We start from the raw sequence: 129,509 nt of genomic DNA, 5'->3' as shown, positions 1-129,509 counted from the left end.
GTGTAAAAACTCAATGGAAACTGGAGAAAAACAAACCTTCTGGAATGACCAATGGTGCATCTGAGTGTGTCTTGAAGTACTCACTGGCCCGCGTGGCATTCTCCGCCTCCATACGGAAATCCAGTTCCTGGGGGAGGGAGAAATCCATCTCTTTTGACAGCCACTCCAGATCATATTCCGGAAAGAACCGCTTCAGCATGGAGAAGGTGAACCTTGTCAGAGCCAAGTCCAGGGGCACCCACTCCGCCAGCGCAGGATGCTGCACTTTCACAGCGACCTTCTGGCCTGTCTCCCCCAGCGTGCCGATGTGGACCTGGGCGAGGGATGCAGCGCCGATTGGCAGTGGTTCGAAGTTTGAAAAGAGTTCGTCGATGCGACGGCCCGTGTCGGTGACGAACATTTGCTCAATAGACTCGATCGACGAAACGGGGCATCGGTCCTGGAGCGGGATGAAGGTCGTTGTCCATTCCAGCGGAAGCAGATAGCTCATACTGCTAAGGTGTTGACCCAGCTTGATGAAGATCGACCCATTCTTCTCGAGGACGCGTAGGGTGCGTTCGGCGCAACGCTTGTGACACGCTCGGAGGGACTGTTGTCGTTCCTCTGGGGTTGCATGCTCTTGCTTGAGTGTGACTCGGTAGCTAGAAGATAAGAAAAAAAAATGTTGGCGATCCGTCGCAACCTAAACAGTAACGGGCACAATGCACTTACTCGTTGATACAAACTGCCAACGTCCCGACGACTCGTCCCGTTCGCTGCGCCGCGCGATACAGATGTTGTGCATCATCCGAGAAAGTCACCGCCGCAGCACCAGCTGCACCGACGATAACCGCATATTTTAGGACGCTCCTCCGCGAATGCTTAGATCCAGATTGTCCGGAACTTGCCCCCTCGGCCAAGTAAGGTGTCTTTGTAGAAAAGGTCCTCGGTGTCGAGAACGCGCGAAGCGACGACGGTCTGCGGAGGAGGCGTCGAGATATCGCAGTGCCCGGGCTTATCGTACTTGAAGCAAATCTGTGAAGGGACTGAGAGGCATAATCGCGCTTCGATGTATTCGCCTTGGATCTCAAGACCACCGCAGGGTCAAATTCCGATGCCCGCAACGATGTGCGGAGCGCCGCTCTCATACCGAACGCCAAAACCGCCGTATGATTGACAACCGCAAATCATTCGTGATCCAAAGTCCCGTGGCTGTACTCAAGGAGGATCACAGTTGGTTCAGTCTTGTCGGAGATATACAATTTCTGTCAAAAGGAGATCTTTGGGGCGAATGTCGCCGCCATTCGGGATTTTTCTCACCCGGTGTCGGCCCGTAGGCCGCTACACGTGATTTAAATATATCTCGATGGCAACAAGCATCATCGATAGTTTCAGTCTAAATGATACCGAAAATAAGCCTGCAGGTTACCAGAGTTTACAATCTTGGAATTCTTAACTAGCCAGGCAAGGAGATGTCGCAGACTTAATGCACAACCAGAAGGAAAATCTAGGTTGCTTCACCCAGAGCAACGGAGATATTAGCTTGACAATGTCTGGCTAGACTCAAAATCTCTTTCAGAATACTTTACACATAAGAAAGGCAAAAGAAGGAAAAGCAACCCATTCCCAGTCCTTGTGACACCGTACCCATGAAAAGGTGAAGCAAATGCGAGTAGAACATGAAGAACCTCCACAAACGCCCATACTATGCAATGCGGTGGATGAGGGAGGTTCACCCCACCCTTCCATCAAAAGCTGAATCGGTCAAGCTGTATTCGAATAAGTAGGGGGATCGAACAGGGTAAATCAAGATCCATATCGGGACAACGGTCGCTTGTCCCGGACCTAGAGCCCCCATTCGCCATCTGCGTTTGTTTGACGCCGACGTCGCGGAAGGATTGAGGGCCGACGTGACAGTGAGCTCTGCAGTCTGCCCTCCTCTTCCGGTAATAACTCGGAGTATGATAGTCGGTTGTTGGATATGCCCCGCGATATCCGATTTCTAGGCGCACTAGAGCCCTTTACTGCTCCAACGGCAAGTGCTCCGGCGGCCAGACCAGGACTCGGACCGTCTCGGCTTGCAGGCCGCAGCGCCAGCGCTGAGCCACTGAGAGCATTGCGCGGATGTCTCGAAACTTCCCGCCCATCGAAGTAGCCCTTGGATTGACTCGAACGGCTGACCTGGGGAGTACTAGGAGCAGACTGATTCGACAGAAGACTGGGTGGCGTGGTCGCAGTACTTCCCCTTCTGACTCCAGGTCTGCGTTTAGCCACACCATACGCTTCGCCTCTCTCATTAGATCGAATGAGCTTCCCAGCCATGTCCCGAACTAGAATGGCTGAATCGTGTTCCAGTTCTCGGATTGCTTCCAACAGGCCATATTCCTCCAGGAGCCCGCTTTGCTCTTCGCTGGATTCACAGATACTGGAGATGATACGCAGAAGATTCAAGCGTACAGCAGCTTTGTTATGATGCAGTTTCTGTCTCATTCGAGCAAACAAATCTTCCCGAGCAAATGTCGAGGCGATCGGAGGGCTTAGTCGAAGAAGCTTTTGGAGAGGCTCCAGCAGATTTTCAAAGGCGTTAGCCTTGGAAATTGTCAAGCATCTTACTATAGAGTCTGTGAACAGGGGCTGATCAGGGTGATAGCTGAGTAAGTGCTCTTCAACCTTCGCTGTCTCTTCTTGGAGCCTGCGAAAAATTAGCCCACCGCTTGCTTATTCAGTATTTCGATCATGCACTAACCAGGTAAAGATGGCATCCAGAGCGGTGACCTGCCAGTACGGATCCGAAAGCAAAGAGATGTAGAACGGTAAACCTCTATTGCGCCAGAGTTCACGGCGGCCAACTTTTCCAGAATGCGCCATGTCGCAGAGAATCGGTAATGCGAACTCCTTCAACGGTCGTTCAGTCTTGACTATTTTTTGGAGCAGGGGCACTATTCCATTCAAAGCCGCATCCTCTTGTCGTGATTTATTGAGGCGACACATATTGTAGATAGTATTCAAGATCTGATTCGAGACTTCTCGGAAATGCGGGCGCTTGATGGTCGATCTCAGGAGGTCCGTCAGCACATCGATGGCATTCGAGTTCTGTAGTGAATCGAGCGTTGTCGATAACATGGACAGGTTCTTGATGAACTTCAGCATGGTGATCTGATGCGCAGGAGTCATGCGCTTCAGTTCCTTAAGTACTCCTAATATTGAGTTAGCATACAATATGACACCTGATATGAAATGAGCATTCTGTCCAGTCTTACTGTGTAGAACAGTTCGCTCAGCAACCATCTCCTTGACATGATTCTCTGCCTGAGAGAACACGAAAAAGATATTTGCGATACGTCCCTCGACAATCTCGGCTAGTTCTCCATCCTCGTCCAATACCCGACTCAGGACAAGAGAAAGGGGGTCCAATACAGAACTGCGAGACAAGATCCTGCAAAAGTCATTCTTCGGTGTGGAGCCCTGCAACTGTCAGATACCGGCCAAAGGATTGCATCCGCAACATGCTTACTTGTAGCTCAAAGACGCTCCAGATCCCGTTGACTCCAATTAAGACCAGATCACGCTCGTCCTCATAATCATCTTCCAAGAACTCAACGAGAACATTCAAACCTCCTGCGCTAACAAACATCTGAAGGGTTAAGGTTGATGTTTGATACATCTGCTGTACAAACGCCGCTGCCTCCAGTCGGATCTCTTGTGGGTATTTCTTCGAAGCAAATTCGTTGATGATTGGGATTCCACCAACGAAACACAGGTTTTCTTGGATCTCGTAGTCTTCGTAGATGATTGCATTCACAATCTTGAGAAGGCATAACACTACGTCGCGCCGACGGCATGTGTCAAGGATTTCGAGAATTGGCAGCATACCATGGGCACTCATGATGATGTTTTTCGTTTCCGGAAGGTCACAGAAAATCGCCAACAGCTGTTCTGAGATTTCCCCGAGCAGATCCTCGTCTTGAGATGTTTTTAAAGAGCTGACAAGCCCTTCGACCTGATTGCGGAGCCGGGCGTACTTGTCTCGCGCAATGTTAGCTTCCAGATCCATCTCATCTAGTCCTTCCTCGAGTTGGGCAAATGGATCATCTTCGTCGTCTTGATCTCCGAGCCAAGAGTTAGTTGAGTGTCTTGAGTTGAGCATCAAAGTGCTTCTTTCTGAACTCCCGTCGCTGTCTGGCTTGTCGAGAGCAACCTCATCAGCACCCAATATATCCGAGAAATCTTCATCGGTTTCATTTTCCGCAAATCTTTGGATTTCGACTGGACGCTTGGTTGAGAGCTGTCGCCTCAGTTGAGGTCTTTGCTCTTCGTCATCCAGGGGAGCTGCTTGATATCGGACTATTTCCTTTGATGGTGAAAAGTCCGCCAAATTGGCCGGGTAAGCATCTTCGTCAATGTCCTAAAGCCGATGAGCCTCAAGGTAAATGAGAATATAGATAAGATCACGCTTACTCTCAAGGCATTGAGTCTTCGACCTAGAGCGTCTTCGCTCGGTAGTATGAGATCGGAATAGTCTTCCACGGAGTTTTCTTTGTAAAAGGAGGTCGGACGAGTTGGTCTGGTCGGTGGAACAGAATTCTGGGTAAGAATCGGGACATTGTGCGCGAAAGGCGTGGATCTCTTGGATGTCTGCGGGAGGAATGAATTGTTAGATGACCCATTTTCTGCGGCCATGTTCTTAAGTGGGAGAGGACGGATAGTCTCGAGGGGGTCGACCCCCCCACAATGCAGTGTAGTCCGGAAAGAGTCGTTAAAGTCTTCGAAGCTATCTTCAGATTTTTGCACAGTCCCATCAAGAGATGCAAATGCTTTGAGCTTCTCGGAAGAGAGCATCCCTCCAAAGTTGTCCTGCGGTCGAAGATGGGGTAGCTGCAATGCGCTAGGTGAGATGGCAGTTGCGAAGTCGTCGTCCCAATTATCTTCAGCTGGCGAGTCCGGCAGTTGAAATGGATCTCTTGCATTGCCGGCGATGGGAGCTGGGAGGGCGTCTTTTGTAGGTGTGCTTCGTGAGGGTTGGGTTCGACGTAGGGGGATTGGACTAGGATACTCATGTCTTAAGGGTTTTCGCAAAGTTCCTGTGCCAGGAGATCGTAAAGCCTCGTTCCACTCCTGGACGCTTTTGACCGCTTCTTCATATTCAGTAGACTTCTTGGGTACCACGGAGTCCGATCTACGAGCGTTGACTATCCAAGGATGTTTCAACAGCTTTCTTGCGGAGACACGAAGATTAGGATCCTTTTGAAAGCATTGCATGAGGAAGTCTTTGACAGCCTGTTTTGATCGTTAGAACATAAGTCAGCCAATGCGATCGGATGAAAAGGACTGACTGGTGAGGCACCCTGAGGCAAAGGAGGATGATCGTCATTGACGATACGAAAAAGAGCCGGCATAGGTTGAAGATTGTAGTAAGGAGGCTTCCCTTCGAGCAGCTCGATCACCGTGCAGCCAAGACTCCATATATCTGAAGCCGTGGTCGCGCCTGAAAGTTCAATGACTTCTGGGGCCATCCAGTATGGGGTACCAACGACACTGGATTCGCTCAGCCCAGTGGTACGGCTTGCGACACCGAAGTCCGCAAGTTTGACAAGGCCTTCTTTGGTTGTGAGGATATTTGCACCCTTAATGTCCCTATGGATGACACCTTGCTCATGCAGGTATAGAAGCCCGTGGAGCACCTGGGACATATACAAACCAACCAGGTTTTCCGGGAAACGGCCAAAATTCTTTGAAATAGAGTGTAAAGATCCATTTTCGCAATACCTAGGTTTGTTAGCACCTTCAGCGTTCGCACATTATTGATTCAAGGAGAAACATACTCCAAGATGATGTTTAGGGTTTCAACAGACTTGACGAAACCGTGGTACTTGACGATGTTGGGGTGCTGTAAAGCTCCAGTCAGCCCCATGGAACGCCTCTCACAAGAGGTTGGTACTCACATCGAGATTCTTCAAAAGATCGATTTCAAGCTGTTATGGCACATATCATCAGTGAGCAGTAAGGCCCCGAACACTCATTCCGAACGTTGTAGCATACCATGATAACTCGCAACTCACTCTTCGGAAGGTCCACCAATTTGATTTGTTTCACCGCGACCGTCTCCCCAGTATTCCAGTTAAGTGCGCGATAGACCGAACCGAACGCGCCTCTACCTAAACAATCGCCCAATTGCTTCAACGAGGCTGCGTCAGTGTCTTATTTGGCCGAACATGCCGTGTAGTCATCCACATACATAATCTTTGAGCTCAGCAACATCCTTCGCAGATGATTTCACCACCCTTCCTTCCCCCGCCTTGTCTTCTCGCTTTGATGGGCTGGATCCGTGTTTTGTAAGTCGCGGTTTGACTGGGGTGCCGGGGGTCCTTGAGGACGGAGGGGCTCCCTCAGACCCCTCGGTAGATCGAGAAACCATCTCCGCGGGTTTTGCAAAGCGGATGTTTCTTTTGTACTGAGACACTGGCCGCGACAGTTTTTGCCTCGAATCATGCGGTCTTGGATAGAGAGTGTGATCGGAAGTGGAAAGGCAGGAGCCAGGGGGCAATCGGATCAATCATGTCAGCAGGATCTGCCATAGGAAGACGAGACTGTCAGTAATGGAACAAAGCATCAAGGTGAACGGGCGAACGAAGCAAATAATTGCATCAGAAGAGCGAGCTGAGACAGCCTGACCAGTACTAAGCGAAAAAACATACGGGGTGGTTTCTTACTCTCACAGTCCTTGACCCGCGCTCAACCCACGCGTCACTGAACATCAGAGGCCTGCTTCTGTGCTGCTAGATTTGTCTTTTGGTTATTCCACGCCATAAAAGGAGATTCAAAGTCTGCTAATAGAACCAAAGGACCATACTTACTGCCGTGTCCGCTGTTACAGAAAACGGTAAAACATTATGTTTTGGAACTTTTTTCCTTCTCCACACCTCAGCTGCTGTTCGGGCCATGACGCAGTGACCAGCGGCTTCAGTATCTCCGATCAGCCTTATCAGACCCCGATCTTGAGATCTTCATCTCGCTCTCTTTGGAGTATCTAAATCTAGTGTTGACATGTGGTCTTGTCTAGGCCGGGAATTTTTTAAGTAATAGGACTTATTTACGAATACCTTGCATGTCATATCTGGCTTGAAAGCCTCTATTACTACCTAAGTATACTCTTGGTTTGTGCAACCGACAAGTTATATATATCTACATGGGCATTACAATCATTCAAATTGCCGCTAAGAAAAGAGGGTATCTCAAATCATAACTCCTCAGACAGCCCCCTGTGTGCTCTCTGCACTCCTGCGCGCCTCGCGTAAAAGGCGATGGACATCCGATACAAGATAGAGACTTCCAGCAATGACCAGGGGACCGCCGCCAGCCTCGATACAGGCCCAGCTGATGGCAGCGAGAATGTCGCCGCCAAAGATCTTGACGTCCCCAATTTCTGGTATCGACTGAACGCATGCAGCCAGTTCTTCTGAATCCGCTGCCTTCACCCAAGGCATGCCGTCCACAGGGCCGAATGCCGTGATAGCGACTCGATCGCCAGGCTTGATGATCGAATGGAAGAGTGCGGTTGCATCTTTGCCGCGCGATGCTGCGATTACCCAAGTGATGCTGCCCTGAGGTCGCAGTTTGTGGTCTACATACTCTCCAAGTACCTCAGCAGATTGACTATTGTGCGCACCATCAAGCAGGACAGGCTCCTTGCGGGTTGTCAATGACCTGAGGACAATCTTTTGTAAGCGTCCTGGCCACTCTACATGTGATAGAGACGGAATAAGAGTGTCGACCTCAAGCCCCGGACGGATCTTAGATAGAGCAAGCCGGAGAGCCGATACGGCACAGGACATGTTAGCTCTTTGGTGACGCTGTAGATCGAGTTCTTTGAAAACTAGGCCCAAAGATGGTGACTGGGCACTTATTGCGTCAGGATCCGCGTAGATCGCATTGATTTTGAGTTCTTCAATCCGATCCTCGAGGGTTTTGAGCACTTCCGGCGCATTGGTGCCGTCAGCGACGCAGGGGACTCCCGGTTTCAAGATCCCAGCTTTCTCGCGGCTGATTTGTTCCAGGCTATCTCCAAGAAATGCTTGGTGATCCAGCCCAATCTTCGCAATTACCGACACCAACACATCGCTCAAGACATTCGTCGCATCCAAGCGACCACCCATTCCAACCTCGACTACCCCAACCTCCACGTGTTCATGGTTGAAGATCTCAAAAGCCGTGGCGGTGAGTAGTTCGAATTCGCTTGCTCCGATTCCCAGTGTCTGGTCTCTCAATCTGACTTTCTCCTCTATCTGCCGGAAAAGAGACTCCTGTACGACCCTTTCGCCGATAGTGATGCAATCCCATCGATCAATTAAGTGGGGAGAGGTGAAGCGACCACAACGAACACCCCCCGCGGTCAACATATGCGACAAATAGGCACTAATGGACCCTTTGCCATTGGTTCCAGCTATGTGGATGGCCTTCCATGACAGGGGAGTCTGCTGGAGTAGACTGGATATGCGGCTAAGTCCGAGCTCGATCATTCCTCCGATTGCGTGGCGTTTGGTGTATTTCCGGAACTAATACTGATAATCAGGTGTGTCCTAGTATTCAGGGATGGGTGGTAGCCGCCAGAGACGGCTAAGGTCTGAGAAGAACGAGAAATCGAAAGCAATCAATATGGTGCTGCTCGAATTTGCGCCGATCTTATCCACCATCAAAGTAATTCCGGCTGACTTAGCTATCGGAGACCGCGCTACACGATAAGGTTGATGCTTAATGCCTGAGGCAGAATAGTCCCTCTCCGACGACCGCAAGTCTCCGTTGTCCGATCTTGAAGGCTTAGTTAAGCTGCTAAGGTACTAAGGAAGCCGCTAACTAAACTGTACTACTGTGTAGCTGTTCCGTACTTCGCCGATGAGAGTTCCCATTCTTCGCTTTGCGCCACTTTTCCGACGCCACACTTCCAGCCTCCTTTCCTCGCCGCGGTTGACGTTGCAGCCTGAGGCGCACATCACATTTGGCTCGCCTCCGCTTTTTCTTTAGCGCAGAAACCGAAACTCGCCATTTCTCTCGATGGATTTAGTCGCTTTTTGCCCATCTAACATTCTAGCTACCGGAGTAGTTAGTCCATTCTCTGTACAAATCCGTCATTGCGACCCCCCGCAACATCGCGCCTTCGTTAATCCTTGGTTATTTGTGTTGTCTCCAGCGTGATTTTTATTGTGTCTTTCTTTTTCTATGAGCTTTTTCCGGACTTCATTTGACATATTCTTCTAGATCTTCCTTACTATGGGTATCCCGTAAGTTTGTCTGGCTTTCCTCTAACATTTTGACGCGCTGGGTCAAAGCCTGCCGGTCTATGCAGCAATAATCCTTACTGACCGGCGCATAGAATGTACCGTGACCCCTCTCCTGAGGGAACCAAAAGCAGTACCATCAAGGACCCTTCCGCCGCTGCGCGTTCCGCTATTCGCCGCCAGGCCACTCTTCGCCGACCGTCGCGTTATAGTACTTCCACCTTACGCGGCGCACCTCTACGGTCTCCCTTTCCTCGTGCGATTGCAGACGAGATTGAGCGTGAAGCGCATGGGTTACAGCGCCATATACGCTCTCCCATTACAAACCCTCCCCCCGGTGATGATCCGCTCGATATTATCGCCGGGGATCTCGACATGATCCGACGCGAGGTTGGTGAAGGCTTGCTGCATGAGGCCGCTCAGCATAGACGCCCCGGACAACGGATGAGAATTCCACGTAACACCGCTCTTTCAGAGTTAACCCGCCGCCCATCGCCAGCAGATAACCCCAGCAGCCGAAGAAATCATGAGCAGCCTGCTTTCACGCCAAGCTTTGCGCCTGCCGTTGCGTATCATCGAAGACTATCTCCACCGTCACAATTGCGTCCGCGTCTTTCTCCATTTCCTCCGGACGGGTTTGAAGTGGTAGGGACGACTGTTCCCTTGTTGCGGCGTGTTGGGCAGCGTTCTATCAACGAAACCAATCGCGCAATCAATCGCGATTTTACCATGGATGGTCTCGGGGATCGCCAACGTAGCATGAGCCCCGATGATGACAATGCGAATGATGCGTGGGAAACGCTTCTGACTACGATCACTCCCGATGACAACCTTCCCAGTGCTGATTCCTCATTCGCCTCCACCTCTGCATCCGGCGCGAATACATCGGCGAACGCGACCACCAGAACCTCGACAGCCTCCTTCCAAACATTGCCAAGCTCTTTAGATCCGAGTTCCGCGACAGTTCAGATGGTTCTTGATCCATACCCGGAATATGTCAATCCCTGTGACTATCCTAGTTCATCGGACTCTGATTCCGCGTCGGAGGGCGATTTCAATCAGCTCTCTCTTTGGCGACGCTATCGTCGTCGGATGCATCAGATGGGCTCTGGACAGCAGCGCTCGCATGATATGCATTCGACCATGAGTAGCCACCCACCGATCCCGACGATCTCGTTTGCCTTTTCCAATTCCTCCACTCACCCAGAGCATCAACAAATGCAAGCTATACTGGATCGACTCGCTCGAAGGGAGAATATACCTGATGACTGGTGGGCTGCAGCTGGACTGTCTCGCACTATCAGCAACAGGCGCGGCGCAAACAATGACTCCAATGACCCTGACAACAGGGAAGAACCCGCTCGACGACCATGAACATTCGGGTTATCGTTTTATCTATTTCGGCCTTTTTTCGGCATTGGTCTTCACTTCCTTGGGTCATCGTCTGCATGCGGGCAAATTTGCTTGCCATACTTTCATGATTCGAGCAAATGTAATGAGTTCAGCGAATGAGGGTGGTTACGACTGGCGTTTCTGGGTGTTCTTCAAGTGGATATGGTCTAATATGGGCAAGAGAGCTTGCCAGCATTCCCGTGTATATAGTTTTTGGATGATTTGTATTCGTATGCCCCAACTGATGCTGGATGTCTGCAGGCTGATTACAGCGAGTTGTACAATCGAAGCTGGGTTCTGTCACTGATACTTTATCTTCGACTCCGTATTCTAGCTTTCACGCTTGTATCCACACTCCATCGCTCATATCCCGAGGTCTAGCGATAGGAAGGCCAGGCGAACGGTAATGAGGCAGTCCATGCCACACGTAGTGTAAGCCCGTATCTCCAGCCGCGCAGAGAGTCTTGGGACGAACTTCCTCCATAGAAGTACCGAGCATCTAGATTATGTCTTCTTGTTATGCAAGCCGTCTAACCACTCTCCTGTCTACGCTGTGACGTAACTGGGGTTCCGCTGCTGCGAATCGCCGAAACCCCACTCAAAGGACTAAGCCCCGCCGATGATTGCGTTTATTTATGCGGACAAGACAGCAGAGCTTCCAGACTCGTGACTTCGATCGGTGCACTGTGTTCCAGCTGCAATGAAATTATATCTTGCGTGAATCTGTCCAATTTCGTGTGCTTCTTGTCCGCGTTGAACGATTCTTCTCGGAGGAGGCTTCCGCTGTCTATACCATCTACGGCTATTTCAATTCCACCAACTACTACCGATATCCCAACGTAGACTCTTCGCCTGTTGGACGAAGGCTCTCTAGCTCTGTGTTCCCCTGTATTTCGTCACGCTTGTCTGCTCTTATCATTAGCTTGACTCTTCGAGCATGGAGGAACAAGTAGATCGACTAGTGGACAAAGTCTGGAGTGAGTTTTGAGTTTCTCAACGCGCTGCGCTGATGTTGTTGTCTACATCAATAACCAACAATCCACGAAGCATACAACTAACGCTCCTTTTAGGAAAATTCCAGTCTGTGCCTAATGATGCTCGCTTAATGATTGCTATAAGTGGTATCCCCGGCTCTGGGAAGACAGGTCTGGCCGGTATTATGGCCAACCGTATCAACCAGCTCTACTCAAAACAACATCCGAATTCAACTATCGCGACAGACATCCCCATGGATGGCTACCATCTCACACGAGCGCAGCTGGCGCAAATGCCCAATCCCGAGTACGCCGCTGCACGGCGTGGGGCGGCATTCACCTTTGACGGGGAGAAATTTCTAAGGCTAGTGCAGGCGCTGAGAGAGCCAGTTACATCGGAATCACGAAGCTTGTACGCTCCAAGCTTTGATCATGCAGTCAAGGATCCCGTCGACGACGACATTGCCATTGCGCCGACCAGCAGAGTGATCTTTTTCGAGGGCAATTACCTCAGCCTGAACAAAGAGCCCTGGAGCACTGCGGCAGCCCTCATGGATGAGCTATGGTTCGTGGAGGTTGACTTTGAGACTGCCCGGAAGAGGCTCGTCCGGAGGCATATCCAAGCGGGGCTTGCCAAGGACGAAGCCGAGGCGGACAAACGGGCGATGGAGAACGATCTTGTGAACGGAAGGGAAATCGTTGAGAACCGAATGGATGTTCAAGAGATCATAACGAGCCATTATGATACCCGGTGGAATAGTTAGGTGAACTTGAGTTATTCTTGTCGAACTTGTTTCATGATTCTTGGGGCGAAACAACATGCATGAGTGGGCTTGACTTACTCTGGCGGGCGTTTTGCGACTGCATTTATCTTGCTATTAGACCTGTGTTGGCATTCATCGAATATACCATAGATTGCTATCTTTCGTGTCTTTACACATCAAAACTCGGATTAGACTATCCCTCTGGGCGATAGACAGGGAAAGGAAACCCAACATAGTCCAGAGCCCATACAGATTTACCGCCCCATGTATCTGCCCCAGATACTCTGCCAATCGAAATAGGATGTTAAACCGCAGCAGGCACTAGGTGTTTTTCTCCAGGGCAGGATTAGCGCCGTATGGTAAGATTGGACTCGGGTACAATGCTGCTGAAGGTCGAGAGATGGATCGACAGGGTCAATACCGTGTTTGGGTGGTACGGCACTCCGCCCAGGTGATTTCTCCTCCTTCGATTATTATTACCGCGCTGCCGTTTCAACTGATGATGATTCTACCTTGAGAGCTTCTTCTGTCTTTCACTCATCTTTATTGTCTGTCACTCCTTTTTGCAGGCACTCTTTTTGCGATACCATCTTCTATACACTCTTTTCAATTGAATTATTCAAGTCGCTCTTTTCTTTACCATACACTCATTCTTTCATCTTAGCGATACCTATCTCGATCTATCGACCCCTTGTCGAACAAGTCATATCAGACCCTTGTTCCGAAATCCTGAACAATTGATTGTCATAATGTTCTTCTCGAAGTCTACTCTCATTCTCTCGGTCCTGGCTCTGGGCAACATCGTGGCTGCTGCGCAGCCCCCTGCCTGTCTTCTGTCCGTCGTTGGGTATGCATCATAACCGTGGCCATTCCGAATGCGATATGTCGAAAAAGAGGCACTCTTTTGCTGACACGACCCTACACAGATCCGAGAAGAATCCCTCCGACCTCAAGGCGGTCTGTGTCACCAATACCGACAATGTCCAGCAAAAGATCTCGGACAGATGTGGCGATAACGAGGAGGCAGCTCTGAAGTGGTACTCTGATAACTGCAGCGGAGCGGGATACAAAGTTGGTATGTTGTTTGGGAACACATGCAGACGATTTGTCGTCAGTCACATGGCTAACCTGGGTACTTGTTCAGAGGTCAACACCTCCACAACCTCTTCTGGATCCCATGCCACCGGTACTTCCTCCAAGGGCTCGACCGTGACCAACAGTGGCTTCGTCACTGCGACCGCAACCGGTTCTGGAAACAGCGGCTCTTCTAGCTCTAGCTCTGGTAGCTCTGGTAGCTCCAGCTCTAACGCCGCGTCTCCCTCCCAGACCGTCTCGGCTGGCTCGTCCGACAGACATGTTTCTGCGGCTGCGTTCGCGGCTGTTGTCTTCATGGGTTTTGCTGCCACTCTGTAGATATTGATTTATCCAACTATCTTCCGTTTGGGTGATCGCAGGGCTGTGACATTTCTAAAATGTACATTTCGTCCACCATTCTTGTTCTATTTATTCAAGGTTCCGCCATGGATTGGCTGGAATTTATCTCATAGAATTGCTCGCACTTATGCGACTAACATCTATATCTCATCAACGTCCGTTAATGCAGGGAATTCTATAGTAGAACATTGGGAAGTCAAGGCGAGGTCTAGAAACCTAGGGATCTAAGTACCAGGCAAAACGTGTACCATGGTTTCCAACTTCACGGAACATATCACGTGACTGCGCTTCTGCGCGTTCGCACTCGCCGTACTCGTGATTGAGGATTACAAAGGCAGCAAGGGATCCCATTTAGGCCAAACACGAAAATTCGCGTCGAGATCCACGCAGGTACGCGTTCGCCCTGGCGACGATATCAAATACTTCTGCCCCTCCGACTTTCTTTCTCCTTCTATGCTCACTCTCAGTTCCTCTGTTTACCATCCTCCTCCCTCTTTGACGACGACTTCTTCTTTTCCATCCTTTAGATTCATAGCATAGTAATCAGAAAAACTTGCTCTTCCCGTGATATAACATATACCCTCGCTGCCCCCCTGCCACGTTAATCCTCAAATCCTCAAGTTTCACATCAGATTTTACACAATGTTCGTCTACAAGAGAGGTAAGATCATATTTCTCAAGCATCTTGCTTTCATCGTGCAATAGAAATCACCTTTATCAAGTTCACTTTGCCTGTGAATTGAGTCCTCGCCACTCGCACTTTTCAGACTGGACTGTGGCTGACAAATCCGAATTTCAGACGGACGCAAAGAACGCGTACAGTTCGACAAGATCACGGCCCGTGTATCAAGACTGTGTTATGGTCTTGATCCTGAACATGTTGATGCTGCTGCTATCACTCAGAAGGTCATCTCTGGTGTCTACCAGGGTGTCACCACCGTCGAGCTGGATAACCTGGTATGTCTCAGTGCCCTTGAATCACGAAAGAAACCTACTTACTTTTTCGTTCTTACCTTCCACAGGCTGCCGAGACTGCTGCGTATATGACTGTTACTCACCCCGATTATGCTATTCTCGCTGCTCGTATAGCCGTTTCCAACCTCCACAAGCAAACAAAGAAACAGTTCTCGCTGGTCATCTCGGACCTTTACCACTATGTGAACCCAAAGAACAATAACCCTGCACCCATGATCTCGAAGGAGACGTATGAAATTGTGATGAAGCATGCCGATGAGCTCAACTCTGCCATTGTATACGATCGTGACTTCAACTACAACTATTTCGGCTTCAAGACCCTTGAGCGTTCCTACCTCCTGCGAATCAGCGGCAAGGTCGCAGAGCGTCCCCAGCACTTGCTGATGAGAGTTGCCGTTGGTATCCACGGTAATGATATCGAGAAGGCTATTGAGACCTACCACCTCATGTCTCAGAAATACTTCACACACGCCTCCCCCACTCTATTCAATGCTGGTACGCCGCAGCCCCAGCTGGCCTCGTGCTTCCTTGTCGACATGAAGGAGGATAGCATCGAGGGTATTTATGATACTCTCAAGACATGCGCGATGATCTCGAAGACCGCTGGTGGCATTGGTCTCAATGTTCACCGCATTCGTGCCACTGGCTCCTACATTGGCGGAACCAATGGCTCCTCTAACGGTATTGTTCCCATGCTCCGTGTGTTCAACAACACTGCCAGATATGTTGATCAGGGAGGCAACAAGCGTCCCGGCGCCTTTGCCATTTACCTGGAGCCCTGGCACGCGGATGTCTTTGAATTCTTGGATCTGCGTAAGAACCACGGCAAGGAGGAAGTCAGAGCCCGTGATTTGTTCTATGCCCTGTGGACACCCGATCTGTTCATGAAGCGAGTTGAGGCCAACGGTGACTGGACTCTGTTCTGCCCTAACGAGGCCCCCGGTTTGGCCGATGTTTATGGTGACGAGTTTGATGCTCTTTACGAACGGTAAGTTTTTCATTGGAACAGATGAGTATATTGATCTTGTGCTAAAAGTGTCACAGGTATGAGAAGGAAGGCCGCGGACGTTCTACCATCAAGGCTCAAAAGCTTTGGTATGCTATTCTCGAGGCCCAGACTGAGACCGGAAACCCCTTCATGCTCTACAAGGATGCTTGCAACAAGAAGAGCAACCAGAAGAACCTGGGTACTATCCGCAGCTCCAACCTTTGCACTGAGATCATCGAGTACAGCGCTCCTGACGAAGTTGCTGTCTGCAATCTGGCTTCTCTGGCTCTCCCTACCTTTGTCGACGCGGCCCGTGGAGAGTACGACTTTGGCAAACTCCACGAGGTTGTGCAGGTGTTGGTTCGCAACCTGAACAAGATCATTGACATCAACTACTATCCCGTTCCCGAGGCGAAGAAGAGCAACATGCGCCATCGCCCCATCGCTCTTGGTGTCAACGGTTTGGCGGATGCATTCCTTGCTCTGCGTTTGCCCTTCGATTCTCCCGAGGCCAGACAGCTTAACACTCAGATCTTCGAGACAATCTACCACGGTGCTCTGACTGCGTCGTGCGAGCTGGCCAAGCAGCTTGGACCTTATGAAACCTATGAGGGCTCCCCTGTCTCTCAGGGTATCCTGCAGTATGACATGTGGGACCGCACTCCCACTGACCTCTGGGACTGGGATTCTCTGAAGGCGAAGATCGCTCAAAGCGGTGTGCGCAACAGTCTGTTGGTGGCGCCCATGCCCACTGCCAGCACCAGTCAGATCCTGGGCTTCAATGAGTGCTTCGAGCCCTACACCTCGAACATCTATTCTCGCCGTGTGCTTGCTGGCGAGTTCCAGATCGTCAACCCTTGGCTGCTCAAGGATCTTGTTGACCTGGGACTCTGGTCGGATAACATGAAGAACCGGATCATTGCGGACGGTGGCTCTGTGCAGAATATTCCCAACATTCCTGCGGACATCAAGGCGCTCTACAAGACGGTCTGGGAGATCTCTCAGCGGAACATCCTGCAGATGGCCGCGGACCGTGGCGCGTTCATCGACCAGTCTCAGTCGCTCAACATCCACTTGAAGGAGCCCACCATGGGCAAGCTTACCAGCATGCACTTTGCCGGCTGGAAGATGGGCCTGAAGACGGGCATGTACTACCTCCGTACGATGGCGGCCTCTGCTCCTATCCAGTTTACCGTCGACCAGGAGCAACTTAAGGTTGCCGATACCAACGTCGCACGGGCCAACCCTGCGTTCAAGAAGCGAGCCGCTGGGGCCACCCCCAACGCATACGCTGCTGTGCCCCGCGCATCAGGTACTGAGCTCAACGGACATAGCGAGAACAGCAACCCGCGAGCTTTGGCGCCCGAGGTGGCGGCGGTCGACGAGCCGGTGGTGCAGACCTCTCAAGAGGTCGACGAGGTGTCAGACAGCGAGGCGCGCGAGAATGACATCTACTCGCAAAAGGTACTCCAGTGCAGCATTGAGAACAAGGAGGCTTGCCTCATGTGCCAGGGCTAGATCTGACACGGAGGGGGTAATCGCTGATGCTGGATTGGCGCTTTCAAGGCGCTCTATTGGTGCAATTTTTCTTTGATGTAATTATATCATGAGCTGGATGGTCTTTCTTATTTTCTTTTCTCTCTTTCTTGTGATTATCCCTGCGGGTTTTCTTTTTCCATTGTTGTTTGGAGGAAAATGGCATTTCTTTTCACTTCTGTACCTAGGGCAATGTTTACGACACTATATGTTGGGGTCTCATTATTAGAGGATCAATTCTATTATTTTCATTTAAAGTTTTCTTCTGTCGATTCGACCACCGGATTTGGATTTTGTCTGGCTTGTTGTATTCTCGCCTCCCTGACGAGACTATTGACGATGTGTCAGTGGAATCCTGGCCGCATCAATGCTGAGATGTTCACTCGATGCTCAGTCCCGGAGTCTCTCGGATCAAAGGAACTGGTCCGTGGGATTTTAGTCAGTCGATTGGATCGATGGCTGGAGGGTAGAGCTGGAGCCTACTGCGTCAAGGCTCTAGGCCAGATTCTAGCATGCAAATCTCAAGACGAAGGCGCTTTCTCTCTAGTCTGGTTTCTCGGTTGCCACTACGGAGTACTGATTTCATATGCAGGAGGCAAAACGGCGGACGCCAGAAGAACAGATCTGAGTGACAAGCCATTGTGAAACGTTTTTTTTTTTTTTTTTTTTTTTTTTTTTTTTTTTTCGAGTTCATTATTTATAGGATGATTCTATTGTCAATAATGAATTGGGGTGATAATTCAGATAGCCCAGATCATCCGGATAGAGAGACACTGGCTACAGCAAGTAAAAAGGCCTTGAAAATAAGCCATCATACCATGCATTGAGTCACCTTCCAGGCTGGTTGACACAAGGAATCATTTTCCAAGGCAGTTCTTTTGAAATCTCTTTCCTCTGTGGCCATTTTCATTATCATTGTCATTGTCATGTCATTCAGACAGCAAATCTAGACCATTCACTAGCGGGGTTGGCCAAAGTGGGATGGATTGATCAATTGAATACTGTACTTACACAGTACTTGAGTTTCGGGGTTGGGAGGGGGAGGGGAGCCTGCGAAGGAAGCTCTGATTTGGCGACAGTGGAACCGCCAGGGTAAGGCAGATAGTCTTATGAAGGTATAGATAAGGGATTAGTAGTTACACTACTCCGTAACAAGTGGATGTACTCTGTACACAGTATAGAAAGGTACTAGGAAAGAGGAACAGTTCCAACAGACAGCGGTCAGTTGGAAGTTGTAACTGGTAAGGATGACGATCATGGATGATGGTTCTCCGACTTGCTCCATGGAGCCATCAGCAAATCATGGCATTTCCCACCTTTGCCAGTTGTCTCACTTGTCAGCGCGCTCGCGCTCAGCTCATTCTGGTAACTGGATCTGATGGAGGAGACGGTGTTTGTTGGTTTGTTTGTTTCATGTCCTTGATTTCAAAGATTATTAGGTATTATTGTGATTTGTGACAGAATTGGGTTACCTCTATCTTTCTACTCCGAACTCCGTCCTACTAACAATTTCAATTTTTGGATCACACAGCCTTACAGAGTACAATGGTTGGTTTTGGACCTGAGTGTGGCTTGGGGTTTTTGGAGGGGGGGGAGGGGGGGCTGTAGGGGTTTCATCTCAGGCTCTGGCTCAGGCTCAGGCACAGGCACAGGCACCGCACAACACACCGAAGTCGAACGCCCCCAAGACTTGAGCACATTTTTTTTTCCCTGACATGTCCAATCATCAATTTGCCAGCCCCCATTGAGTTAGTGGGTAGGAGAACAAAGTTAACACCAGAGCAAGGGGTCATTCCATCCCCGCCAATCAGTTCAACTATTCAACACCAATATCCGACGCCTCCGATCCAGGTACTTGCTTGGTCAGGTACCCGCTCAGCCTCTAGTACCTTAGTACCTTAGTAACTTACATACGGAGTACGGAGTACTCTTTTCCTTCTTTACTCTGTATTTCTTTCGGACTTGCTTAATCTCCAATCACACGTCATTCTGCCCCCCCCCTTAGCAAAGCTGACAGCTCAGAACTTCACAAGCCATCGGATGGATGTGTTGGCCTTGGCCTTGGCCGCCAGCGGTCAGGTACCATCGGTGATCTGACTTGTTAGTTGTTGCATCTGATGTTTGGTTTGGGTCGCATCTACTGTACCGTTCCCGTACCTGAGTCAGATACGGTACCCAGCTTCTGAGCTCGGGCGTGTTCCCAGGCTTCTGTTACTCTGTGTTAGACTTAGACCCCATTATTCACCGCCCAACCAGAGCCGGAGCAAACAAGTGTCTGGGATTCAGCATTGTGATTTGTGACTCTGACTTGAGTCTTTGACCACAGAAGTTCAAAAAATCAGAACAGGATGGAGGGGGCGCAATGGGAGGTGGGACTGGGTTCCAGTACTCCATAGTAGAAGAATGGACTAGTCTGATTTGTCCAGCATACACCCACCAGGAATCGATGGGTCCATAGTGAATGAATGAATGGTACAGAAGTGGTAATACTTGGTAATCTGAGCTACGTGTGTTTGAAGATTAGCGCTGGCGATGGAGATTCAACTCAGCCTGTCCTATGATCCTATCCCAGTTCGGTTAGCTGTGGAAGCCAGAGAAGAGGTCTCGATCGTCGTCGTGGATGGGCTGTTACTGTTAGCCTGTGTGAGCCTGTGGAAATTGGGCCTACGAGGCTACGACAATCCATCTATCCACTAGGGTATGGAAGATGGATAGATAAATACCTTTTTCATCCCCCCTCCAGTCTCCCCTGAACCCTCCTTCCTCTCTTCCCCTTTCATCCATCACGATCCTTTCTTTTGGCAGCTTTCTGTCGTTCCTTCATTCATTCAATCAATCAATCAATCCAGCCTCCAGTCTTCTCTTGGAGATCATTCTCGAACATCCTGTGCATACTGCTGTGCAGTCTCTGTATCCGATCGAACTGATCACATTCCTTCCTTGACGCACCTCAAGTCAATATCAAAAAAAATTCTTCATCGATCAAATCGATAAATTACCGTGCTCGCTCCCTCTTGCTCTCGCTCGTAGCGACAAACCAGTTCGAATTACCGATCAAAGACAACAGCCAAGCCCTCCTTTACAATGGCTCCCATCTTCAAGCCTCTTGCCCTTGCTGGCGCTCTCTTCGCTGCCCTCAGCTCTGCCGCCCCCGTCAACAGAAACATGAACCTTGACAAGCGCGAGGATGTCGTGGTGTGGGAGACCGTGACCACTGTCGTCTGGACCACCGTGGATGTTACCACCACCGTCTACCCTACCCAGCCAGCCGCCGTTCCCACTACAACCATCTCTGTGACCAGCGTCGAAGCCGTCCCGACCCCCGCCCCTGTCGCCGAGGAGCCCGAGTCTGTCCCTGTCCCGACCCCGGAGGAGTCCCAATCGACTCAGCCCGTTCCTACCACCGCTCCTACCACTGCTCCCACCACTGCTCCCACCACTGCTCCTACCACTACTCCCATTGCCGCTGCTGTCGTCCAGCCCGAGCCTGTGAAGCCTACTGTTGAGGCGCCCGCTCCTAAGCCCACTCCCCAGGCCCCTGCTCCGGTTCCTGAGCCACCCGTTCAGGCCCCTGCACCCGCTGCTCCTTCCAGCTCCACCAGCCAGGCTCCTCAGCCCACTCAGCAATCCTCCCGAAGCTCCGATGCCGGTGCCTCGAGCAGTGGATACAGCGGCGCCTGCTCCAAGGGCTCTCCCTGCGTTGGCCAGGTCACCTACTACGACACTGCCACCTCGGCCAGCGCCCCCAGCAGCTGCGGCATGACCAACGACGGCTTCAGCGAGAACGTCCTCGCTTTGCCCGTGGGCATCATGACCGACGCGGACTGCGGCAAGACCGTGACCGTCACCTACAAGGGCATCACCGTGACCGGTACCGTGGTCGACAAGTGCATGGGCTGCGACAACACCTCGATCGATCTGTCCCGACACTTCTTCGGTGACCTGGCCGACTTCGGCGAGGGTCGTCTCCACGGCGTTTCGTGGTACATCAACTAAAGCGTTGATCGCTTTGAATTAGGGGATTGTAAACGTGTACAGGACCAGCTTCTTTCTTTCCTCCTTTTTTCTTTCTCTTTCGTTCTTTCCTCGATTATTCACTTCTTCCACTCATTCATTGAACCTCTTTGCCCACTCGATCCCTGGAAACAACCGTTTCGGGGATCATTTTTTCCACCTTTCATGTTCATAGACAACCTTTTGGCCATCTTTCTTCGAGAGCCAGACTTTCTTTCACAATGACAAAGCGAGGAAACCCACCAGAACAAAAGAAAAAAAGACAGAAAAGAAGAAGCCTACACGGCTGCGGGGCATCTCCGGCTCGGACCGGACGTGCGACTGCAGCAGTCCCTTGATCATTTCTATTTCTCTACGACGACCATGAATCACAGACACGGGAGGTCTCAGCGCAACCGGTTGCGATTGGACAGGAATCGGGAAATTCCGTCCGGCGGGTTATTCTTAGGAACCCCGGGGATCAGCTAGCGTTACTGTTAGACACGAGCAATGAATGATAGAAAAGTTTGTCTTTCACTTGATCATCCTTGGTATTTAGACCATCGGACCGAATAGTGTCCTCGTATGATTCGAACTTTGATTTGAGAGGCTGTTGGATTTCGATAGTTGGTTTCACTCCGCCACGTTCGTTTGTCCTTGTCCATTCTTAGAGTCAAGAATCAAAGACTCGCGAGACCTCCTGAGTTGGGAATTGAATGTTGCTTACTCCGTAGATAGTTAGTTAGTGCAAGACTCAAGAACTAAAGAAGTCGAGTCGAATCCATTGAGGTGAGATCACCCCGATCATCTCATCTCATCAAACGAGGTCGATCTCCTCTCCTGCCTATATCTGGCAAGGCATCCGCAATCACCATTACTTACCACCTTAGCTCCCCTGCTCATCAGAGTACAGACTACAGTAGTGAGTGGAAGTCGTACCAGAGGATTTAGACTAGTAGCGAGTACAATAATGGAAAGAAGAATGAATCGTCCCAAACCCTCATCAGCCCATTGTGCTTAATACTCAATTATTCAACGGTCAAGAAATTAGCCCGCTTACCAGCTTCTTCCTCCCTAGAAGGCCGTTGAAATTTGGGAGTCGGAACTTGGGAGACTGGGGAGACAATTGCGTTGTGCATTGCCTGTGATGCTATGACACCATTTGCGGTGGATTGAGAGGCTACTAAGCGAGGAGGCTGTAGACTGGTTTCTTTGGAGATCTTGTCCCTGTGTTTACATACAGATACATACATACATATATATATATATATATATATATATATGTATGTATATACGGAGCATAGATAGATAGATAGATGAATGCCTCCTCGCATGGAAGATATCTGCATCGTCCAACACGCGGTGAGCTACTGGATGCGGCAGTGTCGCATGTGCCGTGTATGCTCTTCGGAGTGAATAATGGCGCATATTCATCAGGCTCAGGGTCTGATCAATGCCTTGAAGGTACCAGTCTGGGTTCTTTGTCGGTGTGGAAGTGGACAAATCACCCGGTTGGTACCTGAGGGTTGTCGAAGTTGACAGGTAGTGGAGTGTAGGTAGGGCCATACTGGTAGATAATATAATAACTTAATAAGTAGATGGATAGATTGATTAGTGACTTAAGGTGGGAGATGGGATGATTGAAAGCAGATATCTCCATGGGAATCATAAAAATTGGATGCATTCAAGTGAGACATTCCTTCTCCCTCTTGTGACCCACGGAACTACACAAGTTATCGAAACTAACTACATACAAACACCAACTCTTCCCTTCCCTCCCCCTCGCATCCCCAGATCCGTCGCTCATCACTTCAGCGCACCATAATCATAATCATAATCATCAGCTCATCAACGCTCATCTAATCAATTCAATCTATCCTCCCTCCCTACGACTCTCTTTTCGCTTCCTCCGCTTCGACCCTCCCACGTCTCAACGTCACCACTCTTTCTCTCTTTCTTTCTTTCTCTCTCTCTCTCTCTCTCTCTCCGCCGTCCTCTTCCTCTTCCTCTCAGGCTCCCGCAAAAAACCGCTGGCCCCTCGTTTCCCGCTTCCCCCTTTCCGAATTGGCCATTCGGTGACAATGGGGTCGTTTCGCTGTCGAGTCTCGAAATACACATCCTCCGGCTGGGAGCACATCCCCATACATTCGTTCTGAGCGGTCCCTGATCTCGAATTCTTTTTTTGGTTGATTTTATTTTATTTATTTTATTTTTTTATTTTATAAAAATATCCCGGCTCCCCACAGTGGCCTGGGGTGGGGTGGGAAATTGGATCTGGAATTGGAATTGGAATTGGAATTGCAAATTGGAGCTTTGCCCGCCATGGGAGCAGATCGCAGGCCAGAGGTTCTGGTCGTGTCGATTATCTTTTTTGTCCTGGCGACGGTCTTCGTGGCGCTGCGCTTTGTGTCGCGCATCTTCGTCGTGCGCAGGGTTGGCTTACATGATTATCTAATGTTATTGGCTTGGGTATGTGTGTTGCCTTTGGTTCCTGGCTGTTCCCGGTTGGAGATTTTTTTTTTGGCAATTGGGGATTGGGGATTGGGGATTGATTGGGAATACGATGGCCTGGTGGACAAGCTAATAATACTCTCTTCAGGCCATCGACTTTGGTTTCTCGTTTTCGCTCTTCTATGCAACCAGTAAGGGTATGGGCCTTCACGACTATGACATCCAGATCAGTGATCGACCGGGTCTCAATCGGGCTGACTATGCCTTTACTGTTCTCTATGTGAGTGGCATTTCTCCAACACTCCTTTTATCCAGAGTCAAATCTGACGTCGTCTTTCAGAATCCGGCGTTGATGGCCGTCAAAACATCCATCCTCGTCTTCTACCTGACCTTGACCAAAGGCGAAAAGGTCTTCCGTTGGGCAAACTACATCACGCTCTTCGCCGTCAACGCGGCTGGGTTGGCGCTCACTCTCGTCAATGTCTTTCAGTGTAGCCCGGTCAGCGCGGCGTTCTCATACCCCCTTCCGCCTCACGCGCATTGTATCGACATCCTCACCTTGTACCTCTCCTCTTCGCCCGTCAACATCATCACCGATCTGGCGATCCTGTTCATTCCAAACCCCATCTTGACGCAGATGCGTCTCCCCCGGAAACAGAAGATCATCCTGGTTATCACCTTCAGCTTTGGCTTCTTCGTTGCGGTCGTCGATGTAATCCGGATCGCCTACATCCAAAGCGCGGCCACTTCGCGCCAGATTGCGCTCAAGGATCTTCACTACCAGAGTGCCGCTGGTGATGACTTTAGTTGTATGATTCGTGTCTGCCCTCCTGTGTCCCCGTGCAACAACACTGACAATCGGCCACCAGGGTATGCCTCTCTCTCGTTTATGTGGTCTGTGATCGAGGTCAATGTCTCGGTCATGTGCGCTTGTGTCCCGAGTCTGAAGCCTCTCGTGGCGCGCCTCATTCCCAAACTGATCAGAGACACGGATGACAACACGCAAAACACAGCAGAGATGAACCAACCGCCGTCTCTTGAGCCGGCGGCCGGTCTGCCCCAGATAGCCCTGCCGCCATCGTCGCCTTTGCAGACCGGCAACGCCCGAAAGAAGGCCTCCCAGTCGGGCAGCCGCAGCAGCGGTAGCGTCGCGGATACCCGGGAGGCGCAGCCGCAAACCATGGACATGCTTGAATTTCTCACGGCGCCAGAATCCGTTCGTCAAGACACAGAAGCGAATACGGCCACTGGGACCAGCTCCTCTTCCCCGCATAGTATCACCTTCTTTGACTTTGTAAATATGAGCAAGCCAACCAGTATGCTCAAGTTGACCAACAGGGAATCCATCGCCCCAAACGCATTGACGACCATCCTCTTCTTCCTGTGGGGCTTTGCCTACGGATTCCTGGATATCCTCAACAGCCAGTTCCAGCAGGTTGTGCGCTTGGACTCTTGGCGCTCGTTGGGTCTGCATGCGGTCTACTTTGGTGGATACCTGGTGGGTCCGCCATTGGTCGGCAGGGTGGTCCTGAAGCGATGGGGGTTCAAGTCGACGTTCATCACGGGCCTGTGTATCTACGCGTGTGGCACGCTCATCTTCTGGCCGTCGGCCGTCTTGACATCGTACTCTGCCTTTACGATCTCGAACTTTATCGTCGGCTTCGGTCTGGCCGTGTTGGAGACCGCGGCCAATCCATTCATCGCCCTCTGCGGCCCGCTGGAGAACTCCGAAGTCCGGCTCAATATCTCGCAGGGAGTGCAGGCGATCGGAAGTGTGGTTTCCCCTCTCCTGGCCAAAAGGGTCCTGTTCAAACAGGTCACTGATGTCGGCACCCTGGTGGACGTTCAGTGGGCTTATTTGGGGATCGCCCTGTTTGACGTGCTTCTGGCGGTGGCCTTTTATTATCTGCCCATCCCGGAGGCATCCGATGAAGACCTCGAGGAACTAGCCAGCCGACGCCGCGAGGACAATATGACCCGAGTGCTGGGAGTGCCGGTGGTCTGGATGACTCTGGGGCTTGGGGTGTTTTCCCAGTTCTTCTACGTCGCTGGCCAGGAAGTCCTTTCGCAAAGCTACGACACTTTTGTCGACGCCGCGAGGTCCGAGTAAGCCTTCCTTTCTTCCTCCCCTTCCGCCCCCCTCTCCCTTGGAAACATCAGCACTAACACGCAGTTCTCTCAGCTCCAGCCTCAGCGCCTTCGACTACCTAACCATCGGACATAGCGTCTTCGCCGTCGGCCGATTCATCGCCGCGTTCTTGCAGTGGTTTCTGAAACCGCGCTGGATCCTCATGCTCTCGTACATCGGCATGATCGTCTTCGCCGTGCTGTGCATGAAGACCTCGGGCTCGACAGCCGTCGCCATGAGTCTGATGGTCTACCTCTTTGAAAGCGGGGCGTTTAGCATCATCTTCGCGCTCTCGCTGCGCGGCACCGCGCGCCACACCAAAACGGCCGCGTCGCTGCTAACCACGGCCATCAGCGGTGGCGCCTTCTTGCCCTTCGCGCAGTACGCAGTCCAGCTCGCCCACGGCGTCAGTGCCTCCTACAGCGTCCTCGTCGCGCTCTTCTGCGCCGGCGCCATCTTCCCTCTGTACCTCAACCTGGTCCCCGCAGCCAAGAAACAGGTCGACCCCGTCCCCAACGAATACCTCCGCCGGCACCGCCGCCGCAGCCGTAATCGCATGCCGCCGTCGGCACGCAACGCCGTCCCGCGCGAAAAGGACAACCCCGCCGTCGGTGGCGTGCTCTCCCGCCGCCGCAGCGTCCTCACCGACCCGCTCCCTACCATCCACCTCCCAGAGACAGAAGGTGACGCGGAGGGGGATGCAATCAACATGCAGTCCTTCCAACCCAGCAGTAAGGTCTCGTCGAAGCCAAAGCCGAAGCCGAAGTCGAACCGCCGATCCTCATCCTCATCGTCCAGCAGCGGGATCCCCCGCGGCGGCGGGATCATGCACGACCTCGCTCCGTGGCCGGACACATAACCTCTTTCCACATGCACATAGTCCCCCTCCCTTCTTTCCTTCCTTGTTCCCTGAACACCAAAAAAAGAGTTTTTTTTTTCTTTCCCCTCAAAATTTATTTAAAAAGGTTCCATAATCGTGATGATACCCAGAGAGGGAACCTTTCCAAAGCGAACGCAAGATACCATTTTTTCTTATAGTTTATCTATCTATCTATCTTTCCAGCTATATACGTATATATATATATATATATATTGTTTAGATTTTTAATGTTTGGTATGATTATTGTTTTGAGCATTGGCGATGGTGTCGGTGGCCATGGGTCGTGGGTCATGAGATAGATATATCATACATGCATACATTCGATGTGAAGAATTCGAAAAAAAAATCTAATGATTTACAATGGAAGATTATGTATGTATGTATGTATATATTTGATTTAATTTGAGTATTCATGAAGATAAAAAGTTTATACAAGAAAAAGACAAAGATATAATCCAGATATCCCGAACCCGGCGCCTCTATTCCAAATCATTGCGCTGGGGATAGCCGTTGCAGACATTGACAAATAAACAAACACGAAAAGGGGGTAATCGCTCAAGAAATATTGGGGTGGGGGAAGAACGGCGTCATCATCATAATCATCCACTTGGTTGTTTTGGGGGAAAAAAAACAAAAACAAAATGAACCAAGTGAAGGACAGGAGGTGAAGGTGAGGGCGAGGCGTTTACCACCAGTCACCCTGCTCCTTCATGGCCTCGGCGACCTTGGTGAAACCGGCGATGTTGCTGCCGGTGACCAGGGAAGGAAGGACACCCTCGGCGGGGGTGGCGTACTTGACGGCGGTGTCGAGACCGTTGCGGAAGCACGACTCCATGATGCCCTTGAGGCGGCCGTCGACCTCCTCGGCGGTCCAGTTGATGCGGGCGGAGTTCTGGGCCATCTCGAGACCGGAGACGGCGACACCACCGGCGTTGGCGGCCTTACCGGGGGCGTACCAGATGGCGGCGGAGCCGGGGTTGGCGGTGCGGTGGGCCTCGAAGATGTCGATGGCGGCCTGGGTGCAGCCCATGTTGGAACCCTCGGCGATGAACTTGCAGCCGGCGTCGATCAGAGCCTGGGCTTCCTCGCCGGAGACCTCGTTCTGGGTGGCGGAGGGGAGGGCGACGTCGACGGCGCCGACGTGGACCCAGGGGCGGGCACCCTCGATGTACTTGAACTTGGAGGCGAAGGCGTCGGTGGAGACGATGGAGGCCAGCTGCTTGCGGTCGACCTTGAGCTGAGCGATGACCTCAATCTCGGCGGGGGTGAAGCTGCCCTCGCCGGCGAGGACGAGCGAGCCCTTGCTGTCGGAGAGCGAGACGACGGAGCCGCCGAGCTCGATGACCTTGAGAGCGGCGTACTGGGCAACGTTACCGGAACCGGAGATGGCGACGCGCTTGCCGGCGAACGACTCGGCGCCCTTGGTGGCATGCTTGATCATGTGGTCGACGTAGTAGACGAGACCGTAGCCGGTGGCCTCGGGGCGGATCAAGCTACCACCCCAGCTGCCACCCTTGCCGGTGAGCACACCCTCCCACTGGTTGCGGATCTTGCGGTACTGGCCGAACAGGAAACCGATCTCACGGCCGGTGACACCGATATCACCGGCGGGCACGTCGGTGTCGGCACCGATGTGCTTGCAGAGCTCGGTCATGAAGGAAACACAGAAGCGACGGATCTCGTTGTCGGACTTGCCCTTGGGGTCGAAGTCGGAACCACCCTTACCACCACCCATGCTCACTGGAGAAAATCGTTAGTCCCCCAAACTTTCAGACTGGGGGGGAATTCATCGATGGGGGGTAACTCACATCCAGTCAGAGCATTCTTGAAGATCTGCTCGAAACCCAGAAACTTGAGGATGGACAGGTTGACGGAGGGATGGAAACGGAGACCACCCTTGTAAGGGCCGAGGGCGGAGTTGAACTGGACACGGAAACCACGGTTGATCTGGACCTGGTGGTTGTCGTCCTCCCAGACGACGCGGAACTGGAGCACACGCTCCGGGACGGAAACGACGGCGAGAGCCTTGCGATATTCGGGGTTCTTCTCAAAGAGAGAGGAGTTCTCGAGGGTGGAGGCCAGCTCTGTGCGATGTTAGATGGGTTCGTTTCCAGGGACATAATCAAGGATTCATACCCTTGTAGGCCTGCTCGAACTCGGGCTCGTGGGGAAGGTTGGAGGCAGACATTGTGAGTGTAGTTGAGAAAAGAAGTTTGAGATTGGTCTCCGGTGGGATAGTGGCGACTGTCTTTCGATATCGACAGAGGATAGATAGAGAAAGATAGATATCAAGAGAGATAGATACTAATCAATTGACCAGGAGACAAGGGGATGGAGAAGAGAAGGGGAAGATCGGGGAAGAAGAGGAGGAGGAGGAGAGGCCGTTATATATGCTGAAGACTCGCTGGAGAGTGTGGTCACTGGGATTCCGTGGGACGGGGCATCGAAGGAAGAGGGGCAGCGGAGAACGGCGAAAGGTGGATGCCGGAGTCGGACGAGCCAGCAGGGCCGCTGTGATTGGGCAGGGGCGACATCCGAAGTTCGGGGTGGAGGATCGTATTATTCGATACTTTGAGGTCACAGAATTAGTTTACCTGCCTAGTAATGGTTCTTATCTCTCGGGCGGAAACCCGCCCAAGCCGCGCCCCCCCCGTCCGCTTTCAGACTTTGTTCCGGGAAATCCTCGTGTCTGTGGCCACCCACCGCTGAAAATTCGTAATCCATCCTATGAGTGAACGCCCTGGAGTTTCCGTTATGAAAATCCATTTCATCAGATTTCGATGATTCTTCTATCGGACTATCGCAGCCACATGGTTACTCCTCTCGCCCCTCCTTTCCCCCCCCTCTTCTGGGTTTTTCTTATCGCTTTCAAGACACCACTAACGCAGCACCCATCCCATGCCAAGCTTTACATGGAACACTGTCCTCCCTCCATCGTTACCGACGGAGTTTGTAGTATCATAGTATGAGTATGACTGTATGTACTCCATATGAGATCTGTCACTGTCAGCTCGTCACGTGTGGACCTGTCCAACCCAATCCAATTGAAATGGGTGTCGGCCTGCTCCACTGGTCTCCATCGACCAAGTCTTATCTGATCTCTTCATCCCACTAGCCATTTTCGTCAATCAATTAACCCAATACTCCTCCGTAGAACTCTCTCTACGCGACTTGTTCTCGCATCCTCTGTCCGGAGTAGAATCAGGGGATGAGATGGGGTGACTCGAACCCAGGACAGGATCCTCCCCGATGTCCTCCGGAAAGTCTGAACCACCCCTGTCCTAGCATATAGCAGGTAGCATATACTCCGTAGTCTCAGCAGTATAGGTAAGGACAGCGGCACGTCGGCCATCAACAAAATGAAACTAAACCCGGAGTCAAGCACTCCAGAGTGGAGTGTGGACACTTGGGATCGGGATTCCCCGGTCCACCGGTGAAGCCCCCAGAGTCAAGGACTGACATTTGGTCCTGAGAAGCATGGATTATCCGCATCCCGTGGGGTTGGACGGATGTCCTGCAGGTCGCCGGGGTCGCAAAACAGTCCGTGTTGAATTTGTTGACTGCAATGATCATGCGACAGGTACAGCCATCCATCCAGCCCTCCATCCTTTCATGCTACGAGATTATGGAATACGAGTAAACCACTACACACACCCTTTCACAAACTTCAGAACCGTAGCTTCTGCCCTCCAACCAAGCCTCCCCAAGTCCCAGTGTGCCAGAAACAGAGTCCTCGGAGATAGGTACTCCATTCCGTAGAAAGTCAGAATTATAAAGTCTCCCCCATTTCTAGCGGCTGAGCTCTGACCCCCCTTCCCCCCTTCTTTTTCGCAGGATCGCCTGGGGCGGATAAATGAAATACGACACGGAGTGACTGTGACTGTGACTGTGACTGCGCCCGGAAACATAGGCAATTGGGCATGCACCCCGAAGAAGCAAAGTAGGCAACTAGCAATACCTGGGGACGGAGACACCGAGAATGTCCGCTGTTCGGGAGTACTGCTTAGCTCTGAGCTCCTAACCTCTTCGGCGCCTAAGTGCAGTGCCTGGAGTCTGTACGGACTACGGAGTACTGCCCGCTCGGCTAAGTCGGACCGTCCTAGCGCCAAGAAAGGACGATTATCAACTCATGATTGGTTGGTGAGGTGGTGGAAGCGTGGTGGAAGGATCAAATCATAGGTGGCCTGAACCTGCGGGCGCGCATTTCAGGCACGAACGATTCGCTTACTCTAGCAGCGGCCAGCCAGACGGGATCGCCTATCAGCCAGTTGACAACCCGGCATTGATAATGGATTTGCTGTATTTTCTTTTGGTGGCGAGGGGAGCGATATCGCTGTCCCGCGGGACTCGGGACTGGAGACTAGCAGACTTTCATATCAACAGTCCATCTTCCATCTTCTCTCGATTTTTGACCAATTCAAGTGAAGTTGAATCTTCCTGTTTCACTAATCATGTCGCGCAATATCCTGAATGGTAATCCTAGAAAAAATGGATGAAAGTGCCAAGTGAAAGCCAGCAACTACTAATGACAAAAGTCATTCATCCAGTCGACACCTTGATCTGAATTCAACGGTCACTACTACCAAACACACACACTACTGTCTATATCTAATATCCAGTGCCGGCAGTACACACTGTAGACTAGGACTGTGGACTTGAGTCTCGCACAAAATCCGACGATCCAACCTCCACTAGCACAGCTGGACCGCCGTCCCCACCCCGCTCGTCTGACTGGAAGATCACTTGCCAAGCTCTTGTCTAATGCAGCATGCCAGCATCGACCCAGGCAACAGGGTCGAAGAAGGACTCCATACCTCGAGTTTCAACGCTTGTTCCTCAGAGCGCTGTCAGGGAATATCAGCAAAGTAAGGGGGGTTTTGAGCAATCAGTTAAGCAGGGACTGAACGGTTCGCATTCGACGTATCGGATTATGATCGGCATTAGCACTTGATTGGGGTTTGCTTTTTGGTAGGAGGATTCATGTAGGTAGATTCGTTCGGTGAAGTGGTAGAGTGAGATATTCATGTAGGGGGGGGGGGAAGAGAGAAAGACAGAAAGAGAGAGAGAGAGAGAGAGAGTTTGATGTACACCACTTGTAACATGTCTATCTATTCCTGGAATCTTCCTGGAATCAAGGCACTACAATCACCCCTCCAAGTTCAAACTCAAAATAGCCAGTCGAGTAGTTCGAACAAAAGGTGATCCCCAAAATAAGGCTGAAGTATCCGTGGCGTTCCCTCCAACCGGGAAGTGCTTAAGCCCTGGCCCACAGCCATGTGAACTAGAACGAGTAGCTTGCCTACGTACATATCGATGTACTACATATCTACAGGGAAGAAGAAGGCAAACTATTGGAAGATCCTGCAACGACGCATTTGCTACTTCCAGCTTGACAAGTAGTACCTGTCAAATCGTCACCACCCCGCTAACTCAATGGTGATCTCGGCCACGCATACCCCGGGCTTTGAGTAGGAGGATACTGTGTGAGTATCTAGGTGTCTCCGAGGAGCAAGACAACTACTGAACCCACCATCCGCACGGTAAGGAGGAGAAGCACCTCCCGACTGAATCAGTATCGCAAAGGTATCCTGGTCGGGGCAATTCTGTCGACTTCACGACCTCTGCAGACATGCATCGATAGCAGCGACAGATGCATGCTCGTCTCCATCACACTAGTTTACTCAACTGGTGGTACGGGCAGTCTGCAGGAATACTAGGACCTCCCACCCTGAACCTTGCAGAAACGAAATGTGGCTAGTGGAGCTGAAGGACAGGAATCAGGATTCAGGACAGATCCAATCCTGCATGATGAATAATACAAGCCACATCAATGGTGGCGGTGTTGTAAGTTTTGTATTTTGCGTTTCCTTGGGAGTTGGGACTCTACTACTCTGCGGAGCTGTGGCGCTGTGTCAAGTTTCCAATTCAGTCGGTCTACATGTTCGATCCTAAGATCTGGATATAAGTTGCTGAATGAGTCGCTATGATCTGGCTACATAAGTGAACCATCCTCGAATAGCTTCCACTTGCCTGGCCTAGTCTTCAGATCCATGGAAGGGTCAATCTTGATTGCATGTATCTTGCATATAGCGAAGCAATTCTGTCGTAGGTCCTTGCATATATATCAACGGCAATCTTGCATGGTTGACCCTGCAAATAACCCAGCGCCTTGCGTGCAGTCGACCGCCATCAAATTCGCACTGCATACCTCTTCTGGCGTGAGGACATACATGGCTGCAGGAGTTGAAGAGACAGTTTGTAGTACACACTATGTAGTATGTACAATTGTACACCTTCCCCAGTCGCGAGTCTGGACTAATAGATCAAAAGATAGTCGCCGGCCAAGATGCATACTAGAAGCATTATTGCAGGAAGTAAACTTGGAAGAGTGTCAATATTGGCACACCGCTCACCCTTGCTGTCAGGCCCCCGACTAAACTACCGTGCACGATGTGGCGAATATTGTGTTCAGCTCTGCAGAGGCTGGGGAGTGGGGAGAGGGGAGAGTTTGGGTACTGGCACTGACAAGGTCTGAGGCCGTATCCAAGTTGAGAAATCTGGGTATGGTAGGTATCAACTTAGGCTATGGCCAGGACAAAAAAAGGGAAATTTTCTATCTTTTACGTCTTTGGTTCTGGAACTGCTCGTATAGTAGTACACACGCATCCATGGATTGATCTTAGCCCTGGTTGTTTCATACCCAATGATGGTAAATTTGCAAGAGAGACAGAACAGGACTCAGGAGTCCAACCATTAATCCCCATTACATGACCGGAACAACTGTAGGTAGGTTAGGTATTGATTGACTGGTAATCGAAAGTTGAAACAAGCTATGCCGATCAAGTGCGATCCCAAAGCCACGACTTAATCTACCGTAGCATACTCAATTCTTGATAATGCCTGCACTTGAGAACCAGTACATAGTAAGTACAACCCAGGGCACATGGTGATTATCTGAACATCCGACCAGAACAGAAGTCAACTGGATCTATAATTATCTCCTTAATCTTTAGTCCTTGCCAGTTTCTGGGATCCACCAGGCACCAACACCAGGGATAAGGACACGCGATGAACATGGCTTTTTTTTTTGCCATCCGCTAAATGTCTCTGGTATGGGCATAGTAACCACTAAGCAGTAACCAGTAAGTTAGTAACACTACTATCTAGTACCTAGCTAGTACTCCGTAGTAGTAGCCAGGAAGCCAATAAGCCCAGCTTCCATCAATTGGCATCCGTCGATTCACATCGATCTGAATCTCTCCACGCCCAGTCTGACCAGTGACTCTTCCCATTGGAATCAGATCTGAAGACAATTAGATTCTTACTGCCTGATGTTATGATAAAGGTAACCTTAGTAAGGTACTCGTTCATTCTGGTAATTTTCCTTTCTCTTTCCTTTTCCAGAGTACCTAGGTATCTCGGTTCAAAAAATACCTCCCTTCTACACATTGAGGTACACATTGAACGCATAGCAATAGGCCTATTATGATCATTTTTCCTCCGATTCCTGGGAATTATTAATTCTCGGGCCAATTCCTGCATCGTCCGATATTAATACCATCGGTGTCTGATCGGATAGACCCGTTCGTGCTCTTTTAAGGTAGGTAGGTAGTCAGTCAGTCAGTAGTAGTAGCAGTAGTAGTAGTCAGTCACTGGCAACTCAATTTATACATAGTCCACTTGACTCCAGCTCCGCTTCTTTTTTTTCCCTCGCTGTCTGTCTCCTCGTCTTCCATTTCGGTCCTTTCTTTTCTCCTTCCCTCTCACTTTCCCTCTCTCTCTCGCGTCACAGCAGTCTCCTCTGGAAGATGTTTGAATAGCAAATCTCGTTCTTCCGTTACCGAATGGATCCGTCTTCTATATAGACATTGCTGATATCGTTTCTACATCCCCCCACCTCCCCGCCCTCCACCACAGCTTGTGTTCATCCTCTATATCCCGATCCAGACAATCTCCTCTTTACTACATGGTCTGAATCGGTCATCGTCTTGTCTCTAGATGGAGCACGCCTAGCAGATGTCCCTGAACGACTCCCCGCCTGGTAGAAGCATTGGTTTGGCTATCAGGAACCTGTTCCACTCTTCGTCCTCGCCCTCTTCATCTCGACGAAGGGTGTCTCTTCTGATCCGTAGAGGCAGGAGCGTCTTTTGGAACAAGTAATTCCCCATCCTCGATTCCCCTTATTCACCGCACAGAGCTTCTTTGAATGCCCCATTGATGTCCAACATCTTTCTGCGCGTGTTCGGAGAAGAGAGATAGGAAGATATCACCCGCAGCCTGCCGGTGGGATTGAGCTAAGATCTGTGTTCTCAGTAGGAATTCTTTCAACCACCCGAGCCGCTCGTCTGCAACCGGAATGGATTCTACTCCTCATTTCGACCCGGCCATCATGATCGGACTGTCTGACGCGTCACAAGCAGCCGGCCATGACAGCTCAGACATCTTTGAGTGGTACCCGCATTATCAGAACTGCCAGCGTTACTTCCTGGATCATGCACAACATAGCGTTTCCGTCCAGGCACTGTGTGCCTTTTTGAACATCCGTCTACCCTTCCAACAAGTACCACATCCCGTTTCTACTTCGTCAAGCGAATCATCCACGCCTTCTGCTGGGCAGACGTCGTCCTCGTCCTCTTCATCATCTCTTCCGCCCCCGTCTGTCTCGCTCATCCCTTACATCCGACGTCTCGTTGCTACTGGAATGGATTTCCCCGGGGTCCTCCATGGTTGCTTTGGCGACGACTGGAGCGCGGGTGTAGGCGCGATCCATGAGCAAGAGCGTCGCAATTACCTGTTCGCGGCAAAGAGCGGCGGCTGGGCTGCCGTGAAAAACGATTATGATATGCCTCCCTTTGAAACGATACCCTTTTTACGACCTCTGCAAGGGCCGCTGGATTCCGAAATCGAAGCCGCCGAGAGGAGCTGGAGTGAGTGGCTCGCCATGGAGGATTGGATGCTGGGGCCCCGCGCTCCTGAGGCTCTTCGAGATTCCTCTTCCCATGTGTCGCGTCCGCGAAGCTCGAGAGGCTAGGCCAAACCTCATTCTCGACCAGCCTTTCTTCCTTGACGGGAAGTCTACCCCTGGGCCGGTGTTACGTTACACCCACCGGATTTTTTCTATGTCGATCTACTCAAGTTGACCTTTGGCATGACAACCGGTTATACGCGACGATCTGAAGCACATATTTCATCTACAATGCTTCGCTGCAATCCACCTAATCGCTTGAAAGACGGCATGGATATTACAGACATTTGGGGAGAAAACATTCAAAAGCTGATCCGATCCATAGGGCAATTGGGCCCCTGAGGGCGCTACCCTCGGTTGGAGGCGATAGCGAACCCAGATGAGTTGTTGACATAATTTTACAATGTAACGCTTCACCACGCTTATCTAACCGGGCTAAAGTCAACTTCGCAAGCGAGGCACTCTACGCTGTCGTTGAGCTGGGAAGTTTTGCGGCGAAAGCGGGATGATTGGACGATCGATCATTCTCTACGCGCGATGATGTGGCACAGTCCCGGAAACCCCTCCTGATACGACATGGTTTTACATGGAAGGAAGAAATTTGGTTTGCAACTTCCCTAGAGCCGACTTTGAGGGCAGCGGACCAGAAACAAGTCTGCTTTCAAGACTCTCCACTGGTCTATTTGGCTCCCCCCAAAAAAAGGAAAAAAAAAAGTACGCCTGAGAGTGACGTTTATCGGTTCCCTGGGTTGGCGGTGGAGAAACATCGTCTTTTCGATAGTACAATTGAGATTCGACCGATGCATTTCTAATGTGGACAATACAACCTACTTACTCTGTAGTACGACTTGAAAGACATTTGGTTTTCAACATGCATGCCTTTGCTATAGCCTAAATCATCGTCCCGTAGCACAGATGCCGTTCACGACATCTGCCTGGGTTGATTCGATCGACCAACAACGGAGTATTTGTCCTGATTATAGGCGCAGCATTCAATTCGGTAGTACGACTTGCATCTGTAAAGTTTAATACTCCATGTTCGAGTCCATCGGCACGGTCCAGGTTTATAGATTACTAGGTATAACCTAACTACGGAGTTCATACCTAATATGTAATATGTACTCCGTATGGGTTTACGAGTAGTAGTAGAGGATTCTGCCCAAGTGGCGTAGCTGAATGGCGGGGCTTCCAGTGTTGCAAATACATCGTTTTTGTTTGTCTGGTACTTCAGATGCTGTTTTTTTTTGTTTTTTTTTTTACAGTTGCAATGAGTTGCAATTCTTAACAGTGGTTATCATTATCATTATCATTATCATTATGGAAATTTCTGTTTCAACTCTCAGCAAGAAACAAGAAGGGTTTAAAACGGCATTGCTTGATAAATACTAGCCAGGTAGGAGTAGTAGCTAGTAGCTATTACCAACCCAGTCAACAGAACTGGTTTCACTGCATATTCACTGATCCAGCACTCCATGCCTGGAACTACATAGTAAAGTTCCCACATAGTCACTGACGACGATGCAGATCACATCGTCGCCCTAAACCAACTAACCAACCAACCAACCAACCAACCAACTAACCTAAACTACTCCAGTCTCCAGTTTCACTCTCATCCTCATAGTCATCCAATACTACGTAGTAGATAATTTCCCAATCTGTAGATACTACAAAGTGCCTTAGTACGCAGTCCACCATCTCCACCCCGTTTATTCCGTCCCGAAGCCCTCATAAGCCCACCGCGCAAACCCAGGCCCAAACCAGACCAGACTGAGTGCAAGGAATCCTCGGCACGGGGGATTCTGAAACAGGCGTCCCCCGGATGGGAAAAATGGGATATTATGTGCGCCGAGAGGATCTGAGACAAAGCTGCTGGTGCAATGGCTGGTTCTGCGCTCTTATTGGATAGGAGGGGAACTTTGGTTGTGTGTGTGTGTAATGCTAAGGGAGATTTTTTTTTTTTTCTTTTCCCACGAGTTAGGTTTGGAATCGCTGGCTCTTTTTGTCTATTATTGATGTTGGTGTTCGCGGGTTGGTTGGTTGATGTGGTTATTTCTGCCTGTGCCTGTCCCTGTGTCGTTGATCGAGATCTTGTTATCGGGATAGGGTTATACGGCAGTACAGACTACGGACTCGGCCGTGGATATGGAACTGGAGCTATCCCGTGGACACTGGACCGACCCTGGGAGGTTTTTTTCGGAGTCCCTGTCCATCTCTTTGCGGTTTGGAGCTAGGAGACGTGATGCCTGTATCGGTTCCAGGGATTTGATGTTCTATCCGCTGTGAGGACTCGTAATCAGTAACCATTGAGGGTTTCTGGATGGACTTGGGATGTCCATGACATCAGATATCTCCCCATGCCATTGATTGATCAACAGGCGGTTCTGAGGTTGATGATGTCCAGAGTGATATTCAGGGAGAGCCAGTGGAGTTCAGACCAGGATTATCTTCGTGCAAGAGGCACTGCGCGTTTCTGGGCATGGAGCTGAGCCACAAGAACAGCTCGTTCGTGCAAGGATCGAATTTGCTCGTTTGCTACCAACAATCCGCTCTTGTGTTGAACATCTCGTCGAGACCTCGTCAAGCTCTGTCTCAAGAAAATATATTAGCTTGGCGACGTCGGATGTAGGCACCGATGACAATTGACCGACAATTCTGTTAGTCTCATGCTCAGCCTGATTCCAAGCCCAAAGAGTACACGTGCTATAGACGAAGCTTTGGAGACCATCTTCATGCTGACATGTCAAGCATCTCTTCCGTAGAAGTATGAGAGTATGACATCCCGACAAGGGATGTGTATATAGCACGTGACCCTGACCACAAAATCACATGACTACTGACATGGCCAAACAAATGGTGATGCTCCAATTTCCCGTTCATACTCCAGAGCCGCAGAAGCAGCCAGGTCAAAATGTTCCAACGGATAGACCACAAAAAGTAACCGGTTGAACGCATCAGTCCCCCTTGTTGCATTGATATGTTCGCGTTCCAGCCAGGATGACGGAGACACCCCAGAATATGACAGCCCCCGGCCAATGGGGGACATTCCTGCACCAATGTCTGATGCACCGCATCGATGCTACCGAGTTCAAGAGTCTCTTGAAGCTGATGTTCCAGAAATGCCCAATCACGGAAACGGCATTGCTCGATGCCCTGCTGCAGACTCGGCTCAAGTCCCGGATCAAGTGGGATCCACTGCTCCCGCTTTACATCGACTGCCTTTGCAGGATGGGCAGGGTCCGAACGTCCACCGTGTTGACGTCCCTGCTGAAATACTCATCTATTCACGAAGACTCGCAGCCGCTTGTCCCCGCAGCTAAAGAGGGCTCCAAGGGCTATACCCTTATGACCGATATCCGGGTCATTCAAGATGCCATGCTGTCCGTCTCGACGGGAGGCACCCCCAAGACCATCGCAGAAGCCATCGCCATCTTCTTCTCCATCATTGACTGGATCCATGCGGTGGTTGCCTGGCATCACAGCCACCTCGACCACAGCCAGCACCCAGGTGGTCTGATGAGTTCTCCGGATGTCGTCTCAGTGTTTGAGTCACTGGGGATCCTTCTTGCGGCCTTGTCGGGTACTGGGAAGGGTCTAGAGGTTCTCTCGGCTGATTCTCATGAAGGTGATTTTCAACTGTAACCACAAGATATCTGGATCCAGACTAACGAAACAAACAGAGCTCAAGGTCAAGCTGGGGCAGGCGCTCTCGGCGTATCTCCCGCTCTGTGTCGAGGTATCATTACCTCTCCGAAACAGACTGGATGGACTACAAAAAGAATTTCATCTCTATGGAGAGCCGTCGTCAAAATCATTGAATGTTCCGATGATGGACAATGTCAACGTCAATGCTCTTCAATTCGAGGCGTCCGTCATGGACGGGCCAGTCATCCATTCGAGAGCAGGACTCTACGTATATATCAATGCAATGGTATCATTCTCTAATCAGACCTTGGTTCTTGGGGCCTGCTGACTGGTTTCTAGCTTGTGGGACGTCCTTTGGTAGACGACAGCATGCTGATAAACTTTCTCGCCAACCGTTACGGGGTAGGTCGATAAAACCACGAAATGGGAGCAGCCGAGCTGACGTTCGCAGGGACATTATGAAGTCCTGATAGAAGAAATCATCACCGCCGCCTTCGACGTTCTCTCCAACGCCATGTATCGCAACGAGTCCAGTAGGACCATGTTCCTTTTCCGTTCGTTCCTGGTCAACAAGCTCCCTCCGTTCTTTGCCGCAATGTTGGCATCTACCATGGTATCTATCCCTATGGAGATGTGTATCAGCCAGGCATTAGGCCGGCTTGACCCCAATACATTCCCGTCATTCTCGCAAATGTTCGAGATGCAGGGCAACACCGTCCTGTCGGATGTGCGACAAGAATTCCTTTTCGCTTGCGCTTCGCATAAACTCATTCCCGAATCCAGCATTGAGCGAATGCTGGGCGAGAACCCCATGCAGGCCCTTCCAGTGGGGTATAATAAAGACGAGCTGGTGTCGCAGATCAATACCAACCCAGAGCGTGCGGAGCAGTTGATCAACGAGATCGAATCGATGGAGGGCAATGCAGGAGCCATCGTCGGCGCAATCACAGAAGTGAGTCTTCTTCTTTCTCGGTGAGTTTGGCCGTGGGCTAACAGATCAGATTATGCATAATCTATGTAATCAAAAAGAGACGGTGACATTGAAGAATATTTGCAATTCGTTATCTCGGCGACCACAGGCACTCGACGTGATCCTGCTTTTCCGGAGTGCCAAGCAGGTGCTGCAACCACTGTGCGGGCTGCTCGATTCCTGGCATTGGGACGAAGACCAGGGAGAAAATCAGCCCGTGTACGATGAGTTTGGAAGCATTCTCCTCTTGGTGCTTGCGTTCAAATACCGCTTTGATCTGAGACCGGCCGACCTTGGCATCTCGAGCAACGATTCGTTTGTGCTGAAATTGCTGGAACGCGGGTCGTGCAGCCAGAAACTGGACGCTCTCGACGAAAAGCAGAACAAGAACCTGGGCACATGGATTGCCGCTTTGTTCATTGCCGAGGGAATCAGCGAGGAGACCATGTCGGCATGTAGCCCGCAGGAGTTCTACTTGCTTGTGGCAACACTGTTTAGTCAAAGCTTGGGGGCGTGCGAGACCGGGAAGCTCGAGTTTGACACTCTCAAGGGAGGGTTTGAATGTAGGTCGCCCGTTCGCTACCTTTCCTTTCCCCTCAGTTCTGCAGTGTCCTAACGTGATCAGATTTACTTGAACCCTTCCTTCTCCCGTCACTTGTTTTCGCCTTGACGTGGCTAGGGAACCATATCTGGGAGACGGAACCGGAACCCTCGATCGCCCTGAAAGCGCTGCACTCGCTGGTGAACCCGAGCTCAATCTCAGGAGAGGGGAGAGAGATCCACCGGACGGTGCTGCACACCGTTGCGCGCATGCTGGAAGAGCAGCTCAAAGACGTGCGCACGCGCCACCCCTCGCGCACCGACATCAAGCCCATCATGGACTCGCTCGAGCCCTGTCTGTCGTTCCAGCGGGTGGGCAGCTGCCACCGGTCCGAGCTCGAGGGCTGGACGACGCACGCGGGCGGCGGCCTGCTGGGCAGCATCCGCAGCACGTTCCAGGCGCTGGTGCTCTGGAGCGCGAACCCGGAGGTCAGCATGGCGCCGCCGTCGTACACGCACCGGCAGGTGGTGGCGGGGATCCGGATGCTGGGGGCGGCGCGGGTGTTTGGAGCCCTGGTCGACGAGCTCGTGAAGCTGCAGACACAGACGCAGACGCAGACGCAGGCGGGCAGCAGCGACCTGGCGCTGGACCTGGCGGCGACGCTGGTGTGCGCGCCGCTGAGCGAGGCCTTTGCGGTGGAGCAGAACAGTCACCACCCGGTGGACCCGAGCAAGGAGGCGCTGCCGCGGTGCGCGGTGCTCACGCTCCGCGACGCGCTGGCGCTGCAGCACGAGAACGTGCCCAAGCTGGCGGAGAAGGATCCGCTGCGCGCGGAGGTCGTCGTGCGGCTGGCGCGCCGCGTCGCCGCCCTCCTCGCCCCGCCATCGCAGGTCCCCAACCTCGACGTCAACAACATCATCCAGAACATGCAGCTGGGCATTGAGGGGTCCGGCCCCATGGAGCTGGACGGGCCCGGCCCCGCCGCCGATGACGACGACGACGCGGAGAACATCCATCGGATGATCGACAATGCGGCGGCGGCGGCGGCGGCTGCGGGCATGGACTCCGGGGTTGGGGTCGGGGTCGGCCAGGGCACGGGGCTGGACACGAGCATCGACGATGTGTTGAACGCGGCGGACATGGCGGTGGGCAACCCGGAGTTTCTGGATCTCGACATGGAGGGGATGTTCTAGTCGAGGAGGGTATTGACGGGGAGTATCTCTTCATCTTCATCTTCATCTTCATCTTCATCTTCATCTTCATCTTCATTTCTTATCTTTATTTATATAGAGGGGGGGTTTTTTTCCCCCCCCTGCAAGCCAGCATCCTATCCCCTGATATATCAGAATCCATCTTCTATAAACCCATCCCCATCACCACCACCACCACCATGACCTATCCAAAAGGCAAAACTCCCTTAACTCAAACCTCCGGCCTCGCCGACGTAACTTCCCAAAAAACCGCCACATCAACATCGCGTACAGAGTTACATCCATCGCCAAGAGACAAGGCAAAACGAAAAGAAAAAAAAAAAAAAAAAAAAGACTTACTTTTCACCTCATCCTTGATCATGCCGACCACGGCGCTGACGGGCGAATGCGCGATCAGGCCCTTGACATCGCGGCCGAGGTCGAGGTCGAGATCGAGATCGAGGGGTTTTGGGTCCTGGCGGGCGTGCAGGGGGGGAGGGATGGCGAGGGCGACGGCGACGGCGAGGGAGGAGAGGGAGGAGAGGGAGGAGAGGGAGAGGAGGATGGGAATCTTCATCTTTGTCGTTGTGCGTGTTTGTTGGAGGGGGGGGATACGCCGGACAGGGTAGGGTGATGTTGAAATTCTTGGGATTAGCTGGGGATTAAACACCCATGCGTACCAGAGGCCAGAGGTCAGAGGCCAGGGGTTGTTGTTTATAGAACTAGTTGGCACGCGTTGGGTTCGGGTTCGTGTTCGTGTTCGTGTTCTACTGGGGATGACATAGGGAGGGAGGGAGGGGGGATGCTAGGATGGTTGGAATGTGTGTTTTCTTGATAATGCTATAGGGGATGCAGATGCTTGAGAGACAGGTGTGGGTCGCTCTGCGTGTCTCTGGAGTGCAGTGACGGGAGGACGATTGATTGATGGCGATGGTCACAGGAGTACAGAGTACAGGACACTCAGAGGATGTTCCTCTGCGTGTGGTTGGTGTTTACACTTGATAGACACAATAACAATAACAAGGATAAGGTGATGACTGATGACTGATGACTGATTCCTCTGGGGGAATGCAAGGGATGCATTTCTCTTCCCAGCGCAATGCCCAACCCAACCTGCAATGTAGAGCTGCTCTTCAAGAAATCTCTTCCGACCTCGTGCTTCTAATGATGGGAACCAAAAGTCGTATTGCATTGTTTGTAGGGTGCAATGGCAGCTCCGGAGTACAGGAGATGCTGTGCAATGAATGACATGGGTTTGTTTCCTGTAGGTGATCGACTGCGGCTGGTCAACCATCAACACTGCACAGAGGGCCAGTGTCGGCTATCATGACCAAGCTTGAAGACATACTACGTAGAAGCACGGTCAGGCTCTATTTTGAGGTCGCGCAGTAGCCATCTGATATTTCAGCGGAAAAAGGGAAAAGAAGGGGAAAGAAGGAAAAAGCAAAAAAAAAAAAAAAAAAAAAAGCGACGGCATGGATCAATCCAGCCACAAGCTAAGCGATGAGGACATACCTCCCCAGTCCATAGTACGCCTAGATTATGACCTGTCGCACTCAAGACAGTATGACAGCGGGACGGATTCGACTGAGTGGATGGAAAAACCCCTCTGATAAGCCTTGTTGTCTCACCGCACGAGATCATCTTGGGGGTACAGAGCATGGTGTCAGAAAAAAAAAAAAAAAAAAAAGCAGTTCTGCCAAGGCAGCTTCCTGTGGGAGTTCCTTGGACGGATTTCGCGTCTGGTATCGCACTAAGGTAGCTTTAGTGTGAGTGACTGAGTGCCTCCGTGCAAGCTGCAGATTTGACAAGCCCCCCCAATCATGCAGCTTGTTGCTTCCTATCACACCGATTGACAAGTATACGTGAAGGGTTTGGTCGGCAGCCAGCCCGAAAAGTCCGTCAGGACGCACTCGCAAGGACTCAAGCCCACGCACAGCATGCCAAGTGGGAGCTGTCAGGGGGGAAATCTGCAGAACTCATAGTCAGGCTGAAGAGGCATTGTACGCTCCCGATCGGCATCTGCAGTCACTATCAATCTGCAACCAGGGCATTGCATAAGCTATAAGTTCCGTCAGGGATGTCCGCATTGGGTAATTACATCCCGAATAGCTACTCCGTACGATCCTCAGGAACCGGTCGAATAGCCGCGCGAAAATTCGGGTCGATGAGCTTTCTCATTAGTGATCATCGACCAAGACGCATCCTAAAGGAGCAATTTCCGTCCCCGGTCCGTGCCATCTGAACTCGGCCACTCCACACGTCTCACTCGTTCTCCGCATCGCCATTTGTGATCAGTGATGACAGAAGATTGGGGAAGAGCACTCGTGCGCAAGATAGAACGTGGCCGGTCCGCTTGCTGATGTCTATCTTGTCTCGCACGAGCTTGCAGAACGTAGGGAGTAGAGATGCAAAAGGAACAACGCGAAATCACTTCCAAAAATGCAGTTGCACGATCCATTGGTCTGGTCTCGGTCGGAGAAGCAGGGATTAATGCCACCATAAGCGCAGGATTGGCTAAAATAGCAGGGGACGAATCTTGACTCCTTTTCTGTGGTGGGAAAGAAAGCTAGAGCCCGGGAGATTTCTCAAGGTTATGATAATGCTGAACTCTAATGAATGAACCCAGGTTGAGGACAGGGAAGGAAGCATTTGGCACGCAAGCTTAAAATGACATGTTTGGTTCCCTTCTCTCGTGCCTCCAGGCTGTATTTATTGGCCTCATGTTTGCGGCCTCGAAGATCTTTGCGGCATACTATCAGCTTGCCCCTGTATGCTTGAACCAGCGAATTACACTTGACGTACTCGCAAAACGCAGCTGCTAACAAGACGGCTTGATAGCCAATCAGCTGAAATCCTCTCTCCGAGCGCAAGTGAATAGTGTCGAAGTGGGCACACACTAGATGTCTGCAATTGGATCACGCCGATCGCTTGATGAAGAGTCCTATCCAGGCAGGCCGCGGCACGATCAGTGGGCCGTGGGGGACCCCGAGACAAACACATCCGGGCAATTTCAAACGACCATCAGCGCGAACGGCATGAAGCACTTCCATATCTCCGGCGGGGTTGCCCAATGATGACAGGCTCTGTCTGATGCTAGAGACATATGCTGACCCCTGCAGAAGTGTCGAGCTCGCTCGCCAGATCCCGGATGATTCACTGGTGGGGCTGCAGCGGAGGAGCGAACGTGTAGAGTCGAGCATGCAGCTTTAGTCTGTGATACCATCAGGCACCCCCCCGGTCCTGTGGATGTGAAGATGCAGGGAGATGCAGTCGTGTAGATGTTGTGTATGTAACAAAGGTATGGTGGATGTTCCGCGACTGGAAGACGAAGGTACCTACCCCTAGTGCTAGGGCGTAGCAGCGCTTTTCATGCAACCAGACCGAGGGACAAGCGATAGGTCATGCTCGTACTCATCCCTCATACTCATGCCGAGTCATTATTATTCATTTTGTTCAAGCCTGGCGATCAACCCGCGAGATTCTCGCCCGATACAATTGCGCGTGATCTTGTCTCAGCAAAATCAAAGAGACGTATTCCGGCCAATGTTCGAAAATTGCATTTAACGAGTAGATAGTTGGAGACACTTCGCTCAGAACGAGGGGCTAAGATTTCAGGAGAGGAAGCATAGGTAGGATCTGCATATCTACGCAAGACATTCAAGTTCCAACTGTCTGGGACATGACGCGATCCTCCGTTAGAAATGTACTGTTCGGGAGTCCGGTTTCCACCGTTCGGTGGGTTGTGTTCAAGACTCCGATTACCGATATCCATACTCCGTAGACCGTAGGGCAGAAAGAGGGTCAAGGAGGTAATCCACAGGCAAGGAGTCGAAACTCGAAAGAGGGATACCATGATGGGGCGGTGGAGGAGACTAAAGAGGGTGTGAAACACGCCACCGAGGATGCGTTCTATGAGTGTGATTCTAGGGGATTGCCGTTTCTCATTTAGCCTTTCGGTGGTTTCGAACCTTGAGACCTGAACGAGTTGTGATTGCAGGAGCTGGATCATCCGTACTTCCCTAGAGAGATAATGAACGATATCTACAGAGTAGATCGGAGCTCCTGATGAACATTGACATTATCGTGTATTCGAGGTTTGGAGGTTGGGACGTGGAACATGTACTCCGTCGAATAGCTTGGTTGCTCAGTGGTGAATAGCACGTGATCAAGTATATTCCCGCCTGACGATCCAGGCAGCAAGGCGTCGAGACCATCACATGGATTACCCCTGACTCGGAATTCACTCTCCTCGGGTTGCGCCCAAGCTCCGTCCGAACGTTTACCACTTGCGATACGGGAAATCCCTAGACAAGCTCGATTGTTTGTTCTCAATAGTTGCTATCGTGCTGTTCATTTGACAGATAGCCGCCTGGTCTATGCAGTGGATGCATTACATCTCGCGAGTCCTGGCTCCTGAGACTATGGAAGTACATAACTACATATCTACTATCTTCACGCTACAACCGAGCAAGCAGATACCGGTACTCAGTAGGTATCTATTTAATATGGGCTACGGCCGCTATCCACAATGCCAGAGCAACGCAATCTCCCAAATTGGCAGCTCATGCCCCAGTTGAGATAATGAACGTCCCCTTCGAAAACCCAAGTTTCCGGAGCAAGCTCCCTATTGTCTTTCCCGACAGGGTAATGATGGACAAACAAGCTGGTTCTGTGCAATTTGCGTGCCGTCCCGCGTTGCTACGGTTTCTCCAACTTGACCTTGAAATAGGTCATGGGGAATAGGAACCAGAGGAAGACTGATCCAGGAGTTCATAAGACATTAAGACGTCAGGTCACTCACAAGTCACAACCTCACAATAAGATGGATGTGCCGTCCTGGTGGGGGGGAGGGGTGAAACTCCGCGGCATGGCGACGCCGCGACAGAGCCAAGTTGAGGCCTGAGCCACCGGACCGAATCAAACCCCCTGTTCGCCCCTTGGTTAGGTACTCCGTAGTGTTGCCTTTTGATGGCGCGAGTACTCCGTAGAGACTGAAACTGAGACTCTCAGTCTGAGAGTCGAGTCTCGAGGACCTCCAAGGCTCCAAAGCTCCAAAGCTCCAACTCGAGGAGAGATCTGCAGTCCAAAGATTGAACTATCACTTGGGAATACTGGATTCAGTCCTGAGATGGTGGTTTTTCTGCTAGTATCACGTCCTTAGCTTGTTTTTTTTTTCTTTGGCCCAAGTAGTCCAGTACTGTACTCCGTATCAACGTGGGGTTGTGTGAGGTGAGCCATGCGACGATGCCTGCACGTTGCCTCGTGACTCGTGAGTGGTGGCGAGAAGACAAAGTATTCCCATTTCTCAGTCCATGCTCAAGTATCGCGCAAGTTGGGCAGAGCTACCGAACTATCTACACGAGAGCAGGACAGACAGGGTTAGGTAGCTAGCTCTTTCGCAGACAAAGAACCAACCGCATCTGAGGTTCCAACAAGAGCGTCGCCCGCATAGAACAACAATCACGTGCACGTTATGATAGGCTGATTAGCCAGGAGCTCAAGTTGCTGGTACCTGAGATCTCTACTGTGTAGGCTGGGGAGTTACTCCGTAGTTCGATGGATACAGCGCGAATCGTGCAAGAATCAAGATCCTCTGCCTTCTTTGTGGTGACTGACGACCAGGGATGTCACAACCTGCGTTCAGTATCAAAGTAGTTAGTAAGTAAGTAGTAGATTTACCACTACTTACCTGATGACTTCAACTACTAGTACGGAGGAGTAGGACTGTAGGAGGTACTTTCTCTCCACTAGGAAGTACGTCCGGTCCCCCCTGTTAGAACCTACTAAGGAGTAAGACAGTAAGTACTAACAACTAAACAAGTTACCCTCTTTATCAGTGTATCCAATTCTGGGTCTGGGCTTGTCGAAAACTGCGGCAACAACAACGGTCGGCAAGCCCTCGGTCACCTTGAGCCAAAACGTAGCCAGTAGGGGCCAGTCCTGCTGGGCACTTTAGCTCGTAACGCGGGAACAACCAACATCATCCTGTTGCTAGTTTGCGAACCTGCTGGCTGCTAGCCTGCTAGGTGCCTGCTTTGGGATAGCGGACGCCACTAGTCGTGCGCCCGATATGCCAGATCCAGATAGCTCGAACTCGAAGCCGCGCCAAAGAGGTGGATCATGGAATGTGGATAGCTGTCTTGTCCCGTGTCCGGTGTCCCTCGTTGATCCATCACATCAGTGACGGAATTTTCTTTGTCTGAACCAGCTCCGACATCCATAAGCGCCGTTCATGAGCCTTCATCCCGCGCAAGTGGCGGGACATTGGGGGGGGGGAGGAACCATAGATAACGGATACCTCTGGAGTCCGGGCGCGGCAGGACAGTGGAAGGAATTTTTGTGGGTGTGCTGCGGAGTGGTGAAGTATCCTGTGATTTCTCTCGATTGCAAAAAAGACACAAGTACGGGTCGGCGGGATCCCGTCCCACCAGCAACTGTCATTGTCTCTTGATTGTCTCAGTGGCTTTTTTTTCGTTGTCGTGCTAGTGGGGACTACTATATCTTCGGGTTTGGCGCCAAGCGGGCCAAGTATAAGGATTAAGGACTGACTGCATTGAGAAGGGCAGCTAACTATATCGACTAGATATCTATCCTTTGTCGAGTCCGATCTACACCGTATACATGATGCCATTATAGCTGGTATAGCTGGAGATGGTCTGGTAGTTAGTATGTACGTATGTGAGGGTCAGCACCTGAGATCCTGAACTCTAAACTCTTGTTCTCTCTGGTGTAAGGTATTCGGGGTTATATACTCCGTAGAGAGGTCTGAGCTTGATCATACCAATCCGTTGCGCAGACAGAACATGTCTCCTGATCTCCGTGATCCCTACCATACAGCGGCAAAGATGAGCTCATATGGAAAGGAGGAAATGCAGTGCGAAAGTCAAAAAAGAACCTTCGAATTCCTCCGATGTGAGCTCGCCTTAGTCTTACCCCGTATCTCCCGGGATCCTGGTACTCCAGAGCTGTGTGGATCCGCGATAAGGATGCTGTGTCTGTGCAGTGTGCATTGCACTTTTTTTTTTTTTTTTTTTTTTGAATTTGGATAATAATATGTTACTCCGTAAAGGGTGTTAAGTGTTAACTGTAGCAAAAAAAAAAGTATGGAGAAGTCTGTGGGACATGACATGTCGGATGCATGGACTCTCTGGAGGCAGTTGCGGGTGGATTTGACGTATGCGAGAAATGACACTATTAGAAGGATGAAACGGGCATATCAGATCCGCCCTTGCGTTGAGGAAGTTAACTGGGTGGTGAGAAGGGTATGAAAGATTTTGCGAGTCGAATATAACTATCTACACAGTATGTCAGTATTGCTGAAGAGGAGAGAACTGCATCGATCCGACTGTTACTTCCGATCTCCATCTACATACATCCATTGATTCTACAGCCTAAACAGGAACCCCCGAGTAAATCAAATCACCTGCTCGTGGGATGCTTTAGTATATATTTAGCATGGTATTGATCTTGTTGTTACTTGTTAGTCAGGAGTCAGGAGTCAGGACATTGAACTGGACTCTTTTCTTTTTTTTGCTGGATTTTCCCCTTTTGGTTCTGTATCTAGGATTCATGCATCTAGTTCCTTCGGTGGAAAATTTCCTAGATAGACCGAGGACAAAGATTTGTGGATGAAGCTATAGAAGTATCTGCTTGCTTAATCATCGTTGATGGTCTGTCTCAAAGTTATGAGAGAAGCAGAAGTACGAAAAGACGGTTGCTGCGATGTCGATCAGCACACCCGAGAGAGAGACTTGCTGATTGCTCCGTAAGTGCCCAGTCAGTGCTGACTTGATTGATCATCTTTTGATGGCATTCACCCGGACTGATCCGTTCGATTTATTTTAGACGGCAACGTGAGGGGGTGACTTTGCCACAGTCCGACTCAGGAGTATGTATGTACTATGTGTAGGTCTATAGTATGGATGGATGTACCTAGGTATGTGAGTCCAACATCGCTCTCGCTGCAGTTCCTGCAAGACCACCCAGCTTTAATCGATTCTAAAATTGTTGTTGTTGTTGTTGTTGTTTTTTCTTTTTTCTTGTTCATGCATTCTCTTCTTGCTATGTGATTAGCTGGATTGATTTTACCCTTGTTCTGCTAGGAGGGTACTAGACTGAGTAGACAGGGGAAAGGACTTGGTCCGGTTGGATGGATCGTCCTCGGGCCGTTTTTTAGACCGTGATAATGTGATCACTTTAATAGCACGGATCGAATTAAAATGGAGAGACATCTAGTAGATACTAGATACTACTACTCCGTAGATACTAGATAATTCTTTCTACAGTCAATCCAGTGATTCTACTGCAAGTCATTAAGTATGAATACTTTACCTAATAATACTACCTATTATATGTCGCGAGAGTGGCCACCACTCACCAGAGGGAGGGAACTTCTCCATCTTTTTGACTCCATCATTGTAATGCACAACGGACGGAGTAGTTTCTATGGAGGATGGAACTGGTGGATGGGATGGGCGATCACTTCCCCAATGGCTCCCTTTTCTCTCCAACTGACTCACGGGGTCCTTGGATCTATATACTTACTCTGGAAGATCGAAAGTGGTTGAGTATTGGCTCGTTAAGTTAGCAGGTTGATCAATTACTCCTATTCTTTTCGGTTTCATTTATTTTGACATTGATTGTTTTTATTTTTTTATTTTTATTTTTTATTTTTCTTATTTATTTATTTTCATATTTAATAAATTAAAAAAAGAAAAAGAAAAGAAAACACTGATTTTAGTTAATCCTCGAGATATAATTCTTAGCGTTATCGTTCGAGGTTCCGCACTAAAACAGTCCACTACTAACGAGTCTAACGTATGATTTGCTGGGTCTGGTCCCTTTTCCACCTTTGTTCAGTAGGTAGTAAGGTACCGAGTCTCTATGGAAGTAACTACTGCAACAACTACCTAAGTACCTATATTGTAGGAGTAGTAACTGTATCTATCTATCGTCCTTTTCTCTCTCTTACCATCTACTATCTACCTATACTTCTCTACCCCCATTGTCATTCCCTGCCTGGACTGTTCTTTTCAACTGTATTACTATTGCTATTTATCCCAGTTGACATTGTGGAGATCTGATATTATTCTTTCCTTTGCGCACTCACCCACTCTCCTTCCATCAAGTCTCTCTTCTTCCCCTTTCCCCCCACGTACTACCGACAGCGTACACCACCGATCATTGCCGGTCTGCGATCATTCATTCATTATTATTATTATTATTATTATCATCATCATCATCATCATCTCATCTTATTTGAGTTCATTTTCAGCTCACTTCATCTCATCTCTGCTGGTGGCAATCAATCCCTCACTCCAAAACAATTGCCTCCCTCCCCAAGTTCAGGACAAACGAATCGGTCATTCCTCCTCCCTGCTGTTGGTGTTCCGGCCCTTGCTTGCTGTGGAAGCGGATCAAGAAGTCAACAATTACACACACCTCTTTCACGGTTGCCTCTCGCATCGAACAGTGTCCATCGTCATCTGGGACCTAAACCATTGTCTCTGACTTGGGCGACCGAGCCGATATTGACATTAGATTCTCTCCCCCCCCCCTCCGAGTGGTCCTTGCAGGTCAGACCGGGTCTGGTCCCTTCCGAAGGAAACGAGGGAAATCAGAGTCCCGACAACGTACTCGACGTGCCAGGAATACAGGCTGTTCTATCGAGTTTGGAGTCGTACCTCATTGCTGGAGCGCAGGTTGATCTCCTGCTCTCTGTCCCTAGATTCTTTTTCTTCCTCTCTACCAACCTTGCAATTCTCCGAACGCCCTCCCTCGTTCTCGTCCTTCCACCCTCGTTGCGCCAAGGAACGTGTCTCTTCCTTGTTCCTAACTTTTAATCTTGCTGTGCTCTATCCCTTGAACGCCGCTGCGGGTCATGTTGACAGCTTGTTGGATCAATTGTTGTTGACGACATAGGAACTCGCTAGGTAGCTATCTTTCCCAACGGTATGTCTGTGATCCGGTCCGACTGGCTTGCAGGATTCGACGGCTCAAGAATCCCTGGTCCCGCATCCTGTCCCCAGCATTCCTTCCATTCCTTCTTCCCACTGCCCTTGGCAGCCAGCATTCCCTCGGTTGATGTGCAAAACAACGATACCCGAACAAAATACATCCCAATCCTTCTTCCCCAACAACCATCCCTCGTCTCTCCTGCACAAAGGGGACCAAGTCACTGTTGATCGCTAACCTGGACAGGTACAGGAGGCGCTTGTTGTACCATCCCCGGTTCTGATTGTTGGTTCATCGCCAGCATCTGCCGTGCCATTTTCATTCATTCATTCATTCATTCAAACAACCTCACACACTCTCTATCGACACTGGTGTTACCAATCTCGACCAGCTCGTCTCCCTGAAACAGCCTTTCCCTATCATTCTAGTATATACGCATTGTGAGGATGCTCATTGAGTTCTCGTCCACTTAATCGCCTCGGTCAGTGACCTTTGCGCTCAGTCATATCAGCATACGAACCAGGGAAACCCGTTACGCACAAAGACATGGGACCAATGAAGAGACATATTGCCCCGTTAAAGATCGACAAAGCAATCTCGAATCATTCCGTGACGACTTCGGGGACTGGACACTCTTCCAGCAACCGTTGCTATTCCACGCAGCATAACCTGCAAATGTCACCACCATTGACACCATATAGCGCAACCTCAAATCAAGACGACAGTATGGAGCGATCAGACCAACCTCGGGCGGTCTTCCATAACTATCTCCGTGCATTCTATCCATTCCATCAACCCGGAGATGTATCGCCGGCAACCATTACTCTCCCGCTGGAACAAGGCGACATCATTCTAGTGCACTCCGTACACACCAATGGTTGGGCAGATGGGACTCTCCTCGATACCGGAGCGCGAGGCTGGCTCCCAACCAACTACTGTGAAGCCTATGACCAGCTTCCGATGCGCCCACTCCTGAAAGCCCTCACAGACTTCTGGGATATCATTCGCGGCGGATGCGGGTCTTCCCTGCGTGACTTCGTGAATCAAGATCTGCTTAAGGGCCTCATCGCCGGAGTTCGTATCCTACTGGTGAGTACATCAAATAGACCGAACAATATCAAAGGGAACAATGCCATTAACATAGAGCAGGATAAATCAGAATGCCTCACTCGGGATTCATACCTCCTAAAGAGGCACGACAGTCTGCGCAGAAACCGTAAAACATTGCTCTCAGACCTCGCTGCCCTTGTCCGCATCACAAAAGATTTCCAGGTTATTGCCAGCGGCAACCCGCTCGAGGACGAAGTCGAGTATATGCTTGATGAAATGCTCCTCAAGGCATTCCGCCTGGTGACTCGTGGTGTGCGGTTCCTTGATATCTGGACCGAGGAAGTTGGGTTGAGTCGGACAATCGCGGAGTTGGAGCAACCAAAGGCCTATGAAGGTCCGCTAACACCGGCATCTGAGACGTTCACCTTGTCGGATGTGGCCCGCTCAGAGGCCGACATCGAGAGGAACGAATCCCGCCTCCTCAACCGTGGTCGTCTGTCTATGAGTCGTGCATCAAACCGAATGGATGTGCTTGAGCAGTCGCGACCGGTTTCAGTGACCACCAAGCGGATATCCATCTCCCACCGGGTGTCCTACTCCGGACCTGCTGCAGCCGCCCGAAACCCAAACCTCGCATCGGAACGACTCAACGCCACGTACGACGCCTTTCTCGGCGTTTTGGGGTCGTTCATTGGCCTCCACCTGCAATCTCGCTCCTCAACGGAGCTGGTCGTCACGACCGAGCAAGCTGTTCGCTCCTGCCGTGGATTACTCACCGTGGTCGAGGCTGTCTGCGAGCATGACCCCCGGGGCAGCGAGCTCCTCGACCCCGCCAAGGATAGCATGTATGAGCGTTTGTCCGAGCTGGTTTTCGCCGCTCGCGACGCCTTCCGTCCTGCGCAGTCTCCGGACGACGAGCTGGTTTTCATGCCTGATGAGGGGAAGCGACTGGTCGATGCTGCCACTGACTGCGTTCGAGCGGCGGGAAATTGTCTGTCCAAAGCTCGCCTGGTGCTTGAGCAAACGGGGGATTTGGAACTGGAGGCCCTGCCGCAGGAGGTGACACCGACCGACTGTGCGCGGCCTGGTTCGCAATCGGAGCAGCAGGTTGGCGACCAGACTGGAGCGTCCCTGCGACTGCCCCCCCCTCCTCTGCAGATCCCGCAACACAATGATATGCACGTTCCCCCACCGACTCCAGGTCTTACTGAGGATACTACCCCATCATCTTGCAATTCTCGCACTATGGACAGCCCAGCAAATGCTGCCGCCGACCTCCCATCTTTCTCTTCCACCACCACTCTCGCCACTAGTCCCGTCAAGACTTCTTTCTGCTCGTCCACCAATTCTGGGGCCTGTGGATCGAGTATGCTTCTCGACCGAACTAGCCACGCCAAGTTTGAGGTCGATGAATCCTTTGGTCGTGGGGTGACCAGCACTGGCAGCAGCTTCACCTATCACAGCCACCTCCGCGACTCTGAGATGAGTGGTGTGTCCCAGACCTCGACCCGCGCCACATCCCCCGATATTGGCAGCAACTACCAGGCACCGTCTCTCAAGGGAAGCACCAGCCACTCGACCCTGGCCGAGGAGGCTGACGAGACAGAAGTCAACATTCTGGAGAAGACCTATGCACACGAGCTGATCTTCAAGGATGGCCAGATCATGGGCGGTAGCCTACGCGCCCTGATCGAGAAGCTCACCGCGAATGGCTCGACGCCCGATGCAATGTTCGTGTCGGCCTTTTACCTTACCTTCCGTCTGTTTGCAACCCCGCTGGAATTCGCGGAGAGTCTTGTCGAACGGTTCGATTATATCGGTGATACACCTTACGCAGCAGGACCGGTGCGCCTCCGCGTGTACAATGTGTTCAAGGGGTGGCTCGAATCCCACTGGCGTCACGATTGTGATACAAGTGCACTGGAGTTCATCGTGACCTTCGCCAAAACCGCGCTGATGCAGTCTCTCCCGTCGGCTGGCAAGCGTCTTCTCGAGCTCACCGACAAGGTGTCAGCGCTTCAGGGACCCGTTGTGCCTCGTCTGGTCTCATCGATGGGCAAGACCAACACCGCGACCGCACAGTATGTGCATCCCGATACTCCTCTCCCGCCTCCTATCCTTGGCAAGAAGGAGGTCAACCTACTCAAGCAGTGGAAAAATGGCGACGGGGCTCTGAGTATTCTGGATTTCGACCCCATGGAACTGGCCCGCCAGCTGACCATCAAGGAGTCGAGAATCTTCTGCACCATCCTCCCCGAAGAGCTGTTGGCCACCGAGTGGATGAAGAAGACCGCCTCGCTGGCGGTCAACGTCCGTGCTATGTCGACTCTTTCCACCGACCTGGCGCATCTGGTGGCGGACTCCATCCTGCAGCTGGAAGAGCCAAAGAAGCGGGCAGCAATCATCAAGCACTGGGTTAAGATCGCCAACAAGTGCTTGGAACTCAACAACTATGACTCGCTTATGGCGATTATTTGCTCGTTGAACTCGTCGATGATCTCGCGTCTTCGACGGACGTGGGAGGTGGTGTCGCATAAGACTAAGACGACGCTCGAGATGCTGCGGGGGATTGTGGACGTCTCCCGCAACTACGCCGTCCTTCGTCAGCGACTTCAGGGACATGTCCCGCCATGTCTGCCGTTTGTGGGCACCTACCTCACCGACCTCACCTTCGTGGACCATGGCAACCAGGCCCTGCGCAGCTTGCCCATCGACGATGGTGAGATGGCGGTCATCAATTTCGACAAGCACATGAAGACCGCTAAGATCATCAGTGAGCTTCAGCGGTTCCAAATTCCTTATCGCCTGACCGAAGTGCCCGAACTCCAAACCTGGATGCAAAATGAGCTGGTGCGGGTTCGGTCCAATGGCGAGAAAAGTCTCCAGACCTTCTACCGTCGGTCTCTCGTCCTGGAGCCCCGCGAGACTCCCCAGCGGCCGACCCTGCAGGCCGAGGTTAGCAGCAGCTCCGCATCCATTCTGGAGAACGCCAAGGACAAATTCGACCTCTTCTCCTGGACGTACCCTTCCAAGGCCAAGTCCGTTGCGACGCACGGCTGATCCTCCTTCCGACTATATACACCTCTTCTTATGCCGATTACGACCGTGCTTACGGCCGTCGAGCTTACGTTACGACTTTCACGACTTGTTTTCAGTCGCTTTCTTCGTTGATGTTACACGATCTCTTTTTGGTTTTTGGTTTTTCTTTTTCTTTTTTTTTTCCCATTTTGAAGCTGCCTTCGTTGTTGATACTTGTTCTTTCCTAATCTCTAGGGTGGCACTTGTGACTTTAAAATTCCTGTGCTTGTTATTGCTCTCGTTCCAAACAAAAGCGATCGAATTGAGCTGGAGTATAAGAGGGAATCTCAAAACAAGAAGGCTCTAGGGTTAGAGACCTACTATACTGGGCTTCGCAGCCCCGGAGGCAACGGACCAAAAAGGAAGAAAAGATGGAAATGCATCTTCGACCCTCTTTGATGGATACCCCTTTTCTGGACACTGGGACTTTTTTGGATTCGTCGCGAGCATATGTTTTATTATCTTGATTGATTGATTTTGGACTGGACTGGACTGGTTGTTTTGGGATAGGAAAGGCAAGGAATCTTGGGGGGAATCTGGCAGGACCTGGATATGGGCTTGGGATAGGACATTTGACTGTAATTGTATATACTCCTTGGGGAATAGTGTCGGTCAATCAACAGTTGATCTAATTTATCACTGACATGCTTGAGTAACGAGAGAAGAGGTTGAATGGAGCTGTGTATTCTCTCCTCTGATATCAAGAGTCCAATGTCGATCCGCTGTATCATCACGTGACACCTCCCACTGTTTATCTCGACTCTTCGTCGTCTCGTCTCGTTGCTGTTGGTCGCAAGCGAGCTCTCAACCCAGGGGACTCTGCGCGGAGACTATGCCACCTATTTGACTGATGATGATGATGATGATGTATTCTTAGAACCATAGCACAATGGCGCGTCCCAAATCCATCCGCGCTCCTACAACCGCCAGTCTTCCCAACAATCTCCGCATCCCTTCCGCAACCCCGTCATTGATCAAGTCGTTCGGGCGACTGTCCCGCCAGGCGCTGCTCGATCTGGTCTTCCAATGGCTGGACGATCGCAACGCGCGCTCGTTCCCGCCGTACCTGGAACGAGACGAGCCTGAGAACGCAGACGATGACGAACTCAGCCCATATCCGGCCGCAAAAACTATCGAGGATGTGCGGACGGCCTACCAGGATCTACAGGACAGGAAGGGGGGCAAACGCGAAGTCATCGACCGGATCCTCGAGGGCGACTGGCGCCACGGCATCACGCTGCGGCAGCTGGCAATGGTCGACCTCCGCTACATGGAAGACCACCCGGCGAGTCTGCGGTGGACCGCGTTCGAGCTGACGCGCATCGGCGTCGACGGCGCTCGATCCACGATCTCCCAGCCCGATACCTCTGCATGTATCCCGCGCATCCACGCCGCCACCTTCCTCAGCAACCTCCAGCAACAGATCTCCCCGCTCGTGAAAGCGCACTACCACCTGACGCGCTCGTCGACCCTCCCACTCACCTTCCTCCGCATCTTCGTCACCACTTCCCCCTACCAATCCCCGCGCCAGCCCCCGGACGCTCTCCTCGACTCCGCGCGCGTCATGTATGTCGCCTTCCCGGACAGCTGCCCCTTCATCTACACCTCGATCGCGGCGGCGGCCGCGTCCGGCACCAAACCACCAGCCGCCGCGCACGCCGCCGCAACCGACCCACGCAGCCTGCAGCGCATCGTCCGCGACGCCGTCCCCAAAGCGCTCTCCCGCCCGCACGCGCGCTACGCCCTCGCCGCCACGTCCCTGGCCGCAAAGAGCCTCCCCGCGCTGCTGGCGCTCCGCGGCCACGGGCGCTCCAACGCCGCCAACGGCGCGTTTAGCATTTTCGCCGACGCCGTGCTCGAGGGGAGTCCGCTGGATCCGCGGCCGTCGCAGACGGTCTCGCCAGCCGAGCATTTCCGGCAAGACGCCGATGCCGACACGGGCGGGGGGCAAGAAAACGATGTCCCAACGAAGGGTGAATCCCCCGCTACCCACGCCACCAAGAAACGCAAGCTGGCCGTGCATGCCCGCTTCGGCACGACGGGGACGCTGTCGTCGGCGCCGCTGGACCGGCTCGATGTGCGACTGCTTGACCGCGTGGCCGGAGCCGTAGACGCCGACGCCGACGCCGACGCCGACGCAGGTCCAAACGCTGACGCGGAGACGGACGACTCCACGCAACCGACGCTCTCGCTTACTTTCTCCGGTGTGGATGTCGTCGCGGGGCTCCGCAGGCTCGCGGACCTCGGCGTCGTGAACGCGGAGCGCATGCCCTCGTGGATGACGGGCGAGGAGGCGGTGAGTGTTGCTGTGGTCCGTCGCGGAAAGCGCGTGGTTAGGGATGGTGGATGAAACGGACCCCGGACCCAACAGATCTATGCAACAGAGGAATTCTGGAGTCTGGTCATCACCCATCACATTACTTGGAAACCCGGACCCCCGAGACCCCACCCAAGGCATCCATCGCACTCCGCGAGAACAGACAACGCGCGACGGCTTGAATTCTTGAATTCTTGAATCTGAATCGGGCTCGGACCGACTCGCGCGCCGTGTATGCTTATGCTTATGCTTATGCTTATGGTTATGGCAGCGCATCTTGACCTGGCAAGTTCGGCGGCGGCGGCAGACTGTCCGTCGCGGGATGAGACACAAGGGAGAAGAGGGGGTGTTTAAGAACAAGGACTTGCAACGAGCGATACTTGAGCTCTAAGAGCGGGTTTTGCGCAGCGCATCTATCTGGATCCAGCAGAACAAAAAAAAAAAAATCATCCAATTTATGAATAGCCATTAAAGATTAAAGCAAAAGGGTATATAGCGAATTTCCCCAGTTCCGATTCCACCAACTCCCAAACTCCATCTCTATGTCCATCTCCTGCCCTAAACCATCACATCCAAATGCCCGGCTACCAATACGACCGACGATTCCGACCCCAGCCATAATAATAAGACGAGCCACCCCGGTACCCCGAGCGCTGATAATATGTGGAAGAGTCTTGAGTATTTACCAACACAACGCATTAGCATTAGTCGACTTCGTACACAAAGGGCAAAGAGGAGGAGGTACAGGGATGGTCTCGTACCGCGTTCGCCGGACATGCCCAGCTGCCGGGCGACGTTGAGGTAGCCCTCATGGTTGACGTGGCCGGTTCTGGACAACTGGTCCAGGTCGAGGTTGGTGCTGTCGGCTTCCCAGACGGAACGGCTGCGAATGGGTCAGTTTCTGCTAAGGGCCAGAAGTGCTTAGGGTTGGGGGGTTTACCAGTAGACGCAGCGCACGCCCTGCGCGTTCTGCGTGGCTGCCCACTGCTGGAAACACTTCTTGTGGATGTTATTCCCGCACGCGGCGCGGCACCAGACGATGTCTTCGGTGTCGGGCTCGAATTCCATGAAGCAGATGGGGCAGTCGCCCTCGACAGATTTGCGCTTGCCGTCGTCGACGGCGGGGTTGAGTTGCTGGCGGCCAAGGGGAGAGGCGTGGTAGATGTCGCGGAGTTCCTGTATCGGTTGTGTGAGTGGATTGGTCAGGGTTAGGGAAGGGGGGTTGGGGGGTCCCCGGGATGGGAGAGTTCTCACGGAGGATAAGAAGGCTAGCTGGTATTGTAGGTATTCGGGGGCTTTAAGGGCGTTTACTAGGACTTGCGAGGCCATGATGGTTAGCTCATTTCAGGAAAAAAAAAAAAAAATAGGGCAGGTATATTGATATGATACGATGTAATTGATTTTGCTGTCGGTCAGTGCAGAGGACGTACCGTATAAGATGTGCTTGCACTGATTCCCCTTCAGCGCATCCGGACAATTGCAGGATGGCACCTTTCCGATAACCGTCGTATAGATGTTCCCAGTCGACCCCACGACACTGAACTCGACCTCGGGAACATCTTCGTCCCAGGCAACCGAGTGCCCGACGACGTACATCCTGGCGGAATCCCCGGCGTTAGCAGACCATCGAAACAGCACGAGCGAAGTCAAGCTAGCTTCCATATCGTACTTTTGAGTCCTTGCCCGCGCCAATCTATCCAGGATACTCTTGGGCGCATGCTTCCGAAACACTCTCGCCCGGCGCTCAAGGCTCAGCTCGCCCGGCGACCGCTTCTTAGGACTTTTGGTCTTCTTGGTCGGGGTTGTCGGAGGCGAGCTTGCTGTCAGATCGATCACGTCCGCTGAATCAGGCAAGATTACTTGTTCGTTGGTTTTCCGTCGACGTGCACTCTTCGCCGGAGTTGTATGAGCATCGTCCTCTTCGTCTGCGTTGCGCTTTCTCTTGGTTGTTGATTGTGTGCTGTTGGGGGTCTTTGCGGTAGAGGCTTGGGGGCGTGTCGGGGAGGGGGTGCTGCTCTTCGCAGGTGCCGTTGTCCTTGTCGCTGCCATACTGACGGAGGGTACAGGCGCGTGGGTAGCTTAAGAGCAGCAGCAACCGGGATGGAGATTGATATTGGATAAGCTGGAGGAGCTCTGGTGGCGATTAGACACCGGTGATGGATTGGTTTTGGTCCAGCTCGACCAGGAGTGCTGACATAATCATGTCCGGATGGGTGCGATTGAGTCGAAGTGGAAGACAATGAGTCCTGCGAGAAGATGCACCTTTGAGCTGATCGACTCTGAAGTACTCCGTCGATAGAATGAGTCTCACCATGCCCTGTGTAGTTAGTTAGTGGATAATCGATACTATTGACTATCGATAATCGATAGGGGGAGGAGGTTTGCTGCGTTTGCCCTTTTTGTTCTGTTTGCCGGTGGTGATAAGATAACAGGCTGGAGGACAGGAAAGGAAAAAGAGGCATATCCAGAGGTATACAAGAATTACAATATAGATTGATTTGAGCTGCTTGCGGCATGTGATTACCTTCTGCTTAGCTACTGTCTACAGTAAAATTCCAACCATCGAAAGCACCGATCGTGTCAACTAGAGTTGCAGTACTTCGAGTGCTTCCAAGGTGATTAAGAAAGAATACTGACTAGACTGCTTTAGGTATCGATTATGTAACCCGACATGACCACATCCTCAAACAAACAGCCGATCAAGTCGATAGGAATTGTCCACCATCGCCGTATGGTATGGATCAACTGAAGGATAACTAAGACTCATGGCACGTCCGCGTGGCTACTCCGGGGCGGAGAGCTCCAAAGAACCCCACGCGGTGTCTCTAAAAGGTATGCACTGTAGAGGCATCTACTGGAACAGTACAGTTGCTGATCCCAGCCTCAGTGTTGCGGTAAGCCGAGCTTGAGCTTGAGCAATGAGCCTACTACAGGGAGTATAGCGAACTGGCCCTCTGACCCTTTTTCGAGCAAGGCTTTCGCGTCCTTCACTGTCCAACCAGTATCCCCTGCCTGTTGCCAATACGAAGATTTCCAGCAAAGCGTCGCTGAGTTATCCCTCCGACGGCGCTGATGGCCAGTTCATCCTCAGTCCTAATGTATGCCGGATGGTGTTCTCCTCCGTAGAGCGAACACAATACTGATGAAAAAAAAAATAATCCATAGCTAACTCTCCCCCCTGCTTTTGGCTCCGCCTACGTCGGGGAGACATTCGCCTGCACCCTCAGCGCCAACAACGAGCTGACGGAGGATGAGGCGTCGCGCGTGGTCACCTCCGTGCGCATCGTTGCGGAGATGCAGACGCCGTCACAGGTAGCCTCGCTGGAGCTGGAGCCGGCGACGGATCCGGCGCAGACGGAGGGGCTCCAGAAGGGCGAGTCGCTGCAGAAGATCGTGCGGTTCGATCTCAAGGAGGAAGGGAACCACATCCTGGCGGTGAGCATCAGCTACACGGAGACGCTGATCGGGTCTGACGCGCAGGCGGCGAGCGGCCGTGTACGTACGTTCCGCAAGCTGTACCAGTTCGTCGCGCAGCCGTGTCTGAGTGTGCGAACGAAATCGTCGGAGCTGGCTCCGCTGGAGGTGGAGAATAAGTCGCTGGGTCCGTATGGCAAGACCCGTCTGTTGAGGTTTGCGCTGGAGGCGCAGTTGGAGAATGTGGGTGATGGGGCTGTGGTTGTCAAGGTTGGATTTGACGTTCTTGATTCTGTGTGTTGGGGGGAGTGGTTGTCGTTTACTTTGCTAACGAATGGCAGCAAACGAAGCTCAACCCTCGACCACCGTTCCAGGCTGCGTCGTTGAACTGGGACCTGGACCGGCCGGACGAGGTTGCGTCGCCGCTGCCACCGCCCACGCTGAACCCACGGGATGTGCTCCAGGTGGCATTTCTCGTGGAGCAGGAAGAAGGCCAACAAGAAGGACTTGACGCTCTACAGAAGGATTTGCGGCGAGATGGTCGGGCGGTGCTGGGGCAGCTCTCGATCGAGTGGCGCGGTGCCATGGGGGACAAGGGATTTTTGACTACGGGGAATCTATTGACACGGCGACGGACATGATTTTTTCTTCTCTTTTTTTTTTTTTTTTTTTTTCCCCATGTTAAGAGAGCAAAATCGACTACAGTTGAGTGGTGTTACTCATGAGTGTGAGAACCAAGTCTGTGGACGACGTTGCCAGTTGACTGTGCTGGACATGTCGAAGCGGTCCACCTGGATAAACAAATTAAGCACATGCAGCGCACGGACAGTCGGTCACTACCGGAGTCCAAAGTAGCTAGCACCCTTTTCTCAGCCTTTTTCGGGCTGTCTCTCTTTTGGAGGCTTGGACTCTGGACTCTGGACTCTTGACTGTGCTATAACCCTATAATTCTCCTCCTTGAGTGATGATCCAACTTGGAGGGATCCGACGAGGGGGAATCATTCACCCAAGAACCCGCGCTCTATCAATACCATAATACTGTGTAATGATCAGATTTTTCATCATCCAATTGCTTGAGCACACTGCTCCAAGCCAGATAGAGTTGTCTCACTGCATTTCTGCTTATTCTTGCCTATTATTAATATTTAATGATGATTAGTGAGCATGGTGGGAAACCCCAGGTACATGCCTGATCAGGTCATACCGTTGAGGCATACAGGTGAGGCATACAGGATGAGAGTGAAACACGGTAGAATGGAGATACTTGAAGTCATTATCATATCTGTACTACGCCTACTCCTACGACTCCTACTCTACTACTACTGCTCAACTGGAATCCTGAATACTTCATCGTGAACGAATTCTTGCCCCGAGTTCCGATCTCGGCGACCGATCCGATGACTCGACTTCGATGTAATCTTTCCCGAACCCCGATACAGTGGCAAGTCATTAGTCGTATTAATAATATTATACCGATAGTGATACACAGCAAATTCTCGATTCTTGATTCTCTATTCACTACTCTCTCTTTCTTTCAGAGTAGATAGACTCTAGAGTAAAGTAAACTATATAGCAATAATCAACTACGACAGAGGAAGAGATACATTCACTTCATCTGCAACTACATAATATAATCACCGTGATCAGGTAGACGACTTAATTCCATTACAGAGTATACAGAGTAGTCAGAATGCTGGATTAATCATCAAGCAAGCCACCCCCCACCAGCGCAAATTCCCATCCACACTTTCTCCCCCCCCCGGGTGTCCCGCGTTTCCACCGTGCTTCTTGAGCCCCGTTGTCTGTCTCCAGTTCTTGTTCTTTGTAACTTCCTTTTCATCAATTTTCCCTCCTCGACAGTTCGACACATCCGGGTTGAGCACAAACGACAACCGACAACCGACTACGACATTTCGATACGGACCCCAGCAGAGTCCGTCAGTCAGTCACCGCTGAACTTTTCCGCCCCCCTCCGGATACATACTACCACCACGAAACCCACCCATCTTCAATTGGAGTGAAGAACAAACGAGACGAAAGAAACAACCCGATCTCACATTGATTTCCATACTGGAGTAGAGGCTCCAGCCTCCATCAACCCCATTCACCATGTCCGGATTCAACGGCCGCCGTGCGCCCAATTTCTCCCAGTACATCGAGGACCTCAATGCCATTCCCTCGCCCTACGACCAGGCTCTGCAGCAGCAACAAAGACAAGACACCTTCAATCTCGATGCCGAGCTTTCATTATTCACCAACACCGAGTTCTTTGATTTCGACTCGTTTGGGGATCTGAACCTGCCTACGTTCAAGGATGATGGATTGAAGACGGACCAGCAAAATGGAGGACAGACGGCTCACAATCCTGATCTCGAGTTCTTGAATCTCCTTGGAGGTGAGTTCATCACTTGAGTTCATTTCTTTTTTTTTTCCATCGGTCCGATGTCCTTTTTCTCTTCGTCTCGAGATGGATTCGCAATGGTACCTCACGCAACATGTCTGGCAACGCAATTTCCCCCTCATCTTCCCTACTTCCACATACACACTCCCGAGCACGCCTTCGTTAGGATCACACCATATCCTTTCTTTCTTTCTTTTTTTTTTCTTTTTCCCCATTCCCCCTCATTTCCTACCACGCGACTCGTGCAACCTTGGGTTGAACGTATGACCATCTATGAATCCCAGCACGGGCCCATTGGTCAAGCACGATCTTCAATCCAGCCCCTGTCTGCATAAACCTTTTTTTTTCCCTGTCTTCCCGCGGCTAGCAGGAAAAAAAAGAAAAGGTTATGTGCTTCCTGCATCAAATTTGCAATTAGCGCTCTGATGCGAACGGGGTCCATTATGGCGCCATTTCACGTGACATGCTGGATGGGATGTGCTGGCAAGGAGTTGCAGCTGATTGTATATTCTGGGTCTATTCATGTTCCTGTGCTAGTGTGCGCTCGGGGCTCTTGTGACCTTTCAGCCATGATTGGCTCCGATTGATTGCTCGAATTGCATGCTAATGGTCTTCGCTTAGATGGCTTTGGCAACATGCCCGATTTCTCGGCACCCAACCTGAACTCGGCCAACAGTCAGCCGCCTTCGATCGCAACCCCCCAGTTTCCCGAGGTCCCGTCGGTCTCGACCGGCATTGCCAGCGCTCCTTACAATGTGAAGCCCAGCCCGGCTCAGTCTACCTCGAGTGCCACATCCCCATCCATACCCGCGTCGAGTCCCATCGCGGCGGCGGCTCCGGCCTCTGTAGCGCCCCCTAAGCGCAAGAATACCCAGAAGACCGCTGCCATCAGCGTCGAGGAGGCTGCCCGCGTGGCCGCTGAAGAGGACAAGCGTCGGCGGAACACGGCGGCCAGTGCGCGATTCCGGGTCAAGAAGAAGCTCCGGGAGCAAGCGCTGGAGAAGACGGTCAAGGAGACGAACGAGAAGAATGCCGCGCTGGAAGCCCGCGTGACGGCGCTGGAGCTGGAGAACCAATGGCTGAAGAACCTGATCACGGAGAAGAACGGCAAGACGTCGGAGGAGACGAAGCAGTCCGAGAACGACATTGCCGATATGTTCAAGAAGTTCCTGGCGTCGCAACAGCCCGATGCTCCACGGAGGACTCACGAGTCGAAGCTGGGCGTGGGTACGGTGTGAGCTGTCAGCTCGGGATCATCTCGACCCAAACCGAAGAAACCAACCAACAAAAAAAAAAAAGCAAAATTTGTTTCATTCGATTTGATTTTCTAGATTACCTTTGTTTCTCCTGTTCATATTAGAATCGTATTTGATTGACACGGCGGGGACATTGAGGAAGGCGTCTCAACGGGAACATTGGCTGGAGGGAGCGAGTCTTATGATTGACGATCTGTTAATACCTTGTTGCCAGCGATGCTGGATCTAGAGCATTCAACTCTCTTAATATATTCAGACTACGGTGTAGTGCATTTGTAGATCGAACCGGTGCAAGTCTGAGTACATAGTAGATCGATAAGTCTATGCGATTTTGATGCCCGTGCACGGTCAAGCATAAGTGGGCCAAGCAATCTTGTTTTCACTACTAAATAGTCCGTCCATCTATGGATACTGGAGTTCTATTCTTCTTCTGACACCACCAACTCCAGAAGAATGTCCACCTCCATCCAGGAGTACCGCTCCCTCCCCATCCTCGTCTTCTACCTCGTCCTCGCCTCTGCCCTCACCGCCAACGCCTCCCTCACCGTCTACCAACGCTACCAGGCCGCCGCCGCCAACCCGCGATGGCGCCGCACTCCTCACCGCCGCCAATTCCTCTGGTTTCTCTTCCTCGCTAGCGCCAGCCTTGCCACCACCTGGTACTACATGTTTGCGTTCTTCGCACACTCGTACCGCGGCTGGCGAGCGCAGCACTCGCACTCCATCGCCCTCGCCCTCGACCTCCAGCACGCCTCGGCGCCCTGGAAATACGAACTCTGGCTCCGCGAGACGAGGCTCTTCCGGCTGGCTTGGGAGACCGTCTCCGAGACGCCGGAGCGGCACTGGTGGAGCGGGCAGATTTTTTTGTTCACCGTGGGCTGGAGTGTGCTGTTGGGTGTTTTGGGTATGTTTTTCTGTTCCCCCTTCCTCTCTTTTACTTCCTTTTTTTTTGGGGAGGGGGGAAGGCCAGTGATGCTGATCAGATAGGACGTTGGTTCCGCATCCCCCGCGTCTGGGCGTATATGCTCCTCGGCCAGATCGTGGCGATCTCCTTTGCGCAGAATCTGTTTGCCGCGACTGTGGTTGCGTCGGCGTCGGCGTCGCTTCACTTCTCTGAAGCTGATGCCGAGGGCGAGACTGAGACTGAGACTGAGACTGAGACTGAGACTGAGGATAAGGTTAACCAGGTAATGGTGTGGACACCGCCCGCCATCCTCGAGCTCGTCCCCGTGTTCCTCTCCCTCGTCGGCGCCGCGGCCGTGCCGCTCGTCGCGCACACGCGCTTCTTCATGCCCGTGCTGCTGCTCCCGCATCTGCTGCTGTTTGCGCCGGCGCTGGTGGCCTCGGGTGCGCCGGGTGCGCCGGGCCGGGGGGTGTCTACGTCTGTGTCTGCGTCTACGTCTGCGTCTGCGGCGACGCGGCGCTATGTGCGTGTGTTTCGGTGGCTGGGGGCCGTCATGGCCGGGTTACTGGCGCAGGCGACGTATGAGGTGGTGGTGGTTGGGGCGGCGGGGGGAGGGCCGGTGTGGCGGCGGCTGCTGGGCGCGATGCACGAACATCCGGCGGTGAGTAGTGTGAGCTGGGATGTGGTGTTTTGTTTTGTGACGGCGGTTTCGTGGGTGTTGGTGAATCGGGGGGAGGCGAGGCGGATGTTGGGTATGCCTTAGTCTTAGTCGCTAGGTAGCTACCATACCATGTAGTTTCGGTCGTGTATATACACTCGAGTCCTCATAGACTCGATGCTGCCAGCCTAAAGCCTACGTCTATTTCATCTATCGTCTAGCTACCACCACCACCCCCCGGACAACACCACTCCTCGCCCACCAGTCAAACACCACCCGTGCCCCCCGAAACTTGCCCACCCCAATCCCAAACGGCCTCAACTCCCTCTCCCGCCGCGCAAGAAACCCCGCCAACCCCGCAAACACCTCCCCGGAGACATCGCGCACCTCGACGTCCGCCAGCGCATACCCGCCACCCCCAACCAGCAGCGCCTCGTACTCGGCCCGCGTCACGAAATTCGCATACGGCGTCCCCGTCACCCAGCAGATGGCCCGCAGCACCAGGCGCTGCCACCACGACGCCGTCTCCGAGAGCAGCAGGTCAAACGCCATCAGCGAGGCGCGCAGCTCGCGCGCCGCGTGCTGCAGCAGGGCACGTCGCGATGGCCGGAAATGGTACAGCGTGTCGAGGGCGAGGAGCCAGGTTTCGTTTTCGTTTTCGTTTTCTTCGTCTTCGTCTTCGTTTTCGGTTTCGTTTTCGTTTTCGTCTTGACCCTTGGTGCGCGACCGGAGGGACGCGTGGATTTCCACCGGCCACGAGCTTGGATCCGCCGCGTCGGCGCAGAAGATCTGCGTTTTACACGCCGGGGTACGACTGTGGCTGTGGCTGTGGCTGTGGCTGCTTCTGCTTGGGAGCGCGGCGACGCGGGCGCGCGCCGTGGCGGCTTGCGTCGGCGCGATCGTGAGCCCCGTGTACGAGTCGAAGAGCGGCTGGTGCTGGTGTTGGTGCTGGTGCTGCGGGGCCGCCGCGACCGTGCCGGCAGCGTCTTCGACGTCGACGTCGACGAGTCGCTGGCTCTGGATCAGGGATAGGGTTTGGTCGCCGCAGCCGATGCCGACGTCGAGCAGGTGTAGCCGGCGGCGGGGTGGGTGGGCGACCGGGTGGCCGTCTGGGCTGAGGAGGCGCGCGGCGATGAGGACCTGGGTTAATAGGGCTTGGCTGGCGCCGGAGAGGGTGGTTTCGGTCTGTAATGAGGGGCGGGGGTTAGCGTTGGGGTTGAGAACTTGAGGTGGATGGGGAGCAGACCTTCCAGTAACCCATGTTCATCCATAGGCTTGGAGGGGGCACTTGGATGTGGAGGATGGCATGGTCTAGACTATAGAGGTTCTCATCGCGTTTGGATGCGAAGAGGAAGCGCCAGAGGCGTTGGAGGAGGGCGAGGAGCCAGGTTATGGGGTTCATGGTGGTGTTGGTGAGCGCCGAGCGGGTAGAGTGGATTTGGAAGTGGATGGTGAAGTGAAGGGTGTTTAGAGGACTAGATATAGATGGATTCGATGGATACAACCACTCTCGAAAACCGAAAAATCACATTTATTATTAATAAAGTCTCGAATCAATTTCATATATACACATTCATGGTATCATCTTCATACACGTCCAAAATTACTATATACACATCCATATATGGATTCAACCCATCTACGGGGCCCATGGAACCTCCACCCCCAGATCCGAGGCCACCCGCATCGCAGAGACAATGCATCCCTCGAGCAGCACCATGCCGTCCCAGCACCATCCGCCCGCCAGATACACGCCGCCATCGCCATTGCGCCACGAGCCGATGGCCGTGGCATCGGCCCGGCCGTCGTCGAAGATCCGGTTGATCAGCCGCCGGCTCTGCGGGCTGCGCAGCACCCGCGTGAACGACGCCGACCGGATGATCTTGCTCTGGTCGATGGGCGTGAGCGGGTTGGTCGTCACGAGGATGGAGTTGGGTTGGGCGTGCACCGCCTCGGTGCTGGAGCCGTTCGACCGCAGATAGATGTGCTGTGGGCTTCCCGGTCGACTCGAGATTCCTCCTCCCGGCTTACTGCCGTCCAGGCCGATACGCGAGAGAGCGGCGTAGTCCGTATGTGCGACCGTCGTCACCGTAGTAGTAGGCACGTCGCGTAGGCTCGAGGTGAGCGGCTCAAAGACGCTGGCCACGATGTCCGGGGACACGGCGAGGACGACGAGATCGAAGACCTCGGTCTTGTCGGCGTCGCTGTCGGCCAGTCGGTACGTGAGCTCGACCCTGTTCGCCGTGGGTGTGACTCTGGTCGAGTGGACGCCCAGACGCACGTCCAGACCGCGCAGCAACGTCTCCTGCGCCTTGTGCACGCCGTCCGTGACGACGTAGTGCGGCTGCCGATGCGTGCGCTGCTTGTACCCGAGCACGTCGGCCGCGGGGAACCGCAGCAGCTCTGCATGCGAGCACGTACACACGCTCGACATCAGCGGCAGGAGGTAGTTGGCGTTGTAGTGCCGCGGGAGATAGATGCGACGGAGATAATGACCAAACGACTCGTCCTCGGTCGGCGCGACGAAGAAACAGCACACGGTGAACCACAGGTAGCACAGCAGCACCAGGGCGGCCTCGAGCGCCCACTGGAAGAAATCGCCCCGGCGCGGGAGCAGCGGGCCCAGCTGGTGGAAGTTGGACGCATGCACCATGTACGGGGCTTCCTCGTGCTGCTGCGGTCGCGAAGCCAGTCGCGAGAACCCGAACAGGAACGGTTGCGGGTGGTATCGCACGCCCAGGTAGTCGTACATGCGGCCGAGGTTCTCATAGAAACCGCCAGCGAAGGCGCGCATGGGCACATCGGCCCAGACGGATTTTTTCTCCCCTGGCTGGGAGGAGGGCACCGCGACGGATTCCGCGCTCAGGGAGACTTGATCTCTCTGCCATGGATTAGCAGCGAAGTCGTTGATCATCACCACGGAAAATCCTTACCTTGTCCATCAGTCGCACCCGATACCGTTGCTGTGGATCGTGGTGTAGCAAATACGCCGTCACCAAGCCAGCCATCCCCGTGCCCACCACAGCGACATGGCGGCGATCCTCTTTCATTGTTGTGGGTTTGTTAGTGAAATCCATTTCAATTTACTGGATCAAATGAACTGACAGAAAGAAAAAAAAAAAAAAACAAGAGCAAGAGAAAGAGAGTGACGTCTGGAAGGACGAAGGACAGACACCAAGGGGTCTGTCTATTTTTTTTTTTTTTGCTTTCCTCTATTAATCGAAGGACCCGCAACTTCTTAGCCTCGATCGATCAGACTATCTTGATTCTGTCCTGAATTCCTCCAGTAGTTAGTCAATTGGTGTTTCAAGAAGGTGAGTAGTGATACCACTCTGTAAAAGCAAAGGAAAGCATGCGCTGTTCATCCTGTTGATGTATGTAGATAGATCCCAATCCAGTCTAGACTGCTATGCTTTTAGTGTTCTACTGCTTTCTCATGCATATAATCAATTGGCATTCGAAAACTAGATAATAGTAATAATGATGATATGATATGACAAACAAATGATCATCAGGCTCAATTCCATACCGTGGGATATCAATAATAAGAAGAAGAAGAAGAATAATAATAATAATGCCATGCCATCCAACTGAAACAATGATGAATAATGGAACCTCCCTGTACCAAAACCCAACTCCATCATGTTGAAACTCCATAGAGATAAAAAAAAAACAAAAAAAAAAATACATTCTAACCCAGTCTCTCATGCAGAATTATGCGTCACTTCGTTTCCTTCTTCAGCCACGTCCCGTCATCAATGTGTCTTCATAGTCGTGGTCGATCCCGTTGACCCCTCGGTCTTAGTGTCATCCGCATCCTCCTCCTTCAACTCCCCCGGTCGTTCCTCCTTCTCTTCCTTGTCTTGTTCGCTCTCGTCACCGTTGATCTCGCCCCATCCCGAGCTACGACGGTTGATTCGCCCCGTCAACGCCGGGTTGGGGAGCACGCTGCCCATGCCGCCCGAGATGCTCGCGGCATAACTGTCGTTGCGACTGTGCGAATATGCAGCGCTCTTGATACTCGCTCCGTCTCCTGTGCCCGTGTTCGCTTTGTTGTGGTAGCTTCCGCGTTCCGCGGCGCCGGTCGCCGAGTACACGCTGATCCGTTCCGCGCTCGCAAGCCCGACCATACTCGGTCGATTGAGCACCCCCGACGCATTAAACGTGGACGCGTTGGAGGCCTCTCCCACATTCGCGCTGAGTACACTCAGTGGGAGGCTCTCGCGGCTACCACCAAACACCGAGGAGGGTGCTAAAGCGCGGATCGATGCGTTTGTGTCCAAAGAGTTCCGGCGTCGCCGTTTCGACGAGGACGCCAGCGTAAGGATGGAAGCGTTATCGGTCAGCATATTGTTGGCGGTCGCGCTGCTGTATGTATGCGAGTGGCCGTGAGGAGCCAGGTGGGGCGGCACCGCGGTCGCAGGGGAGGACGGGAACGGTTGGGAGAACTGCACTTGCTGGTTGGCCGTGCTGTGTGTCGAGTTCGCATGCACAAGGGTGTGGTGGGTGTTTGGTACATTGTAGAAGTGGGTGGACGGCGCGGCGGACTGCACGGTCGTCAAGGTAGTGGTCAACGAACGTACCGACGGCGCAGGGGACGAGAAGGTGCTTCCTTCGCCGCCGCCATTCGAACTGATCGCCCCTCCGGCCGTAGCCATTGTCCCTGCCTTGGAGTATGCGGCCTCTGAGAGAGCCGTGTCTCCGTTGGTGGAGATGGTGGGGGCGGTCGACTTTGCACTGGTCGCGGGAATCTGGTGATCGGACCCGGAACAGGCGAGCGAGGGCGCGCTTTGCGACGATGATCTCCGACCATTTGCTTCCTGCGAGTCCGACACGGATGTATTGAAATCGCTGCTGTATCCGCCCGCGACGTTCGTGAAGCCGGAGAGCGGGTAAGGGTTGTTCTTCATGCTGTTTCTCTTGCTCTTGGGCGTGTCGTGGCGTTTATGCGACCAACGGATGGTGCCCGAATCGATCGATGAGCTCTTGAGATTAGCCAGTCTTTTCACCCAGCTCGTAAATGGGCGTCGGCGTCCACTGCGAACTACAACCCACCCCCCTGTCCGTCAGTCGACTGTGCTTCCCTCTCCCGGGTGCAGACCACTCGAAAAGGAACGTACCATGCGCCCGCGGAGGGACTTCAGCTGTGGCCATTCTGGCCCGTTATCGAACCTGCGAATAACTGCGGAATAGTCGACTCGTAGGAAAGGACCCGTCCAATAAAGAGATCGATCGTCAAATATCACGATCCAGGTCACAGAGGGATAGATTGGGTTGGAGACACTCCGATAAGCCGCAAACCACCGGACCTCTAGAGTTATGGATCAGAGAGCTTTTCTGCGATCGCAGAGAGGATATTTTATATCCAAGAAGGAAGAAATATTAAGAACCGGTGCATGGGGTATGGACAAGTCAGTCAGTCAGTCAGACAATAATACTCCTGTAACACTATCTAGTGAGACACTAGACTATAGGTAGACTGACTACTGTCAGTATCAGGAGTCTCAAGGGGGGAATGGCTGTCGGCACGTGATGGCCGCTGTCTGGCTCAAATTCCTCATCCTCGCTTCTTTTCCTCCCAAATCCCAATTGCCATCCCGCATCCGCCAGCCTCTGCAAATCAGATGCAGATACAATCGATTAATTGAGATCTGCAGCTCTCAGGAGTCATCCTGATCGATTGCTGATTCGCTGTTGCTAGCCAGCAGGCACTGCCACGCAGTTCTAAGGAGGGAGTATCTAGCGGTTAGAATGCTATTGCTAGCCCTTTTGATTGCCTAATTCGAACTGAAACGATATCGCTCGTCTTTCAGTAGTTATCCCGTGGGGCAGACGAGACCGTCTGCTCGCTAGACCAATGCTTCACTTTCATTCTTATCAGTGATCGCTGCAGCGGCTCGACCCTGATCATAGAATCCCGCATTGACTATCGATTGGGCGTTACAGAGCTGTCCAACAATCATCAATTCCTTGGATGATGGATGCATAGGTATCCGGCGGCTTTCCCCCCTTCCGTGGCCCGAGTGTCCACGACTTGAGGGTCAGAGTCCGGTTGACACCCATCGTGACTTTGTTGAGACACTCAATCTCCTTCTAGACTGACCGTACTGCCAATCTATGGTCCCCATTAATGATTCAATGCAATTGTTCTGAGAGTGGATTCCCCTGGGTCCACTACTCCACTGTCGATGGTGGTGGATCTTCCAGTTCCAGCACAGTTGACTATGCCATTGTTCAATTATGACTTATGACTTCTGAGCATCTCCACGGCTCATATTTCACGCTCGATTAATGTCTACTCCTTGCGAGGAATAGCTCAGGGAGAATAGCACGGCGTATTCCTATTTCTATCGCAAGCTGTTCAGACAAATGACTTAATCTTACGTTTGCTGCTCTGTAGATAGTATGAGGTATCGTTACTGGCCTATGCAATCCCGCTGTAGTATAACTTTTGAAATGCCTTGGATGTTCATTTTGACGTATGCCACCAAGCATTCATGAGTCTCACATTCCGACTGCTTTGACGAAAAGGTATAGATGTATTGCTATTGCCTCAGGCATCTTGTCACGTGACATTATATCATATCAGCCACAACTGTTGTTTCCTCCAGCTCTTTCAGACACATCACTCAACCAGCATGGAAACTGCGCTGGTCTATCTCTAATCTGTCCATACACAAAGGAAGCTCGTCTGATGCATAGCTTCTAGCTTAGATGTTCCATCAAAACTCGACAAATATCTACATGCCAACATACCAGTGGCAGCTGCTCCCAGATATTCGCTCTGTAGCAGTCGAAAAAAAATAGCACCATGTGAATCCAGCCTGTTTTGCACAAAAGTTCTGGCCTCTTACTTCTCTTCCCTTTTGCCATGCCTTTGGATGATCACAAAATCCGACCCTTGCCCCCAGATGCCGTGGCGAAAATCAAGTCTTCCACATCCATCACCCATCTGAACGGGGTGATCGTTGAACTCGTCAAGAATGCCTTGGACGCGAATGCGCGCACCGTCTTTGTGACGGTCGATATCCAGCGCGGAGGATGCATGGTTGAGGACGACGGGGATGGTATTCCACCATCGGAGTTCGGATCCCAGGGAGGGTTAGGGAAAGCACACCGTATGTGAACTCACATCGATTAACTGCGCTTGCTGATGCCTGGACCAGATACCTCGAAATTGCATCTGCAAAATGCTGTACATGGTCAGAGTGGATCGTTCCTTGCCTCCTTGGCTTCTCTTTCATTGTTGACCGTGACCTCGCATCACTTTCGAGAGGACAGCACTAATAGCATCATATTCCATCATTCGACCCCGATCGCACGACTGACTCCAGCACCGGCAACCCACCATCTGAGGTTCAGTGGCCATGGGACTTGCGTCACAGTCAATGACTTGTTTGGAAATATGCCTGTGCGTGTGAAGAGCCGTGCACTGGCCCTTCAAAAGTTGGACGAACTGGAGAGACAATGGGACGACCTTCGCCAGCTGCTCATTGCCTTGATGTTAGCCAATGATGGTCTGACGAAGCTAGTCGTTTTGACTACTGGGGAGGAGAGAAGATTGATGATCCGCTCCCAACTTGGGAATCAAGGGGCAACGGGGGAGGTTGACATGCTACGTATTACCTCGATACTCACGCAGGCTGGTCTACTCGAGGCGCAGAACGCTGGTCGATGGGAGTCTGTATCAGCATGTGTTTCTGGCATTTCGGTGTATGCCGCCATATCTCCTGTGCCCAGTCCCACCAAGAAGGTCCAGTTCATCTCTTTTGGAATCCACTCGGTCTTTCCACGCCAGAACACGAATTTGTTATATACCGAGATCAACCGTCTTTTTGCTCTTTCCGACTTCGGTGGGACAGCACCTTTCAGTAGTCACGGGAACGCTAGTCCGAGGTCCATGGGCAAGACTGCCAACAAATGGCCCATGTTCTACATACGCATCGTCGTTGATCGCCCCAGGGAATTTTGCAACAGCAGTCATGAAACGGTGCCCGAGTCAAACAATTCCATTCAGCGAGTCATGGATGTGGTTACAGCAATGGTCATCGAGTTTCTTAGGCAGCATGGTCTGCGGCCACGGGCGAAAGCCCGGAAAAGGAATACGTCGCAGAGGCTAGCAAGCAACCAATCGTCTGTTGCTAGTGAAAGATCTCTAGAACAGCCGGTTCGCCCATATGGCCGACCTTCTGGCACCGAAGATGCCTTCGGTGGCCAGTTGAAACTCCCATCTTTCAAAAGACCCGCGTCGGGAGGCATCGGGGCCGATTTTGCAAACTGGTCTAGAGTCAAGAGTGCAAAGGAACCTTTCAACACGTACGATACCCCCGTGGGGTTGAAAAACGCACGTGCCGGCTTATTGGAAGATGGCAACGGGAGTCAGGTTCCCTCCTCTCCGAAGATGGATGGTTGCCTGGCTAGTAAACGCACGGAAACTGGTGAAGAAAGCGAGTCAGGTGTTGATATGGTGATTCCTTGGGTTGATCCATACACTGGTCGGACCCATTGGGTTGATTCACGAACGGGACAATCTGTCAATCGGAAATCATCAATGACCGCGACGCTTGACAAAGAACGACCGCGGCTGACAGGAACTTTCCATGGTCTTCGGATGTCCGACCAATCAAGGCCAGCATCGAGTGAAGGCCGCAATCATTGGGTTGAGAATCTTTTGGACGGTTGGACGAACCCTGCTTATAGCCGACCAGAACAACCAATAAATACTATTGATGATGGGAGGCGTTTTGGACACTTGAGTAATACGACGACAATGCGGCCAGACGACACCTCGGGGGAATACTGCAGGCTGGAGGATCTCGGACTGGGGAAATTCCGAGGGAAGATCCATGAGCAAGATCTCGCAACGGCAGAGATCATCGCGCAGGTGGATCGGAATTTTATCCTTGCAAGGATCGGCGACGCCCAACGCTCACGGTCGAGTCTGATCCTGGTCGATCAACATGCCGCGGACGAAAGGTGTCGTGTTGAACATCTTTTTGGGGGATTATTCGCGGATAACGACAACAGTCTCTGCCCGATTCACACGATCAGGATTGACCCTATAACGTTTGAAATCCCACTGACTGAAGCATCTCTTTTTGGGCAATATGCAGGAGTTTTGGCTTCTTGGGGGGTTGGTTATACAGTTACGCAGGGCCCCGGAGGAAGAGCTACGGTTCACGTGGGCTTCCTTCCTACACTGATTGCCGAACGATGCCGGGTGGAGAATAGTTTGGTTATCGACCTGATCCGCAGTGAGATTTGGCAGCGTGAGGACGAGAGGCACGGGCCGTTGACTGTTGAGATGCGGAGCAGAGAGGAGGCCGCGCGCGACATTGAGCCCCGATGGGTGGACCGGCTCCAGGCTTGTCCTCGAGGCATTATTGATCTCCTCAACTCTCGCGCCTGTCGGACAGCGATCATGTTCAATGATGTGCTGACGGTGGACGAATGTCAGAGTCTTGTCAGTCGGCTGCGACAATGTGTGCTCCCGTTTCAATGTGCCCACGGACGGCCGTCTATGGTCCCGATCTTGGATTTGCGAGAAGCCGATGGGTCTGCGATGTTGGGGGGAAGAGATGAATGCGAATATGAGATGACCGAGGGCTGTGGACCACGGAGCTTCGTCGAAGCTTTTCAGTCGTGGCAGTCCCGCGGCTGATGAATTGTGGTTGACTGGGGTTGCCTTTGGCATTCTTTCCTTCGGCTGCTGTATCTAGATACTACTATGGAGATAATTATAGCATGTGAGGTTCTGATTCCACCCCGACTCACTATTATTAGCCGGGCGATCAAGGGAGTGTGGCTGGCCTGAGGAATCCACCTGGAGCTACGAGTGAGACATTGCCAGGGCGTCTAACGGGATTGGGATACTGGGCGGTCTGTTTCCTCCTGAATGAGGACTAGTTTGACTGTACTCCGTCGGAATTGTTATCTAGCGCGTCTAAATCTGGCACTGAATGACTTATACAGTATGCTTGACTCCAAGGTGACTTGTATGTAAATAGATAGAGAGACATGAGACTGAGAGGGAACCATGTCGAGTCAACAGAAACTGAAACGCCACCCGAGTAGGTAGGTAGTTACCAGTACCTGTCCATCTTACCAGTACCAACGGTTGACTTGACTGTTACGCTAAGCAAGACAGACTACACTCGCCTGCAAGTACCCTACTCTGTACGGAGTAGGTACTCCGTACTCTGTACCACAAGTTCACATAACTGACAAGTGACAACCTAATATCCATTGGAATTGGACGGACTTTAGCTGTTGGCTGGACCAGCGCGCGGACAACCTGCCGACGGACCCTCCACCTCCTTTCTTTGCTGCATCTGTAGGTACTGAATAGTCAGTTAGTGTAGTGTAGTGTAGTGTAGGTAGACTGGTAGTAGGTACTCCTGGTACCTAATACCCAGTACCTAAGTACCTACCTAGTACCTAGGTATCTACTGCTTGCGCTAGCAATAGCCGATAACATAATGACAATTTGTTCAAATAACTCGACTAGACTAGACTACCTTATGCAGTAAGCTCTGTTATTAGTAGTACTACAGAGTAGTAGTAGTATTATTGATTGTGGAAACTGGAAACTGGGAACCATGTTTACAGACTTACTCCGTACAGTAGTAAGGTACCACCTACCTTGTAAAGACAAAACCTCGGCAGAACCTGATTCGATCACGATCCACTTCTGGTTCTTTTTTTCAATTGACATTTGATGGACGTTTGAGGGATTATTTCTTGTAGGCTGTAACTGTCAGTACTCAGTAGGTATGACCGTATGGTAGCTTGGCACTAGGTAGATACCACAGTAGGTTGGCACATCTACTAGTAGGTAGGTAGGTAGGTAGGTAGGTAGGTATCTTGCATATTATCCATGCCAATTACCAGTACCCAGTACCCAGCCAACCGCTTTGTTTTGAGCAGAAAAAAATTTCCCGGTCCAATAATCAGTCAGTCAGTTGGTTACTGCGTGGTCATGTCGGTGGAGAGTTCCAGACTGTTCTATGCGGACACTTGGACCTTGTTGGATTTTGAGGTTCGAGAGTCGAGAGTCGAGAGTCGAGGGGGGAAGGTGGATGGACGATCTAGGTAGATTGCAGATTGTTGTAGACTTGTGAGGAAGAAAGAAGGGGGGGGGGGGGGAAAAGATGGCGGAGGAGGTTGTTGGATGGTTGGTAAATGGCGAGGCAAAAGTAAGGAGAGGAATACATACTCTGTAGGACTAGGATGGGGGTTTCTGGGTTGATAGTTGATACCTTAGTGGGGGGATGAAAATACTATGGAGTATGGAGTATGGAGTATGGACTATCAATCTATGATAGTTACTCCAGTACTTAGCCCAAAAGTAGATCGATAGTTATTCCGTAGATACTTACTCGGTACTTACTACTTAGATGCCATTATTGATGGCTGTCATCATGTCATGTCGTGGCTGGATTAAACTACGAGAATGGCCTCCCGTAGTCGTACTTTTGTCTTCCATGTAGGCATGTAGCACAGCGAATGCTCATCTTCTCTTATTATTATTATTATTATTATTATTATTATTATTGAATATTAACTCATTGCGCATATCCAAAATTCAAAAAGTGCCTGGAACCCTGACGCTGTCAAAGCCAACCTGCAGTAGTTTGTCGCAGCGCCCTGGAAGAATCCCTCCCTAATGTCTCGTCTAGACCAAGTAGTAGTTTTAACTAGTATAGTCCATTCCAACAAGGCTGGCTGTTCATTATCTCTTCCCCTTTCTTTCTTTCTTGATGTCCCTGCCTTTCTTTTTTTTTCTTTTCTTTCTTCTTTGGATCCTTTCCCCCCTGCCTTTGTTTGTTGCGGACTGGTGGACGTGCGTATTGTTTGGTGTTTGTGGTTTAACCCTCGCAGTTGCAGTCGCCGATCTCGTTCAGTGGATAGTCTATCCTCTATACCCGTCATCCTGGATACGCTTGACGAGGAACGGAGGGACTAGGAGTCTAGGACTCTCCAGTCAGTGTGCGTGTGCACATTGCACAGCACAGACTGGAAAAGGGAAGCGATCGAACCCCAATTACACCAAAGAAACGACGAAACTTGGATCCTTGGGGGGGGAATGTGGACTGTGGATTTTTGAACACTAGGACGACTCGGTAGTTAGTTAGTTGGTTAATTAGTCAGTGAGTTAGTGAGTTTAGTCTGCGGGACACTGGTGACTGGACAATTGGACATAGCTTTGGGGCTCGAAATGGGGAGGGGATGTTTGTAAATCGTAATAGTTTGACTCTCTCTAGTAGTCTCTGTAGATAGAGAGTAGATAGGACAGTATGTAGCAGATCGAGAGGAAGGATGAGCTCTTGTCGAAGAAATAGTGATTTCGATGATCACTACGGAGTACAGACCGGGTAAAAAGAAAGAAAGGTGTTCTTTCGTACTCTATACTTCTTCCTCCGTCCTCCTCCTTTTCCCCTCCAAGTCAGTCTAAGCACTTAATCGCTTTTTCTCCACGCGTTTTTTTTTTTCCAATTTTTCCCCCTTTCCCCTCTTCGTCGGTCTTCTTCTTCTTCGTATTACGACTACTATTATCGTTGTTGTTGTTGTTGTTATTGTTGTTGTTGTTGTTATTGTTGTTGTTGTTGTTATTGTTGTTGTTGTTGTTGTTCTTCTTCTTCTTCCTCTTCTTCTTCTTCTTCTTCTTAGTAATATTAGTATTACTGACTATCCTCTTCTTTCTCTCTCTCCCTCTCTCCCCCTCTCCCTCTCCCTCCCCATACTCAAATCATCTCAATCTCTTTGCTGTGACTCCCCCACGCAAGGCGTCCTCTTCCTCCTCCTTCCTCCCTCCTCCTGCGACCGGCGTCGCAAGCCTCTACTTATGCGTCCTCGTCTCCACCGCGAGTCCCCCCCTGTTGATTCCGAAGCTCCTGATCGTTGAACTTCCCTCCCAATCCACCTCCCTCGTTGATGCTCACTCTTAGCTTGGATCGGTTTCATGTCATGACGATTATCCACGGTGCTCTTGTGACGAATTGAACGATCATCTTACCTGCAGCCCTATCTGCCATTTCGCCGTCCGCCGCTGTCGCTGCTACCGTCCAAGACTTTTCCAAAGAAAGTTGAATAGAACAACCTAGAACAAATTCACAAGGACAAAAGAATCAAAAATAAAAAATAATAAAAAAAAAAAAAAAAAAACACCAAAACACTGAAAGAAGATGCCCTTCTCATCAACCCCCGAGGTGCCTGCAACACCGCTTGCAGATTACTTCTGGATTGCCGGTGTGGACGGTACAGAGGTCCTCGACACTTTTCGAAGGCTGGGCGATGAATACAGGGCGAACAGTGCCACGTCCCCCGGTCCGGCTCTCACGGATACTATCGAGGAAGATGCGGATGCGGAGGAGGCCCACGACCCCCGTCTGGATGCGCTGTCCCGACCTACCTCGACCCTTCCCGGCCGCAACTCCTTCCAGCGATTCTCCATGCGCTCGGGGGACTCTGCAGAGTCCAATGCGAACGGATCCAGTAGCAACCGAAGCAGTTTGACCATCAAGGGTGCCCCGTCGCCGCGGGGGTCCTCGTTTCTGGAGGACTTTGATTTCGACAAGGCGCTGCTGAAGTTCGCCTCCGAGCGCGAGACCTTCCTGTCCGATCTCAGTCTCAGCGCCGGCGCCATCACTCCGGCTTCGCGCCCCCGGTCCCGGTTACGCACCCAGAAGATCACCTCGGACGAAACTCCTTCACAGCCAGCAAGCTTACTCCGATCGGGTATCGGTAGTGTCCGGCGCCACATGGCCTTCCGCGATATGAACAGTATGAAGCGACAGCCGTCGGTGGCTCGTCAAGGTGAGTTGATGAGGCTTTCTCCCTGTCCTTTCCCCCAAATGCAATCACTAAAGCCTTCCACCCTCTCTCGCAGCTTCCATTCGCACCTCGCGACGACTCAGTAACTATAATTCAGTCATCCCTGCCCCACAACCTCTAGAATTCTCCTCAACGATGCATCCGCTGAAGCGGAGATTTGAGCCCGTCCTTCTCGATCGATATCCCACTAAGGGCGTACCGGACGAGTTGAAGCAGCGCTGCAATTTTCCAGACTACGTGCCTATGTTCGCGTTCCCGAACGACATCAATATCGTCTCGTCCGACCAGCGACCGCGCTCGACATGGCACGGGTTCACCATGACCACCGATAATGGTTCGCGATTGCACGCCATCTGCGTCATCATCTGGATCCCGCTCAACCAACGGGCGGCCGAAGAGCTGGAGCAACGCTGCGAGGAATGGCGCAAGGAGAACATGACGGACGAGGAACGGGAGTTGGCGGCGAGTCTCGGGGAACGGCTGGCCTCCGAGCGCGCCAAATTGTCGAGGCTCCTGGCCCAGCTCCCCACCGTTCCGTCCGGGTCGGAGTCGCGCGAGCAATTGGAAGATGACATCAGCGCGGTAGAGGAGAAAATCGGGCTGATGACCGATCTCCTGCGGCCCGTCCGCCATGGGGCGGCGTCCAAGATTGAGGGGCTGACCGACGGCGAAACCGGCTTCTGGATCCCCCGCGCGTACGGCATCCTCGGCCGGGAAGAGACCATGACGAGCTTCTGGAAGGAGTGGCTGAAGGCCATCATCGTCCCTATGACGGACGGGACCATCCAGCGGGTGCCTCCCAGCTCTCCGCGGATGGGTCTCTGGCAACCCTTGGAGCGGTACGTGATGAACCTGTGCACCGAGGCCTTCAGCCCCACCTCCTCCAAAACGCAGGTCGAACTGGCGGTGCGGGAGCTGCGGCTCTTTGCGCGCAAGGAGGCGGTTAACGAGCTGCCGGGCTCGCGCAACACGGACCTGTACGCCCTGTTCCGGACACTCTCCCTGTCCAACATCATGATCCTGTTCGAGTACGCGTTGACGGAATCCCGCATCATTTTCCTCTCGTCTCACACATCGATGCTCTACCTGGCCACTCGGGCTCTCGTCGATCTGCTCTTCCCGCTGCAGTGGGCCGGGGTACTAATCCCCGTGCTGCCGGCACGGTTGATCCAGGCCCTGGAGGCTCCCTGTCCGTACATTGTGGGTATTGAGCGGCGGTATGAAAAGGTCGAACTCCCCTCGGATGACTTTGTCCTGGTGGATTTGGATGCCGACCTGATCGAAAGTACGGTGCGGCCGACGCCCCTGCCCCGTCATCAGCGCCGGAAGCTTCTGTCACTGCTCCAGCTGGCTGCGCCCCACCACAATCGATGCGCCGTCCCCACTGGGCCTCCCGCCTATGCCGTGGAGACCTTCCCCTTTGACGCCTTCATGTCCGAGAATCCCGCCATCTTCACTGCCAAAGCCCACTCCACACAGCTCGCCAAGTACGTCAGTCTCAACTCGAGCGCGTTTGGCCAATCGTCCGTGGGCCTCACCAGTCAACCGCCGCTTATTTTCAACGCGTTCCTGCATGCGCGCCATGAGCAAGCCGTCTCCCGCGGGTTCTCATCCAAGGGCTCCGACCGGCCGGGCACGGGTTCGACCTCCAAGACCGGATCGCCGCCGTCTCCCAGGGACAACTCGCCTACCTCGGGGCACTTCCCGCATGGCTCGCGGAACGATTCCGGCATGGCGCTCCAGGCCTCCCTGCGCGAAAAGCGCTCGGGTCATTTCGACGCCGCGTCGCGCCGCAGCTCCTCGTTCGGCATGGAGATGCGGCCGGGGGGGCCCCGGCGGCCCAGTGCTCCGTTCCTAGGGCATGCGCCCAACCTGTCGGTCACGACGCTGAACACCGACTACAACCCGGGCTCCACCTATGCTCCGTCGGTGTATGCGCAGTCGACGGTGGCGGCCTCCACGATCGTGCCGCAGTCCGTTGCGCAACCCATTCAGAATGCGGAGGGGACCTGCTGGGTCGAGGGGCATTGCCTGCAAGTGGTTCCCTGCGACGACAAGGCGGTCTGTGCGGTGTGCGACGAACGAGCGGAGGACGGTATGTACCGGTGCACCGCATGTAAGACATTGGTCCACAATCGGTGCGCCTTGCAGATCTGCCTGGTCTGCCCGTCGGCCTTCCATCCCGAGCAGATCCGCGCCGCCTTTGTGCGGTGTTTCGCCAGCTTGTTCTACACCTACAAGAAGTTCCTGCAGCCCGCGTCGGGCGACAAGAAGAAAGCGGGTCTCACGTATAGTTTCAATATGGAATCCTTCCTCAAAAGCTTACCCAGCGAGCATGCGGAGTACATTGCGGTCTTGCAACACACCCAAGGTGGGCTCCTCGACTTGTTCTTCCCCGATCCATCATATCATCTTGCTAACTCGATATCCAGGCTTCAATGAGTTTATCGGGGAACGAGAGCGGGTGAACCCCAAGGCCAAAGACCCGCGGATGGCGCTGTTCGATGAGATTGTTCTGTCGAAGCGGAATCGGGGTCGCTCGTCGTTGTTTTCTGGTCGCAGCATGACGGATTTCCTGTCGGATACGTCGAACCACCTCTGGCGCACGGCCAGTGCTACCTCGTTTGCTGGGAGCAGTCGGGGCGGCCAGCAGACACTGTCGGGAGACTACACCCGCATTGTTACTCGAGGTGAGTCCCCCAACCCCCTTTTCTTTGGGGGGGGTACGATTACTGATTCTTTTGAACAGCTCCGGCCAAGCTGGATACCAGCCTTATGAAGGAACCCCGCATGATCAACGGGGCGCCCCGAGTGTCAAAAGCGGCCAACAACGCTCGCCGCAAGCCGCTTCCGAATCTGATGAATGGCCTTGCGATCTCACCTCCTTGATTGAAGCTCCTTTAGTTATAGGGTTGGAGGGATTTCAGACCTCAGATCCCAGACGCCAACGAGATCATTGGATGCGACCACTGTCCACGTAGCTTGCATCATCGTTGTCTCACATTTGATCGGTTTAAAGTCTGCCCGATACGGAGGTTTCCAGACGTGTGCAGTGGATGCACCAGACACCTACTGAGTGGGGTTAGTTACCGATATGGCCTGGAAAAACTACGGCCTAACTACACTAGCGACTGGTGCGGCGCACTTAAGGCCCGAGCTGAGACCCGTCATGGGATGGATGTCGTGCATTGAGGTGGACGAAGGCGCGGCCACGTTCCGGGTTGGACTGAAGAGCCACCGCGACCACACTTCCGGCACGAAAGAAAAAGGGAAAAAATACCGATTGCATCGGAGGAAGCCATCTTGGACATGTTTCCTCCCAACTTCTGCGCACGGCAGCTCGCAGCATGACGAACGTCGGTCCTGGGTCCCGTCGATGCCCGTCGGACAGCTGGACGTCACTTACGAAAGAGCTCTCATGGGCATGAGACGGGGTCTTTCGGATGCAGGACGGTACATACTACATACATATTCGCAATCTGCATCCCTTGTACACATATGGAACTGTTTTAGAACGTTGATGACCTTGGATCTTGGCGATTGTTCCCATCAGAGCCTTGTTTTTTTGTGGATTGGATTGTTTTTTTGTTCCGCCAATACCCCTTCCCCTTTGACTGGCCGGTATCTCTTCTGATGATTTGTTTCTTTTTGGTGTTGACCTGAAGTGAGATGTTGCATATTTGGGCTACGTTAGTCAATACTAGTAGTCTGTACATTGTGGGCCACTCCTGGGTCTGTCGTATACTCCGTTTTAAGTCCTGATTCTTCCACAAATGCGCGGACAGAGGCTCCGATGCTCTGTCCACCCATCGCAGTCCTCTCTCTCACTCTCTTGAAGTCTCCAAACTCAACTTCTTGGGGATGGCCTGCCGTGATTGGTGGAGAAATGACCTTCCGTTTCGTGGAGGTGGAAACGGGGAAATTCTTCCAATTCATCATATTCAGCCGGTTTCTCTACACAGTTTGAGTGAGTGGGAACGGTTGCAGTGAGCGTTTTCCCTCTCTCTCTCTCTCCTCCATCACCTCTCACTCAGTATCTATCGAGTCGATTCTCATCCATCCCCTTACGCCTATCAAGATATACAGCTGGTCAAGTCAGTCGTCCCTGTTCCGTTGCCGTTGCCGTTGCCAGCCCATGCGGTATCCGTCCAACTCTTTACTTCGCTCGCTATTCAAGACGACATCAAGAGTTCTCGCGCTATGAACCGTGCAGTCGCTCTGCTCATGCAATGAGATGATGCAGACTGCCATTCATCAGCCCATGGCTATGACCCTGGTTGCTGATACTACTATTACTACTCCTACAACCTCGACGACTGCGTCTTCCCCTCGAGTCTCTTCGCAGCCGGTCCCGCAAGATGGCCCCGCCGAAGTGGAACAGGCCGTGGTAATCGTCTACGGGCCCGGTCAGGATGCCATCGTCCACGTCGTCGCGGAGGTCCTGGGCAGGCCCTGGACGACGGAGAAGACGTCGCTCGCCACGCACGTGCGCGGCAGTAGTGCCATGGTGGTGGGCGTGCTGGGAGCTGATCTAGCGCACAGCCTGGATGCATGCGGCGACGAAGCGGTGTCGTTGTCGTCGCCGACGCCGCGGATTGTCATCAACACGCACTGCGTGGACGACGGCTCCTTCCCCGACGAGACGCTCACCGAGCGCTGCGACTATGAGTTCCTCTACTCGCATAGCCCGTTCCTGCGGCGCGATCTCACGCGCTTCCTGGCGCTGGTGCTGGGTCAGACGCGGCCGCACGAGGACCTCCGCACCAAGACGCGCACCAACTTCATCTCGACGACGTTCCTGGACGTGCATGCGGCGCTGCCCAACCTCGACATCCTGTCCGTGGGCTCGGACGCCGTGGAGATCCGCGTGGATCTGCTGGTCGAGCCGTCGCCGCCGGGCGCGGTCCCCAGCTCTGTGCCCAGCCTGCGGTACGTGGGCCGGCAGCTGATGCTGCTGCGGCAGCACACGGAGCTGCCCATCATCTTCACGACGCGCTGCACCAGGGAGAACGGCAAGTTCCCGATGGACGACCCGGCCCTGTTCTACCGGTACCTGCGGCGCGCCATCCAGTGGGGGTGCGAGTACATCGACGTCGAGCTGTGGCTGCCCGAGGCCATCCGCCGGCGGCTGGCCGAGCAAAAAGGCCACAGCGTGATCATGTCGGCCTTCCACGACTTCTCGGGCCAGTGGCGCTGGACGTCGGCCGAGGCGGCCCGCATCTTCGCGGAAAGCGCCCGGTACGCGGACATCGTCAAGATGATCGCCATGGTGGACACGATCGAGGCCAACTACGAGCTGGAGTACTTCCGGTCGACGGTGACGCGGGGCGGCGGCGGCGGCGGCGGCGGCCGAAACGATGCGACGCCGCTGCTGTCGGCGGTCAACATGGGCCAGCTGGGCCAGCTGTCGCGCGCGCTGAACACGGTGTTCTCGCCGATCACGCACCCGCTGCTGCCGATGATCGCGGCGCCGGGCCAGTTGACGGCGGCGGAGATCAACGAGGCGATGCACATCATGGGGGCGCTGCCGAAGCGCGATCTGTACGCGATCGGCCCGTCCCGGGCGACGCCGCAGTCGATGTTCATGGAGAAGTGCTTCAACGAGCTGAGCCTGCCGCACACGCTGACGTCGATCGACCGCGGGCCCCCGGGGTCGATCGAAAGCCTGCTGCGGCAGCCCCGCTTCGGCGGCGCGGCGGTCCACCCCCCGCTGGCCAGCGCGACGGTGGCGGCGTGGACGTGTCCGGCGACGATAGTCAGCGAGGCGGCGCGGGCGATCGGGCTGGTGGACACGATCGCGGTGGTGCGCGGCGAGCCCGGCGGGCGGGCCACGCTGGTGGGCGAGAACGCGTCGTGGAAGGGGATCCGGGCGACGCTGACGCGCGACTACGTGCCGTCGGCGTACCGGGGCCGGGCGGCGATCATCCTGGCCGGGTCGGAGAGCGAGGCGTCGGCGGCCCTCTATGCGCTGCGCAGCCTCGGGGTCGGGGCGATCTACACGGTCGGGTTCCGGGCATGCGGGCCGCTGGCGGCGGGACTGGAGCCCTTCACGTCGCTGCAGTCGGTGCAGCGGGTGGAGCAGCCGTTCGTGATGGTGTCGGCGCTGCCGCCGGAGAAATCGCTGCTGGTGCAGCCGCTGCTGCGACACTACCGCACGACGGGGCGCACGTCGCCCGCGGCGGCGACGTGCGGCAAGGTATACCTGGACCTGACGGGGGCCGGGGCGCGCAAGGGCGATCCGGTGGGCGTGGCGGTAGGCGCGGGCTGGACGGCGTACGGGATCGAGGAGGTGACGGCGTGGACGACGGTGGAGACGCTGCGACTGCTGGTGGGACAGAATGTGCCGTTTGATTTTGTGCGGATGGCGTCGGGGCGGATTTATCTACCTTAGTTGGGGCTGGGGGAGGTTTTATCTTTTTCCTTATCTCGGCAGCAGCTACGAAATACTTTTGCCGGCTGAGGCGTTGCTTGGCACAGGAGAAGCTTCTCCAAGAAGGTTTTTGGGCGAGGGCGCGTGGGTTTCCGGTGGTTCAACCCATTCTTGGTTTCTTGATGACAATCCAGGCACCTCGGGACTCGAATTGAGGATTTTGACTAGCAAACGTGGTGAAGAGAGAGAGAGAGAGAGAGAGAGAATATGAGCCAGTCTCCGTCTCGAAAACAGTAAGACGCCATGAGGTCTGTAGTAGGGGTTCTACCGCTGCACTGAAAAGGTGTGCAGGCCCTAATTAGGCAGTTACAGTAGTTCTTCTATGACAAGGTCCGTGATGAACAAGTCTGATCATCATTGTTTCCTATATATAGATATCTATTCTCTTCCTCCCCCGCGGACAGAATGGAATGGCTTCCCCGGATTCCAGGTACTGGTACTGGTGGTACACCAAAATCCTTAACAGACCTGCTAGTCCGGCAAGTACTGGTACAACCGTCCAACTCCACATGTATTTTATTTCCCCGCATTTTCTCCGGCAAGTGTGAATATAACCAGTATAGCCAGTTATAGCCAATAGCCAGTTATAGCCAGTTCGGCCCTGGTTCATTATTAGATGAGACTAACTATGGTCTCTTCTACCTCGTCTGGTCTGCAGATTTCACTTTCTTTCTTTTCCTTCTTTCTTCTTTCTTTGTTTTCACTCCTTTTGCAATCTTGGTCGACTATTCTACTCCTTCTCCAACCCCCTCCCCTCCCCCCCCAATGTCGTGAGATATAGCCTATACTGGATTCATCCTTGTCTCGGTGCTGGTTCTACAATCCTCATAACCCCCCCTACAATGTCCTCCGTCATCTCTCGTCCGGCCGTCAGCATCAATCGACTTCCCCCCCGTCGTATCCCAGCTGAACCGCGCGAGTCCATGAATTGCAAATCCTGTCGAAAGCGCAAGGTACGCAACCATCTATCTAGTGCATAGTGCCTAGTGCCTGGTTGCTTTCTCGACTGTCTGGCTAAACCCCCCCCTTAGATCAAATGCAATCGCATGCGCCCTAGCTGCGAGGCCTGCAGGGTCTTCCAATGCCCGTGTATCTACGGTACAGCCCTCCAGTCTCCAATTCTCTAGGACTTCCCCTCTCCCCTCTCCCCCAACCCCCCGTTCCCCGTGCATTGGGGAAAACGGCTTCGCCTAACCGTTTGTTCCTAAGACGCCGTGCCCAAGAAACGTGGCCCCAAAACAGACGTCCTCGAGGCCTTGCTCAAGCGCGTCGACAGCCTCGAGAAACGTCTCCAGGACGAGAACAATCATCCTATCTCCCCCTCGTCACCACGCATCCCGGACAAAGAACCCCCGGACCTGGCCTCCATCGCCTCGACCGTACCCCCGCTGCCGGATCCGTTGTCGCTGTCCCGTCCCTTTGCGAACCACCACCACCACCAGCCGTCCTCGCCTCCCGTGCAGCACTTCGCCTTGCCCGATGCCGTCCTCGACGCTTACCTGGCCCGTATCCATGGCAAGCCCTACTTCATTCTGGACGAGGCGGCGACACGGCAACGCCATCAGTTGGGTCAGCTGCCCGTCGCCTTGTCCATGGCAATCTATGCCATCACCCTACGGTATGTTCAGCTGGGTGTTAGTGTTTTGCTTGGCGTACCCTTGCTGATGCTGGTATCCGATGCTGTAGGTATACAAGCTCCTCCAGCCCGCCTGACCACGTCCAGATGGCCCTGGATTATGCCCTACAGGCTCGTCGGCTGGTCGATGTCGATCAGCCGTCATTGGACGGTTTGCAGGCTCTGCTGCTCCTCTCGCAGACTTATTTTGCCCACGGGTTGGGCAAGAAAGCCTACATGACTTTTAGTACGTTATAACCCCCCCCCCCAAGTTTGATGATGGGTGTCTGACTTTTTGACTTTGACTGACCCCCCCAACAGCCAACTGTGCCGCCATGACTATCGCCCTCGACCTCTACCGTGAACCCCCCAAGAGCCTCCCCACGTCGGACCGCGAGATGCGCCGGCGGCTCTTTTGGGCCGTCTACATCATGGACCGGTTCCTGACCTGCGGCTCGCGACGGCCGGGTTTCATTGCCGACCACTCGGTGGTGCTGCGCCTGCCGGCCTGGTCGCCGCACGCGGCCAGCCTCAGTGTCCCCGGCGAGCTGTTCAACACCGTGGGCCCCAACATCCAATACTCGACGGATCCGCGGCGCAAACCGGCGGCCACGGCGTTGCTCATCGACATCACGCGCATCCTCGGCATCACCAACCGCTACCTGGCGGCGGGCGGCCCCAAGGGCGACTCGCACTTCCCCTGGCACGCGCTGTCCAACCTGTCCAGGATCCGCCAGGCGCTGGACGTCTGGGCCACGGGCACGCAGGACGTCTTCGCCTCGGTCGAGGCCCTGTTCGGCCACCCGGAGAGCTCGATCCTCCTGCTCAGCAAGCTCATCTACCACCTCGTGCACTGCCTCCTCTACCGCCCGTTCCTGCCCATCGACCTGCTCGAGCTGCGCGGCACCGGCCAGCACCAGTCGTGGCAGATCGAGGCCACCCACCTGTGCTTCTCGCACTCCAACGCCATCGCCGAGCTGGTCGAGCTGGCCCGCCGCGCCCCGCTCGTCGAGTGGCCCGCCTTCGTCGGCTACTGCGTCGGCACCGCCGGCACCGTCCACGTCCACGGCGTCCACTACAAGGGCCGCGACGGCGAGGAGGTCTTCTCGTCCAGCGCCGACTTCCTCGCCCGCGAGATGCACCAGCTGACCTGGCTCGGCGCCTCCTGGGCCGGCGTCCAGCACCAGCGCGACATGCTGCAGACCGTCTACGCCTGCCACGCCGACCTGGTGCGCACCCTAACCAGCAGCCCCAAGCGCTTCTCGCCCGCCGTTTTCCACCTCGAGGATTTTCTGGACCGCTACCCAGGCTTGACCACGGATGGATCGCATATGCGTTTGGTGGATATGGACGATCTGTACGTTTCCCCTCGAGGCCCCTTTCCTTTTCTTTTCTTTCCTTTCCCCCTTATTTTTTTTTCCCCCACCCGCCCATGCTAATGGCCAGTAGACCCCAGTTCGACCACTCCCTCTCCTTCGATAACAGCCACGCTTCCACTTCCACTTCGACTTCGACTTCGACTTCTGCCGCCGCCGCCGCCACCGGTGCTGGTCCATCCATCATGACGCCCGGCGCACAGTCGCAAGCCAGTTCGACGCATACCACCGGTGGGAGCGGCGACACCAGTGCCAGTGCCAGCGCTAGTGCCAGCGAAAAGGACCCGTTTCTGAATCTGTTGGAGCAGCTCGCGGAGAACGAGCAGAATGCGGCGGGGGGGCCGAGCGAGCTGGATTTCTTCCTCGAGATGGAGGAGAAGAGTTAGTAGAGTTATATATATATATATATATATATATACTATGATGAAATTATGATACCCTTGTTTTCTACCTTACCTATGTTCCCATGGGAGTTTGGTAGAGATAGATAGGTAGGTATTCTTCCGAATGATCCCTGGTGTGTGGTGTGATACCAGTACGTCATGGACGGATATATATGGATGGCCTCCGTATATCCCCGCACTCCATCACCATCACCATCACCATCACCTTCACTAGATAGCTCGAATCTCTACAACCTATAGCCTGTATAAATGCACAACCAAACAATGCCACCAAACACAGACACGGACACGGACACGGACACGGACAACGCTACAGATAAATACACCCCACTCCTCACCACCGCCCTCACCACCCCGCGCTCAACCACCCGCCCAGACCAACCCTCCCCACCTCAAACAACCCTCCTGCACACCCTCGAATCCACCCTCCAATCCCAACCGGAGGAAGGAAAAGAATCAGCCCTCAGCCAACAAACCACCGCCTTCCTCGCCGCCTATCCGCATGGCTACCCGCGCGCCCAATGGCAGAACCTCATCTCCTTCCTCGCGTTCGCGACCAAGGCGCGCCTCGTCGCGCTGGAAGATACAGCCGTGCGGATGCTGCATGCGGCGCTGGAGCGGCATGCCGACGAGGAGGAAGGTGACGGTGAGGGCTTGCGGGTGCTGATTTCGTGTGCGGCGGTGTGGGCGCTGGTTATGGGGGAGGAGTTGTGGGAGCGGCGTGGGGTGGGGGATGAGTATGAGCTGGATGGACAAGGGGTGGGAGAGGAAAGGATCTCGAGGGAGACCTGGCGGCTGTGGATTGATCGGTTCCAGTTTGTGAGTTTGCGCGAGGATCTCGATATCTCGACGAGGGAGTTGGCGGCTGGGGCGGCCGCCGTGATGCTGCGGGTGGGATGAGGGATGATGGATGATGGATGATGATGATGATGATGATGGATGGTCTTGTCTTAGGGATCTTGTTTTTCTTCACTTCGTTCGCTCGTGTATATCAGATAATCCTATATGTACTATATCCAGGCTCTATGCTTCCTTGCGGCTAGCCAAATCGAATCCCCTGGTTGGGATCCCATTGCCCCGGCTGTCCCCGGCCGTTCCCAAACCGGATCCCCATCTCGGGCGACCACATCCCCGGCGTCGGGACCGGCGGCGCCACCGGGGCCCGCGTCGGCTGCGGCGCCGTCAGCGGTTCTTCCGCTGGTCGCGATGGCGGCGCAGGCACTGGCGCCGGGGGCTGCGGTTGAATCGGCTGGGCCGGCACCTGCGGCAGCGGTGCTGGCTGACGGCGAGGCTGCGAGATATTCAGCGAGGCCATCGCTGTAGCGCTGGCGATATCACTTTCTCAAGTCAGCAATCGGACAAACCCCACCTCAACCAGACAAAACATACCTCTCCAGCTGGCTCGCCTCCATGCGGCGCTGGTGCACAAATGCCTTGCAGTCGTCGCGGAATCGGCCCACAATCTTCGCCAGATCGTTGTAGAACTTCCGTCCCACTTCAATGTTCGAGATAATCTCCTTGTACTTCAGATATCCGTTCTCCAGCTCCTGCAGCGCTCTCTCCCGCTCCTTGGTCGAGGCATCCCCCTTGTGCGCTCGCGTAAACGCCCGGTTGGCTTCGCGCACCTGCGCCGCAATCTGATCCTGATCATGCTGCTCCTGCGCCACCATCTCCAGGTCCATATCATACAGACGGAGCTGCTCCTCAAACAGTTCCTCGAACTGGCTGGCCTGGATCGGCTGCATCGGGAACTCCCGCTCCAGCCGGGCCGTCTCCTTCAGCAGTGCTTGGCCTGGGCAAGTCAGCAACATTCGGCATACAACATTCAGCAAATATCCCCGCTCCGCCCGTAGTAAACGTACTGATGTCATCCGCCCGCGCTTTCTCCTTCAGAGCCTGTGCCCGTCGTTTCCGCTGGCTCTCCAACCGACCCACCTCGCTCAAGCACGCACGTAGTCGGACCAATTCCCGCTCGACCTCCGGTGTGATCGCCGCGCGCCGGCTGCTGGGAACATACATCTCCAAGTCCCGATTCGTGCCCGTCAAGACTCGGAATACCGCCTCCGAGTCCTTCAGCTTCTGCTCCACCAGATTGTCGCTACTTTGCGCCGATGTGAAATACCCATTGATCTCGTTCAACGTCGTGTACAGCTTCGGCGCCGCCGCTTCAGACGTCTCCCGGTGCCATCGATCGGTTCCGTACTTTCGCCGCGAAGCATCGTCCTCGGCCTTTTCCGCGGCCAAGAGCTCCACGCCTTCGTTGTAGACCGCCCGGTCGTTCGTCTTGACCCGCGCCGTATCCTCAAGCGACCTCCGTAGCCGGTATAGCCCGTCCTGCTGTCTCATCTCCTCTGCATGCGACACAAGCGTCGGGGGCAATCCGAGCGGCTTCTCCAGTGCTTGCAATGAACCCGGCAGGTTAAGTGACGACAGTAAACTATGATAGAAAAAGTCAGCTCCATCAGCTTCATATTTTGTAAGTGTTAGGGTAGACGCACTCTCGGAGCTTGTCGGTCATCGTCTCCAACTCCCCGATGATTGTCTCGTTAACTAGCCGGTCGCGGCGGTCCGAGTAAATGCTGGCCGCGATGTGTACTGCATACGGCACTAATTTCGCAAACAGTGGCTGTCCCAGGGGCCCATTCTCGCCCAGCATGGAGATTGCATCCGTCACCTGAGACGGTGCCTTGGCCGCGACCATGCACGCCCGGCCGATGAGCTTGAGCTCCGATTTGGGCGGCACCGGGTTCAAGTAGATGACATCGTTGTCCTTGGTCGCCCGCTTAAGGTCCTCCGTCACCCGGCTCTTCAGGCCATTGAGATCTCCCAGCACCGTCCGGTTGATCCAGCGGGACTCCTTCAGGGCCTCGTTGACACATGCCTCGCTGTCCCGTAGTCGCGCGACTTCCTCGCCGTACTTGCGCTTCTCCAGGCAATCCAGCGACTGCCGGTACTGCGCCGCCGCCGCAAAGTGATGGTGCTTGGCCGTCATGTGGTGGATCCACTCCGGGCTGATCGCGTTCGATTTGACCGCGTGGTCGCCCGCCTCGGCGTAGAGATCAGACACCTTCGCCGCCAGCCGCGCAATCGATGCATCCTTCAGACCGTCCTTGACGGCCTTTTGCCAGAAGCACTCCTGCGCCTGGGCCAGCAGGAGCTGCTCCAGGCTCTGCAGCGTCATCTCGTCCATATCCTCGGGGGGTGATGTGCGGAGGTCCGGAAGGATGTCGGTGCGGAGGTGCGCCAAAACTCCTGCGGACTGGCAGAAGTAATTGCATGCCTGCTTCAGTCCATCAGAGGTTGTCCGGTTCAGCGAATATGCGAGCTGCGAGTACAGTGCGGCGAGGTTGAAAAGGATATTTGCGAGTTCGAATCGGATGTTATTCTGCGAGACTGGACAGTTGTCAATCCATGACAATCCATGTCAACCCCATTGTCTTAGGTCTCATACGTACCAGGCCTTGATGTATTGAATCCAAATGCAGAGTACCACGGAAACTCCACTCCAACCTATTCACTCATCATCAATGTATGTTGTGGCCTGTGGTATCGAGTAGACACTCACATCGACTGGAAACTTCCCTCCGAGCCATTTGAGTTGTGCTGCATACGTGACCAGTCGACTTGTCCCACTGACATGGGGTTCCTGAACGTTGATCGCCTCGTTTCGTAGTCGATCAATGATCAGGAGATCCTCAGCAAACATGTCCGGACGCTGGTCATATTTGGACGAAATGTACTGCGTAATGGCATCGGACAAGGAGACGGCATGCGAGCGCCGAAATGGGACCTGGAGGATATTGCTGGTCCTAATTAGCACAGATCGTCAGTCTAAAGGAATTCAACTGGCACATACGAGGCCATTGTGGTGGTTAGTCGTGGACAGACATCGGTTGGAAGAGTGTCCGGACTTTTTGTTGACAAGAAACACCCAACCCCGCCTGGCAACGGGATGACGGTCTCGATGCCTGAGGCAGCCAAACCCTCATATTCTGTATGATTATTGCAAAGTCAAACCACGAGGTCATAAATCCATACATCATTCTGTATTTGCTTACGAGCTTCTAGCTCTTGTAGTTATGTACTCAAACCTATTCCATGCAGAGAAAGAGAAGAAGAAGAAGAAGAAAAAAATGCATCATCTCACTACGCCCAAAGACCAGCTTCACCTGTGCAAGCATAGACCAACAATGCAATAACCTCCACTAGCCGTCCAGCTGGTTGATCCGCATCTTGATGTACTCGAACATACTCAGCAAAATCATGTTGTTCACTCCGGTCCGGATAAGGATGATGGACAGGCCTTTATACATGCTCGATTTGGAGACAGCTTTCGACGCCTCGCCCACCTCCTTGGACTTGCCAAGCAGAACGCTCTGGGCGCGGGTTTTTCGGGTATCGAGAGGATAAGTCTGCTATCATTAGTTTCCGGTTCTTCGCCCCCAAGGCAGGTCTGACCTACGCAAAACCATGGCACGGTGCTGCAAATGGCACCGGCAATCATTGGACCTCCGAAGGGAGACTTGTCCGGGCCAAGCTCCTTCGCTGCGACCTGCTTCACGGTCTCGTAAACATTGAAGTATAAGCCGGAGCCGATAGTATCGCGCAGTGCGTGGAGGTGGAACCCTGTATATAGACCGCGGAAACCATAGCGACGAATGATCTGCCTGATCGCCTCAATAGTGCCAAGGCGAGGTCTGTTACGTAGGGAGGGGTCCGCGACGGCATCGGGGGACGCCTGGGCACGATTGGAAACTAGGACAGACGTCTGAACGACATTCTTGGCCAGTTCAAATGGGCCTGTACGGGTTCAGAGTTTAGCCAAATTGTGCAGAACGTTGAGAGTGAAGGTCTTACAGGCAAGTGGGGAGGTAATGAGACCCGCGATACAGCCGGCAGCGGTAAAGGTGAATAGGGTCGACGCAGTAGGACTGCTGCCCGGGGTGTTATAAATGGTCAGAGGAGCCTCGCCGGTGATTCGCTCAACGAACTGGGAGATCCGATGCTTGGCCGCGTTATATGTAGAGAAGTTCACAACACGAACTGCCGTGACACTTGCCAGAGGTGGTAGCGCTCCTAGGAAGTCCACGAGTCAATCATCCGGCCGTAAATCCATGGATTGACTCTACCCACCAGCGACGTAACCGCGGGGTCCCTCGGTACGCCAGAGATAGCGGATACATTGGAAGACATTTCGAAAATTGTGCCTACAGCAGCCCGTTAGTGGTCTTCGGCACTCAGGAAGCGTCAAGTCGACATACGTCTGCATACGCGTTTTGATATTCTCCAGGGGAGTCTTGACAAGCACAATCAGCATTTCTCGGATCGACCAGGGTTCGAACAACCTACCACAGCGAGAGTGGCGCAGATTGTTGAAACCCCCGAAGCCACCTGGGTCTTGTATTTTTTCAGAAGTTTGTTGCGGGTGGCATCATCCATAATCCAGGAATTGCCCGCTGGCATTATGACAGTGGAAGATCGTGGGGGCGCAGAGGCAAAGGGAGCATGTTCAGAGTGTTTGTCTGTAGTCATTCCCGAAAGTGGCCCATTTGGGGCGGAGAATCGAGGAAGCCTGGGAAAAGATGGTTGCTGAAGCTCTGTTGGTTATATTCGCAGAATGCAGCGTCCATAAACATTCAGGACCGGAGGCAGTAGGCGGGGGAACCTGATGGAACGCAAAGCGGTCTCTCAAGGCGCGAGCAGACCGTTCGGCGTCCCACAATTGTCCATGAAGCAGTCTGATCAATCGGATAGGCGGTTCTCTTTCGCCTTCGAGGAGCTATTGCTGTCAATGGCGAGAGAGCAACAAGGAAGAAGGATGCGGCGGAGCTTCGGCAACGGAAATTGTATCCCTAAGAGAACCAGCACAGTTCGGTCCACTTTCTGGAACGTGGTAGCTTCGAGGTAGCCGGTATATCACAGATTCACAGCAATCAAAGGATCACGACGAACGAGGTAGAATCGATCGCACTATCGAACCAGCGACAAGTTCCGATCAGCACTCTCCGCGTCGTGCTCTTGGGACAAGAGACTATGTATTTCGAAGGGGAGGGCAACAGGGCTCGCACTTACCTCCTGTCATGTAAGGTCCTCTGGAAATGCAAGAATACCAGTATACGATCCCCGACCTACAGAAGACGAAGGAGAAGATCGTTTGTTACAAGGACAATCAGTAGTAGTAGTAAATGACTAGGTAGTTTAACTACTCCGGTGAGGTTGAGTTATTTCCTCCCACCACAAACTAAACGCTGCTAAACCTCAGAAATCGGGCAGGCAATCCAGGCATGTGGGCCGTTCTGTGGTGGACTGGTGGTGGATCAGTGACTGGTCGAATCGGGTTAGGGGCACAACTACAAGCTCAGTGACGTCGTCGTGAGGCAGCCAGGTGCTCCGCGTTTGGAGTGCTCGTGTGCTCTGAAGAAGGGCATTGTCACCTCGTACGCATTGGCCATGATCTCAATTCCTGGTCGGTGGTTATGTAGAGCAGCAACCGTCCAGAAAGAACCACAACATGCTTAAACAACCAGCTATGGAGCAGGGAGCTACCGATGTTGCTAACTTGGTGCTCTTGAAAATAGTTAGTCAGTTAGGGATTATTGTTATTGTCGACTGCTGCTAACCACCCTAAGCTCAAATAGGTAACCCACTAAGGCAGACTGGCCAGTGACCTTGTCGATGTGGCTGTCGTGGCAAGGAGGATGCTTCGGACCATACCACTCCGGTGTTAGTGGCTTCTACCCCGCCCCATCAGGAGGTAATTATGGTTGGCCAGAATAAAAGAAAAGGATGTGGCTCCACACCTCCATCCACGAATCCCTGAGCATGGATCATACCACGATGCTTGTCATTGGTTAGTGGTTGCCCATACCAGAACGGGAGGATCTGGTGCCGAGCGTCAGGCCATTCCTCATTCAACCATCGTTGCATACTACAGTACTCTGTAGTTGTATGATCCAGCACTAGGGTCCTCGAAAAGTTGAAAAAAAACAACATTTTCTTTCTTTCAGAATTTTCCAATGTTTTTTTTTCTTTCCAGCAGTTGAACCCCCCTAATCCAGTAATAATGCCAAGACTTTTTTAACTAATCAGAGCCCCTGAATTTCACTACCCCACAGAATTAGACTAATTAGAATCAGTAGCTGATAGGTGCCTTATTGCCTAGGAAAGCTATATATATGCTCTGAGAAATAGTAGTAGATTTTACCTAATAACATTAAAATATATATCTTTGTATGTAAGAAATTATTAACTTCCACTACTTACCACCACCACCACCATGGGAAATTCATCTTCTGGGTAACAGAATAAAAATTCAGCTGAATTTACAGCTATTTATAATCTTTACCAATTAAAAGGAGTAGGCTTCCATATAAATTTATATGTGAAATCACTTAAAATACTTATAGATGCTTATCTCCTAGATTCCACATGCCCGCTGCACCTACTGCCCTGATTTTAATTAAAATTTTAATGTGACCCACCTGACTACCCATATATCTTAATGTATTAGATTATAAGAAGCATAGCATTAAAGAAGATGGATAAGAATATAAATTATTAAATGAGCATCTTTAACTATTAAAAAGTATTAACTTCTGAGATTAATCAGTAGTTAGGGATAGCTATCTTCTATGATGCCTACCCCTTTTATATATTTTTAACACCAGGAATAGCATTATTTCTCTAAGTATTAAATCTAAAATACTCCCCTCCTTCACCTAAGACCATGGCCACTACTATACTAGATTTATGCTATAGCTTCATCTAGATAAAGCTATTCCAGTAGCTTTAAACCACACAGCATCTAAATCTTACATATAATAAATTAATAAATATTTATAGAGAAAGAATCATAAGCCTTAGCATTAATTCATATGGATCTAGCTACTTTCTTCTAGCAGAAGATATATTAGATTAAAGCTTAACTGCCCATATAATTTCTATGTAGATTAAAGATCAGGTTAAAAAGCTCCTTACTAAGCTAAATAATAGGCAGAAGATATAGAAATTTATTAATTCTCTCTCTATAGATACCCCTTCCATGATGAAAAGGGTATAGGTGATTCTATAAGCTAAGCTAGTGTTTAAGAAGACATTCATAATTCCCTGTAATTCTTATAGGCTTCAGCTAGTAATCAGAGATCTACTAAATCTTCTATCTATTAGTAGGCTCTTTAAATCAGCATCTTTAATCATGAGGTATTTTAAGAAATCACCTCTGGATTAGGTGATCCTTCAGTAAATACAGAATCAGCAGTTAGATTCTATATTAGATTCCACATTAAATTCCATGTTATATTTACTTATTACAGCTGTGGTAACTCACTGGGGATCTCAGTATAAGATGCTTTAGTTAGTAATGCAGAATCAGGAAGCTTTAAAGACCTTTATTAAGGGAGATAGAGGTGATGTTAGGAAGATCTCTAAGATTCTCTGCTAGCCAGGCTTCTAGGGTAGTCTTTCTGATCTTCTTAGCATGCTTAAGCTATTAGATAAAGTAGTAAGAAGCTCAGAATCTCAGAAGCATAATCTTATACTAGTAAGTATCTTATCTGCTTTATCTATATCTTTTACTAAGAAATTAGATAACATAGTAATAGCTAGATATCTAAGAGCACCTATCTAGTGAAAGTAGAACTTCTATCTTTTATGATGATATACTCTTATATATCTAGCCTCTAGCAGATCATGAAGATTTAGAGAGCCAGTGGATGAAGTACTTTAACCACTAGCTTATACCTATCTACTAGCTTAGCTACTATCTACACCCTAAGACCTTAAAGGCACAGCTTCTACCATGTCTTATTACTGATTTACAGAATGTAATCTGTGAGTATAGTAGTGAGGAAGCTGTGAAGTAATTTAGATTCTTTTAGAATAGGGAAGGAGTATTCTTTAACACTAAATACTAGAAGAAGAAGGATCCTAAGTAGTTCTAGCTTACAGCAGTGAGATTCTAGATCTACTAAGAAAATATCTATGGAATACTAACTCCCTTACTCTTTAGAAAGATATTACTCTTAAAATTAGTATTCTAGCCCTCCATCTCTACCATATAGTCATAAATTCTGTTACCTCTGAACAAAGCTTCTTAATCATGAATCTACAGCATATAAAGATATGGAATCAGATGAAAACTAAGTGAGTAAATTAAGTGATATTCATCTATATAAATACTCAGAGTCTTCAGCTTAGAGGCTACTCCCTACCCGCCAGCCTACACAAAGGCCTAGAAGATAGAGATAAGGAGCTTATACAGCAGGGAGCAATCATACTTGATAATATAGGGTATGCCCTAAGCCAGGCCGCCAGCAAGGTGGCCGGCGCCAGCGAGGTGGCCAGCGCCAGTGAACCCCCTAGTGGTGGTGAGATCCCTAGCGGCAGCGAGGCTGGCAAGCAGGTGAAATCCAATTAGATTTTAGGGAAGCAAGCGTGGGAAGAATAATCATTTTTTTGATGGAATTGAAATTTTTATGGAGGATGTACAGTGTGGACTTCTATGTCAGGGATAATTTTATATTTTACTAGTAAAATATATGGGCAGTGAGAATCAGCAGGAGACATTTTACTAGCGTGTAAATTTCCTCTGGAAAAAAAATATTTTTCTTTCTGAAAAGATGTTTTTTTTTCTGGAAATTTTGGAAAAATGGAAAGAAAATATGATTCCCTATCCAGCACCCTCCAACTAGTGCTTCATCAGTATTACTTATATAGGACTATAGGATATACTGTGTACGGAGTAGATAGATACTTACCTGGCTATGGACAAGGATGAGCTTCATGAATAAGTATTCAGTGAGGCAGGGTACAATTAATCTACATGGTCATACAATAAATACACTTAACCCAATGCTGTTCTGCTCTTTTGATGGTCAGAATATATCAAACCGATCGATCAAGTAAACATCGATCCATGATGCTATCATTGACAATCTTCAGTAACTTACAATCCTGGTCTGATAATGATACAAGTTCTCTCTATCTGGGCACATGGTCTAAGGCATTGTTTGTATATCGCCTGTCACCCGGATTCAAAATCATTGGATAGAGTTCAGTGATGATCCGTCCATCATCAAGACTTGTCATCAATTGGCTGAGATGGAGGACGAAACTGGGGACTTCTTCGAAGGTCCAAGTGTCTTGGTATCTTCAAGGAACTCCCTAGGTAGTGAAGCACAGACCCATGTCCCTATGGGTGTCATATCCGCCTGTCCATCTTGTGCATATATATATTATGAATCATGCCTGAACTGTTCAGTGAGCAGGAGTATTGAGAGGACTCATCAAGCAGACACAGTGTGAGATATATCCAACACAGCTACCTGGAGGTATTAAAGAACAAATCATGAGCACCAGTTCTTGACAACTTGGACAACTCTAATCATCTAGTGTTCTTGAGTGATATTCCCCTTTCTTTATGGCATGAGTTGAAGAAGCTTCTTGTGCAAATATTGTCATGTAAACCAGCACAGAATACAGATACATCGCTTCCACCCTTTATGCACCATACAACGGGCAACCTGCATAGTATAGTGCATAACAACCAACCCCCGTACTTTAATAACCTCGGTCGCAGGAGCAGCTCGTCCCCCGCAATTCATGGACAATCAAATAATCAATGCATTAACAACCTTTCTCCGCATGCTAACAGCCCTCCATGATCCATATGCTTCTTGAGCTGGGGATGTTATATTGAATGCACATCTCCTCTCCGCTACACCTCTGTTTCAGAGTCGACTAATCTCTATCCATTCAAGTTTCAATCAACACCCCCATATATTCTACACCATAACCCAATTCAAGATCAAACATGGGAAAGAAACAAGCAGCCCCCGCCTATGTCCTAGGCGTGGGCATGACCAAGTTCATCAAGCCAAGGGGCAAAGTCGACTATCATGAACTTGGATTCGAGGCCGGTGTCAAGGCCATGTTGGATGCGCACATCAACTATGACGATGTCGACCAGGGTGTCGCCTGCTACGTCTATGGCGACAGTACTTGCGGTCAGCGTGTCTTCTATCAATTCGGGTTGACCAACATCCCCATCTACAATGTCAACAATAATTGTTCAACTGGCTCAACTGGCCTGGCCATGGCTCGTACCATGGTCTCTCACGGGGCAGCCGACTGTGTTCTCGTGGTGGGATTCGAGAAGATGAGCCCTGGAAGCTTGCAGTCCGTCTACAACGACCGTGCCAATCCAACGGGTCTCTTTGGCACGATGATGGCCGAAACCAGAGGCGTGACCAATGCTCCTGGTGCGGCACAGATGTTCGGCAACGCGGGTCGTGAATACATGGAAAAGTATGTCAACTCTGTCAGTTTTTATTTTTATTTTTATTTTTATTCTTTCAACTGAACCAACCCACTAATGATTCAAAGGTATGGGGCTAAGAAAGAAGACTTCGCAGAGATTGCTCGCATCAACCACGAACACTCCAAGCGCAACCCGTACTCCCAATTCCAGAATGAATACACTCTTGAGCAGATTCTCAAGGCACCGATGATTCATGAGCCTCTTACAAAACTTCAATGCTGCCCGACTTCCGACGGAGCCGCTGCCGCTGTGATTGTGTCCCAGGAATTCCTGGATGCTCGTCCCCATCTCAAAGAACAGGCCATCCTAATTGCAGGCCAACAAATCGCCACTGATACACCTACACTCTACAACCGGAGTTCAATCGATTTGATGGGCTTCGGGATGAGTCGCCTCGCTTGTCGGGCCGCCATCGCGGAAGCAGGCGTCAACGTCAAGGACATCAAGGTCTGCGAACTGCACGACTGCTTCTCCGCTAACGAGATGATCACGATCGACGCGCTAGAGCTCTGCGAGCCCGGCAAAGCGCATGAGATGGTTCGTAACGGCGACATCACCTACGGTGGAAAGATGGTCATAAACCCCTCCGGCGGTCTCATCTCCAAGGGCCATCCACTAGGCGCAACCGGCCTCGCTCAATGTGCAGAGCTGGTTTGGCACCTGCGTGGCTGGGCCAACAACCGCTTGATCAAGGGCACCGACGCAGCCTTGCAGCACAACCTTGGTCTAGGCGGTGCCGTGGTTGTGACCGTGTATAAGCGGGCGGACAGAAAGATTGCAGCCGCCGTGCCTTCAGATGCAGTTGGCAAGATTACAGGCCTTGGGTATAACCCAGCTGTTGAGGCCAAGGGCTTCACTCTTGAGCAAGCCAAGTCGGTCCTGAGCAAGAAGCATTCCGATGCATGGGCGTTGGGTGATACCCAGGAAAAGGTGATGGCTCGGTTCTAATTAGGTGAAACTGCGATGCTGCTGTTCTGTATACCTCTAAGAGCGTGAATACCATTACTTATAACATTGCTTTCGACAATAGACTACCTCGGAGTAAGTACTCCGGAGTAGTGTCTCCGGGTGTCGGCTGGAAGTTTGACCGCACACCGCTTACATAAGCCATCAACTCCACCACAATAAAATCTGCGTTTCTCCTTCGATCCTTTTTCCTTCCTCACTTACTTCGACAGGTCTCCAACATACCCTTGTTGATGGATTGTTTTGTCCGTCAAAGCTTCCGTTCCGTCTACAAATTATAGAATTGAGACCGAGAGCGATTATCGCATGCTCGTTCTAATCCCAACACCTGCCAACTTGGTACGAGGTTGTTGGGTTCGCTTTTGAGCATACATGCTTTTGGATTCCATTTCGATGGATTCCCATCAAAGGACAAATGTCGTTTGAATCATAGTTATCCAATTGGATACGGAGTCATATCATATCATATCTGATGGATGAATGCATGCATTCATTGGAATGCAAGTCCAGACGAGATGAAGATGATCATTCTCAGGACAGTTTCATCGCAGAACTTGCTCGCCCAACTAACAACAAGTCACCATAATAATACCTCTCTACATTCTATACTCGATCTCTTGGCATATTCGAAGTCTCGTTCGTCGTCTCTCCATGATATTCGAGGTCAAAATTCATGCCGATAATGAATCAACATCTTGTTGCTTTCGACCTCCCTCGTGTTGCGTCCGCTGTCATATTTCTTCATGGGGCGGTACGTGTCAAAAGAAGGGAGGTACATTCCAGTCATTGCGATTTACAGTCGTGGTGGAATGCACCTAGATATTAGAAATCAATCAATACTTATCTATCCATCGATCCTTTGTTCGCTTCGCGCGTTTCCATCAAAGCCTCTAGACGTCTTACCGAACGGCATCCACGTAGGATAAGCATCTCTCCTGAATGTTTTGATCCAGGATGGCGTAAGCCTGCTACGTAATCTGGCGCAGTTAAGGACTGACACGGTCGTCTTCATAGTCTGTCTGTTCTGGGTCGGAATGCAGATCAAGCTTTGAAGCTTCCGTGAACCAATGTCGTCGCGCCCTGTCGGGCTGTATAGATGAGCTTGGTTTCTCACTCCTTACTTCCTTTCAAGGCACATTGCTAATGCACAAAACCAGGTTACGCAAAACACCACTTCCTTGAGAAGGAGTCTCGCGAATCATGAAGTTGGAGGCATTCCTTTCCCCTCGATTGACACGCAATATAGTCCAGTCATCAAAACTCCCTATCTCACATTCCCCATCCCTTCGTCAGAACGAGATGGCTCTATAAAAAAAGGGCCCTTAGCACCTGGATGGCCGGCCTCACCTTTCGAACTGTCTCTCACTTATCCTGCTCCAAAGCATTAACATCGCGAGCCAGAGGTTTTCCGGCTGTCCACTCCTTTAGCCTCAACACAGCGCTTTCTGTTCTTCCCATTCTGAAATCAGAACCATACAGCATCCACATTCATTATCACCCAAAATGGCTCGTTTAAGCTTGTCCTTTCTGGCTCTCTGCTTCTTCTTGGCCCTCATGGCCTCCGCCTTGCCCGCAAAGCGTGACAGCACCGATCTAGACGCCTCCGATGCCATCCAAACCGCGTTCGATGCTCTTCAGGTATGTCCCCCCTCCGCTCTCCTCAGCTCCCTTTCTCCCCAAAAATAGCAAACACCCAATCTCACCATCCATTCGCATCAAGGCCATGGACAACGTGAAGGAAAATATCAAGACCCAGACTGAGAAAAAGAAGGATGATGCCTCGGCGGCGAAGGCAGCCCAGACAGAAGACAGAACTGCCACGGCCGAGCCCGTGCCCATGCCCGAGTCCGAGTCCGTCCCCTCGCCTTCGCCCTCAAGCACGGCCGCAGAGAAGCCCGCGCCTGCTGCCAGCAGCTCGGCCGCGGCCCCGGCGGGCAGTGCGCATGCCTCGGATAACTTCCTCTCCAAGGTGCCCATCTTCGGGCCCCTTCTCGGCGGTGGGCAGGGTCTGGGAAGCATTCTGTAAGCGGTTTGGACGCTGGCACGGTGGGAGCGTTGGAAAGAGTTGGTGGGAAGAGGGGTGCATTTTGGCTGTGATTAATTAAAGGGGCTGTTGAGAAAAGGTCCTCTCGTTCATTTCTTATGCATTGACCCGGGGTGTTTTGGGAGATACTGGTCTGGTCGGCGGTTCTGATAAATCCTTGATAATGATACTATTCTATTACACTTGACTTGACTTGGATCAAACCGGATCAATGCTGTCAGAGGTTCGGCAATAGATGCTCTTCTAAGTGTTCCGGTTACTCAAAGCACAATCGGAGAATGAATCTTGACTCTGCCAATAGATAACCAGCACATGTCGAGACACTTGTTCAAGCTTCGACTATGGTAAGCATGGGGTATCTAAGGTCTATTGCGACTGTATGTACAATTTGCGGTGCATGATGATGCTTTCTCACCTGCGCGTGATCTGTATAATATAGTAGATGATCTGCCCTCACTGTTCGTTGCGTCCATCGCGTTCAGGACCTCGGGCTGCCAGTCCCCTCTTGTGTCGCGCTCCCCAAGATACCCTCTGACAGCAAAGACAGGGGCGCATGTCCACGGGACATGTTGTGCATGATATCCCGTGCGTGATGGATGAGTCGGGGGACCAGTCGGCTCAAACAGTGCCTGACTGCATGCGAGACGTGGTGTCGATCTTGGCCTTTGACAATATGATTTTTTTTTTGATTTCTCGGGGGAATTTTCCTCAATCCGAGGCAGCATCAGGAGGAGCTCGTATTCTGATTTCCGCGCTGTTGTCCTTCATAGAGACCCGTGTAGTACCCGGCGTAATACCAGGCCATCATCAGGTTCTTGAGCCCCTCGTCTTGAACTGTAGGGAGGTTCATTAGTTTCGCCAAGTTCTCTTGGGGGGATGGGGATCAAAGCTACGTACCCTGTGCTAGAGCCGGGTGTGGCATCGCAGGCGCTCCCGCGGGCGCAGCCTCCGTCGGAGGGCGCGCCTCGTCTGTGGTCTACAAATCACCCGATGAGTAAATCTGGAGGTATCTCTGGCGGCGAGGTCTCGCGAGCACAGTCACCGGGCGCACATACCTTCATCACATCCTCCTGCGCACTTTGCTGGGACGTCGCCGCCAGCGGATTCACGTCTGCTGCGTCCATGACGCCGCCACCGGCTGCTGTATCGGCTTGCGGCTCCTCCGCATGCTCCATCTCGCGGTCTGCGGCTTCTGCCTCTCGCAGGACATCTTCGACGTTCTCGCCCTTGGCGTGGATGCTGTGGTAGAGCTGGATAGGAGGATCAGATCGATCTGGATGGATTGTCACGTGGGGAAATGTAAACTACCTTGTACTCTTCGACCGCTTCGTCCCAGCTCTGCACGAGGGCGGAATCATCCCATATCTCTTCCTGTCTCAGTGCGCGGTCTGCATTCTTGTTCTTGCCCATCTTTTTTTTTATTTTATACAGTGCTGTAATGTAGCTAAATCGATTGGGGAAGTGGAAAGATAAATAGACTATTTACTTGCGGTGTTTGCTTACTGGGATGTAAGTAGAGTAGTAGACTGCGGAGGACCACCACTCACCGCTTGGCGGTCGTCCCGTCGGAGAAAAATTGGGAGGACAGAAAAAAAGTCTCCCGCAACGTTTTTTTTGGGAGTTTCAACTTGCGGTGCTGAACAGAATTACTTCAACCCGCACAACATTTCAATAATGGCTCCCGATAAGAAGGATAAGAAGCGCAAGGGTATGTATATCCACTGGAGTGCTTTTATCATTGAATTCTTTTCTCTTGCGATCTGTCTAACAACGCAACAGCCGCGACCACAGTCGCCGCCGACTCGCCCGCAAAGAAGACGAAAAAGGTCGATGCGAAACCCGCCGAAACCCCCAAGGAAACCCCCAAGTCTATTCTGAAGAAGAACAAGAAGGATGGCCCCGCCACAGAGGATAAGCCCGCGGCCAAGTTGAAGGTCAATGGCGAGCCGGCCAGACAGGTCAAGCCTCGCAAGCGGGCCGCCGATTTCCTCAGCGACGACGAGAACGAGCCCGAGGTTGCTGCGGCTAAGCCCACGGCCAAGCCCAAGCCTGAGACCGAGGAGAAGAAGCAGCCCAGCAAGAAGAAGTCAAAGAAGGAGGACGGAACACCTGCGCCCGCGCCAAAGGCCAAGACAGCCGCCGCTGCTGCGAAGCCCAAGGCGAAGAAGCCCGAGCCTGAGCCCGTTGTTGAGGAGTCGGAGTCGGAGTCGGAGGCGGAAGAGGATGAGGATGTGATGTCCGTCGCGTCCGAGAGTGGTTCTGAGGAAGAGGATGAGGATACTCTGGACGACCAAACAGCCGCTCTGATCAGAGGCTTTGAGAGTAGCGGCGACGAGGACGAGTCTGGCGACGAAGGGTTCGACCCCGACCAGCCGGTGCCCAAGATCCCCGACTCGAAGAAGGCGAAGCGCAAGATTTTGAAGAAGCAGAAGAAGCAGGGTGAGCCGGAAGAGCCTGGCACAGTCTATCTCGGGTGAGTTCTGCGGTTCTGTTTCTTTCTCCCCCCGCTACCTACGTCGCTTCTTGACTAACGTGCTCTCCCTACCCAGTCGTATCCCTCACGGTTTCTACGAACACCAGATGCGCGCCTACTTCTCGCAATTCGGCGAGATCACCCGTCTGCGTCTGTCGCGTAACCGCATTACTGGCCGCTCCAAGCATTACGCCTTCGTGGAATTTGCCTCGACAACGGTTGCCAAGATTGTCGCGGAGACCATGGACAACTATCTGATGTATGGCCATATCCTGAAGTGTAAATTCGTCCCCTCCGACCAGCTGCATCCCGAGGTCTGGAAGGGTGCCAACAGACGGTTCAAGCGTACCCCTTGGAACCGCATCGAGAAGAAGCGACTGGAAAGGGGCAAGACCCGGGAGCAATGGTCAGAGCGCATCGAGAGGGAGCAGAAGAAAAGGCTTGCCAAGGCCGAGAAGCTCAAGGCTCTGGGATACGAATATGAGCTCCCCCAGCTGAAGAGCGTGGAGGATGTTCCTGTCCAGGAAGAGCCCAAGGCGATTGAAGGTTCCGAGACCCCGGCCGAAGAGCCCGTCAAGGCCATTGAGGCACCTTCGACGCAGGAAAAGGAGGCGGAGAAGGTCGAGGAGACTCCTAAGAAGTCCAAGAAGGAGAAGAAGGGAACCCAGTCCACTCCTAAGCAGGAGACACCCAAGCAGGAAGGACAGAAGGCAGCCGTGAAGAAGGGAGCCAACGGCGCGGCGGCTTCGCCAGCTACCAAGGCTGGAGCAAAGCCCAGGAAGGCGGAAAAGGCCAAGGGTAAGGCCAAGAAGGCGTAAACATGTTGATATTGCTTCTGCTCAGGTTTCTGTATTTCTTTAGCATAAAAGGGTCTGCTGTATGTTCGGGATAAACTGTTGAATATATTGCCTTCAATGAGCTGTGAGCTGCATTTGCTTCCCTATCGTAAGACAAAACAGAATTGAGACTTCGGCTCATATCCATTGGACAGAAACTTGGATGCAGTTATGTAGTTGTATCACCATTCGAACAGTTGACCAAGTTCAAGTCTTCATACTAGGTAATGCCCCTATCCAAACGACAACGCAGCTGATTGGCCGGTCAGCTAAAATATCACGTGACAAGTTATACCAGTTACGGTCTAGCGTACACTACCAGAGTCTCCACCGAGCATTAAAAAGCCAAAACTTTTCTCTGCCGAACTTCTTTCTTCCTTCCTCAACTCCTCGCTCAAAGAATCGCATTCAAAGCTCACACACAGGAATATCATCCCCGATATTCCTCCCAAGCTTTGGGAGAAAGTCCCCGGACACCCTGCCCTGATCCTTCGGGATCCGCGGTAGGCAATGCGGAAACGCGCCGCCATAGAAGCAATTCGACAGCGGCTGACTGCCCTACTCCCTCCCGGTGCCCTGCCTATATCCGACGCCCTCTGCGGTGGACACAATGGCGGTATAGCGGGGTGTCGGAGAGGGGTTTTGATTGGGTTGCCTTTCGTCGTGTTTGGATAGTCATGCGATTGCCCTGGTTTTTTCTAACCGGGTAACTCAATGGGGCTCATTCTTGAGGCGAGGAGTTCACAACATTCCCTTTTTCTCATCTCTCTCGAGTCTGTAGCTTATTGCAAAGCGGTGGCTGGTTTGCGGCCACAGATGCCTTGTCGAAGGGGCCGGACTCTATTTTCTTTTTATGTTGTCTCGTGTTGGCGTCGACATGCACGTGGGTTCGAGTGATGATATACCAATCATAGAGTCAAGCACAGATACCCCTGCTACGGCATGGGGTTGTGAAGATAAACGATTGTTTTCTATCTGACGAACTCATTATCAATATATGTGTTGGGTGCTTGATGCTATGGATTCTTTAAGGGGTAGTTTATAAGAGTTAGACAATCAGGACATCCATTCAGTCTTATGTTACAATCTCCAATGCGTATTTTTTCCGTAATAACACATAAACCATCATTCAATCATTGCGTTTTTTGAGCCTTCGCCGCCGGAGTACGAGCAGCTGCCTGACCTCTCATGCGCACCAACATGGCAGCGAAAATCTCTGCCATGACTGCGATTGCTGTCGCACAGACGCTATTCCAGACCTGGACGCTCACCGAACCGCGAGGGGCCCGGGGAAAAGAGAGCATCCACTCGACGATAGACGGGAACCAGCCGGCGGGGAGCGCGAAGACGGGCGTTTTCGAGTAGTAGAACTGCAGGAAGATCTTGAGGCCGCTGGTGCTGAGCCAGCGAGCGATCTTGACAGCCCAGTCGAAGGAGGTTTTCTGGCTCGTAAGCGCTTGGTCTGTTATTCCATCACGGGCGTTGTTAGCGGGATTTTTTGAGTCCTGGTACGTTTTGGCGCGGGAGGGAAGAGAAGCAGGCCACCGTGGTGACTCGGTTCTGCAGCAGCACCATCATCATCAAAGGAGCTGGAGGAAGGGACACGCACTGATTGTCTCGTATTCATCCTTGGCCTTATCATGTCTCCTTCGCAGCTTTGCCCATTTGGCAAACTCGTCCTGGGAACTGGTGTTGTTCATCTCGCGGTTCAGCTGGACGACCTCGCGCTTGAGCCGGCTTTGCTCGCGGGCATTCTTCGCCGTCGAGGTAGGGAGCTTCAGGTATAAGGCCCATAGCTATAACAGACCAGTTAGACTTTGCTTCTTTGTATTGAATTCCGGCCGTGGGTGATTTGAATCCAGCAATGCTATGGCAGATGTGCACGGTGAGTGTGGTGAAGAAAGAACATACCGCAGTGTCAATGGTGCTGGCACCTGCCGTGTTCACCAGATATATGGCGACATGGACGAAGAAGATAGTCAGGATGAGTGACAGCATCTTGAATGTTTGGATGGATGGTTGTTCTTTGTAGAAGAGGCTCTCCCAGACTCGCACAGCAGGGTTTCCGAGCTCGACTGAAGGTCTTCGAAGCCCACTTCCAGCGAGATAGTCGAGGAAGACTCGTAAAAGATCGTGTCGTTAAACTCTAGTATTCTGTACAACCGCCCAACGCTTTCGTAAAGCAGAATATCCAGTCACCGTGGCTTTGATGAAGCTGAGGGAGGAGAGCTCATGCAAATGACGTTGTCCAAGTGGCCTCGATCTGTGCGTTCTCCGCCTCCCCCGTCGGCTGCCACTAAGATAAGGAAACAAACCAAACAACGACAATAATAATATTTTATCTGGCTGGGCCAGTCTACTTATTTCCAAACACAATAATGAATGGACGGCATCCTTAATCCCACCCTCAGATGTCGTCCACACCACCAGATGTCGGCCCCAGCGAATGCGTATAAGGAGCTCGCCCATATCCTCCAAAGCAGAGGCGATCGCACCCTTGAGATCGAGATTCTGCCGCCGGATCTTGGACCACTCCTTCAAGATGGATGTTCGGTAGGCATCACCAAGAAATACCTGGTGCAGGCCTTTGTCGCTGCACGGAGCATTTTTTTCAAGCATCTGGGTTCCGTTTCCAACCTCAGGACTCCCGTGGTCGAGGGCGATGCCACTTCTTACGATGATCCGTCCATCGCCTCGGAAATCATCTTGCTCTTCGACTGCGAGCATCTTACAGCGTGTAATTGGCGGAAGAAGCAGCTCGATGCTCTGATCCGCCGCCAGGACCCCCAGGACTCAAATGACGCTGACCGAGAGAGACTGGTGCGCGACTTGGAAACAGAACGCTCGCTCTTGACGACCTATCTTTGTTCCCCGCTGCATCGGCATACCAAGTCCCCGACACTTTGGCAACATCGCTTATGGCTGTTGGAGCATATGCTCACGATTTATTCGTTGGATGTGCCATCTCAACCACTACAAACTGCTCCTCTCCAGCCGAAGACGCCTCTGAATCTCGAGCAGAAGATATACGAACTATTTCAGGTGGAACTGACGGTTGTTCTCCGCGCCGGGGAGCTGCATCCGCGAAACTACTACGCTTTCAGCTCCATGCGCCAGCTCCACGCTGCCATGGCCGGTAAATTGGATGAGATAGAGGATATTACAGACAGCGCCTCCCGGCTGGCGTTGGCAGTCACCGACCGCACTTTGGACTGGTGCCTTGCCCATCCGACGGATATCTCTGGTTGGATGTTCATGCTTTATCTGCTGGAGGCTATTCCGGACAATAACATACACCTGAATATTATTGACAAAGCCGTTATGTTTGGTCTGCATGTCCGGTGGGAGGGTGAAAGTCTTTGGACGTTTGTCCAGTTGGCAAGTAGGGTGCTTGGTGTGGAGGAGGCTGTCTGGGAACATCTCAACACAAACCAGCCGCTTGAGTTGATAGATTTTGCCCAGGTGAATCACGAGAGAAAGAATGGCCTAGTAACTCTGCAGAAATCATGGAAGACCTGGATGGCCAGAGCGAAGGATTGTTGGACTGTTGACCGACCGACTGGGGGCATCGGCGCCACTGGGTGAAATGCAAAGCTCACTGAGCCTCGGAATAGGCAATTCCTGTATATTAAGTATAATCAATATCCATGATACCCATCAAATGCGTTTAGCGCAGAACCGGCGCCTGTTTGATTTACAAGGAAAGACGAACGCCATGTGTTTTGAAAGAAACGCCTCGCTCATTGTAGATGCTCTAATAATATGCGCCAAAGACTCCAAAATGTCTCCAATCGAGCTCTCGTCATCACAACCGAGGGACATATGCGCGACCCCCGCCCCGGACTTCAACGTGACATAGCAGACTCATCCAGTACAGCGACTCGGACAACTGTAGAGTAACCAAATTTAGGTCCTGGCGTCCCAAGAGCTCGCAGCAGTCACACAATGTATGAAAACGACCCTTATGCGAAAGACGAGCGGCGAAAAAGAGGTGCGCGCGACTGGAAGTCTCAGCTGTGTCAAACAGGTACTCGACACGTTCATGGCGGAGGGTCGCTATTTCTTTTTCCCTGCTGCTGCTTCCGCTGCTTTCTTCGCATCGGCTGTCCCGGAGAGAAAAAGAAAAAGTATGTCAGTTCAGTTGTATCTGGAAGCGCAAAACCGTGCAGGTGGACTGAGGGGCGGCTTACCAGCTGCCTGTTTTGCGCGCATGATATCGGCGACGCTTTCCTTGTTGCGTTGGAACTCGGAGCCACTCATCGAGTTTCCAGCTTTCTATAGATAAAATCCGATTAAAATCTATCGTTTTGAAACATATTCGTTTGTAGGGAAAAGCAACAAGGATGGTTTGTGGTTATTTGTTGCGCAGTGCTCCATGTGTATGGCGGGGAACAAAGGAAACCAACCTGCTTGGACTTGGCCTTGAGATTCTTCTCACGATCTCTGTCTCTCTGGTTTCCGCGAGTCATTTTGGCTTGTTCAAATGATATGGAAATCGCTTAGATGAAAATAGAAAGGGATGGTCTGCAAATATGACGGGTTCGGTGAGTTGAGAGGAGAGAGAGAGAGAGGGCAACGTTCCAGACTATTGAGGGAATTTTCTGTCTGCGTCCATACCATTCCCTTTAATAGTCCGCCGAGCCCCGGTCATTCTTTGCCTGTCCTGGCCATGAGGCCGCTCAGAGGCAAGGTAGATACAAAATGTTTAAACACATTTAAACGGGGCATTCATGGACTTGGCCCTGACCTTAATTCATAAAAGCATTGTGAAAGACTCTGTGGCTTGTTAACTTTCAGCAGATGTGAATCCTATTGCTTCGCCTGATTCTCGACACAGGACTTGAAAGGCCCTAGCAAGTCCCAATCACATCAAGCCCTTTGGAAGATTGTCGAGAAATTTGTCGAGAGAATTGGTTCAGAAAGCTCTATGTTGACCCGAAACCGTGTACTTTTCACTTGTCAACAGCCTCATCGCATGACAGTATAACCGCAAGAGAAGGATTCTGTATTGGACACATCCATGATTAGAAAAACTACCAGAATCGCGTAGGACGATTCTCCAGTGACAAGCGCTTTGACTGTCCTAGTCAATGAGGGAGATCCTCTCTCACCTCAAATCGAAGCGCTTAAATCCTGGCGGTTCGAGTAGAGGATTCAATTGGTTGTAAGTAACCAGTCCTCCAACATATTCCACGCTTCAAGTATCCAGAGCGACTATGACTGTGCAAAATTGTCCTCTGAGCATCGACCAAGCATAAACTGGATCGACTCAGCCGGTTAAACAACTCTATCGCAGAAGTTAATCTTCGGAACAGCAGCCCTGTTTGGGGAATTCCGTTCTCATCCTGATGCTATTGTTAGCTTCTCATCAAGACGGATTGGAGGAGTCACAGTGGTGGTATATCTAGTCTGAATCCTGACTCTTGACAGCGCTTAAATGTATACCATTCCTGCAGTTATCCCTATGCGTTGGGATATTGACCACTGAGGCGACATCACTGCGGCGCCTTCTCGGAGTAGGCGCTTAACTACAAGACTAAGAATACCTTGTTTCCGATCCAGAGACTGACAAAGAATCGATTGGAGCTGAGGAATTTCCGTTGCTTCCCCGGCTTTGGAGAGAAGACAAAGCCTAAATGATAGCCAATTGGCAGGTATCGCAAGGCAAGCAAATGAAACGGACGTTTCGAGATGATTGGCAATCTCGCAGCGATGCCATCCTCTCTGCTGATCCTATACAGATAACTCACAGATGCGCTTGACGGCCAAGCTGAAGCACGATGAAGATGAGGATAGACAGTCAGAACATCGAGTGGGAGCCACTGGCGGCTCCTGTTACCCGAGGGATGCTGTATGGCTTGAAAGAACCGCTGGACTTGACGGACTGAAGTTATTCTAGAGTCATTCAGACGAGTCTTCTATTGTTGGAACAGATTCTCTTTGTCCTTAAGGTAACCATGAATGGTCCTTGATCACGAATGGCTGTTTTCATTGTGTTTCAAGTCCAAAATCCTGCTCATTGACGGCGGTCTTTGTCGTCCGATTCATTTGGGCTTCGATTCAGCCCTGTTATTCCTGAGTCTAACATGCAGTGCTTCTGGCGCTACGGCCCAAAAGGGGCTTCCAGAATGGTGTTAAATCAAAAAGGTCTTTGTCTATTGTTGCCTCACTTTTCTTGTTGTGCTCTTTCTTTAACCCCCGGGTTTGACCTCGTCGGCGGGCTCTTTCTCCCTTTCTCCCTGTCCCTCGCTTCAATTTTCGTTCTTACACAGTGCTGCTGGTCAGTTCGTGTGCTGCTACCTTCTTTTATTAACTTCCCCTCCGCTGTGCGCTATAACATCTTCTAAAAAGCATCGTACTTCATACCGACTCTTCTCTCTTGTATGGTACAGCATCTTGTCCACCACTTCGATCATGATGGCTTTCTTGAAGGAGTCCTTGGCTGGACCAGGATTTGTGATTTTGAACGCTATACGCGTCCTGAACATCATTGTCTTTCTGGACATCATCGCAGCAAGCGCGGTGATGATCGTGAAAATCTCTCTTTTGAACAGCTTCTTCTTCTTCCAGGCTGTGTCTCATGTCATGGCTGCTGGAGTCAGTAGTAAGTACTCAGTCCTCATCATCTTGCAGCTGTGCTTCCAACTCATGACACTGACCCGCGAGTACAGTCTTCCTTATACTCTCAGAATTACCATTCTTCCGCGGTTACTTCGATCACAACTGGCCTTTGTTTGGCCAGGATTCCGGGTTCGTCACACTAGCTGTCGCTATGCTACTACTTGGAATCGCGGTCTTGGGGGATCTGAACACGCCAGCTACAAGTCAGGAGTCGCTGGGGCTTGCATTTTGGCGAATCGTGGTCTCCGCGGGAATTCTGGCCATGGTCATGAGTCTGATAAATCTGGCATCGGTAAGTTATAGGTCTCTCTATAGATAAATTGCCATGAAAACTAACCTCGTCTACGGCAGAGTTTTATCTTCGCGGATCGTTCTGCTGGGGTTACTGCACGTCATGTCCGAGTGTATGGAGCGGTGGCACCTCAGAAAGTGGTCACACGGGCAAGCAGCCAGCGCTCCTTTCAGCTCGGCATCAAGCGAGAAGATTCGCTGCCAACATATACCTCGCAGTCTCCCGTAAGGAGACAGGGCTCCGCGCGGAGTATGACTCGGTTTCCGTTGAAAATCTCCTCGCCCATGAACCTGAACGACGCCGCATCGTCAAAATACTCAAGGGACTCGTCAGGAGTGACTGTTCCTGATATTGCCCATCATCCAGCCATGTATTCCTCACAGGTGTAGATGCGGTGAGACAGTGGCAAAGCTTTGGATTATGAAGGGGTTTACTCGTTTCGACGCTCAGGGTATATTAGCGAGGGCGTTCACTGACCGGGAAAGGTCAATTTCGACACAAGCATCGCATTCTTGGCTGTTATTCTAAACACCTGTTTTATATCATCCATTCTCTAGTTATTTACATAATACCACAGCTCAGCCAGCTTCCCTATCAATTATCTATTGCTTTCACCTGAGCCCTTGTAGGTACAGTAAACAGTCTGAACTCCCTAGAAGAGAACGAAGTATAAAAGTAGCCTGTGATTGGCCCACCGGTGGTCGTCGCTTGGCGCATGCGATAAGATTACCTGCTCACTAAGAATTGTCGCAAAGGAACAAAGTGAGGATCCGCTTAGCTGTCATTATCATCATCCATGCATCAACAGGAGATGCGGCAGCCAGGTGTTTGAGTTGCTCGAGCTTCCTTTCAGAGAAAATGGTGGAATTCGGGATCTCCTTTGGGACGTATGTGCACTCTTTACCTTGTTCTTGCCATCGTCAGACCTAACAGTATCCGTTACAGCATCAAATCCCTATTGATCTTCTTCGCGCCCATCCTAATCCCGCGTGTGATCAACTTCTATCGCGGGTTCCGAGTCGCCATAGCACAGCGTCCTACACCTCGTCCGCTAGATTCATCTAGTCAACGAGCGCTCAACGTCCTCTTCTTCTCCGTCCTCTTATGTCTCCTCCTCAGTCTCCCTTTCAATCCTCATGCGCCGTCTCCCAGTATCTTCTCCCAAACACGTTCACGCATCAACACCCCGACCGATGTTATTTTCAGCCGACTGGCACGGTTCCGGCCGGGCGACACCCTCACCGAGGCAGATAAACTCCTCCGCTCGAAACTCACATCAGTCGTCGCTCGGCGGGTCTACCTTCGCTACGGACCCGACGCCCTGACATCGTGCGAATACTGCTCGGTCGACAATCTCAAGACATACCTTCTTTACTACCTCCCCTTCAACACATTGCTCCCGCATCTTCTCCACATGGTCGTGGTGGGCCTGGTGACCGCGACACCGTTCGCTGGCCGCGACGCCGCTGGCTGGCGCAACAAATTCACAATCGCTGGCCTGGCCCTGGCCGCAGTGGACATCTACATCGTCTCCACCTACGATCCGGTGCAGTCCGCCTCGGCTGCGGTGCGCGCGGGAATCTCTCCGCCATCGAGCTTGTATCACCAAATCACCCTCTTCCGCCCGCTGGCATTTGCCATTTTCGACGGAATCTGCGCGCTTCTGATCTACATCTCCGCCACGAACCGGTTCTTCTTCACGCCTCCTTCGCAGGCCGACCAAGTCGACCAGCTGGTCTCGGCCTCGTTGACATCCCTGGCCGGAGCGAGCTCCAAGTTGCACGCGATGAGTGTGGCGCGGAATGCCGTGGTGAGAGACAAGGTTCTGAAGGATCGGGACGATGCGTATTGGCGGACGGTGGTCGCGATGAGCGCCGGCGGCGCGGAGGGCGATCCCTCCATGGCGCCGAGCAATATCTGGGAGGAGGAGGAAGTGGTGCGAGCCATGTCGCGGGCGATGGCGGGACAGGGAGGGGTGGATTTGGCCAAGCTGGGTGTCAGTGCGGCTGAGTACGTCAACGGCGTCACGGCAGGTTTAGATGAAGTTGAGTCGGAGGGTCAGTAAATGGATCCAAATAGCGAAACCTGCATCCATATGAACGCGTTGGTTCAATTCGCACATTTACCCTGGTTCAATCAAATCAAAGTTCTACGGCTCAACCACTATTGCTCTATGTCTGGATCGATCGTTTATCTCTTGCCTTGGGATAAGATCACGAACTCCTGCCAGTTGATGATGTATGTATGTATGTATGTATGATCAAGCGACGAGCCAGACCCTATATTAGCTGTAAAGCCGTCGCTTGAAAGACAGCCTCTGGACACAGCGTGTGAAGTATTTGGCTGCTGCGATTGGGGGCGAGAGTGTGAGATTATGCGGGCAAAGTACGGGAACTTTACCTATCCACTGCCCGAGAGACTTATGTATTGGAATGTATTGTACTGTATTAAACGGTAAGGTAAGGTAAGGTAAGGTCAAATCAGGGTCCAGGGAAGTATTTACTGTTTTGTTGATAGGCGGTGAGCCATACCTACCATTACATGGATCCTGCGGTACAGACTATGATAGGTACAATTTAGTGTGACTTTAGGTGACCCTCTTTGATATGCCCTCAATCAACTATAGAATGAAGTTGAACAAGTTGAAGTTTGAATTTTCTCAGGAGATATTCTACAGGTTGGATTGACTGATTACCATGATGAATAGCGAGATCTTGTAAGGTCTCGAGTCCAAGCCTACCGTCCTCGTTGTAGATCCAACGAGGCCAGATCAGACTCATACTGTGGGGGTGGCCTCAAATGCGAAACACTCCCCTCATCAGTAGTCGTTGTTTCAATAAAATACAGTTTTTAAGTGGCCTTAGGTTCACTTACTTACGTACCCTTGCGTCAACCTCGAAGATCTTCCTCCTCAGCGGAGAACACACTCAATCCGTTTTTTCTTTTCTTTCCACTTTTCTCTTCCCTTTCCTTTCGTGACTATGCTCTCCAGCTGAACAGCCATTCTGTCCACCCTCGACCAGACACACAATCCTCGAGCCTTTGCCTTCCCCCCCCCCCAACAGGTACCCGCAGCGGAACCGCGGGCCATATCGAGTGGGCACGGAAGGAAGTGGCAGAAAGAACACAGACACAGACTTTGGTCCTCTGTGGTCTGTGTATTGCAAGTTGGTAACTAGTGGTGTCGGGAGTGGTAATTGGACTGCTCCTTTCCATCCCTATCAACCACTTAGACTTTGTTTCTGAAATTGTTGAATCGGTCCCTAGTCGTGAGAATCCATCATTGATTGCTTGGATTTCCTCTGCAGACTGCGCTGCTGTTGCTGCTTCTTCCAGCATCAGTGATCCTTGACCTGCAGCATTCACAACCCGCACTCCCCCCCCGTCATGGCCAAAGACGTGTCCACGCAATCGCAGTCCGTCTCGGAGCTCAATACTTGCGTTTCCGCTGGCCATCGGGCTGCTTCCAAGGAGACGACCTTTCGAGAATGGATGGTCACAAATCAGATCGGTATGGAACAATTGTTTCTTTTTAAATGCGTTGGAAATGGGATTCCACCCACCGTTGTTGCATGCTTTTCCAAGATTCCAATGGATTACTTGCCCAATTAGTTCCGTGGTCGAAGAAAGTAGTTCTTGCGTCTGCGCTCGAGCGTCAATGGCGCGGAATATGAACCAACAGGCTGACCCTTGCTCTTGATGTGCACCTACAGGGATTTCCTTGACGATCCTCGCTACACTTTTGGCGGCTCATAACCTCTACCCTTCCCTGCGACCGTATACCGCGCCCTTCTTCCAGTTATCGTACTACCGGCCGGCCCAAGGGGACTATGTCCAGGGCTTTGATGATGTGTACTTCGTCATCAGCTCCGCCATCACATTCACCGCTATTCGTGCGATTAGCATCGAATGGGTCTTCCAACCAGCCGCCAGATTTGGCGGACTGAAGCGGAAGAACTCCATCCGCGTTGCTGAGCAGGCATGGATGTGGGTGTACTATGCGTTCTTCTGCACTTTTGGCATGGTACGTCCCGCTGCATCCCTCTCCCTCGTAGCCGGCGACTGACCATGCGGGCGCAGTACATCTGGGCCAACTCGAACTACTGGATGGACTTCAAGGCCATCTGGGCCCAATGGCCGGCGCGCGGTGTGTCCGGACACCTGAAATGGTATCTCCTCGCGCAGCTGTCGTTCTGGTTCCAGCAGATCCTGGTAATCAATATCGAAGAGCGACGAAAGGATCATTACCAGATGTTGACCCACCATGTCATCACAAGCGCCCTCCTGAGCTCCGCCTACATCTACGGATTCTACAATGTGTCGAATGTCGTGCTGTGCCTGATGGATATCGTGGACCTGTTGCTACCGGTATGACCTTCGCGAGACTTCCCCTTCTGCGGAGAGAAGCGCTTTTTTTTTTTAATATCTGACTTGTTTGCCCAATAGACCGCCAAGATCCTCAAGTACCTCAAATACGAACTGTCCTGCAATATCACCTTTGTCCTGTTCATGGTGACCTGGTTGGTCACACGCCATATTTTATACCCGCGCCTGTGCTGGTCCATCTATAAGGACGTACCCGACGCAATGGCCTACGGCTGCTACTCCGGGACCACAGCCGAGATGATCTCTACGAACGGCTACCCAGACCAGTTCCGCTACCTCTTCTACCCGTTCCTCAACATCGACGGCCCCATCTGCATGAACCGCACGATCAAGTGGATCTTCCTGGGCTTCCTCCTGGCCCTCCAGCTGCTGTCCATCATCTGGTTCGTGATGGTTGTTCGCGTGGCTGTCGGCGTGCTCCGCACCGGCAACGCCGAGGACACCCGCAGCGACGACGAGGAGGAGAACGAGGTCCGCACTACGGCCAAGGACGCCATGCCGGCCAGCAACACAGCCATCACCGACGGGCCAAACGGCGACTGGCGCCGCACCGCGAACGGGCCAACCAACGTGCGGTCCCGAGGCCGGGGACGAGTCCGGCTCGGCGACCAGAGCGATCGCAAGGCCCTGCTTGGCCGGATCGGATGTGACAAGCCGACGTAGACGACGTCCCCCCCGGCAATGGTCCCTGATGCATCCAGCCTGCTTCTTCTTTTTCGTTGTTTTCTAATGTCATCATGATTGTGCCACTATTCCCAACATCAAAATGAACCCACCTCCCATGGAATATTTCAAAAAAGAAACAACAACCCTACATATCCGCTTTAGACCTTGACCTCTGATATGGTTTGTCATACATCATTCATATGATCTCATTTTTGTTGACGGAAGGTTTTCCGCGCATGGCTTTTTTTTTTTTTTTTTTTTTGCCTCTTTTCCCCCATTCCGTTGCTTTTTTTTTTCGTTGTTTTAGAGAGACAATTCAATACCCACCTTGATTTGCATGTACGATAGACCTGGTAACAGCATGGGCCTTGGCTTGGGAGGATTCCTGATCCAATTGAAAAGTGAGAGTGAAAGTGAAAGTGAAAGTGGAAAGTGCCATCTGGTCCCATGAGGCGATGATATATGTGAATGTACGTTTCGAGGTACATCGTAAGAACTGTACAGCCATGTACATCAGAGAAGAAAGGTAAGTACTTGAGACTGTACAGGTCAAGGTCGTCAATCATAAAAGATATATCACCGTATGTAATGTAATGGAAAATATCAATATGTCCAAATCCATCCAACCGATTCATCATGCGTAAATATCGTGTTTCTCGCTCGTCAGACTATCCCAAGCACAGGTCCCCAATGCCGCTTGATAGAGGCGCAGGAGTCCCGACTTCAGAGTAAGCGAGGGCAGCAGCTTGCTGGGTCCCGAGAATCTCCTCGCGCATCTCGTCCTCGTCCCAGAAATACTCCCTCGGCTGACCGCGTCTCTGCTGTTGGGCGTCCACTGCTGCATCGTCGATGCTATCTGACCCCAGCGCGCACTCCTGCTGAGTCAGTATGAAATTGATCAGGACCTGGCGGAGGCGGTCCCAGATCGTGCCCTGGTGTTTCCACTCGAGGCGTTTTGCGATGCGCACCATGCGCGAAACGGCCCAGCACCGTTCGCCGGTATCGCCGGCTTGCCCGTGGGCGTACCCGCCGTTGTTCAGGAAGAGCCATAGGACGGAAGCAATGCTTGGGTTTCCGCGGGGGCTGAGCTTCTGGATCTCCATGTCCAGCCACTCGAGGTAGTGGTCGAAATCGGTGGAGTTCTGATAGGAGTCGTAGAGGGCGACAGCAAGAAACAAAAGACAGGCCATGCAGGTGTATTCGTCAATGAATCTGATGTCGCAGATTCCGTGGTCATAGTCCGGAAGCATTGTAAGAATGGAATGCAGCTGCGTCCCCGGGCTAAAGCGCTTGACGCGAGGAGTGGTGTGTCCGCCTGGAGTTTCACTGCGGGTGCTTAACATGGCATTCTCCAATTCGTAGAGACGACGGAAGAATCGCAGAAAGTCTTCACCGGCCCGAAAGTAATTGTACAAGTTCTCAGACCCTTCGATTTGGGCCAAATGATGCGGAATGGCGAGCGGCTCCTCTGAAACAAGAAAGTCAAGGCTCTCAGGGAGAGTGTCAGGAATGGCGCCAGTCCAGGGTAGACATGAAGTGTAAGTTGCATTCGGTGCGCAACTAAAGTCCACCCTACGCTTGTGTCAACCAGGTTATGATCTCAGGGTGTCTGGCGAAAGGCAGTTACCAGTATAGGACCTTCTCCAGAAATGGATTAGAGGCTCGCATGCCTCGCATTCCGCCTCGATTTCGGACCATAGATGCCAGTCCCTTGCAGTGCATCCGCTCGATAGAAGCATCCTTCGACCATTTCTTGACTTTGTAAGTACACATACAAACTCAGGATGTACGACGACTTACCTCAATTACTGCCATTGTGGCTACGGCATATATGGTTCCGTCCTGCAGGCCCTGCGAGTCTGCTTGCATTCGCTCATTCATCATTCGAAGCGCTCGCATTTTGTGAGTAAGGCTTTGAACAGAATCTGTCTTGCCTTCGACCCCGGCTCGATGCTTGGATGCAATGGCGAGCATCGCCTGGAACGGAAGACCGTCATGCAGTGCGATTTGCCGGAATATCTCCAACATAGGGTTGTTTGCAACAGAGTCGGCAAACTTATACATCATAGACGGATAGGTCACGATAACTTTGCATTTGTAAGCCCTTGGCCAAGAGAAGATGAGGAGTCTTTTCTGCGCCAGATTCTAGAGTTGCACCTCCGACCCTCTCATTGCTCCGATATGGCACTATGCGCAATCCACAACCTGCGATGTACGTGATGGAGAAAGAAGACTTACAGTGTTGGATCAGTTTATGATCAGTGTGACTAACAGGAATTGGATAACTGCTAAAAGGATCCTGAATGGCCCCATGTCCAGGACTCGCCAGCGGATCCGGGGTTCTATAGCTAATAAATGGAAGAGGAGAAGACTCCTCCGATTTGATTGAGGATGATTGAGAGACCAAGGCCATCGAAGGCTCGGTTCCCGCTTCCAAGGCGCAATACTCCACATCGTCAACAGGTGGTATATTTTCCTCGTCTGTAGGGACATCTTTCAGAGGATCTTCAATCTGAGAGGATGGACTGTTTAACGTGGAAACTTCAGACGCTGCCTGGCGGCTGACCCAACCGCCGATTGGCAAACGAGGTGTCTCTAGTCGTGCGATACTGTCTAGGCGTCGCTGACGCATATACTGGCGCATCGCATGGCGGCGGACCTGTCGTCTAGACTCGTTGTCGGTAACGAGGACAAACTCAAAGCTCTTAGATTGGGGGTTCTGTGGTTGCTGGCCCCCCCTGGAAGGGTGGCTGCTGCCGGACGACCCCGTCTGCTCCCCGGCAGCATAACGGCCAGAGGACCGGCGCGCGGGTAGGGTTGCAGAGAAGCCTGCTCTACCTGAGCTCTGCGTCTCCTGGTCGAAGTGTCCGTTCGAGGAAGCATCCTGGCCATCCTCTGCCATCTTCTCATGATCCGGCCTTGGCCGAACCAATCTGGGTAAAAATAGTACGGATCCTAATCCAGCTTGGTAGTATGTATAATGGAGTAAACGAGTGGAGTAAACCTTGTCCGGCTTGTCAGTGGAGAACGCTGACTCGCTCCTCGGACGATTAAGCAACGTTCTTCAAGCGTTGGCTATCATTAGGGCTGCGATTTGGTTTCGTTGGCGCATCTCAAGGATAGCTGGAAATTAGCCAGAGACGGGAAATCGCGAGACTCCAATGCTCGGCGCCAGCCCGATTGCCCTTTTGAGCGGTGCCCCACTATGTATTATCACGTGATGCATATGCAAGCACTGCATCCGACTGCGCACAGCACAATTTACGGGAATAATAATAGTACATAATAAACACAATCTATCTGTGGCAGCCATTTCTTGATATCTTCTGTCACCTGTGCAGGCAGAGTGGCAGACGCCTCAGACCGAGGTATCAAAAGCTTTATTGCGTCCAGCATATAGGAATGACGGCAATACGAGATGCGGCAGCTCCACTGATCTTATTGGCGGCCTATCCTCATGGGCTAAACGGACTGTTATGCTGCAGCCTGCAGCCTTGATCGGCTCACCCCATTGTTATTTCTTTCTGTGCTTGAGATGGTCCATCAGACGCTCGAGCTATCTCGGCTCCCACGGCCATTCGTCGAGTAGCCATAGGTTGGCTGTTCCACACAAATTAGCTGCATGTGTCATGCCCTTCTAGTTCCGCTTGTGCAGCTTCTGGCAAGTGGACGATGAGTACGAAACAGCAAACTTTGCATGCTATCACTCAGCCCGTTTGTGAGAATTGTCCTTTTCCACTGGACTACCGGATATCCGGACGCTGGTTCAAGCGGCTGATCAGCATTTGACCAGTTTTGTTGTCTCCATTGGAGTCATGGACTCAAGGCATGTTGACAAAAAAAAAAAAAAAAAGACGCAGATAATGAGATCTCTCCCGGATTAGGATGGACCAATTGCTCGTCAATCGTAATTATGGGGGCCGCTATTATTCTCGAACCTCGAACATGGTATGGCTCGGTCAAGAATTCAGCCCCCACTTTCTCGAAGTTTTGCGAGAGCTGCAGCAATGCCATCACTCACTTCTTCGGCGTAGCCAGCTTGCTGCGGAGTATCATCCGCCAACGGTCCTTTCTGAGTCTCCAACTGACTCCTCCCTTCCGCTTCCGCAAGATACATGGCCGCTTCGGTCGTCTCATACATCTTCCCAGACCCTGTCGTATTCTCACCAGCATCCACCGGACTTCTCTCAGGTGCCTTTACTCTCTTCGCATTTTCCACTCGGAAATCCTCCCTCACTGCATTGCACCACTGGTGAACCTTCTTTTCACCCCAACCGGGTACAGCGCTGATCTGCTCTGGCTGCGCGTTGATAGCGTTCTGTAGGCTTCCGAACGTAGATATCAGACTCGCTGCATCAGACTTGTTAATGCTTCTGGGCGTCGTAACAAACTCTACCAGGGACTCTTTGTAGGACTGAGCTTGTTGAGTGCGAATTGCGGTCGGTTGGGCGTTTTCGGACGCTTTAAATAATTCGAGGTAGTGAGCGGCTTCGGTGGCCGACCAGCATAGCATCAGCGTGAGATTATTGATAATTGACGTCTTGGAAAGCTCCTTCAAACTGTCTTCATGATTGGGTATATCCACTATAATCAATAGTATCCGAAGCATGTATTTCCCCGCCAGTGCCTTGATTCGAGAGTAGATATACTCGGGATGTAACCGGTGGTACTTCAGCGATAGAAACAACGCGCAGGTAGTCGCTCCGAGGACATAATCGGCGGGTATATCTGCATACTCCCAGGGTAAAAGCTTGATGTGGTTTAGGATAGGGTTGCCCTTTTGCCTGGAAGAGACAAGAATCGCCGAGGGGCCGGATCTGTTTGCGAGCACTTGTGGTTTAGGCTGTTGAATTTTAGAAGGTGTAGAACGACCAGAAGTCGATTGCAGAGGGGTTCCAGTATCTCTAGGAGCAGCCGTGCTTTCTGCGCTAAGAAGAGAGTTGAAAGCCGTATCATCACCAGCAGTTTTGTCGGCCATTCTGTGTTGTATCTCAAATCTGGCCCTTCGTCACCATTTAGTTGGACTTGCTACTGCTTACTTCTCGCTATCAGTAGTAAGTAGCAGCAGTCTATCTAATCGCAGCAGCAAAAGTCCGGGTAAGCTGTGTTCACCGCCCAGACCCGAACGCCCAGCAGAAACATTGGCGCGGGAATTTTCTGCCGCTACAAAAAAAAAAAAAATGAGTGCCCCAACTACAAAGCGATGGGTGAATCGAACAAGAAAAGACGTCTCGACGAAGCTACCAGTGCGCCTCGAGAGACTCAAATCACCATGGATTCCCCGAAGAAGGAAACAGTTCAGGAGGAGAAAGCCTCTACACAGCCTAAACGAACTCTCTTCGTTCGATCCCTTCCCGCCTCAGCGACGACCGAGAGCCTCACAGAATATTTCTCACAATCCTACGTGATCAAACATGCGATTGCCGTGAATGATCCGGAGACCAAGCAGTGCAAGGGGTACGGTTTCGTAACCTTTGCCGATCTCGAAGATGCGCAGGCGGCCGTGAAGGAGTTGAACGGGTCCACTTTCGAAGGCAAGAAGATCCGAGTCGACTACGCTCAACCCCGTCACCGTGAGATCGATGAGAACCTTGGCAAGAGTGTTCCATCTGCTGCTGCGGTCGAACTCAAGAAGCAGCGAGAGCAGCAGAGAGCGGACACCCAGCCCCCCAAGCTGATTGTCCGAAACTTGCCATGGAGCATCAAAACGCCCGAAGATCTTGCGGTTCATTTCAGGAGCTTCGGAAAAGTTAAATTTGTTACTCTTCCTAAGAAGGGAGATCAACTGGCAGGTTTCGGCTTCGTTGTTTTGCGGGGAAAGAAGAACGCCGAAAAAGCACTTCAGGCCGTCAATGGAAAGGAGGTGGATGGAAGAACGTTGGCTGTGGATTGGGCTGTTGATAAGGAGACCTGGGAGAATCTGCAAAAGGATGCCACGAAGGAGGAGGATAACAAGGAAGAAGCCGGTTCCAACGACGTCGAAATGGCCGATGGCGCCGAAGCGGCCTCCGACAATGAGGAGGAGGAGGATGAGGACGAGGACATGGACGACGAGGAGGATGAGGATGACGAAGATTTAGACGAGGATGACGAGGATGTCGACGAGGAGGAAGACGACGGAGAAGATTATGGGGAAGAAAAGGAGGACGAGCGAAATGCTTCTACAATCTTCATTCGGAATCTGCCCTTCACATGTACAGACGAGTCGCTTTACGAACACTTCACGCAATTCGGACCCCTTCGGTATGCGCGAATTGTCGTTGATCCAGAAACTGAGCGTCCGCGAGGAACCGGGTTCGTTTGCTTCTGGAAGATGGAGGATGCGGCATCATGCGTGCGCGATGCCCCTAAACAACAGGATACCCTGATCGCGGAGAAGGACAAGGGGAAGAAGTCCTCCACTACTCTCAAGCACTCAATCCTTCAGAACGAGAACTCCGACCCGAGCGGCAGATATACCCTGGACGGCCGTGTTCTGCAGGTTGCGCGCGCTGTAAGCAAATCGCAAGCCACCAGACTCGAAGAGGAGGGAGTGTCAAAGCGGCTCGTCCGTGATACCGACAAGCGCCGCCTTTTCCTCCTTCAGGAGGGTACTATCTCGCCCAGTGCTTCTCTCTACAAGAAATTGTCACCGTCCGAGATCAAGATGAGAGAGGACAGTTTCAAGCAGCGACAGAACTTCATCAGGAAAAACCCGGCTCTGCACCTCAGTCTCACTCGTCTCTCGGTCCGTAACATCCCGCGTCACGTCACCTCGAAGGACCTGAAGCAGCTCGCGCGACAGGCTGTCGTCGGCTTCGCCAAAGATGCCAAGGAAGGGCTGCGCCAGCCTCTGTCCAAGGACGAACTCAAGCGGTCAGCCGAAGCGATGAAGGAGGCAGAGCAGCACCGGAAAGAAAAGGGCAAGGGTATCGTGAGGCAAACCAAGATCGTCTACGAGAGCCGCGACGGCAGCAAGATCGGGGAGGAGACTGGAGCAGGCAGAAGCAGAGGCTACGGTTTCATTGAGTACTACACCCATCGGCACGCGCTGATGGGTCTGAGATGGCTCAACGGACATGCCGTGGACATGCCCAAGACCGGCTCCGAGGATGTCAAGGACAAAAAGAAGCGGCTGATTGTCGAGTTTGCCATTGAGAACGCTCAGGTGGTCAAGCGCCGGAACGAGCAAGAAGCCAGAGCGCGCGCCAAGAAGGAAGCTCAACAAAAAGATGGAGCGGGCCCGAGCAAGGATGACCAGAACGACAAAGCCAATACCAATGGCAAGAAGCGGAAGCGGTCCGATAGCCGTGGCAGCGGTAAAGAGCAGAATGGAGAGCAGGAAGCGGAAGAGGAGAACAAGATCGCCAAACGCAATCGGATCATCTCTAGGAAACGGATGCAGCGGAAATCTCGGAAAGGAAAGGCCTAGTTGAGTGGATCTGGAACTGATTGTATAGAGCTCTATTTGTATTTATCTCTATTCCCCGGCGTACTTGGGTGCATTTTGGCTAGAGCCGCAAGAACAAAAAGCATGTTTGATTGATATGTTTCCACTAGGGGAAGGGGGGGGGGAGGGGCTGGGAGTAGGTTTCATGAATTCGTAAAGGGTGGGTATAGCACCTTCAGTTCAATAACGTAGCATAACCTCGGACAAGAAGATTCGAACCGTTTTGTATTTCTCCCCTAGTAGTTTGTAGCATCCTTGACCTTTCCGACGATATTGTATCTCTTGCTGAAAAAGGTGTACCATTCACTCAGGACCGTCTTCTCCTTGTCATCGAGATCGTACCAGTCGGGTCTGCAGTCCTCGGGTTTCAACGAGGAGCAGGCCAGGGCACGGGAGGGATCCTTTCCAGCGAAGACTACACCAAAGATCAGTCGACGCTCCTTGCAGTCACAGCAGGCAGAGAAGAATCGATATTACCGTGATATTGGCCCTTGGTACTGTAAGCTGGGTTCCTGCTCACGTCGAAGACAATTCCCTTGATCGCAACGAGGGTAGGACGGTTGGGATCCGTGCCTGCCGACCAGAGGGTCGCGTTAGCCATACACCATACATGGGAGTGGTCAACAAGGTAAAAAACCGGGCAGCACAGACCGTCGCATTTGGACAATTCCTCCACGGTAATCGGGTCATCTTTGGGAGGGTCGAGCTGGATGGGAACCTTGGGTTCGAAACGCTTGGGTTCTTGCTCGCGTTCAACCATTGTGACGGGATATGCGACTTGCCTGGACGATTCCGAGAGGGTTGTTGGAGATGATGCTGCGATATTTCGAGCCAGAGAAAGTTCGAGTTTAGCCCGCAAGAGCTAAAGAGCTTTCGAGTTCCTCTGCGCGGGGCAGGCGGGGGACCTCGGCAGCCGACGTAACCGTGGGTCTTGTGCATGGTAATTGGTGTCATATTAATATTTTTGCTTGTAAGGATAATCACATTGTAGTCTATTCTATTGGTTTGTTGTTATAGACAAGTATACCTACTGAGGAGCAGCAGAAAGTCCAAGTTCAGAATGAGTGCTCTTAATACTCTTCTATCGTCCGAACGGTTTTCTAGGACTCATATCACAGCACAATAAAAGTGGCTATGCCTTGGCCAATTCCCTGGTTCTGTATTGCCTGAATTTAATAGATCGACTTTATAAGATATATCAGCGACTTTGTTACTGATAATCTTTCTGACCACATGCGGGGGGACCCTGAAGCGAACTAGCTGTGCATTGCTCTTGATTGAACCATCCAGCTAGAGAGTGTCATGCTGATAAGATTAAACTATATGCAAATGGTAGTCTCGTTTCGCCTCTGCCATATACTCTGAAGCCATGATGTTGTAGGGAATGACAGTCTAATTTGAGCTCTTTCATTCCACTGCGACCTATTATAGACTGGGAGAGAGTTGACGACCATGCCAGCTAGGATTGCTATTTCTTTTGGTTAGTAGGCTATGTCACAGCCGTTTGAACACAACTAAATGGCAGGAAGCCTTCTGCGACATCTCCAGGCGCATTCCATGTAGATTGTCCATGTGGGTATGACGTCAGCTCGTGGGAGACTGCACCTCAGCTTCATCTACAACTTCTACCTCTCTCTTGCTACTAGAATCATGCGCTCGTGACTATGATAGTGTTTATCTCTCAGATTTGAGACAGTTCATCATAGTTTAAC

General features: G+C 52.0%; 44 protein-coding genes across 44 annotated transcripts in view, besides 84 other annotated features; 27 read left to right on the top strand and 17 right to left on the bottom strand.

Moving 5' to 3' along the window:
- Positions 1–1,127, bottom strand: part of ACLA_045990 (ABC1 kinase family protein) — a gene marked incomplete at both ends in the record, with an annotated part of 2,089 nt that extends 962 nt beyond the window's left edge. The window contains 2 exons of the mRNA XM_001271559.1: positions 37–641; positions 712–1,127. Of these exons, the coding sequence (XP_001271560.1) occupies positions 37–641; positions 712–1,127 (1,021 nt within the window). The remainder of the gene's footprint in view (positions 1–36; positions 642–711) is intronic.
- Positions 1,128–1,824: 697 nt separating this feature from the next.
- Positions 1,825–6,394, bottom strand: ACLA_045980 (serine/threonine-protein kinase; the record flags this gene model as incomplete). Its single annotated transcript, XM_001271558.1, has 11 exons — positions 1,825–2,568; positions 2,593–2,671; positions 2,726–3,176; positions 3,240–3,444; positions 3,494–4,384; positions 4,438–5,256; positions 5,313–5,745; positions 5,802–5,866; positions 5,922–5,951; positions 6,019–6,153; positions 6,215–6,394. The coding sequence occupies 11 exons, from the start codon at positions 6,392–6,394 to the stop codon at positions 1,825–1,827; spliced, it is 4,032 nt and encodes a 1,343-aa protein (XP_001271559.1).
- An 832-nt stretch (positions 6,395–7,226) lies between these two features.
- ACLA_045970 (dihydrofolate synthase) lies at positions 7,227–8,495 on the bottom strand (the record flags this gene model as incomplete). The annotated part of the gene is made up of 1 exon (XM_001271557.1): positions 7,227–8,495. The coding sequence occupies one exon, from the start codon at positions 8,493–8,495 to the stop codon at positions 7,227–7,229; it is 1,269 nt and encodes a 422-aa protein (XP_001271558.1).
- A 748-nt stretch (positions 8,496–9,243) lies between these two features.
- On the top strand, positions 9,244–10,625 carry ACLA_045960 (uncharacterized protein; the record flags this gene model as incomplete). The annotated part of the gene is made up of 2 exons (XM_001271556.1): positions 9,244–9,254; positions 9,347–10,625. The coding sequence occupies 2 exons, from the start codon at positions 9,244–9,246 to the stop codon at positions 10,623–10,625; spliced, it is 1,290 nt and encodes a 429-aa protein (XP_001271557.1).
- A 955-nt stretch (positions 10,626–11,580) lies between these two features.
- ACLA_045950 (kinase-related protein) lies at positions 11,581–12,381 on the top strand (the record flags this gene model as incomplete). Its single annotated transcript, XM_001271555.1, has 2 exons — positions 11,581–11,620; positions 11,714–12,381. The coding sequence occupies 2 exons, from the start codon at positions 11,581–11,583 to the stop codon at positions 12,379–12,381; spliced, it is 708 nt and encodes a 235-aa protein (XP_001271556.1).
- Positions 12,382–13,130: 749 nt separating this feature from the next.
- ACLA_045940 (putative GPI anchored cell wall protein) lies at positions 13,131–14,043 on the top strand (the record flags this gene model as incomplete). The annotated part of the gene is made up of 4 exons (XM_001271554.1): positions 13,131–13,228; positions 13,308–13,456; positions 13,526–13,790; positions 13,836–14,043. 4 exons carry the CDS (start codon positions 13,131–13,133, stop codon positions 14,041–14,043), a joined length of 720 nt encoding a protein of 239 aa, XP_001271555.1.
- A 414-nt stretch (positions 14,044–14,457) lies between these two features.
- ACLA_045930 (ribonucleotide-diphosphate reductase subunit RNR1) lies at positions 14,458–17,296 on the top strand (the record flags this gene model as incomplete). The annotated part of the gene is made up of 4 exons (XM_001271553.1): positions 14,458–14,476; positions 14,615–14,772; positions 14,838–15,778; positions 15,835–17,296. The coding sequence occupies 4 exons, from the start codon at positions 14,458–14,460 to the stop codon at positions 17,294–17,296; spliced, it is 2,580 nt and encodes an 859-aa protein (XP_001271554.1).
- Positions 17,297–17,963: 667 nt separating this feature from the next.
- Positions 17,964–17,999: a microsatellite.
- Positions 17,965–17,999: a microsatellite.
- A 2,399-nt stretch (positions 18,000–20,398) lies between these two features.
- ACLA_045920 (RlpA-like double-psi beta-barrel domain-containing protein) lies at positions 20,399–21,310 on the top strand (the record flags this gene model as incomplete). Its single annotated transcript, XM_001271552.1, has 1 exon — positions 20,399–21,310. The coding sequence occupies one exon, from the start codon at positions 20,399–20,401 to the stop codon at positions 21,308–21,310; it is 912 nt and encodes a 303-aa protein (XP_001271553.1).
- Positions 20,711–20,772: a microsatellite.
- A 1,225-nt stretch (positions 21,311–22,535) lies between the features above and the next one.
- Positions 22,536–22,625: a microsatellite.
- Positions 22,564–22,601: a microsatellite.
- Positions 22,626–23,249: 624 nt separating the features above from the next.
- Positions 23,250–23,294: a microsatellite.
- Positions 23,251–23,293: a microsatellite.
- Positions 23,251–23,294: a microsatellite.
- A 280-nt stretch (positions 23,295–23,574) lies between these two features.
- Positions 23,575–23,608: a microsatellite.
- Positions 23,609–23,629: 21 nt separating this feature from the next.
- Positions 23,630–26,745, top strand: ACLA_045910 (putative MFS monosaccharide transporter; the record flags this gene model as incomplete). The annotated part of the gene is made up of 5 exons (XM_001271551.1): positions 23,630–23,776; positions 23,907–24,038; positions 24,099–24,567; positions 24,628–25,864; positions 25,941–26,745. The coding sequence occupies 5 exons, from the start codon at positions 23,630–23,632 to the stop codon at positions 26,743–26,745; spliced, it is 2,790 nt and encodes a 929-aa protein (XP_001271552.1).
- Positions 23,835–23,858: a microsatellite.
- Positions 26,746–26,950: 205 nt separating the features above from the next.
- Positions 26,951–26,979: a microsatellite.
- A 156-nt stretch (positions 26,980–27,135) lies between these two features.
- Positions 27,136–27,158: a microsatellite.
- Positions 27,159–27,451: 293 nt separating this feature from the next.
- ACLA_045900 (glutamate dehydrogenase) lies at positions 27,452–28,954 on the bottom strand (the record flags this gene model as incomplete). The annotated part of the gene is made up of 3 exons (XM_001271550.1): positions 27,452–28,506; positions 28,575–28,850; positions 28,903–28,954. The coding sequence occupies 3 exons, from the start codon at positions 28,952–28,954 to the stop codon at positions 27,452–27,454; spliced, it is 1,383 nt and encodes a 460-aa protein (XP_001271551.1).
- A 1,683-nt stretch (positions 28,955–30,637) lies between these two features.
- Positions 30,638–30,661: a microsatellite.
- An 873-nt stretch (positions 30,662–31,534) lies between these two features.
- ACLA_045890 (uncharacterized protein) lies at positions 31,535–32,166 on the top strand (the record flags this gene model as incomplete). The annotated part of the gene is made up of 2 exons (XM_001271549.1): positions 31,535–31,631; positions 32,099–32,166. The coding sequence occupies 2 exons, from the start codon at positions 31,535–31,537 to the stop codon at positions 32,164–32,166; spliced, it is 165 nt and encodes a 54-aa protein (XP_001271550.1).
- Positions 31,807–31,844: a microsatellite.
- Positions 32,167–34,388: 2,222 nt separating the features above from the next.
- Positions 34,389–34,412: a microsatellite.
- Positions 34,413–35,122: 710 nt separating this feature from the next.
- ACLA_045880 (uncharacterized protein) lies at positions 35,123–35,797 on the top strand (the record flags this gene model as incomplete). Its single annotated transcript, XM_001271548.1, has 1 exon — positions 35,123–35,797. The coding sequence occupies one exon, from the start codon at positions 35,123–35,125 to the stop codon at positions 35,795–35,797; it is 675 nt and encodes a 224-aa protein (XP_001271549.1).
- Positions 35,798–37,023: 1,226 nt separating this feature from the next.
- Positions 37,024–37,050: a microsatellite.
- Positions 37,051–37,272: 222 nt separating this feature from the next.
- Positions 37,273–37,312: a microsatellite.
- Positions 37,274–37,312: a microsatellite.
- A 1,413-nt stretch (positions 37,313–38,725) lies between these two features.
- On the top strand, positions 38,726–42,077 carry nut1 (putative RNA polymerase II mediator complex subunit Nut1; the record flags this gene model as incomplete). Its single annotated transcript, XM_001271547.1, has 6 exons — positions 38,726–39,353; positions 39,409–39,659; positions 39,713–39,775; positions 39,825–40,325; positions 40,375–40,906; positions 40,969–42,077. 6 exons carry the CDS (start codon positions 38,726–38,728, stop codon positions 42,075–42,077), a joined length of 3,084 nt encoding a protein of 1,027 aa, XP_001271548.1.
- Positions 41,916–41,940: a microsatellite.
- A 28-nt stretch (positions 42,078–42,105) lies between the features above and the next one.
- Positions 42,106–42,153: a microsatellite.
- Positions 42,154–42,226: 73 nt separating this feature from the next.
- On the bottom strand, positions 42,227–42,651 carry ACLA_045860 (uncharacterized protein; the record flags this gene model as incomplete). The annotated part of the gene is made up of 2 exons (XM_001271546.1): positions 42,227–42,279; positions 42,435–42,651. The coding sequence occupies 2 exons, from the start codon at positions 42,649–42,651 to the stop codon at positions 42,227–42,229; spliced, it is 270 nt and encodes an 89-aa protein (XP_001271547.1).
- Positions 42,249–42,280: a microsatellite.
- Positions 42,403–42,427: a microsatellite.
- Positions 42,599–42,631: a microsatellite.
- Positions 42,602–42,636: a microsatellite.
- A 455-nt stretch (positions 42,652–43,106) lies between the features above and the next one.
- Positions 43,107–43,130: a microsatellite.
- A 614-nt stretch (positions 43,131–43,744) lies between these two features.
- Positions 43,745–43,764: a microsatellite.
- Positions 43,765–47,111: 3,347 nt separating this feature from the next.
- Positions 47,112–47,140: a microsatellite.
- Positions 47,141–49,092: 1,952 nt separating this feature from the next.
- Positions 49,093–49,114: a microsatellite.
- Positions 49,115–50,081: 967 nt separating this feature from the next.
- Positions 50,082–50,104: a microsatellite.
- A 612-nt stretch (positions 50,105–50,716) lies between these two features.
- Positions 50,717–50,775: a microsatellite.
- Positions 50,776–51,282: 507 nt separating this feature from the next.
- Positions 51,283–51,331: a microsatellite.
- Positions 51,332–52,348: 1,017 nt separating this feature from the next.
- Positions 52,349–52,372: a microsatellite.
- A 205-nt stretch (positions 52,373–52,577) lies between these two features.
- On the top strand, positions 52,578–56,141 carry ACLA_045850 (guanine nucleotide exchange factor; the record flags this gene model as incomplete). Its single annotated transcript, XM_001271545.1, has 1 exon — positions 52,578–56,141. The coding sequence occupies one exon, from the start codon at positions 52,578–52,580 to the stop codon at positions 56,139–56,141; it is 3,564 nt and encodes a 1,187-aa protein (XP_001271546.1).
- Positions 56,142–57,007: 866 nt separating this feature from the next.
- Positions 57,008–57,027: a microsatellite.
- A 21-nt stretch (positions 57,028–57,048) lies between these two features.
- ACLA_045840 (CENP-N/CHL4 family protein) lies at positions 57,049–58,509 on the top strand (the record flags this gene model as incomplete). The annotated part of the gene is made up of 1 exon (XM_001271544.1): positions 57,049–58,509. The coding sequence occupies one exon, from the start codon at positions 57,049–57,051 to the stop codon at positions 58,507–58,509; it is 1,461 nt and encodes a 486-aa protein (XP_001271545.1).
- Positions 58,271–58,298: a microsatellite.
- A 201-nt stretch (positions 58,510–58,710) lies between the features above and the next one.
- Positions 58,711–58,743: a microsatellite.
- A 317-nt stretch (positions 58,744–59,060) lies between these two features.
- On the bottom strand, positions 59,061–60,525 carry ACLA_045830 (RING finger protein; the record flags this gene model as incomplete). Its single annotated transcript, XM_001271543.1, has 5 exons — positions 59,061–59,129; positions 59,197–59,359; positions 59,417–59,652; positions 59,731–59,792; positions 59,907–60,525. 5 exons carry the CDS (start codon positions 60,523–60,525, stop codon positions 59,061–59,063), a joined length of 1,149 nt encoding a protein of 382 aa, XP_001271544.1.
- Positions 60,526–61,241: 716 nt separating this feature from the next.
- ACLA_045820 (trafficking protein particle complex subunit 13) lies at positions 61,242–62,531 on the top strand (the record flags this gene model as incomplete). Its single annotated transcript, XM_001271542.1, has 4 exons — positions 61,242–61,308; positions 61,447–61,574; positions 61,642–62,160; positions 62,232–62,531. The coding sequence occupies 4 exons, from the start codon at positions 61,242–61,244 to the stop codon at positions 62,529–62,531; spliced, it is 1,014 nt and encodes a 337-aa protein (XP_001271543.1).
- Positions 62,532–62,564: a microsatellite.
- A 534-nt stretch (positions 62,565–63,098) lies between these two features.
- Positions 63,099–63,128: a microsatellite.
- A 47-nt stretch (positions 63,129–63,175) lies between these two features.
- Positions 63,176–63,217: a microsatellite.
- Positions 63,218–63,999: 782 nt separating this feature from the next.
- ACLA_045810 (putative bZIP transcription factor (MetR)) lies at positions 64,000–65,529 on the top strand (the record flags this gene model as incomplete). The annotated part of the gene is made up of 2 exons (XM_001271541.1): positions 64,000–64,285; positions 64,913–65,529. The coding sequence occupies 2 exons, from the start codon at positions 64,000–64,002 to the stop codon at positions 65,527–65,529; spliced, it is 903 nt and encodes a 300-aa protein (XP_001271542.1).
- Positions 64,472–64,498: a microsatellite.
- Positions 65,530–66,000: 471 nt separating the features above from the next.
- ACLA_045800 (uncharacterized protein) lies at positions 66,001–67,214 on the top strand (the record flags this gene model as incomplete). Its single annotated transcript, XM_001271540.1, has 2 exons — positions 66,001–66,451; positions 66,505–67,214. The coding sequence occupies 2 exons, from the start codon at positions 66,001–66,003 to the stop codon at positions 67,212–67,214; spliced, it is 1,161 nt and encodes a 386-aa protein (XP_001271541.1).
- Positions 66,682–66,719: a microsatellite.
- Positions 66,924–66,959: a microsatellite.
- A 105-nt stretch (positions 67,215–67,319) lies between the features above and the next one.
- Positions 67,320–68,511, bottom strand: ACLA_045790 (uncharacterized protein; the record flags this gene model as incomplete). The annotated part of the gene is made up of 2 exons (XM_001271539.1): positions 67,320–68,294; positions 68,356–68,511. The coding sequence occupies 2 exons, from the start codon at positions 68,509–68,511 to the stop codon at positions 67,320–67,322; spliced, it is 1,131 nt and encodes a 376-aa protein (XP_001271540.1).
- Positions 67,755–67,816: a microsatellite.
- Positions 67,925–67,950: a microsatellite.
- Positions 68,512–68,748: 237 nt separating the features above from the next.
- ACLA_045780 (uncharacterized protein) lies at positions 68,749–70,159 on the bottom strand (the record flags this gene model as incomplete). Its single annotated transcript, XM_001271538.1, has 2 exons — positions 68,749–69,990; positions 70,043–70,159. 2 exons carry the CDS (start codon positions 70,157–70,159, stop codon positions 68,749–68,751), a joined length of 1,359 nt encoding a protein of 452 aa, XP_001271539.1.
- Positions 70,160–70,644: 485 nt separating this feature from the next.
- Positions 70,645–70,685: a microsatellite.
- A 179-nt stretch (positions 70,686–70,864) lies between these two features.
- Positions 70,865–72,263, bottom strand: ACLA_045770 (uncharacterized protein; the record flags this gene model as incomplete). The annotated part of the gene is made up of 2 exons (XM_001271537.1): positions 70,865–72,153; positions 72,230–72,263. The coding sequence occupies 2 exons, from the start codon at positions 72,261–72,263 to the stop codon at positions 70,865–70,867; spliced, it is 1,323 nt and encodes a 440-aa protein (XP_001271538.1).
- A 1,717-nt stretch (positions 72,264–73,980) lies between these two features.
- ACLA_045760 (putative DNA mismatch repair protein (Mlh3)) lies at positions 73,981–76,770 on the top strand (the record flags this gene model as incomplete). The annotated part of the gene is made up of 2 exons (XM_001271536.1): positions 73,981–74,227; positions 74,276–76,770. 2 exons carry the CDS (start codon positions 73,981–73,983, stop codon positions 76,768–76,770), a joined length of 2,742 nt encoding a protein of 913 aa, XP_001271537.1.
- A 692-nt stretch (positions 76,771–77,462) lies between these two features.
- Positions 77,463–77,485: a microsatellite.
- Positions 77,486–77,939: 454 nt separating this feature from the next.
- Positions 77,940–77,970: a microsatellite.
- Positions 77,941–77,970: a microsatellite.
- Positions 77,971–78,150: 180 nt separating this feature from the next.
- Positions 78,151–78,175: a microsatellite.
- A 215-nt stretch (positions 78,176–78,390) lies between these two features.
- Positions 78,391–78,416: a microsatellite.
- A 212-nt stretch (positions 78,417–78,628) lies between these two features.
- Positions 78,629–78,663: a microsatellite.
- Positions 78,630–78,663: a microsatellite.
- A 569-nt stretch (positions 78,664–79,232) lies between these two features.
- Positions 79,233–79,273: a microsatellite.
- A 387-nt stretch (positions 79,274–79,660) lies between these two features.
- Positions 79,661–79,740: a microsatellite.
- Positions 79,667–79,740: a microsatellite.
- Positions 79,740–79,776: a microsatellite.
- Positions 79,741–79,776: a microsatellite.
- Positions 79,777–79,805: 29 nt separating this feature from the next.
- Positions 79,806–79,845: a microsatellite.
- Positions 79,846–80,238: 393 nt separating this feature from the next.
- Positions 80,239–80,273: a microsatellite.
- Positions 80,274–80,293: 20 nt separating this feature from the next.
- Positions 80,294–83,831, top strand: ACLA_045750 (dDENN domain protein; the record flags this gene model as incomplete). The annotated part of the gene is made up of 4 exons (XM_001271535.1): positions 80,294–80,924; positions 80,998–83,313; positions 83,375–83,632; positions 83,692–83,831. The coding sequence occupies 4 exons, from the start codon at positions 80,294–80,296 to the stop codon at positions 83,829–83,831; spliced, it is 3,345 nt and encodes a 1,114-aa protein (XP_001271536.1).
- A 1,348-nt stretch (positions 83,832–85,179) lies between these two features.
- Positions 85,180–87,333, top strand: ACLA_045740 (type I 3-dehydroquinate dehydratase; the record flags this gene model as incomplete). Its single annotated transcript, XM_001271534.1, has 1 exon — positions 85,180–87,333. The coding sequence occupies one exon, from the start codon at positions 85,180–85,182 to the stop codon at positions 87,331–87,333; it is 2,154 nt and encodes a 717-aa protein (XP_001271535.1).
- Positions 86,269–86,292: a microsatellite.
- A 219-nt stretch (positions 87,334–87,552) lies between the features above and the next one.
- Positions 87,553–87,577: a microsatellite.
- Positions 87,554–87,577: a microsatellite.
- A 345-nt stretch (positions 87,578–87,922) lies between these two features.
- Positions 87,923–87,968: a microsatellite.
- Positions 87,933–87,965: a microsatellite.
- A 68-nt stretch (positions 87,969–88,036) lies between the features above and the next one.
- Positions 88,037–88,072: a microsatellite.
- A 142-nt stretch (positions 88,073–88,214) lies between these two features.
- Positions 88,215–90,749, top strand: ACLA_045730 (transcription factor domain-containing protein; the record flags this gene model as incomplete). Its single annotated transcript, XM_001271533.1, has 6 exons — positions 88,215–88,325; positions 88,404–88,470; positions 88,582–88,990; positions 89,059–89,234; positions 89,309–90,344; positions 90,437–90,749. 6 exons carry the CDS (start codon positions 88,215–88,217, stop codon positions 90,747–90,749), a joined length of 2,112 nt encoding a protein of 703 aa, XP_001271534.1.
- Positions 90,365–90,391: a microsatellite.
- Positions 90,479–90,511: a microsatellite.
- A 6-nt stretch (positions 90,750–90,755) lies between the features above and the next one.
- Positions 90,756–90,781: a microsatellite.
- Positions 90,757–90,781: a microsatellite.
- Positions 90,782–90,947: 166 nt separating this feature from the next.
- Positions 90,948–90,978: a microsatellite.
- Positions 90,949–90,978: a microsatellite.
- Positions 90,979–91,031: 53 nt separating this feature from the next.
- On the top strand, positions 91,032–91,667 carry ACLA_045720 (uncharacterized protein; the record flags this gene model as incomplete). Its single annotated transcript, XM_001271532.1, has 1 exon — positions 91,032–91,667. One exon carries the CDS (start codon positions 91,032–91,034, stop codon positions 91,665–91,667), a length of 636 nt encoding a protein of 211 aa, XP_001271533.1.
- Positions 91,043–91,074: a microsatellite.
- Positions 91,663–91,709: a microsatellite.
- Positions 91,670–91,705: a microsatellite.
- Positions 91,671–91,705: a microsatellite.
- Positions 91,710–91,806: 97 nt separating the features above from the next.
- On the bottom strand, positions 91,807–94,631 carry ACLA_045710 (putative pH signal transduction protein PalA; the record flags this gene model as incomplete). Its single annotated transcript, XM_001271531.1, has 7 exons — positions 91,807–92,104; positions 92,157–92,559; positions 92,630–93,204; positions 93,266–94,160; positions 94,223–94,277; positions 94,333–94,576; positions 94,624–94,631. 7 exons carry the CDS (start codon positions 94,629–94,631, stop codon positions 91,807–91,809), a joined length of 2,478 nt encoding a protein of 825 aa, XP_001271532.1.
- Positions 91,900–92,055: a microsatellite.
- A 240-nt stretch (positions 94,632–94,871) lies between the features above and the next one.
- Positions 94,872–94,899: a microsatellite.
- Positions 94,900–94,972: 73 nt separating this feature from the next.
- On the bottom strand, positions 94,973–96,230 carry ACLA_045700 (putative mitochondrial carrier protein; the record flags this gene model as incomplete). The annotated part of the gene is made up of 6 exons (XM_001271530.1): positions 94,973–95,179; positions 95,230–95,567; positions 95,625–95,843; positions 95,901–95,974; positions 96,029–96,063; positions 96,117–96,230. The coding sequence occupies 6 exons, from the start codon at positions 96,228–96,230 to the stop codon at positions 94,973–94,975; spliced, it is 987 nt and encodes a 328-aa protein (XP_001271531.1).
- Positions 96,231–100,074: 3,844 nt separating this feature from the next.
- Positions 100,075–100,115: a microsatellite.
- Positions 100,116–101,577: 1,462 nt separating this feature from the next.
- Positions 101,578–103,032, top strand: ACLA_045690 (putative sterol carrier protein; the record flags this gene model as incomplete). Its single annotated transcript, XM_001271529.1, has 2 exons — positions 101,578–102,071; positions 102,150–103,032. The coding sequence occupies 2 exons, from the start codon at positions 101,578–101,580 to the stop codon at positions 103,030–103,032; spliced, it is 1,377 nt and encodes a 458-aa protein (XP_001271530.1).
- Positions 102,090–102,118: a microsatellite.
- Positions 102,091–102,115: a microsatellite.
- A 1,521-nt stretch (positions 103,033–104,553) lies between the features above and the next one.
- ACLA_045680 (uncharacterized protein) lies at positions 104,554–105,076 on the top strand (the record flags this gene model as incomplete). Its single annotated transcript, XM_001271528.1, has 2 exons — positions 104,554–104,688; positions 104,771–105,076. 2 exons carry the CDS (start codon positions 104,554–104,556, stop codon positions 105,074–105,076), a joined length of 441 nt encoding a protein of 146 aa, XP_001271529.1.
- Positions 105,077–105,818: 742 nt separating this feature from the next.
- Positions 105,819–106,504, bottom strand: ACLA_045670 (uncharacterized protein; the record flags this gene model as incomplete). Its single annotated transcript, XM_001271527.1, has 4 exons — positions 105,819–105,928; positions 105,992–106,063; positions 106,131–106,344; positions 106,403–106,504. 4 exons carry the CDS (start codon positions 106,502–106,504, stop codon positions 105,819–105,821), a joined length of 498 nt encoding a protein of 165 aa, XP_001271528.1.
- A 264-nt stretch (positions 106,505–106,768) lies between these two features.
- On the top strand, positions 106,769–108,385 carry ACLA_045660 (rRNA processing protein gar2; the record flags this gene model as incomplete). The annotated part of the gene is made up of 3 exons (XM_001271526.1): positions 106,769–106,802; positions 106,874–107,567; positions 107,644–108,385. The coding sequence occupies 3 exons, from the start codon at positions 106,769–106,771 to the stop codon at positions 108,383–108,385; spliced, it is 1,470 nt and encodes a 489-aa protein (XP_001271527.1).
- A 1,151-nt stretch (positions 108,386–109,536) lies between these two features.
- On the bottom strand, positions 109,537–110,401 carry ACLA_045650 (guided entry of tail-anchored proteins factor 1; the record flags this gene model as incomplete). Its single annotated transcript, XM_001271525.1, has 3 exons — positions 109,537–109,865; positions 110,013–110,199; positions 110,315–110,401. 3 exons carry the CDS (start codon positions 110,399–110,401, stop codon positions 109,537–109,539), a joined length of 603 nt encoding a protein of 200 aa, XP_001271526.1.
- Positions 110,402–110,833: 432 nt separating this feature from the next.
- Positions 110,834–111,988, top strand: ACLA_045640 (uncharacterized protein; the record flags this gene model as incomplete). Its single annotated transcript, XM_001271524.1, has 1 exon — positions 110,834–111,988. The coding sequence occupies one exon, from the start codon at positions 110,834–110,836 to the stop codon at positions 111,986–111,988; it is 1,155 nt and encodes a 384-aa protein (XP_001271525.1).
- Positions 111,989–112,459: 471 nt separating this feature from the next.
- ACLA_045630 (4F5 domain protein) lies at positions 112,460–112,872 on the bottom strand (the record flags this gene model as incomplete). The annotated part of the gene is made up of 3 exons (XM_001271523.1): positions 112,460–112,506; positions 112,594–112,678; positions 112,810–112,872. The coding sequence occupies 3 exons, from the start codon at positions 112,870–112,872 to the stop codon at positions 112,460–112,462; spliced, it is 195 nt and encodes a 64-aa protein (XP_001271524.1).
- Positions 112,873–114,820: 1,948 nt separating this feature from the next.
- Positions 114,821–115,705, top strand: ACLA_045620 (uncharacterized protein; the record flags this gene model as incomplete). The annotated part of the gene is made up of 3 exons (XM_001271522.1): positions 114,821–115,007; positions 115,075–115,316; positions 115,376–115,705. The coding sequence occupies 3 exons, from the start codon at positions 114,821–114,823 to the stop codon at positions 115,703–115,705; spliced, it is 759 nt and encodes a 252-aa protein (XP_001271523.1).
- Positions 115,706–116,174: 469 nt separating this feature from the next.
- On the top strand, positions 116,175–117,381 carry ACLA_045610 (uncharacterized protein; the record flags this gene model as incomplete). The annotated part of the gene is made up of 2 exons (XM_001271521.1): positions 116,175–116,203; positions 116,262–117,381. The coding sequence occupies 2 exons, from the start codon at positions 116,175–116,177 to the stop codon at positions 117,379–117,381; spliced, it is 1,149 nt and encodes a 382-aa protein (XP_001271522.1).
- Positions 116,398–116,433: a microsatellite.
- Positions 116,754–116,791: a microsatellite.
- A 171-nt stretch (positions 117,382–117,552) lies between the features above and the next one.
- Positions 117,553–117,575: a microsatellite.
- Positions 117,576–118,703: 1,128 nt separating this feature from the next.
- Positions 118,704–120,365, top strand: ACLA_045600 (putative longevity-assurance protein (LAC1); the record flags this gene model as incomplete). The annotated part of the gene is made up of 4 exons (XM_001271520.1): positions 118,704–118,827; positions 119,030–119,340; positions 119,397–119,684; positions 119,763–120,365. The coding sequence occupies 4 exons, from the start codon at positions 118,704–118,706 to the stop codon at positions 120,363–120,365; spliced, it is 1,326 nt and encodes a 441-aa protein (XP_001271521.1).
- A 244-nt stretch (positions 120,366–120,609) lies between these two features.
- Positions 120,610–120,630: a microsatellite.
- A 137-nt stretch (positions 120,631–120,767) lies between these two features.
- Positions 120,768–120,803: a microsatellite.
- A 233-nt stretch (positions 120,804–121,036) lies between these two features.
- ACLA_045590 (uncharacterized protein) lies at positions 121,037–123,270 on the bottom strand (the record flags this gene model as incomplete). The annotated part of the gene is made up of 4 exons (XM_001271519.1): positions 121,037–121,940; positions 121,996–122,120; positions 122,169–122,455; positions 122,607–123,270. The coding sequence occupies 4 exons, from the start codon at positions 123,268–123,270 to the stop codon at positions 121,037–121,039; spliced, it is 1,980 nt and encodes a 659-aa protein (XP_001271520.1).
- A 1,065-nt stretch (positions 123,271–124,335) lies between these two features.
- ACLA_045580 (DNA repair protein RAD10) lies at positions 124,336–125,346 on the bottom strand (the record flags this gene model as incomplete). Its single annotated transcript, XM_001271518.1, has 1 exon — positions 124,336–125,346. One exon carries the CDS (start codon positions 125,344–125,346, stop codon positions 124,336–124,338), a length of 1,011 nt encoding a protein of 336 aa, XP_001271519.1.
- Positions 125,347–125,571: 225 nt separating this feature from the next.
- ACLA_045570 (mRNA-binding ribosome biosynthesis protein NOP4) lies at positions 125,572–127,779 on the top strand (the record flags this gene model as incomplete). Its single annotated transcript, XM_001271517.1, has 1 exon — positions 125,572–127,779. One exon carries the CDS (start codon positions 125,572–125,574, stop codon positions 127,777–127,779), a length of 2,208 nt encoding a protein of 735 aa, XP_001271518.1.
- A 254-nt stretch (positions 127,780–128,033) lies between these two features.
- ACLA_045560 (putative progesterone binding protein) lies at positions 128,034–128,557 on the bottom strand (the record flags this gene model as incomplete). The annotated part of the gene is made up of 3 exons (XM_001271516.1): positions 128,034–128,212; positions 128,275–128,370; positions 128,449–128,557. 3 exons carry the CDS (start codon positions 128,555–128,557, stop codon positions 128,034–128,036), a joined length of 384 nt encoding a protein of 127 aa, XP_001271517.1.
- Between the last annotated feature and the right edge of the window lie 952 nt (positions 128,558–129,509).

This window comes from Aspergillus clavatus, genomic scaffold (genome assembly GCF_000002715.2).
Source record: "Aspergillus clavatus NRRL 1 1099423829800 genomic scaffold, whole genome shotgun sequence".
Taxonomy (NCBI): domain Eukaryota; kingdom Fungi; phylum Ascomycota; class Eurotiomycetes; order Eurotiales; family Aspergillaceae; genus Aspergillus; species Aspergillus clavatus.
The sequence above is the reverse complement of the archived record's forward strand: the minus strand, read 5'-3'. Positions and strand labels throughout refer to the sequence as shown.